The sequence below is a fragment of the Phalacrocorax carbo genome, chromosome 3, assembly GCF_963921805.1.
Source record: "Phalacrocorax carbo chromosome 3, bPhaCar2.1, whole genome shotgun sequence".
Lineage (NCBI taxonomy): Eukaryota > Metazoa > Chordata > Aves > Suliformes > Phalacrocoracidae > Phalacrocorax > Phalacrocorax carbo.
The window spans coordinates 72,238,950-72,383,128 of NC_087515.1; the positions used below are offsets into that span (position 1 = coordinate 72,238,950).

The following is a 144,179-nucleotide window of genomic DNA, read 5'->3' on the forward strand; positions in this document are numbered from 1 at the left end:
GGCTGAAGATAAGCAAAGGCCTAAGCATTTCCATAGTAGCATATGAACAGCCAAAATAGACCTCCAGATTCTAGAGGAACAACTGCTAGTTTCTACAGAACCAAGACTTCACGATATGATTTAAAGCTGTCAAGCAAGCTGTATGACTTGAAAATGAAATAAAACTCCAGAAGAGAAATTCCTGTAGCAGATAGGTTCTCTCCTACCGTTTCTTAGAAAAGTTGTGTGCTGAAGGAGGAGGAGGATGATTTGATACAGTGAAGTGTATGTAAAGCTTCGGTATCTTTCCACAGTAGATGCTCCAAATAAGACAGCAGAGAGAATGAAAGAATCAGGGAACAACGATGTGATTTAATATTCTGAAAGAAAAGAGATCAGGCTGGTCTCTCAGAAATAGTCTGCCTTGGCTACCAGAGGTTTTTGTAAGGAAAAAAAAGCACACTGTGAAGATTGTGGGAATACTGAGGCAGAAAAAATCTGTAACTAATGACAACTCATATTTGGAAAAGAGTAAGGGCTACTCAAAGGAGAGGGAATGGACTCCTGTTCTGAGAGATTATGAATTCGTCACACAAAGCAAGCCACTGTGCTAGCTGTGAGCTGACATTGAGCCTGCAGGACCTTCTGGCTGTTGTGGTGGTGCTATGTAGAAGATGAACGCAGCACACTTTACTGGCTCAAATTATTGCACAAACAAAAGTGATCACTAAGTATTACTATTGTGGATGTACTGGCTGAACTAAAGGGACTCCCAACATTTTCCCCCACCCCCTGCTCTCCCTTTGCCTTTCTGAGGAGACACAGGATGCAGGAGGACCAAATCCTCATTCACTGACAGCCCAAGCCTCGTGCTCCTGTGACAGGGAGCAGGAGAGAGACCAGCCCTTGCTGCCTGCCTTCCCCCATGTCTTTTCTCCTTGTCGCTGCAGCTGCAAATCCACATCCATTACCCTGCCTAAGATGGGGGAAGGTCCCATTGCACTACAGTGAGCCTTGTGGGGGAAGATGGCTCAGGCTCAGACTTCAGGCTCAGACCAGAGCTTGTCCGCACCTCAGCTACTGTCTCAGTGCCAGACTAAGAGGTGCTTATCAGCAACAGACCAAGGAGAGCCTGGTGGCCGCTGGCAAGTAGACTAGCTACGGAGCAGATGCACCCTTGCTAACTGTCGATCCCATCTCTCACCCTCAAGTACCTCCACCCTACCAACATTATTACTTTTATGGAGACTTTCAAAAGCTTTCTTAACCTTTTGGTAAGGACAAGCATGCCGCATTTTATTTCAGTTTGGCATTCAATGTCCACTCATTCTGTGTACTCACCTTTCAAACCAATAGCTATAACCATTTCCTTAATTATTCCCATTCCCTTTTTTATCACTGGAGAACAATGACAGCATTAAACCTTCAGGCTGCAAAAGTTTCCCTCTAGCTTTTTCTTTTCACATTTGATCTTGGTTTTGAAAATAGAATTGCCTTTAAAATCAATTATAGATTGGGCAACATTCATCGGTAAGTCCAGCCTGAGCCGTAGCTCAGTATGTGGTACTATAATCACTTCATATGTTAGTAAGAAAACAAACTTGTGAGAGCAAAATATGTTTCTTCATTTGTAAAACTAAGTTACATATTGTTTACTCCATATGAAATGTTCTGCCCCATACTGCTAAGTATTTTATATATAAATTTAATTATTTATCCTTCTTAAGCGTCTACTTTTGGCTATTAAGACACATTTGACAGATGAAACGGTTGTATTTTTTCAGCTGAGACAGTATCCTCAGTATTATGATGTCTGTATTAATAAAATGTACATTTTCTGTTCACCGATTGTCCAATTATTTTATAAAATTTTTGAGGAACACTTTTTCTCTTTGGGCTGTTTTCTTTTTTGGACTTTTTTGGACTACATTCATCTTCTTCTTAGTACCATGACAATAGCCAGAGGGTCCTGCAGGCTCAATGCTCTTATTAGTTGTTGTAAGAAACAAGGTCCCTAATGAGATTTGATGTGGTGAAAATTTTGCATGGTTTTATACAGTTTTTATGGGATGAAGCCTCCCTTTAGTGCTGCCAAGGAAGTTGGGAGACTACAGACACCCAGCTCCAGCCCAGATTTCTGGAGGTGTTGGGAAGAGGCACTGCGAGCACTGGGGTTGTTGCAGGGACACCACCCTATTGCTCCCGGCGGCATCTTCTCATGCTCTGGCACTCCCGGGTTTAGGCACGGGTGGGAAGGCCAGGACGCAGCACAAGCCAACTCTTAACCACTTCAGATCCTTTTAACCCATCAGGGGAAGTGACCTACACCCGGCGGCGGCGACGCAGGCAGCCGCAGCCGCGCTGCTCGGGGCAGGCCACCACCTTGCCCAGCCACAAACTCGGAGATGACGAGCCCGAGCCTAAACCTGGACCTAAGCCTAAACCTAGGCCCGGACCTGGCCCCACCCCCTGCCTCCCTGCGGAAGTGACGCTAGCGGCTGCCGTCACAGCAGCCGGAAGCGCTGTTGGGAGCAGTAAACAACCCCCTCGAGAGGCCGCGGCGCTTCCATCTTTGAGGAGCCCGAGCCGAGCCGAGCCGGACCGGCCTCGGCCCCGGCCCCCGCCGCGGACCATGGGCGGCGTCCTGGGCCTCTGCTCCCTGGCGAGCTGGGTAAGGTGTGGCGGGCGGCGCGGCGGCTCCCTGACCCTCCCGCTCCGCCGCGGTTCCGGACCGGGGCTGCCCCCCCCGCCGGCGCCGGGCCCTCCCCGGCCTTTGTCTCCCGGGGGGGGGCGGGGGCGCTCCTGGCACTGCCTTCCCGCCTCCCCAGGCGCCCCACCGGCCCCCCCCGCCTCTCCCCGGCCCCCGAGCCCGGGACCCCTCGGCGGCGGGGCTGGCGGGGGCGGGCCCCGGTGTCGTTCCCCCCCTCCGCCCCCCGGGCCTCCCCGTGGCCCGCCGCAGCCCCTCGGCGGGGCGCTTCATACGGACGCGGGGGGCCGCGCCGCTGCTGCGGGGCGGGCGGCGCCGCCTCCGATGGAATCCCCCTCCCCAGGGCTGTGGCAGGAGTCAATGTCTGATTAAATACTGATGAAGTTCGACGTTTCTTTCGGGAAAAGTAAAACTCGCCTCTTCCCCTGATCCTAACGATCGCATTTAATTCCTCTTTCGTACGGCTTTGTCCTGAGCAGCTCCGCCCTTTGTAGCATCTTTGTCTCGCCGAGGCATCGTTTCCTCGCTGCGGCCGCCGCCCGGGGGGGTGCGGGGGGTGCCGCCGCCGCGCCGAGCGTCGTCAGGCCGTTGTTCTTGATGGGAAACGGTAGTTGAGATGGGCTTAAAACTGGTAGCGCTGTGCGTAGAAACGCAGAGATCCGGCATGGCAGGCCTCCTCTCACTTGAGGCGTTGCTGTTTTATCCTCAAGTGATGTGTCTTTCCAAGTCTGGTCCCTGTGCAAATAGACACGGTCAGGTGGATTGAGACTCTTCAGACGTTTGGGTCGAAAGTGTCAGTTGGGTTAGGAAAACCTGAATTTTCCATACCAAAGACGCGGTGCCATACTTGGATTAAATGAAATTATGTATATTTAAACGGGAGTTCACACACGCAATTTAATGGTTTAATATCGTAAATCGAGTCATAAAATAGATCGAATCATAAAATCTCATACTGGTTCAAACTCGTCTTTTGTGCTATCAGTGTACAGGAACTTTGGTTCCACTAGTACAGAGTGATATTTAAGTAGAGAGGTGATACTTAACTCCTTAATCTCCTCTACTAATTCTGTGAAATTATCATAGAAGTGGTTAATCTGTATAAACTAAGCTTCCAGGCTGATATGCCTGTAAAGTGCCGAGACCACTGATAATATCCTGCTAACGAAGTACTGTCAGTGTTCATTTTGCTTTAATTAACATTTTAAACACTACTTAATAGATTAGCCAGTTAGGCTGTAATTACTAGCTGAATATAGTTACCTTTAACGTTTTTAATTATTGTCAAATAATAAGTGACAGCGTAACTGTAGGTTTTAGTTAAAATATTTGAGTTAATGTATGCTGCATTTTCAAGTGCATAAACAGCCTTTCTGGTAACTGGCTGGTGTTTGTAGGGCATGAAGAATCCCTGTACACTTGCTCTTGCCTTTGAATGTTTGTTTCTGTACAGAGATATTCAGCTAATGGTCTTTTAGATAAAATCATTTACATGAGCATGTAATCTTGATTAAGTCAGATTTACTGTGGGTAACTAACCCCCATCCCTTCCTTTAAAGTACCTAAATGAATCAGCTTGGTTTTCTTTTGTTTTGGGTTTCCCTGCCCGCCCCAGTGGCTTTAAAGTGTTGCTTTTCCTTTCTGCATTTAAAACCACAGCTAATCGGCACTTAAAGCCTATGGGGTAGCTCTTAGAGGAGAAACCTGTCTGTTTAGGTCTCTAAGGATATGTCAGTATAAACACCGTTTGTGACTCTGAAAGAGAAGCAAACTGTGAGGGTGAGGTAGCAGGGGAGCCAGGTGTATCGGGGTTCGTGCTAGCGAGGGCTGTGCCACGGCCAGGGAAACTTGCTCCTCTTTCATCTGGGAGGATGCTGGTGCCGGCTTTGCTTCAGCTGTGCAGCTTCTCTGCAAGGCCGCGTCGCTGTGCCGCGCAGAGCTGCTGTGGCTAACTGACCTCGGCACCTGGCCCCGTACTCTTACTTCTTCTGGGGTTTTTGTGTGGTGTTGCTGCTGGGTGTAGCTCTGCCCTACCGCGCGCTGGTCAGGCCATGTATTGGGTCAGTGTTTTTAAGAGCAAAGATGAGCCTGTCAGAGATGGGGGTTGGGATGGGGGGAAGGCCTTAAGAGCACTGTCATCTCACCTGGCAGCCTAGATGGGCACTAGGTCAGGCAGTGCTGTTTTCACATTTCTGGGTCTTGCCTCTATTGCATCGTTCTCTGAAATAGTTCAGCTGCTCTTTTGCTCACTTTAATACTCTCTGTCAAGGCAAAGATCTTGACTGAACCACTTCCTTTAGGCATATGAGTAGGGATGATGTGGCTAACACCTGAATAGGCCCGGTGGGGTGGCTTAGTGTGTTTGTGAATACTTAATTCAGTACATAATCGTTTGGTCACTACCCCAGTAAGAAGATTACATTTGATACTAAAAACTTGTTCTGTGTGCATCGGGGAAGTAACACTTGACCTTCAGTGCTTTTGCGGAGTCCTCTCTCTCCTCCCCTCTCCTGCAGTATTCATCTTGTTATGTGTTCCTCCTGCAATTTCCACTGCCTGAGAGAATGAAGTGACTGGCTTAGCAGGCATGAATTAACTTCCCTGCCCAGCTGGCTGCTCCCAGAATAGGTGTGTGGGCCACCTTTTCTTATTTTGCCTCAGTGAACAGCACTGAGCTGCTTATTTTTCTCAAACGTGCAGGCGTGTGAGTTGTTTGGTAGGTCCAAGAGTGAATGGATGGCAATAGGTCTATGCAGTCATGACTTAGTAAGTGTTGACCCAGCATCCTTAAGCAAGGATGCTCAAAACTAATGGCAGAATAATTGCTTGTCTGCGTCTCTGACTAAGGTGGGGACTTTAATATTAAGCTTTGGTCTGTGTAGTGGTATCTTACTGTTTGTACTGTAGGTTTTTTTTTTTGTTTTGTAGGAGGTGTTATGTGAATTTAGAAAGAAAGTGACACAAACTGTCCTTTTCTCCTGCTGATAAACTCAATTCCATGGGCTAAATGTTCTTTGCTTTCTGTTCTTTTTTGAAATCTGTTATTTGTTCGAAGTGTTTTTGCCAATAGCACGATAATATTATTTCATTGGAATGGTGTATATTTTGTTCTGTCTTGCTGAAAGAAAGAGGGACTTGGACTGTAATGTGATTCCTTGTAGAAGTGGCCAAGTTATATCAATTATCGATAGGTCTGTTGTTCAAAAATGTGCATGATGCAGCTTGTAAGGATGGGCTGTTTGGGGGACAAAGCGTTTTTAAAGCTGGTGTTGGAGCTCAGACACTTAAATGAGGTATATTGCCTTGTTGGAAGCATGTTGTTTCTCTGTGAGGGGAGGGCGGTCATCTTATGTTGGCTGCTGCAAACCTCCCCTGTCTCTAGAAACATACATTCATCTGTGTTCCCCTTGATGCACCCAGGAGAAAGCTACTTGAATTACTTATGTATTTAACAAACAGTTTAACACTGGGATTCTCCAGAGAAGTGACTTTTATGCCAGAAGGTCCTTGCACCAAACTTGCTGCAGCAGATGAGCTCAGGCTTATATTCTACTGTGCCAAATTCAACCTTTTGTTCAACAGTATTTAAAAATATTAATGCAGACAGAATTAGTTCAAGAAAGTAATTTTTGGAGGAGAGAATAGAAATATTCTTCACTAGAAAGGTTATTTCTATGTGTGGAGGGAATAGTGTAATATATTAGCGCTATAAAATTCTGATGTGTCCTCAGCCAATATTTGCCATGATTTTCCTCCTTGTTAAGTGTAGATGCCCCTCATGTAGTTGCTTGCTGACACAGAACAGCCTTGAAGGAGCATCTGGTCCAACTTTTCGTGGGAAAGGGAGCCTGGATGAGAGGATCCAGCACCCTGTCCGGTCGCGTCTTGAAAACCTCCAGTGATGCGGACTCTGCCGTGTCCTTGGGGAGGTTGTTGCCCTGACTGATGGTTCTTGCCTTAAAAAATTTCTTTCTTGTATTGAGGTGAAACCTTTCCTGGAATCAACACCTCCTTACCCTTTGTGCTGTAACGATATTGAGCGGAAGAGGTTAAAAGGGGCAATATATGTTTTACATATCGAAATATTTATGCCACTCTACCTAGTTTCACTTCTTTAGCAAGACAAATTTAATAGTGAAGTTTGCTAATTTAAAAATTATTCTCTAGCATAGTTGGGTGAAAATTCTTGGCTCCTCCATCCTCGGAAAGGAACACAGTACAAAAAGCATGCAAGGAGATTATTTAAAAGACCCAGTCTGTGGGTCCAGTGTATGGGTCTAGTTGAACCTGTAAGAACGGATAATCTGAGCCTTTTCCTGAGGGCTTCTCGCAAGCCTGCCAAGAGAGTTGTGGCAGCCTGTCTGCTCTTCCCTGCAAGCCCTGGGGCCTTCCCAGTAGCCGCAGATTGCTGGTGTTTTTGTTTGTCATATGACTAAACTTTTAACTCTCTCTGATGCATGCCAGTCATACTGGGTGATTGACATGCACTGGTCATCTGGCCGTGTAACTAGTCATGTTCTTATGTGACTGACTGACCAGGTGTCTTCCATGCGGTGATTAGCACCCGTGGCTTTTGTCACATGGTGGAGGTGTCCCTGCGGGTGTGCCGGGGCAGAAGCTCGGTTTTACATCCAGTCTAGCATCTTTGCCAGAGGTTGCATGGTCTGTTGCAGCTCGGATAGGGCAGCGCTCGCTTGGTAACTTTACCTTAGCCGAAAAGTATGTGGTGTCCAAAACTTAGCTGTTAACTGCTCACTGGGATTTCCCATGTCTTCTAGGCAAAATAATTTATTTGTAAATTAAAACAAAAATCCTCAACCAACCAAACCAAAAGAAAACATTTTGATTGTACCTTTCCTCTTTTGGCTTATGTTTACTTGTGGAACCTTGCCCTTCTTTCTCTTCCTGAATTGTCACTCAGCAAGTGGCAGAAAATTGCAAAAGGATGGAGTAGGTTTCCCACTTCCTCCCCCACCCCCCGGTGAAAATGTGCTATCTGCTCCCTCTCCTTCTTCCCACAATTTTCTCTTTAAGAATTAAATACAGGTAAATTTTGTCCTGTTTTTTCCCCTCATAGTATTACAACTGTACGTCGTTCCTATGTGCTTTTGCTGTTAGTATTTGGTAGCAATGGTAATACGTGTACTCTGTTTGCTTTGTTCTTGCGGTTTCTAACTTCTACATTGCATAAGTTAGTTTTGCCAGCTAACAGAATTATGCGATATGTGAGTAGCTGCTAAATACGCAATAATTTACAACCGAAGCTTTAGGCCATTTTACCTACTGTTTGTGCTCCAGTAACGTTTATGGCCCCAGTGAGGATTGTGGCCCATCTCTGCCACATGCTGAAAGTGCACCTAGGTGGCAGTTGTGTGTATGTGTTTAATCTCTGCAGCTGTGGAAGGGGGGATGTAGTTGTTAACTAAAAGCAATCCTTGCATCTCATTTAGCTGAACTGAAATAAATTTCAAGAGGACAAATGAGCCTGAATCCAGTCTTTATTTCTTCTGAATGGATAAATGATTACTTTTGACATAGCACTAGTTTCACTGAACAGTGGTGCATTAGGCAGCGCTGCCAAGATTGTGAGGGGGCTGCTTAACGTGTTGCGGCGGCTTAGTCTGCACTAGTGATGAGATGCAGAGTGAGTCATTTTCCATCCATACTTCTGATGATCTCCACAGCCTGATTAAATATTTAGAAATCTAGCCATGCAAAACTTCTTAAAGAATTTGTTTTATGTTCTGCCTCTCTGTCAGGTACCGTGCTTATGTGGAAGTGCCCCGTGCCTGCTCTGCCGATGCTGCCCCAGTGGAAACAACTCCACCATAACTCGGCTGATTTATGCATTCTTTTTACTTCTTGGCGTCAGCGTTGCCTGTGTGATGTTAATACCAGGCATGGAAGAGCAGCTGAAGAAGGTCAGGTTACTTCTTTGCTAACATGTTTGGTAGAACAAATGTCACAGATAATTGTAAATGACATCTTGAAAGTGTGCATTTCATTTGGAAATACATAATTGTGCTGCCACCTGTGCTTCAGTCGCCATTAATTTAATTGTAGATCAAATAAACAAAGAACCATCACCATAAACAAAGTGGAGCCATCACTGCATAGATGAAAAACACTATTTAGACCTGAAGTTGTACCTCTTCTTTAATAGCTCAGAGCAGAAAAAATAGAATCTTATAACAAACAAGAACATGTAATTTATATATGTGGAGTTTTAAATTATATATTATTGAGATGCTTGTATTTGCGGAACTTGATTGATTTTGATTGCTGTTAATAAAAAAATCACAGTCAAGATGTCTTCTAGTTTCATTGTGCTGTACTAGTTAAAATTCTATTTTGAAGTCTGTAAATGCATAACAAAAGTATTTTTCACTAATAGCATATTTTTCACTAAGAAAATTAGGAAGTGCTTATAGGGTTTTATAGTTTATTAGTTACATGAAGATACGACAGTGCATGTAGAACTACAGAGTGATAATTTGAGATATGGGAGAGCTTATAAATTCACTGAACTGGGGTTGCATGTGCTTTGGTTCTGCTAGTCTTTGTTTTGCTGACTTTAATTTTTTCTTTTTTTTCTAGTAGGTAGTAACTTCTGTTAGGCATGCTTTTGATTTTCTTTCTGCCTGAATGATTGATCTGTAAATGTTTATTTCAGTGTGGTATAGTAACCACATTAGAGCTTCAGGAAGAGCCATGTTAGTCACCTAGGAAAGAAAATGACAGCCTTCTGGAGGGTAATTTAACTTCAAAAAGGTGTTGCTCATGTCCTGGTAGTGACTGGAAGGGATAGTCTCAGCTGTTTCATATGGAAGTTACAGATACTTCTAATCAGTGGTGATGTTACTTTTTAGGGGGAGGCTGTTTCTGTTTTAAAGAGGTGTAAGCAGGCTGCTTCCTCCTGGCTGTCATGAACCTGGTAGTAACTGTCAGGTCAAATTTACCAAATCCCAGGTCTTTTATTTATCTCCTGATTCAGATCAACAAGTGAAAACTGCATTTCTTTGAGAAGTTCTGAACTAGCTAATAACAAAAAAAACCCCACTGTTAATAAGATTTCTTTTTGTTTAGAATTTGCCTCTGTGGAATTTTTTTCCTTGAATGTGTTTACTATTCTGGTTGGATTGTAACTAACAATATAGCCCTTCAGTATCGTATTTTCTAGCAACACTAATAGTTGCACGATGCTACAGTATTAATGAATCCTGTATTAATAAATTGCTAATAGGTATTTATTCACAGGAGGCCTTTTAAGGTCACTGAAGTATCATGTATTTGTCACAGATTCCTGGATTTTGTGATGGAGGGATGGGAACAACTATTCCTGGTGTGCATGGCCATGTGAATTGTGATGTACTCGTTGGTTACAAAGCTGTGTACCGTGTGTGCTTTGGTATGGCCATGTTCTTCCTTCTCTTCTCCTTATTGATGATCAAAGTGAAGAGCAGCAACGACCCAAGAGCAGCAGTGCACAATGGGTAAGAACAGAAATGAGAGCTGAGACGGGTGCTATGGGGGTGTGTGTGAGATACAGCTACTGTGAAAATAGAGCCTGTGGCCGAGCATGCTGGGCAAACTTACCGCTCCACAAAGAGTTTCATAGTAGCTGGAGGAGTGTTGTTGTAGTAGAGGGCATTCAAAGTTATTAGTTCTTGGCAGATTAATTTTTGTAAGAGGAAAAGATACACATGGCTGTCACTTCTTAGAGCCTGGTCTATGACGATGGATAATCTGTCCAGAGGTTGCCCAAGATTAGAGATTCTATTTTGTCCAAAGATGTCAAAATTCAGAGATAAATAATGGTACCAAGTTTCATTCGACTGAGATCTTCTTCAACAAATAGGAAGATTTAAAAGCCTCATCTGTCTTCTAGGAATTACTTTCCTCTTAACTTTGATGTTTGTAAGGGCTTGTTCTTTTGTAAACAGTTTTATTTTAAAGACTATAACAATTATATCTCTATAGATATATAACATACCTCTTTTCTCTGTGCTATCTTTTCTTCAGTCTCCTCACTGCATAAAGAGGAGCAAGTTATGTATTTAGTTTCTGAGCTTCCCAGTAAATTTTTCTTTTGTATTTCTTTATGGTTAGGATTATCAGATGGAAGTTTATTTATAGTGGAATTTCAGCTTGCGGTTGACACAAGTGGTAGTTTTCATCCAGGCTCAGCCTATGTGTAATGTAGCTTCTCGAACCAAGGAGAAGCAAATATTTGTAGTATGGCACGGCATTAAAAAGCGTAAAACCATTTATGGTGCCTAGTCTTGGCGGTCACAGTGATTGCTTAGACTACTACTTTTTAAAGATGGTTATATTTAATGGAAGCTGTGAACAGCTAAGACATAAAAAAAGAAGTAATTTTATTTTATATTCAGTATAGTAAGAGTAAACATTTCTAGCATAAAATGAGCAAAAAACTTAAAATGATTCCTGTAGAGGAAAAGAAGATTATTAAGACTGAGCAGAATATTGCTTTGTTTACTTCTGTCTTGTTCTGGTCTAAAGAAGAGGCCAGGTACAGTACTAACATCTGTTAGCAGCAGTAACTCAGTTCAGACTTTCCCTCTGCCTGGCTTTGTTCAGGAGAGCATAGTTGTTACAAGCAAGAAGACAATGGTGCAGGTACATCCCATATCAACGCTTTGTGGCTTTGGTGTGGCTTTTGTTTGGTTTGGTGTGGTTTGTTTTGGTTGTTGTTGTTGTTTGGTTTTTTGTTCTTTGTTGTTAAAATAAAAGACATCTTTTACATGATGTGGAATCTTTTTACCTAAATCCACTTCTTAAGTGTTTGTGATCTTCTCAATACCCTTATCTGGTGTTCTGCTCTCCAGTAGAAATTTTGGTACTATTTATGCAACTTACAGAAGTTTCTCTTCTGAGCCGATCTAGTGTCAGCACTAGGGTAAAGGGTAAAATGATGCTTTTCAGCTGCTATTGGTAAAATATTTAATAACATTACTTCCAACACTTCTGTAATAGCTAGTTGCTTCAATAGTTTCCATTACAGGTAGCTTTATGAAAAGAATGGGTTTTGATTTTTGAAATTGTGTGTATCTTCAGTAATACTTTGCAATGTAATCTTTCTGTCTGTGATTTGAAATCACAGAATCCCAGTTTGGAAGGGACCTCAGAGATCATCTAGTCCAACCTTTCTAGGAAGAGCAGAGTCTAGACAAGATGGCCCAGCACCCTGTCCAGCCGACTCTTGAAGGTGTCCAACGTGGCCGAGTCAACCACTTCCCTGGGGAGACTATTCCAATGGGTGACTGTCCTCACTGTGGAAAATTTCCCTCTGGTGTCCAATCGGAATCTCCCCAAGAGCAACTTCTGTCCATTCCCGCATGTCCTCTCCATGTGACTCCTTCCAAAAAGGGAGTCTCCATCTTCTTTGTAGCTGCCCCTTAAGTACTGGTACATGGTGACGAGATCCCCTCTGAGCCTCCTTTTGTCGAGCCTGAACAAACCCAGTTCTCCCAGCCTATCCTCATATGGCAGGCTTCCCAGTCCTCTGATCATCTTGGTGGCCCTTCTCTGGACCCCTTCCAGCCTGTCCACAGCCTTTTTGTATAGCAGGGACCAGAACTGTACACAGTGCTCCAGGTGTGGCCTGACAAGTGCTGAGTAGAGTAGGATAATGACTTCTTTATCTCTGTTGATGCAACCCAGCATCATGTTGGCCTTCTTTGCCGCAGCAGCACACTGTTCGCTCATGTTGAGCTTCCTGTCCACCAAGACCCCCAGGTCCCTTTCCACAGAGCTGCTCTCCAGCCAGGTGGATCCCAGTCTGTGCTGAACTCCCAGATTGTTTTCCCGGGTGCATGATCTTACACTTGTCCTTGTTGAACTTCATATGGTTCTTGCTGGCCCACTATTCCAGCCTATCCAGATCTTCTTGCAGAGCAGCTCTCCCTTCTGGAGTGTCTACTTCCCCGTTCAATTTGGTGTCATCTGCAAACTTCATCAGGCTATACTTGATGCCATTATCCAGATCACTTATGAAGATGTTGAATAACATGGTGCTCAATATTGATCCCTGGGGGACTCCACTAGTGACAGGTTGCCAGTTTGAGAAAGAGCTATTTACTACCACCCTTTGGGTGCGGGCTGTCAGCCAGTTCCCCGCCCACTGCACAGGCCACTTGTCTAGGCCATAACACATTAATTTTTCCAGGAGGAGACTGTGGGGGACTGTATCAAAGGCCTTGGGGAAGTCCAGGTAGACAATGTCCACTGCCCACCCCATGTCAACCAGGCAAGTCACTTTGTCATGGAAGGCCACCAGGTTTGTCAAGCACGATCTGCCCTTAGTGAAGCCATGTTGGCTTTTCCCAACCACGTGCTTCGTTTGACTTGTGGTGGCCCCCAGGAGGATTCGTTCCATAACTTTCCCAGGGATTGAAGTAAGGCTGATGGGCCTATAGTTACCCGGCTCCTCCCTCGAGCCTTTCTTATAGATAGGGGTAACATTTGCCTTCCTCCAGCCCTCTGGGACATCCCCAGTTCTCCACGACTTCTTGAAGATTATGGAGAGTGGCCTTGCAATGACGTGAACCAGAAATACTCAGATGTTAGGTTTTCCCATGTATATGTACTAACTTTTCATACTTGTTTACAAGTTAAGCCCAGTAATGTGGTTTAGTGCCAATGTTCAACTTCTTTGCTTTTGTAACAGCACTTGGAATGGTTTCTTCCCTCAGGTTAATAATAATAGTAGAAGAAATCAGTTATTATGTCTTCACAGGATTGTTGCTGGCTTGCACAGAATGCATACCAACTGTAGGTGTTATTTCAGATAAGAATTTTTTCAGTCTGTTAGGCATGTTGTACAGGTAGAGCATTAAGGTCCCTGAAAGTCTGGAATGAGAGGTGAAATTCCTACAAACTTGAACCTGTTCTTACTTCTATAATGGTGAATGATATTGATTTAAAAAAAAAATTCCACATGTGGTTTCAAAAAGTAGTTTTAGTAGGGAGTGTATGACACTGTAAATGTTGTAAGTTAATTCAGCTTTTAGGCTGGGTTTAGTCACTTTTCTACATCCAAGTGAATTAGTCCATTCTTCCCATATTCTACACTTCTGTCACCTCACGTAGTTTTTCCGCACAATTGGAATTTATTCCTCTGGTCACTGTCGCCTGACTGTAACAGCCAGAAGGAGAGATTAAACTTGTTCAAAGGAGGGGGAAAAATGGGAAGGGATAGAAAACTTGAAAACTATGCAAGTGTTTGACACTGCGGGGGTGTGGTACATGTCCTATATTCAGTTTTGAAGTATGTGTAGATGGTTCCATGCCTATATTTGGAGCTGCCCATCACTGTGATCAGAAAAAGTAGTCTTCACCTTCTTACAGTTTTGTTGGCATAACTTTTGATTTGAAGATCCCTGTGCAGGGTATATTTGTACACAGGCTGTAGTTGGGGTGAGCTTGGCAAATCTTTGGTGGAAGATACTTTCTCGTCTCCTTTCTAGGAAACATCTGACCTGTTTTGTTTGTCCATAAGCACTTATCTTTTACTGGGGGGGGGGAATATCCAATGCTGCTGCACTGGAATGGGGACTTAGAATTTGATAGTGTCCTTTCTGTGAAGGATAAATCCTTTGCTTTAGTTGTTGGGATAAATCTTCATCAGATGTAGAGCTAAAGAGTCTGAAGTTAGGTGGGAAAAATCCATCATTTTGTACATGTCTCTTGTAGGAAATGAACAGAGACTGGCAGGGAACTCCAGCATAACGTTTTCTGTCACTGTAGGCACCAACCAGATCTCCTACCTTTTTGGTTTTGATATTAAAAACAGGTAGGGATATTTGTAGCTCACTTTTCTGATAGGCAGGCAGTTCAATAATCTCACTGCTCTAGTTAAAAACCTTCTTCAAAAAAAGAGAATCCAAACACCTCACAATTATATTCCACCCTGGCTTCATTTGGCCACATGAATGAGATCTCTGGGAAATGTATCAAGCACAGTTTAAGCATAATTTTCCAGAGAACAGAAATCTTGGGCAGATAAAATATTTATCCTACTTCAAAAGAAGTGGGTTAAGAATGAGTGATTTAAAGAGACAGCTCTTAAGGATGTGTGTTTTGTGTACTTTAAAGTTTTTGTGAATTAGATCAGACTTCAGCAGTTGCCTGACTCTTATTTTTTTAAAAAAATTTCCCTTTAGATTCTGGTTCTTTAAATTTGCAACAGCACTTGCAATTAGTGTTGGAGCTTTCTTCATACCGGAGGGACCATTTACAACTGGTAAGGGAATATTATCTTTCATGGTATCGTGGTGCAATCATAACTGGTTTTAAAACAAAGCTAACTGCATGCTGATGTCTTGTAGTTTTAATTGTAGCTGCGTAACTGTAGCACTTCTCTGTGTTCAGGGACATTAAGAGAGGGTAGTAAATTATGGTTCTGAACTGGTTTTGTTTTATTTCTCTTTTAGTGTGGTTTTATGTAGGTATGGCTGGAGCTTTCTGCTTTATTCTTATCCAGCTGGTCTTGCTTATTGACTTTGCCCACTCCTGGAATGAATCTTGGGTTGAAAAAATGGAGGAAGGAAACTCAAGATGCTGGTATGCAGGTAAAGGACTGTGCTATAATCAAGTTTTAAAATCCATTGTGCATTATGTTGAATAAGTTATTCACTGAGTAGTGTGTTTTACCAGAGTGCAGAAGGGCTGCTTTGTGCGTAAGTATCATTTTCTCAGATGACATAGTTCAGCTCCATTGTCTTGCTGTCCTTTTGGTGTCAAGTTAAATAAGGGGGTGGGGGGACAGGGAGAGGGGCAGCAGCCTCTGAGTGATCGGCTCCAGCCCCTGGGAGCAGGGCGTCAGTTTATGACAGCAGGAAAGTGGCAATTATAGGTTTGGGATTTTTTTTTTTCAGTTACAGGTTCTGTTGCACCTTAGCGCTGATTAAAAATGAACTAGCCTGTTCCTGCTTCATGTTGAGCATAAGCATGTCAAATAATTGTTTCTTCTATCTGCCAGTTGGTCATTCTTTGAAGGTATGTGCTGAGTGAAAGGCCAAGATAGTGAAGGAGAGTACAAGTGATCTCGCTGGAGAAACAATATGTTGATTGTAATAAAGGGTTCCAGATGCGATAATTTAGGTGTTTCAAAAGACAGCACAGCCCGTCTTCATGCAATGGCCGCTTTGCGCTCTATTGTTTTTAATAAGATGGAATTTGGAAATAAGGTTTTGGTTTTCCTTCTGTTGGAGAAGTAGTTCTTCAGTTTCTTTTTTAAACTTTTAGCCAAAGTGTATGTAGCGTAACTGTATTCCTTCGTATTTGCTCTGCTGGGCTGCTGTTAGAGCACTGGAGAATCAAGTATGGCTTCAGGCTTCCCATTTATTGTCATCTTTTTCACACCTCGGAGTATTGAGAAGAACTTTTTCCTTTACGTTTCAGTGCCCAGAGCTGCCCTCTGATTGTCATTGTATGCCATATTCAAAACCTGATAATCATGCAATATTATTTCAATTTTCATACTCTCCATTATTAACCAGCTTAACTCTGTTCTTGTCTCTTTCCACAGCTCTGCTGTCAGCTACCGCTGTCAATTACCTGCTGTCTCTAGTAGCGATTGTTCTGTTTTACGTTTATTACACTCATCCAGAAGGTTGTTCTGAAAACAAGACATTTATCAGCGTTAATATGCTGCTGTGTATTGGTGCTTCTGTAATGTCAATTCTGCCGAAGATTCAGGTATAGCTTTAATTCTGTTACCTTTTAGGGTTTTTTGCCTGTGTTATCAGTCCCAGAAACCTAGAATAGAATTGTGCCCGAGGCTTTCGGTTGCCTAACTTTGCTGTTTCATGACTACTTTGTGTAGGAATCTCAGCCAAGATCCGGTTTGCTGCAGTCTTCTGTGATCACAGTCTATACAATGTATTTGACTTGGTCAGCTATGACCAATGAACCAGGTAAGAGTTGTAGCCAGAGATGGCTTTTGGGCAGCAGTAAATTGCATCTTCACCTTTTTGCAAGGCATTATTAGAATGGGGTTCTGTAATGCATGCGAGTTAGAGGCAGGACTCATTAGTTTGTGTTCCTTCCCCTTGCACCAACTTTCTGTAATAATACCGAAGAAATAGTTCTTCCTAAGATACTGTGTTTCTTCACTTGATTTTATGTTTATCGTATGGAAGAATTTCTACCTGTTATTGGCAGGGCGGCAACATTCTAAAGCTTAGACCTTGCAGGTGAGTACAACTCTTCCAAGGTGTCTGGAAGGTTCATTTCCCTGCCAAGTTTCAGGCTTCTTACCTGGTGACTGAAATGCTACTGATTATATTTTTCTGAGCTGAGGATTTTAAAAAAATGTATTAATAAATGTTTTCAATGCTTCTTGTGTCTGAAAACAGCTGAGCATCTCTAAAAATAAATAAATGCAGACGTACTGGTGATTAAAATAAACTGCCAAATATTGATCTTGGTGTTTTTAATTGGGTCTCTGGCCTTTTATCTTCATTACGGACAATCTTCTGTGCTTCTGTGTAACAGGATACATATGAGTCATATCTGACTCCTGCAGTAATTATGGGGAAATAAGATTGTCTGCTACTTTCAGCTGTTTCATCTGTGGATTCTGTGGGTTGGGAACTGTTGATAATACGAAACTGACTCTGTAGCATTCTCCTCCAACTCTGAGGTGACTCTGGTACCCCAGCTATAGAGGATATGTTTGTCAAACTTGTTTTCTAGCTGTAGAATTTCTAAAGCTTAATATGCAGAGCATTTTTATTTTGTTGCATTTAATTACAGGAGATGGAACAGTAAAGCAGTTGATGAGTATCTTATATAAGTGTAAAATCCTTTTATCTGCTCCCAGAGATAGATTTTTATGCCATGTATTGTCATTTGCCTGCTTTAGAGAGACTCGGTAGGCTAAAATTAGATTAAAAGCTTTTTTTACCTCAAGACTGTCACAGTCAAAGTTCCTTTCTGTTACCGTGCATTCAGTGTGGAAATGTACTATTAAGTATTTGTTCTGCTCTTGTTTTACGTAAGTTCTAACACACGTAATTTCCCCCCCCAGATAGGCGCTGTAACCCAAGTTTGCTGAGCATCATTGGTTACAACAGCACCACCATTCCAACCCAAGGTCAGGTAGTTCAGTGGTGGGATGCGCAAGGAATTGTAGGACTGGTTTTGTTTTTGCTGTGTGTTCTCTATTCAAGGTAAGATTCCTTTAAAAAAAAGAAATCCTATTAACTTGTGTTACTTCTCATTGTCAGATACTAAATTGTATTTATTTGGGTAACTGTACCGTGTTGTCTCCTGTCAAATCCAGCATCCGAACATCCAACAACAGCCAAGTTAACAAGCTCATGCTGACCAGTGATGAATCAACACTGATAGAGGATGGAATGCCCAGGAGTGACGGTGCCCTTGATGATGGAGATGATGTTCACCGAGCCATAGATAACGAGAGGGATGGAGTTACTTACAGTTACTCCTTCTTTCATTTCATGCTTTTCCTGGCATCGCTGTATATCATGATGACGCTTACCAACTGGTACAGGTATTTACGTTTGCTCATTATTAGCACGGGGTATTATCATACATGATGCTATCTTTTGCTGGATAAGTTGTGTGCTGGGAGGAGTAGGTCTTGATTGGGACATCTCAAAGGAAGTATACTGTCTGATCTATATTAAATGAACTATATTTGAAATTGGAGCAGCCAACCTTGTTCACAAGTGCCTGTCATGTTTTCTAGGACAATTCTCATGATTCATTGGACTGCTGAAATATGTCCTCCTGAAGTGAACAGGACAGAGGCTTGAATTCTGTAACAACTAAAAAGTAGTAAACACTGGGCCCATGCCTGGTTCAGAGGGCTGGACAAAGGAGAGATGGGACGTGGTTTATCAGCAGGTCAAAGGAGAGGTGATCCTTCCCATCTACTCAGCACTGGTGACACTATTCCTGGTGTGTTGGGTCCAATCCTGGGCTCCCCAGTGTGAGACATGGACATACTGGAGAGAGTCCAGCAAAGGGCCAAAAAGAGGATTAAGGGACTGGAGCCCCTCTCATATGAGGAGAGGCTGAGAGAGCTGGGACTAAGGAAGAGAAGGCTCAGGGTGATCTTACCAATGTATATAAATACCTGAAGGGAGGGTGCAAAGAGGACAGAGTCAGGCTCTTTTCAGTAGTGCCCAGAGACAGGACCAGAGGCAACTGGCACAAACTGAAACACAGGATCTTCCCTCTAAACATCAGGAAACCCATTTCATGGTGAGGGTGACTGAACTCTGGCACAGGTTGCCCGGAGAGGCTGTGGAGTCTCTACCTCTGGAGATGTTCTAAAGCTGCCTGGGCACCGTCCTGGCTAGGTGGTGGTAGGGGTCCTGCTTGGGCCTGGTGGCCTCCAGAGCCTCAGCCCTTCAAACCTCACCCATTCTGTGACAGGTTCTGGTGGAAGTGAATTCCATTGTCTGCTCCCTCAAAAAAATCCTCCCAATAAAATAGTTCTCCTATGTGTGAACTGTTATTATGTTAGCAGCTTGAACAGATGTTCTTCAGAACTTAAAAATGTAAATTATGGTCTCTAATGTTTTCTTAAAGGACAATTTGTGTCAAAACAGCAGTGCTAGAAAGGTGTTTGTATTAGTCCTGCTGTGGATTTGATTTGTGTCCCTGCTTGGGTCAATATGACATCAAGATTATTAATTCTTCTAGATGTTGCCTTTTGGCAAGGTAAAATGCATTATTTGTATCTAAGTGCTGCCTGTATCCTGCCTTTCCACAGATTTGCTTAGAAACTCCTCGTAATTATTTCTGCTTCCTGACAGCTTCCGTTACTAAATATATTTTGGGATGCTGTTGCTTTCCACCTTCCTGTGACACCAGCTTACAAATGGTGTTCTTGTAGATTGGTGTGAGCTGCCTGGAAGAAGAATGGTAGGGATGTCCTTTGAGGAGGGGAGCTGAAGCGAAAATGATCTGTTGTGAAAACAGTGTTGAAGAGTGGCTTACTGCACAAGTATGTCATATGGAAACAAAAATTGCAAATTCTCCTTTTCTCTTTTCCTTCTTTCACAGTCCTGATTCTTCTTATGAGACTATGACCAGCAAATGGCCGTCTGTCTGGGTGAAGATCTCTTCCAGCTGGATTGGCATCGTGCTCTACGTGTGGACTCTGGTTGCTCCGCTGGTTCTTACAAACCGTGACTTCGACTAAGCCCTGCTGCTCTCTCGGGAGATTGTGCTCGCTTCACCGCGTCTTTGAAACAAACAGTATTCCTGATAATAGTGCAGTTGTAAATACGTGAGCGCGTGGATGCGTGCTATCTGTGTAGTATACCCTGCTTTATTCTGCATGATTACCTTGAATCATGTCTCTTGTCATTTCACTAAATGACTTTTTCTAGCTGAGCTCAGTGACAATTGCTGTAATGATGGTTTTCATAGGATTACTCTTCGATCGAGTGCTTCGGGAGCATTAGATCTAAGATTAAGCCCTTTTGGAAGTAGGTTTTTTTCCCCCTCAATTGCATTAAATAGTTTTAGGAAAAAAGGTGCAAGCGTTAACTAGGGTAACAACACAGTATTAGATCAGGCTTTGCAAGCAAAAGGGGGGGCTGCCTTTGATCCCTGTTGCCTCAATTCCAAAGTCAGTCTTGAGTAAGCACTCTTTGACTCAAAATTGTGCCTGTTGGAGTTTACCGGACATCTTGGAGTGTTTCGGCACCAACGGCCTAGCCTTTTCCCGCAGCGGGGCAGCAGTGCCCTTAGCACAGGTGGTTGATGGGGAAACTTGCACCTGAAGCTGCAGAGGAGCTGATGTCCTCCTCAGTGCTCTGGGGTCCAGCGTGTCCTGTTCCCAGCAGGAGGACAGACACCCTGGGGAAAAACATCCTGGTATCAGATGCTCAGAAGCATGTTTTAAAGGCACCTGTTTACAATGTGCATCTATGTATCACTATTGGTTTTTTAAAGTAGTTTAAACGAGATAGCTGTGCTGTAACTTATTGCTGTTTTGTGTGCCACTTTCTTTCCTGGCTAAGCTACAACCGCAGTTTGCAAGGAGCCGAGTGGTGAAAACTGTGTGAGCCTTTTACAGGAATTTTTTTTTTTTTGAGTATTGTGGTTAAAGAAGTGGAGAAAAAGGAACGCTGGAGTTAGTTACACTAACCAAAGGAGGCTTGCATTAGCTGAGGCTTCATCAGAAGTGTTTCTTAATATATTTGGGGCTCTAGATTTTGAAATCTTTTGAAGTATCAGGTATTTTTGCTTGTTGTCCATTGCCAGAGATGGACTTGAGCCTAGGAAGTCTAAATTTAGGCATGAGGCAAGACATTAATCTGTTTGATTAAAATACTGTATAGTTCCTATGCAGTTATGGAATCTTAAATGCTTTTGTGCTTGCTGCTTTGTAGCTGAAGTAAGCAAGCTGCTTTATTTCACTCTCTTACTTGCTACTGCTTGAGACTAGAGCAGCCTGCCTGGGAGTGACCCTGGAGCCTTCAGCAGAGGTCACGCTGCTCCATTACTGTGGTGGCTACACTGCTACTTCTGGTTGCTGATTATTCTCCAAGCTTTTATTTCAATTCTGCACCTAAACACTGACATTTACTGCAGAAGTCTGACATGTCAGCTGAACTTGAGGTGGTAAAAGGATTAGTAGCGGCTTACAATAGTTTGAAAATGTTGTTACCTTATTAATAAATAAATTTGGATGAAGATGTCCAGTGACTTCTGTTGTCTCATACCGCTGCCAGATGTGAGTAGTGTAGGGTTTTGTATTGCTCCTGGGCTGCTTCGTAGCACTGGTCATGAGATGGGCCACAAAGTACACCTGTAAGGCAGTTAGGGCCTGGCTCTTCAGGAGATCACACATAACCCCTGTGTGAATTTTTCTGACAGATCTGTCTGTGTCCTGCCCATCCACCTAAGGGTAACAGGTCACTGACTTGGGAAGATGGAGGGACAGCTGTGGCTGGGGATTTGGCTCCTCTTACAAGTGGCCACTCCTTTAAAAAAAAGGAAATGGAGTGCCAGAATTAGTGAAGGTGTTTCTCCTGTTGCATGTATGAAGCTACTCCAATCCAGTTTCTCCCTTCACTGACACATGGGAGCTTCTTAAACTGCCCGATCTGCACCTTTGAGGGCAGAGAGGGAAGGCAGTTACAGTTTAACTCACTCTTCATGTTGGATCAGCTAAGTGTCAGCTGCACCTTCACCAAGTGTTGCAGTACCTCTGGCAGTGAGTCAGCTGTGTACTACAACTACAGTAAGCTCACTTGACTAAACCTGGAAGACTGGCAAACACAACAATGGAAACACCTGCTCAGCAGGGGCAGGGCTTTTTCCTTCCAGGGGGACGCTACAGGGCTTTGCTAGTTTTCAGCAAGAAAACAAAGGAGAAAACATTCTTTTGCATAGTACTAAAGCAAAACACAGTTCGCATTAGCCACTTGTTCTGGAGGCTTATAAGCCTTGAAGTTTGGAGTTTAGTGGAAAATGAGACTACTTTCCAATAAATGTGCCTAGAAGCAGACCTCACTGCACAGCTACTGCAGCATGGAAAACACAGGCTGTTAAACCCCCATCTGCTTGGCACGTGGAGTAAGAGACAACAAGTAACACACGTAACATTTATTTTACCAGAGTAGATGGTCCAAGTTAAAAGTACTCATGCAGTCAAGGGGCCTGGCGGCTGTAGAGAACTTTTCCCCGGTTTGTGCTATGTGTGAGCACTTCCGCTGAAGTGAACGTAAGGCAGAACCAAGATTGAGCAAGGTACAGGCACTTTGTTCCCAGTTCAAGCAGGGAAAAAGAAAGCCTACGTCAGGTCCTGGTCCCCCCCACCCCAAAAAAAGCCTCACCGCTGTTAAACAAAATGCTGTAAAAAATACAAAAAACCCAAGATAGATACAGAAAGTCAGTGCTCCCTACCCATACACTACTAGTTTACGTCATCATATGTAAGACCAGAAGTATAAGAAATCATAAATCAAAGCTTACTATTAACAAGTGTGCAGTTACCTGGGGTATTCAGCGATACGCGTAATACCAAGTACGTGACAGCCATACGCTAACAGCCTGCCTTGGCAGCGCCAACCGTGTCTGACAGCTCATCCAACCCTGTGGTTAAACAACTGCTTGTAGGAAGTAACATAGGAAAGGTATTTTAGATTCCACATTACCTGGTTACATAAAACAGTGATTTACAAAAAAACTCATATACCAAACAATATTCTAAATAAATAGTTCGTCTCCATGACTATGTACAGAGTCCCCATGACATCAGTTATCCAAGAAGGGCATGTCTGTGTCCATGGGTGCCGGGGCAAGTTCACATAGATAGAAGAGCGTGGCCTCGCTTGCTTCCGCCTCCGTCAGCGGCTCCAGCCGCACCAATTTGCTCTGGGTGGGCTCGGGGTCCAGGCTGCTCTCCAGGAGCTCGTCCACTTCCAGGGGTTTGTCAACAGAGGAGGGCGTTTCAGCTGTGGAGCTCCCGCTCTCAATGGCCGAGCCTGGGTTCCCATCGAGGAATGCAAGGAGTGGAAACGCAGTGTACTGTATGAGCTGCTTATCTAAGGGGAAGAAAATGCACAAAACATGGTTCAAGTGCCTTTCTACATGCAGAAGGAAAAAACAAAATCCAACCCCCAGAGCTTATTTAAAGAATAATTAATGAAAAAAAACCATTACAGGTGTTCATTTTAAATAAGCAATTGAAGAATTGCTACGTTCACGCATTACATTATTTGTTCAGATTCTCCTGCAAACACAACAGTTTCTCTGCACCTGGTGCAGTGCCAAAAACCTAAAGAGCAAATATAGTAAGTATTTTCTTTCCGTTATTTGCTTATCAGCATGACACAAGCCAGACAAAGAGCAAATACCTGAGATGGTTTTTAGAACAATGCTTGTTCAACTGTTTAAAACTGTTTCAACAAAACACTACAACTAACCTGATTTGGGCTTAGAAACTTGTGTTTCCTGTGAAGCTGCTGGACCAGCGTTATTCTTGGTGGTTTCTATTCCCTTTGTCTCCATCTGGAAACAAAAGCAAAACCTTAAACACACGCTTAAAGCCTTCTCTAATGCCGCTACGACACAGCTGACCAACTACTAAAAAAATTCACTTTTTATTTGTGACAGGATGCAGCGCTATCAGTTACCCCCACTAGCAGGCCTTGGCTGAGGAAATGTGAAATGAAAACACAGGCTTATTCAAGCAAGAGCCACAACTAATGCTCATAAATGAGTAGGACAAATTCAAAGAGCTGGATCTTTGCTTTGCTGCTTATTCTTGTGTTTCCTTTTCCCAGCAGGCAACACAGACAAACCCATTCTGACAAAGTGTGTACCATGTTTGCATCTTAGCAGATAGAGACTGGTACAATGTACAGGTATTGGCCTCAAGGTAATACGAGTTTTAAAGGACATTATTAACTAGTGTGCTTTCCCCTTTTTAATACCTAACAAACATGATGAATTCAGCTGCAGCCTTCCTATTCTTATGGAAGTCTTGAAAGCCAGAGCACCAAAAAAAGCGCTGTTATACCAGTAAAGAAAACAATAAAAGATGAATAAAGTTCACATCTCTCACTACTGTGTACATTGAGCAACGGACTTGAGACTTACTTTGGTATTAGTGATATGATCTGTGGGATTCATCTGCACGGAGCTTGTAAAAAGCTGAGTAAGACAAAACACATCAAGTTTAGGTATCTCGATGTCGCTATTAAGGATACAAGAACATCACATCTGCACGTGTGAGAATCGTCCCTGTCCTTAATGTTGTCACCCTCTGTCAGGATTAGAGGTTATTTGCAGGTAGTTACCACTTTTGCAAGGAAAACCTGGCTTTGGAGTGTACTGGTTTGGAATACCATGAACCTCGGTCACAAAGGAAACAGTCTAAGTTACACTTAACATAGTTAACATGGTTTGCCGCTGTCTTAAAATACCTATCTCTTCTTACATTGATGCATGGAGAATTGTGTATGGTAAGGAAGAACGCACCCTGATCAAGTTTGCAAGCAACACCAAGCTGGAAGGAGTCATCAACACATGGGAGAGCAGAGCTGCTGTTATGAGGGATCTCAGCAAAGCAGGAGAGGGGCCAACAGCCGCTCCATCGGGTTCAACAGCCAAATGCCTTTTGGGCACAATAACCTCATGTGCTGGCCCAGGTTAGGGAACAAATGAAAGGAAGCAGCTCCTCAGGGGCGTGCCTGGGAGTTCTGGTAGACAACACCCTACCACGAGTCAGCAGCGTGGCCTTGCTGCAGGGAGGCATGCTTTGCTGCAGGCAGAGTGCAACCAGGAGGCCGCTGGAAGTGATTATTTCTCCCTGCACAGCACCTGAGGCCACTTGTGGAAGAGTGTGCAGTTCTAGGCTTCCCACACACAAGAGTTTTCAAACTAGAGGCATCTGGAAGGCCACAGATGTTTGGGAGCTTAGGACATACAAGAGGCTGAGGGAGCTTGGCTAATCATGTCCGGAGAGGCGGACCTGCTTCTGAAGAGGTGTTACAGAGAAGACAAACTCCACCAAGATGAACAAGGGACAAGAGGCAAGAGCTACTACCTCCCTGCAGCAGGGAAAATTGTGACTGACATACAAAGAAGAGTCAAGCACCAGAACATGCACCCGAGGGGCTGTGGAATCTCCCATCTTGTCACGAGTGGTGTTCCCCAGGGCTCAGTGTTGGGGGCTGGTCCTGTTCAATATCTTAATTGATGATCTGGATGAGGGAATTGAGTGCACCCTCAGTAAGTTTGCAGATGACACCAAGCTGGGTGGAAGTGTCGATCTGCTGGAGGGCAGGAAGGCCCTACAGAGGGACCTGGACAGGCTGGATCATTGGGCCGGAGCCAACGGTATGAGATTCAACAAGGCTAAGTGCCGGGTCCTGCACTTGGGTCACAACAACCCCATGCAACACTACAGACTTGGGGAGGAGTGGCTGGAGAGCTGCCTGGCAGAAAAGGTCCTGGGGGTGTTGGTTGACAGCCAACTGAACATGAGCCAGCAGTGTGCTCAGGTGGCCAAGAAGGCCAATGACATCCTGGCTTGTATCAGGACTAGTGTGGCCAGCAGGAGAAGGAAGGTGATTGTGCCCCTGTACTCGGCACTGGTGAGGCCGCACCTCGAGTACTGTGTGCAGTTTTGGGCCCCTCAGTACAAGGACATTGAGGTACTGAAACGTGTCCAGGGAAGGGCAACAAAGTTGGTGAAGGGTCTAGAGAACAAGTCTTAAGAGGAGCAGCTGAGGGAACTGGGGTGGTTTAGTCTGGAGAAGAGGAGGCTGAGGGGGGACCTTATCGCTCTCTACAACTACCTGAAAGGAGGTTGTAGTGAGGCGGGGGTTGGACTCTTCTCCCTAGTAACAAGAGATAGGATGAGAGGAAATGGCCTGAAGCTGCGCCAGGGGAAGTTTAGGTTGGACATTAGGAAAAACTTCACCAAAAGGGTTGTCAAACATTGGAACAGGCTGCCCAGGGAGGTGGTTGAGTCTCCATCCCTGGAGGTATTTAAAAGAAGGGTAGACGTGGTGCTTGAGGATCTGGTTTAGTGGTGGACTTGGCAGCGATAGGTTAGCGGTTGGACTCGATGATCTTAAGGGTCTTTTCCAACCTTAATGATTCTATGATTCTATGATCTGCAGAGATTTCAGAATTTAAGTCAACACGGTCCTGAGTAACACGATCCAACTTCAAAGCTGGCCCTGCTTTGAGCACGGGGGCTGGCCTAGACGGCATGCACAGGTCCCTCCCAACCTAGACCATTCCACTCAAGACAAATCTGAAGAGAAATTGAGAACATATACATACGCCTGAGAAATGGCAGAGAAACTTCTAAAATAAATGTGAAGAGCCTTTTAACCCCAGTTCATTGAGAAGACCGCGGATGATGTGCTGGGCTATTTCAAAGCAAGAGTATTAATCTAATTTTTGTCTGAGTTCACATAGCAACAAATAAGTGCATTGTTTCATTAAGAAAGCCATTCTTCAATCAAAAACTTCAGCATTCACTTGAGCAGTGGTGTAGCACTGAGAATTACACCAGTGTCCCAGAAACATATATTCACAAATACTTATAACTTTCCTTTCTTAAAGGGAAGAAAGGCAAAACAAAAAAAATCTGTTGTGTTTTAAGTCTATTTTAAACAGTAACAACCCACACAAGTATTTTCTGCAGTGTATTACCAAAATACTTAAAATAAACAGTGGAAATTACATCGACCAGGAGATCCGGATCTATGCTGAACTGTCGTCCTGATAACATAGCTTGGAAGTCCTCTAAACTGCAGTCGATACTGTCAAGATAATCCAGAAGTTCAACTCTAGAAGAAAAATTATATTTTACTGCTGTAACCCTTAACAAAAGGAAGAGAAATGCACAATTAAGCTTTGCACAGATGTACTACATGCATCTAAAAATCTTCACTGGAGCTAGCATAAACAAAGTCTTTCATTTGAAACTGCCTCTGGAAAAAAACCCAAAACTTTTAGCCTCTTTAGAGGACAACATAAGTAAAGCAGACAGGTGCTCCGAAACCAATATGACATCAACACAACATCATGATGTAACATCAGCAGAGATGCAATTCTTGCACCCCGGTAGCCCTAAAGAGTCCCATCGGCCTGTAAGAGCTGCGCAGATAAATCCTGACAGTATAAACAACGATATCCACAGCATTACACTATCAGATCATGCACACCAACTCGCTTCACCGAGAAAATCAGAGGTCCCATCTTAAAATACTTAGAAGGATCTCTAGAAACTGGCTAGAATAAAGGTGACCTATAAATTTGAAGTTCTCAGTAGAAACTACTATACAGTTCTTTTTACTTCAGTCAAACAATCAGTTCTAATACTTGAAAAACCATGAGACCAGGCTACTCACTTTCCAAGAAGATTTATATTCTGTGAAATTACTCCATTCTCATTGAGTATGGAATCCATCATTGAGACCGGATCTTCTGCAGTTAAAGTCGACTGGTTATTCAGCTGTACAGCACTTGACATGAGCGGGCTCGTACTGTCACTGACAGGGCTGAGCGGATCATTAGCAGGGACAGCAACTGATTCTGTGCTTTTATCCCCTTGAATTACAGGGGCATATTCTTCTTCATTATCATCTTCCACAATTACGATATCGGGAGAATGACTACCACTGTAGTACAAGACAAATGAATTAAAGCATTTCATACACTCATTTGAATCGGTACTATTCCACAGGCTTAGCCACTTCCCATTTTAGTCAAGCAACTATAAGGAAATAAACTTTCCTACTGCTTTTTAGTAGAGAAAACAGCAAGATACTCTAATATCTATTTACTTCTATAGGGCTGAGTACAGACAGGAAGGAACATAGTCACAAAATGCTTGGGACTGGAAAACAACCTTGAAATTAACAGGCTTAATAAAGTTCAAAGACCACAACAACACTTGACAAACAGCACAGCAAATTATCCTCCATAAAAATCAGGAAAAACAAAGGAAGCCATTCCTGTCTGTATTCATAACCTAAAGTAAGACATCATCACTTACTCTGTCTTTGGACAAGTAGCATATTTAACAAGAGCGCAATAATACAGATTGCTTCTCACTAGTTTCTATCCTCTGCGTATTAAAACTCCAACAGCCAATTAGCTATTTGGAACAAATCCAGAGGTCAATCGATCAGAACCTAGTGTGAATTCAGAGACAAAGCTTCTACATGTGCAGGAGTACTAAATAATTCTGACCACTTCATTAAAAAAACATTATCTAAGCCACCTGAATTATTGCATAGCATACAATGCTGAAAGCCAATTATCTCCACAGACTTCTACAGACTTCTTACTTGGAAGAATCTGAAGTGGTATTTTCATTTGCTTCTGGTGTAATGGGAATATTTTCTTCATCACCCATGGGATTTTCTTCATCACCCACATCCTCAGTGACATCATAAATTATGATGTCATCTGAAATCTGTTCCCTTTGTTTTAAGCCCTCATTTCTGTTGAGAGGTACCTGAGAATTATTTTAAAGAGAGCCAGGGGACAGAAAGACAACAAGCTTCAGCATTCTTGATTATCATTTTATCTTACAATGCTTCAATTCTTAAGAGGTGTAAAAGCTTTCCTACAAGCTTACAAGATTACAAGCTGTTTGCATAGATCTACATTTAATAGAAAAAACATATAAATAAAGGAACAAGCTGGAGAATAGCAGCTACAGAAAAAAATGTTTGGCAAATCCCACAGGCATAGAAATAAAAATATACTAGCACTGTCAGCAAAAGCAACAAAAAAGCTGCGACAACAGGACTGCACAAGAACTAAAAATACTAAAACAGTGGCTGCCGTTTAAATAGTACTTTGTTATTAAAGCCATTAATTCTAGTACCATGCTACGGCACTCATTCAAATGATTTTCTCATCAACCATTATTTGGACAGCAGAAAATAACTTTCAGTGGCGTGACACATTCAAATGGCACAGGAAATTGATATTATTTTTGCTGGGTTGAATGCTGCCTTGCAGAGCAATACTCTGGATCCTTGTCCCTGTATGGGGCTAGGGGCACCTGGCTCCCAGAGGTAACAACACAACATACACGTGCTATTTCCAACAGCACTATTGTTAAAGCAAACTGCTTTCAGTAGGATCACATCAAGCTGTATTTAATACACGGGTACTTGGCTTATACACGCTTATATTGAAAAGTGAATGGTGATTATCAACACACTTGGTTTCTGAAGGAAACATAACACAGTGTATCACTTATAAAAGTTGATCGCCTTCAGTACACAGCTGTGTTTTACTCCCCATAAGACTACCTACTTGATCTGTCTGCCCCCCTCCACTCCTTTCATCATAACAAAGAGTACACACAAAAGAAAACTTACATGGTGGTTACTGTCTGCCGGTTCTTTCACAAGTTGTTGAAATACATTCGACTTTGTAGGTCCGTTAGTGTTCAGAAGTAGAGGCCTAAATCAGAAAGAGTAAAGGAAGAAAGCCATCTCAAAGGTAATTCTTTGGTTTTAGTCAACAAAACATGTCAGTATATTGACTGTCAGCAAGTTTTCAAGACCATATTTACCTCTTGCGTTTTAGGCTCACTAGTTGGTTATTCTGCACCAAGGTAACAATAAATTGTACAATCTATAAGGAAAAGAACACTATTGTTAGTAGCTTACTCTGTAATTGCTTCTCTCAGAGTACCAAGACACTTTATAGTAGAGGACTTCAACAATAAAATCTATACCTAAACAGCAGGTCACTTATTTTGTGTAGTAACTCTCATATAGAACTGTTCAGAAAAGTTAAAAATCATGGTACAACAGTGAACACTACTGGTAATATATAAAAAGAAGAGTTATTCAGTTGCCTGAGAAAGGCTTTTCACATAGCAGGTATTAAGAGCAGACTTTTACACTACATCACACAGTACACAGAAAACCATCTGGTAACTCAAATGATTAGAAGAACTCTAATAAGCAATGACAGAAGGCATATAGGGATGTTGACTGTATACATCACCTCTGTCTGTATAAATACTTGTTCTGGTGAAAGGCATTTTTGATAGATTCAGGAAAAAATGACATGTACACTTAACTATTCATCAGCTGCCTTTCCTTTGAAACGTTAGACTTCTTCCTGTATGTTCTAAATTTAAGGATTAAATGTATGCATCTGGCTTGAACAAACTGCAAAAAAAATCAGTAAGAGTCTGCTACATGGCTGCTTTCAGTGTTGCTATTTCTGATATGTAAAAAAAATGTGTAAACTCTTTGCATTTACATCAGTTTTGGTAGATCATAAATCTAACTGTTAAACTAAGCTAAACTAACATATTATCAGTGGGTTCCACTCAATGTTCTTCTGGTAACTTCAGAAATGTAGTGTCAGTGGGTCAGTTAAGCGGGACAGTAGTGAATTTCCAATACAGAACTCTGTAATTCTTGCAGGGAGCAAGTTTTTCCTGAGATCACCCAACACAGAATATTAGTCATCCAATTCCTGAAGTCATAAAAAATGGATGGACCATTTTAAGGGTACCTTAATGATGTATGAAGTTCTTGAACCTCTTTCTTTGCAAATGTTTACAAGAGTTTGGCCTTTATCTTCTGCTTACGTGGTGAAATACATTGAATGTTTGTTTCACAAAGATTTGTTCACCATACACCACCACCCTGTTGTTTTTTCTATTGAAAAGACATTTCACACACTACAAAAAAAACAGTGAGGGCAAAGTAAGGTAACATGTGGCACAGTATTTCCACTTCAGAAGCAGTCACTCACTCATTCACATACAACACCTGAATGAAACATTACCTTCCGAATAACTTGCTGTTGTTGCAAGTGTTTTGCTCTCAGTTCTGCCACTTCCCTCCAAAGGGTTTCATTCTCTCTGTTTGAAAAGGATGATTAAAAGTAAAACTAAAACTAAGTTTTAAAATATTTACATGAACCATTTTTGTTAAAGATTAGTTGGCTTCATTAAAGCTCTTTGAAATGTGTTTTTAGATTGGAGGGGGAAGTCACACAGTCAGCAGCCTTGGCAAATAATTATGAAGACAACAAAGACCCTGCAGAGAATTTCCAGCCCCCTTAAAAAGAATATCCCGAATTTGGCAATACTTATTACACACACATTCGGCGTTTAAAAATTAACTATTATGTTTCATTTCCTGTAACAAAGTTACCTTCTCCTTTTCCTTCTAGTAATCAAATCCTAGGGAATCCAATTTAAAAAAAAATCAAGCATACAACTGATTTCTGGCAGCAGCAAAGGGCCAAACAGCGTAAGAATGCAGTTTTCTCTCACCACTAAAAACCAGTTCTTCACCTATATCAAGCCTGTTTGTCCTCCCTCACACACCTCTTGCTAGATGCAAGCCACCTGTCAGCAACAGTACGTCCACCTTGAAAGCATCTTTACAGAACAAGCTCTCAAGTCACATGGGCAGCTGTAGGTCATCCTAACAGTTGCCTCTATTAGCTCCAGTAAAGGGGCATGTTAGGTGCTAAAAAATAACAGCACAGCAGAGATGAGTTTTCATGGAAGACTGCCATTTTACAAACCTTGGCTTTTCCAGTACTCACAGGAGTCCAGTTACTGAGACAGTATAAAAACTGCTGTAGAGTGGCCCTTGCTGTCATATCCACAAACCTCATTGATTCCAACAGCATAAAGCACATTAAGAGGTAGGTAATGAATACCAAAAGCTTCCATGAATAAGAAAACATACCACCCTCCTCTCTTTTGCAGTTTAGTTTTCAACATGGACATATGCCAAGAAAAGGGGGAAAATCTCTCTGCTGGTGTTTGGGTTTTTAGGAAACCTGAAGCTCAGTTTGCAGAAACAGCTGTTTATCTGCAGTATGATGAAGCTTCCTACTCAATCCTCAAACCGCTCCTATATCCAATATACAATTTAAGACTACAGTTCCATCACAGATTTAACTCAGGTCAGGGATTCTGAACTTTCTCTATTTCTCACCAGCTTTATTAACATTTTGTAGCACTAGGTCTTCTGATTGAGCTCCAGTTCCTACCTCAATCATTTTAAATTCATGGGAGAGCAATATGGATATCAAAGACCAACCAGTCTACATTCACATCTCCACAACCTGTAAGGCCACTAGCAACTGGATGTCATTTCAGCCAAAGTCAGCCCTGCTCTGGGCACGGGTTTGGACCCGATGGCCTTCTGAAGTTCCTTCCAACCCAAATTCATCCATGATTTGAAAAGGGTGAATATCAACATTTTTAATCTAGACTGGCCAGATTCTAATACTCTTCCTAGACAAAATAAGTTTGCCTCTGAATACTCCACCACTCAAGTAATTAGAACCGAAGACTAGAAATGACAACATTTACTTATTAAAACTTGAACTAATCAGTGATCTCTGCCACAGAGGTACACAGCCATCTATGTTCTCAAGTTAACGTAAGTTAAGGAGTCCTGAGACAGAGTTACTGCTGAGGAGCTGTGACTTGCAGTGCATAGGCTTATGCTCATATATCCTGTCTGTATCTACATACTGTAAAGGATTAAGTAATTTGTGACACATTTCTCTCTTCATTGAGAATAAATCATAGTTACTAAATAGGTAATAATGCAGTTCTAGAAATACTCTATTTACATTTGGGTTTTAGATTCTGTACCTCTGTCACTGAGGTAACTAATGAATTTCCAAATCAGACTTCTAAACAGATTTTCACAGGCATTAACTCTTCTGCAATTTTTAGCAGCAGAGGAATGAAGACAACAGGAAAATAAAAAGCAATCAGCAAAGATATTAACTGCAGTAAGAAGGTATTATAAGCAATTTGCACAAACCAAACTCTGCCTCAAACTAAACACAGTAACTACTTGAAACTTGAAGACATAAAAAAGCATACTTTATGCTAAGAGCCAAGATGAATATTCAGCCTCAGCAGCATTATGGGAATATTATTAAAAGCGTTACTTAATTGCTCACTACTAGACAATTCTTCAAACACCAACATTGCCTATTACTTTTAGCTGTATCAGAATATTAAATTTTAAATGCAATTCTTTTACTGAGAATTATTTTCCTAAAGCACTATTTAAAGTTAGGCAGTAAGAACTCAAGAGACGCCTAAAATTAGGTCTTTGTCCCATCTATTATCAGAATTACTCAATTTTAGGGATCAGTTGCTGATGGAGCAACTTACCTCTTCAAAGCAGACAATCGAGATTCAATAGTCTCTTGTTTAATTTGCACCTTTTGAGCACTACTTATTATTTTGGAGAGATCTTCCTGACGTATCTTGTTTTCTTCAGGTCTCGAAGAAGAAACCTTTAAAAGATTAGAATCCAGAAACAGCAATTCTCTTTACTCATTGATAACTATTATTTTCTTTTGGTGATCAAGTATTTTTTCTTCTACTGTTGATAAACTATACATTTAAGTTAATAATAACCAAAGCATCAAATAAAAAAGAAGAGAAACACATAGAAATGTCCTCTTACAGCTGTCACAACACTAGCTTTAGTTGGTACAAACATGTGTACATTCAGATTCTTCAGACATTCTACTAAGTGCTCTACTTCACTATAACTGCTTCACAATAACCCAATGTTAATAAGCACATCCCTCTCACTGCAGTTTATCTTGCCATACTTCTATGTGATATCTATATTCACCTGACTCACAATAAGAGCAGAGCACATTTCAGAATCACATTTAGCAGCATAACGAACACGTTTATAGGTTTGCTCCCTGTTCTCTTCGGTGGAAAGCTTAATGCTTACAGTAGCTTTGTTCTTAAATAAGCTACATAAATGAGCAGATTGTTATATTACTGATGGTAAAGTCAAGGCATGCCCTGCACTTCTTCTAATACCCATTTGCAAAATGTCATATTTGCATAACTCACTCACTTTTGCTACCTGTGAAACTTACTATAGTGACAGCAAGGCAGGTCAGATAAAGGAGCCTAGTCAAGTCCCCCAAAATATCTTTAAACAAGTCCATATATATATATATATATATGAGACCAGCCCAATTTGCTTCCTTAAACTCCAAGCTTATTTGCATTCACAATCCTGCAATTAAACTTGACTTGAACTTGGCTATTCCTTCATACTTAGAGTTTTCCACATACTGAGTTTTCACTAACCTTCCTTTTAATGTGTTCCAACAAGTCCTCCCGGCCCTGCTTAAAATACGGGTGCTGAAACTCTACTGGACCGTCTCGCTCCAGTTTGACAATCCCAGAATCAACATGGACAACTTTACGGAAGCCGTCTTTAAAAAAGAAGCAGAAGACAAAAAAAAAAAAAACCTCTCAAAACCCACATGAAGAAATTCAAACTATGCTGTTCCAACTAGCCTGACACTAGTTTTGAGGATGAGACAGTATCTTAGTTGCAGTGAACACAGGGCCACTGCTCAAAGGAAACTGTCTATAACTAAACATGTACAGGATCTATGACTATGCTAGAAAGCAAAAACCCAAGAACTTACACATGTTTAACTGTCTGACAAAGCTTGCCATGTTGTTGTGCTTGAAGTACTTGGGAAGAATCTCTTTTGCGAATCTCTGTTCATCCAACACCAAGAAACTCTGGCCATTCTAAAATGAGAGACACATTAAGCTACTTAAATACCGTTGTAGAAAACATGCTGGGCTTTTAGAATTAATCACCAGATAGGAACGTTTCCTTTGTGCATGCAGTACGTAACTGATCTGCTTGCCTAAAATTTTCCACAACAAATAGTGTACAAACCCTGCAGTTGCAAAGCAACAGAGTATTATCAATTCACACTGCTATCCATATCTGTGTTGTTATTACTTCCTCAAGAAATGAATTAACTGTGTACCGACAATTACCACAGTTTCACTAAGGACAATACTATCAATTTTGTACGTAGCTTCAAAGTATTGGGAAGGAATATAACAAGGAGACTGTGCAAGGATAAAAACCAACAAACAAGTGAGAGTCCCTTCTGCTTTCTGGTATAAAAGCATGATTGGTTTGGTAAGACTTGTAGAGCAGACGGAGCTATCAAAGAGATGGGGGTGCCCGCTGGGTTTTGGAGTTATCAAAAAGGTAATCACCCAAGGCCATATCCCCTTCCCCTGGGATGGCAGTTGTGAGAGGACTGACCTATGTCATCCACAGGCTTTGACTAAATTAGAAGGCTCAGCTCTTTGTTCTTCAGCGACTGTGCTCCGTTAACTAAAGGACAAATAATTGGTAGAATCCAGATTACCTACTTCAAAATGGCTTAGGCTTTGTCCACACATCCACAGTACCCTCACCTGTATTTAAAGAGAAGCCTATCATTTTTGACAAATATCAACACTAATACTGCATCTTCTTAGAAGCCCTTTAGTTCAATGAGTCACGTGCTTCTTATCCCCAAATGCCAGCAGTCCTGTGACCCCACGAAGCTTGACGAACCAACCATGAGACCATGTGAAGACCCTTGCCCAAGAGCTTGTTTCTGACAAACCAGCAAGGACTGTCAGAAACAGGATTTACAAATGGCCCACCACTGGAGGAGTTTGGAGCTTAAAACTGAGCGCAGGGCAGGAAGGTGAAAACTTCCCAGTAATGCCTACCTACCTCCTGTTGAGAATCAGTCAGCGGCAACAAAAAGGGAAGCAAAGCAAAGGCAGGAACAGATCACTTCAGCCAATGGGTTAATGAAACTCACCAGCTGAAGGTACTCAGGTTGCTACAGCAACCTGTGACGCTAACAGACAGCTTTCATGTGGCACCTTGCTTTATTGTCACTTTGACATTGCTCAGGCCTAGCACAGAAAAATCTGGGGAACACATCTACTAGGTCTCGTTGTCCTGGCAGTCGTTCACAGCAAAGCTGTACAGATATTAAGGCCTGACTCGAACTCACTGAAGCTAAATACAGTTTTCAAGCCCTAGTGTTACCGACTGCAGCACACAGCAGTCTTCCAAGGACTTAATTTGGTACTCTCTGTATGTGTCTCCGGGGTCAACACACACCTGTGGCTTCACTGAGACACATATGCATGGAGACAAAACTTGGCTGTCCAGTTTCAGATGGTGTTTATCCTTACAGTGTAAGGACATGGATTTGTGTAAGAAGAAAGTGAAATATTATATTAACTGTACTCTTTCTCCCATTATGCTTGGTACTCTTTCTGTATCCCACCATATCGACATAGCGCATTTTTAAAAGATGTCATCACTTGTGTACCAAGTGACCCCAACACCTTCCCCCTCACAAGAACTGCTGGATGCTGATAACATCAACCATGATTACTGGATCTTCCTTCCCCCTTACAGAATCTCAAACAATTAGTTTTTATTTTTAATTTAAAAAATACAATGATACCTAACAATAGCCTTGGTATGCTTGAGATAAACATAAGCAATGAATGTGGCAAGTCTTCATTAAAATGTAAGGTGGCAAAAAGGGCGTTTCTTCAGTTAGACAACATCTGAATAATCATAGAGCCCTTAGTACCTCTCTTTCAGAAGAAAAAAAAAAGTTTAGAACGAAAAGCTGCTGTAATCTACTGAGTCTACCTGCTTCCTTCTTCGGGAAGTTTTGGCTGAAGTTACTAGTAACACATAATCAGTAAAATGTTTAAGACAACATTTCATCATGCTCAAGCATTTAAAATAAGTTCAGCTGAGAACTGCCATCTCAACACCACCTGAAGACATTGATACAGTTTGAGAACAGGTTTTTAATACTAATTTTAAAAACATGTAAGATATAGAGAAAAATGTAGTATTAAAAAAAAAACCCGCTTAGCATTTATCTCAAGAGTCAATGATGCTTACTGCAGCAAGCTTGCCAGCCCTTTGTGACATTGTAAGAAGGTGGTTACTTCCTGCCTTCCAATATTTTAAGATATTGATAAACTCTGTGCTCTGATAATGCTTCTTTAGGATTCCCTACAACACCCTGCATTTGAACATAAAGGATTCAAGATGAAGGGACATCCAACTTAGGTTTTAAATTTATTAAAAAAAAAAAACCGTCAGAGCAGATGCATAGCAACACGGCCACTGCACGCGTCTAACCTGCAGTTCCCAGGAAAGGGACTTCAGTTACTGACATGAACAGAGACAGATTGACGCTTGTGACCCCCCAAACTCCCCCATCACTACCGATGGGTACCCGATCTGACTGTCTCCAGGGAGGTGCCCGGGACCCGTCCCCCGCCCACACCTGGGGGTGGGGGCGGTGCGGGAGGGCAAGGGTATGGGGGTGCGGGGGATGGGGTGCCCGCCGTAGCAGGCGGAGGCCGATCGGCGGCCCCCCAGCGCCACAGTTGTCGGCCCCACGTGCCCGCCTGCCGGCCAATCAGCGGCGACCGCTCCCCGCCGGCTCCCCGCTCCCCCCTCTCCCCCGCCGGCAGCCCCCCCCGCGACGCGGCGCCCCCGGCCCCCCCCCCCCCAGCCCCGCCACGGGCGCCGCCGGCCTGGGCGGGCGCCCCAAGGTGGGACGGGGTCCTGTTCGCTTTGCGTACAGCACAGGCGAACGCCCCCATTTCCCCACCCCCCTCCCCCGGTGCAGGCGGCTATCACGCAGCCCGCCACAGGCCAGCCCCATTATTTAAGAGCCCCGCAGTGGGAAATTCCCCCGCGCTTCCCGCGCTACGGCTTAACGCAAGCCGCGTGCCGCCCACCGCTCTCCCGACCCTGCCCTTCCCCTCCGTGCTCAGGGTCGCCCGCCGACCGCCCCGCGGGGGAGCCCCCAGCCTGCTCGGTCGGGGCCGGCAAGCGGGCTCCCTGGCGGGCACCGGCGCCCGTACTCCGCAGGTACCCGCGGCCGGCGATGAGACAAGCCAGCCTCTACCCAACTGCTCTGCCCGGGCTGAGGGGAGCTGCGGCGGCCCCCAGCCCCGCGGCGCGGTGAAAGGCTGGCTGGAGCGGCTGCACCGGAGGCGGCACGGCCGGGGACAGCGGGGGGCGGGAGCAGGGCGGCGCGGCCCCGGGCCGGCTGAGGGGGGCCCTGCCACACCAAGCGCGGGTGCACGGTTTTCCGCCCTCCCCACGCGGGCCGAGGGCCCCACCACCCCCTAAAGGCAGGCCCCGGGTGCGGGAAGTGCCGCCCGGCGCCACCGGAGAAGGGGGGGGGTGGGGAAGAGGCACCTCCCGCTGCCCCGCGCACGCGGAGCTGGGGAAGGAAAAGCAGCGTTCAACCGCGCGTCCGGCGCGCGCGCCGCACCTGGCTCCAGGTGATGAGCTGGTTGCTGGGGGCCTCGCCCACCAGCGCCCACAGCTTGCTGAGGAAGGCCGGGACCCCCGCCCCGGCGGAGGGCGGCGGCTGGGGCTGCGGCTGGGGGGGCTGCGGCTGCTCCTGCTTCATTGTCGCCCGCCCGGGAGCCTCCGCCGTCTGGCCGGGGGAGGGGCGCGGGGGGAGGAGAAGCCGCCGGGCCTTCCCCTGCCCGCGCCTGCGCACTGGGCGGTCCCCGCATGCGCAGCGGCCCGCCGCACGTGCGCCTGCGTACCAGCCCACCGCCTCCCCGCCCCTTCTCCTCTGTGCTTTTACATAACGGCCCCACGTGCGCCTTCCGCACGTGTCACAACAGCGCGGGCCCGGCCGGCAGCATGCGGCGGCGCGTGCGTCCCGCCCGTGAAATGTGGAGGGACCGGGGCCAATGGGGGCGGGGCCAGGCGGTGGGCGGAGCGCAGCCGGGCAGCGGGCGCGTGGCGGGAGGCCGAGGAAGCGCTGAAGGAGATGGCGGGGTGTGAGGGCGCGCTGCGCCCCCGGGGTGCGGGGAGGGGCTCCCCTCTCTGTGCACAGAGGTCACGCAGGGCAGGCAACTGTAATTGCAGGTACTGGGCACCTCACTACCAAGCCCTTGCTCAGGGCACACAATCAGGTGTCCATCAACCTCATCCTCCACCACGGCCCAGCACTACACCCATGACAGGAATAACACAGAGTACACACCAGCCGTTAACACCAGCTGTATGAAAGGTTAAGGACAGTATTGCTTCCTTGGCAGGGGGTGTGTGGGACCCTCAGCTGAAGAAAGATGATGTGAAAGATTATGTGATCCCTTCAGAGAGTATCAAACATAGCAGAGACTCAGACTGTGGCTGCAGCTGAAGCAACACGAAACAGAAAGCCTCAGCACCATCCCCTTCAACCTACTCTGACTTCTGTTTTGGCAAGTTATATGCCATGTAGGCATAGCTGGAGACACCTCATCTATTACCCTCAAGCTTCTCATGGCTGTAGTTATAAAAAAAATTATTCCAAGTTCTCATGTTCCTCAGTTCAATGACTTTTTTGATGAAAATCAGTACAAAATTGTGCAGGTTTTTCAAAGCTAGTTGAAACAGTCACTTCTGCTGCCAGTTCTCTCTCGGCAGTCTGCTCTCACCTGTGACTGGGATCCAGGGAGGGCAGCGGAACAGATTGGCAAGGTCTCAGCAGCAACTTAGAGGTGCAGAGAACGTGCCTTTCTGAAGACGTTTTTAAAGATGTTTTCAGAAAGGTGTAGTAGAAAGGTTAAGAAATAGCTTGTCAGCTGAAAAACATAGGCACACACAGTATGGTAAATCATTATATACATGATCTAAGAACACAATGATATGAGCGTATGCACAACAGAAACATCTAACTCTAATCAGGCAGTCCCTAAGGAGACCTCTCTCCAAGGCGAGCTGTGTTTAGACTTCAGACCTACTGGCTACACAGACTCTGAAAACAAACTGATTTAAATCAAAAGGATATCTCTAGGAAAATAGCCTAATGAATGGCAAAATGCAATGAAATGCATTTCTTTCCATACTCTACCAAGTATTTTTGAAAACTTAATAACAAACTTAATTGCAAATAATTTTTAAGAAATTGTTCTACAGAACTAAAACTAGCATTTCCACAACAAATCCTCATCAATTGACAGTGTTATTTGTATTTTATTTTGTTGAGAGTTCTCAAAAAAAGTCTCTAAGAATCAAGGTTGGCTCAATCTGCTTCAGTTTGCAGTGAGAATAAAGCACAAATGGCATAGGAAAAAAACTGAGAACCTTTAGCCTGGTAGCCTGCAGGAAAATGAATTTAAGTATTTCCATTTCAAGCTGTATATCACACAGCTTCTCTTTTCTCATAATCTTAGCAGGCTGCAACAGCCTGCTAACAAACTCACTGACTGAGATGCACTAGATCATTCCTGAGAGGAGAAGTCACAGTTACTAAGTTTATGGGTTCACTTGGCAGGGTCAGTATTTGGAATTAAAAACTTAAAAGAATGCCTTTTAAATTTAAGCACAAGTTTACAGTAATTGTCCAAGTAATTTTTCATCTTGACATGAATGCAGCAAGCTCCTACCAGTTTCCATTTATCTAGCTACAAATGCTAGGTAAGCAGAGAGAACATGGTTGTGATTTAATATGGACACAGTATTGCTCTCCATCTTGCATTTTTTATTTACAACATACATTTGAAAATAGGAGTTGATTTGCAGAATTGTTGGACAGTATTTCAAACTGTGCTTGTAAACCCTGAATTATTTCAAAAGGTAAAATGCTATATCGGTATCTTTTGCTTAGACAGAAGTGGAACCATGCACTTAATTTTCTGCATCTCACTAGCAGGTTGAACATCCTCTTGATGAGAAGGACTGTTGTACAGCTTGATTTCCAATATCTTATAGCTGAGGGAAATCTTTTAACCTTTCTTGCTAAACCTTAGTTTAGGAAAAAAAAATGTTCTTCTGAAGCCTTAAGGCTTAAGAACTGGAAGTTATTAATGTAATGCTTAGCATAAAATCTTAGCTACATACAACTCAAGTAACCCTTCAATTAGTTTTTTATTATCTTACAAGGTTTGAGCACAAGGTAATTGCTTGCCTATGTTCATAAAGCTTCCTGTTACATTATTTTACAAGTCAGCCAGTGTAGAACTCACCTGTCTAACCCAGGGCTATTTTACTTCCCAGTATCTTCATGAGCAGTGCTACCAATCATCTTTTTCCAGTCTGCAGAAAACTTTTCCTCCATTCAGCTTGCAGAAACCTGATAATTATCAGTTCTGAGGCAGGTCAAGCTATTTAAGTCTTTCACAATACAATTCTCACCCTCCCCTCATCAGAAAAACATTAACACTGTAAAACTTTTTGGGTATTGTAAAACGTTGGTAGTTCAGAAGGAAGAGATCTCTTTCCACATCCCTCAACTAACCCCTCAAGCCCCAGCAGATGCTGTTCCTCCCCAACCTTGTTCCTCCTCCCTCAGACCTGCAGTCCTCCGACATGCAGGAGTGTCTGGGGACTTAAGAGAGTGCTGCCAACAGGGAATATCTTGTTTCTGGTGCTCTTGTTTTCTTACAGCTTTCACAGAGAAGCTATATAGGTAGCAGCAGCTCAAATCTGGGCAGGAAGCCAAGGGACTAGAGCTAGATTTCTGTTCATATCACTACCTATTTATTTTGACATCATGTATGCTTAGAATCGGAGCCACCACTGGTCTCCTCCACTCATTCTAAAGCAGCTGGCAAGTCCCACAGCAGTCCCGTCCTCTCTTGAATGAGCTCTGGCCACTGACAGTCCAGTTTTGATGTAGTTTAAGGAAAATAATTCAGGATGGGGACTCTTTATTTTACAGCATACTTACAAATAGAGGTCACAGAACAGCCCTGATACAACACTTTTCTGATGTGAACTTCACCTACCCTCTCTCACTCCCTATTTTCTTCCATTGTAGTGGAATATTCAGCAAGGGTCAACAGCCAAGCTTTCGTTATGGGCTGTTACTATAGCTCTTGTAAGTTTGAAGTACACTCTGTGTGAATTCCTGTTACATCAGAGCCTGAGTAAAGCCCGAGTCAACTCCCCAAGGGAGACCAGTCTATAGATTTTCCTTAAGACAAACAGCATGATGCAAACCAAGTGACTGAAAATGCCAAGAGCGCCAAACATAGGGTGACAGATTACAAGGCGATACTCTCCTCTTCTTGTGACCGCTATTTGTCCTGACTGAAGCACACGACATCTGAAGGTTCTGCCAATGATAAGGTGGTAAAGAACAACACAGTTGTCCTGTAGCTCTCAGGCACACAAATCATTGTGTTGCAGATCCAGTTACATTTATTGATTTGTCTATATTGATCTCTGTGAAAGCAAGGGACACATCAGTCACCGAGCTTGCATGTACATTGCCCCTGGAATGAGCACAGAAGGCCACAAGTAAACTGTCCTGCAATGTCTCTAGTATCAAGTGCTGTGCACAGCACCTCACAGCCAAATTTGATGCAAGCCTTCCACCTTTAAAAAGAGGTGGTATGCCACTTACAGAACTGGAAGTGTTCCTGGGAGTCCCAACTCTGCACATATTAGGATCTCCTTAAACTAGAAGTTGCCCTAAGAAGCCTAGCTTTAAAGTTAATCATCCTTGAACCTGGGACAGCTTTGAGATTTCTGTGCTCATGACGAAACTGGCTGGAGTAGGCAAGGCAGATGGAATTTCAGAGAGTTTCTAAAGAGACTGTTGTTCCAAAGCCAATATCCTTTCAGTTAGTTTTATGCTGTCCTTGCGCATCTGATTCAAGTACTGCTAAGTGTTTTGGATGGCTAAGTGATTAATTTCCTTCCCTTCTCCACATGTCCTGTAGGAAAAGCAGATGGCACAGCCAGCACATTAGATATCTAATAGACAATGACACAATAAAGACTAGCACTAAGTTTTAAAATTAAGCTGTGGTAACCGTTCCCCACAATATATTTAAAAATTAAGCTATGATAACTGAAACCCACTTCTATTTATGATCAATGGCTTTTTTTCTTGAAAGGAAAATTCAGACCTACATTCATGTTTATTACTAACCCTTCAAGGCAGCTTGCTGTAGAAATAGCACAGAAGTCATATCGGTTTCATAGCTGCTTATGTATGAGGAATACTTGGTTTAGGCTTTTCCCAATCAGACAAGATCTTCCATACTCCATGAGAATGCTCAGTATATATTAAAAGACTATTTTCTCATACTATGAGGAAAAGAGTTGCAAACTTGAAAAAGGTATATTTTAAACAAGCTAAGATAGCATTCAACTAAATGCAGTCAATTTCTTTAAAAAAAATTCTAGTCTTAAAATGCTTGAAGCCATTAAAAAAACCCCACTTTTAAAAAGGAGACAAAAGATCCAAGTCTAAGGCCATTTCCTAACATGCTAAGAACAAGTTCCAAATTCAGGCCAGATTATCTGATCTTCAGGGCTCTCTGCAAAGGTAATCTTTTCATTGATTTTGGAAGGATGGTAGATGTGGGGAAAAAAGGGGAAGGAAGCTTCATGGGCAGCACATCTGGCAGAAAACTATAGAATTTTTAGAGCAATTTGCTGTGGCCATGTGTTGGTAATTGTGGAAAAACCATTCCTATGGTAAAAAAAAAGAACCAAACCTAAGCATATGTGCTCATTTGGTCATCCAAACTTAACAGTTTTATTCCAAAATGAAAAGTAGATACAACAAATCGTAGATACAACAATTTCCTCAGTATTTTGTTTCTTTAAGTAGGATTTCATAACGTAGTTACGAACATTCTGGCAATGAAGGGCTCATAAATCCAACCCCGTAAGGCATGAAAAGAAGCTTTTATCTAACCTGAAGTTAGTTTAGCAAATGCATCCTACATCAATGATTTAGTTATTCAAAGGCCTCCATTTCATGCTATTTCACATTCCAAGCATTAGGACCTCCATAAAAATAACCGCTCTGCCCACTCAACTCCAGAGCATGGGAAAGCTTTCTTCAAAGAATGTCCCTTCATTGGTTTATTCTTATCAAAACCACACAGCACAGCAGAAATTCTTCACCAAGTACCAGTGGGCTACTTTAACCATATATTTGACTTGTAAAATTAACAGTGTTCTTATGACATTTTAAAATTTATATTCAAGAATAAATTGTGTTAGATTAGTCCGCTTCTTAAGGTGACTCAGAGATATGATTTGAATGGACGAAACACACCTGCTCTGTGATTGTGGAGTCTGTCATGTCACGTCTCCCTCCACACTAATGGCCATTTAACAACTATCTTCAGCCTGTTTAAACTGGAAAACCCTCAGACTGAAAATAGAACAAACCAAACTGGTTAATCTCTATCTAATTTACCTGAATCTGAACAGGTGGAGCTCTAATCTTCCATGCCTGTGTCTAATCCACTGACATTCATCACTTGTCGAGATTCCTGTAAGTTTTTATAAAGAAAAAAAATTACTTGATGTCCAAAAATGTGACCCAAATTAACTAGTTTTCTGTATTGTAAGAGATACTAGAGAAAGTAATGACTTGCTTTAGTTTTCACAGGACTCTGCTAATTCCTTCCTGGTTTGGTTAAAACTGCTGCTGTAGCAGCCACACACCACAGTTCAGTGGACAGCTGCTGACTGAAATGCTATCTATGCTGCAACTGCAATTGCAGCTGTCATCACCTTTGTTTAGTTAGTAAAATGTAATCAAGCTATTTTTGAATTTGCATCAATGTTTTTTCCTTGCTAGGCTGCATATTCTTCCCCACACAAATTGGCCATTAAGTTGAGAGCATACATAAAAAAAAAAGACAAAGTCGCAACTGGTAGTCTTCTGTATTTTGCAGATGTAAGAACTAAATACAGACGGAGCATCTGGACTTCCCGGTTCTGGCAGATTCTGTCTGTGGTTTGCACATGTTTGATGCCTTATCCAGAAAATTTAATGTAGCCTCAGCAATGTATCACTTCCTCCTCTCCCCTCTTCTAGATAAAAGCTACAATTATCTCCCAAAGTCACCTTCTTTAGGGGCATGACAAATAACAATTTAAGATTTCTTTCATTTCCTTACTCATCATTAAGGTCCTCCACTCATTGCTGAGGAACAAGTCTCGGGCTAATGGTGCTCTCTATTAGTAACAAATTTTATGAACCAGAATGTGTACCTAAAGCTTTATGCTAAGTGCTTCCTTTACCAAGTCAGTCACATACAGAGAGGACTGTTAGGACATTCAACTTGCAGATTCACTAGTTATATTACTAGAGAAGCCCCATAAATAGAACCATCTTACTCTCCTGAAGAAATAAAGCTTTCTTCCCCATGTTACTGTTCAGAAACCACTGTCCTCTAGTTCTCTTTAGCTAGGTGTTACCCCTTCTAAAACATAAAGAGAGGACACTGCGAACAGCCTCAGGATATAAAAGGCTGTGGTTTGATAACATTTTCCCCTCCCTACCTCCCCCAACAATGCCACATTATTCAATCCTTCCCTCTCCATCCCTGTTGTGCTACCTCTTGCACTATGCTGCAATAACTTACATCAAGGCAAATTGGATTTAAAAAACCCAACCAAACAACACACACACACAAAAGCATTCCTTAAACACCTGGGTGAGGGTAAGTTTTTAACCTGTATCAGTTCTATAATCCAGTTCAGGTAATTCAGATACAAAAGCAGTTGCTTTATCCCAAGTGAAAGAATGGTCTAGGAGTGAAAAGCTAGGATGCTTGAGTTCAGGCATATTATGAGATTCTCTCTTCCCAGTGAAAGATTTATGAAGAGAGATACACTACAATAAAAGCAAGACAATTCTGTTTTCAGATACTTTAAATCATTGGATGAAGCATAGGTTAAAATATATTCCCAGTGCTTGGTATTTTCCTGATGAACACAGACAAGTGCCAAAACAAAACCTGTGTCAACAAGAAAAATAAAGTATAAGAAACAACATAGCCTTGGGTTACAAGAACCTCTTTAGGTAAATAACAGCAGGCAGAAGAGCACAGTATTTTTTCTTACTAGATGTTCTTAATTTTTGCAGCTTTTAGTCCAGTGTCTGAGTACCCAATTTGTATAGGATGGATATATTCTGGAAAGAAAAGGTAAACATGGGTGGTAAGCTCTGTGCAATAACACTGCCTAATTTTGGCCATGGAAAAAACCATACTTCTAGACCAATTTTCTTCAATGTTTTTCCAACAGTAAAAACAAACATCGGAATTAAATCCAAACACCCAGCAACTCTTCCTCTCATTTTAGAAAACACCTCAAGCTGCAGAGAACATTTTCATGAACATTTTTATTGCAGTTTGTTTTATTCTGACCCTGACTAAAGCAGATCTCAGGCTTAGGAACTTCATTACAGAAACTAGTTTCCTTCTACGACTATTCAGCGGAGTACTCCAAATCCAGCTGGCTTCAAAAAATCTTCAAAAACAGTGGAAAATTTTATGGTTATTGCTGTAAAAGCTGTATTTTTAAGAGGACAATTAAAATGGTATTATAAAGCTAGCGCTAAATCCTGTTTCCTGTATGCATTCCTACTGAAGCCCGTAGGACAGCGTAGAAGTAATATGAAAGCATTGTTTGTGTCATAGCTTTAACACTATTCTAAAAGCAAAATCAAAACACACATGTACTCAAACATGCAAGCAGGATAACAATGTTTCTCTATGCCTATAGACCTAAAATTACAAGTCTATTGATACTTAATTTAAAATTTACAAAAAATTCCTGTTAAAACTGTGAAATTTCTCTGGAAAAAGGGGAAAAAACCCATCTATAACCCAACAGCAGTTTGTAACTATGGCTAAATCAAGATGATGTAACTTGAAAAAAATCACTCTCACGTTGTGTGCGTCAGTTGCCAGGTGACCACAATGTGCAGAGCTCTCCTTTCAAAGGTTCAAAGGCAGGGAAGGCCACAACTCTGACACACAGGCTCTAACCACAGTAAGCACAGAATGACTTTGTGAAGTATTTTTTTTTTTTACCCTCATTTTGAGGAGGGGTGTTTCTACTTAATATGCATAGGACAGCGCTACCAAAACCAGCATCAGGGTTGTGACCAGTACCCTGTGCTCCTGACCCCTGGTAACATGGTTAGCGTAACTAACACTGTTTCATGAGGCAGGCACCATTCTCGGTGACAGAGCAGCTCACGTATTCATTCCCTTTCCTGCATTATCAGGCCCTGAAGGTCCTGTGAACCAAGGGGACAAACCAAACCGATTTCTTCTTTCCCTTCCTACCACCCTCAAGGCTCCGGGGCTCCAGGCCAATATCTCCCTTCCTTGCTGGCCTTGAAGGTCCCAGGCACCCGGCCAGCCAGGTGCTGTTGATGACCCCGGCACAGAACAGGGAAGTGTGACAGCACACAGAGCACGGTCTGTAAAATCCAGCAGTTCCAAGTCCTAAGTGGGGAACTTGGACCTGGGCTGCTGCGGGACAGTGAGGCCGTGACCCCTCGGTGACCAGGGATGCCTCCACTGTCGTTGGCTTCCTCCCAGGACTGAGGGAGCGACTCGTATGCTCTTATACGATTTTTGAGTCTAGATTATGATTGTTCTATTGATACAGCAAGCCATGTATTACGATTTCACCCAACCTGCAGAGGGTCCAGGTGATGAGAAATTATAAAGTTAAGCTGTGTTACAAGTGCTTTATTACGCTACTTATAAATTGTACTACATTGATTCTGCCTGTAGAAATACTGTGCCATTCTAATAATAAATTCTGTGCTATACTTATCACAAGATCACTTTAGGAAAATAAAGCTTTAATTGTAACTCCAGCTTAGCGTCGTCGTCATTCTGCCAACGATGCCTAAAGGAACCTGTCTGTCCCCTTAGTGTCAGGTGACACAGGTGTGGATACATCAGGACTGAACACATGAACTCAGTGTGCATGTACGCCGTATATATGTATCTCCCCTGAACAGCAGGGATGCCTAAGTCTTAATGGAGACCTTTGTGACTGGGCCAGCCACCTGCTTTCTCTCAGGCTCAGGGGACTGCAGAACCTTCTGTATCATGGACATGCTGCAAGTTCCCCCAAATACCAGACCTACTGTTTCTGTACAGCGTTCAACACATACCACCAGCCTGAGAAGTTCCCAAGGACACTGTTTCTACTGTCAGCCCACAGTCAACTCAGTTCTTCTGGAGAATACTGTTTGCACTGTCAATGTAGAGTCAAACAAAGGATTGAAAGACCTTCCTCTCTTCTCTGAAAGATGCAGCAGCACTCCAGAAAGGCTGCTGTCACCCCAGTAATGCACCAGTCCACGTCCTGCCCCAAGGTGCCAAATCAGTTATGCTAACAGTTGAGCCTTCCAGATTTAGTGAGTGCTAGGTGTAGGACTCCAGCTTCTGACTCATCATTGCTGACTGGACAGCTGGGGTGGTTAAAGGCATGCAACGAAGGCATTCTGAGTCACCCTACTACCTAAAGTATAGAATCAGTGGAATTTAATCAGAGCCAAACCCTTTAAATACCGATTTGAGATAACTCACATAAGCTAGATGCTGCTATACTTATTCACTAGCACAAGGGTTTGACGAAAAGGTTGCATTATAGAGGGAATTAATATAAAGGGGGGTAGACCAGATATGCTTTTACAAAAAAGTTAGGTTAACCTACCAAATTTTGGATACTGCCACGCTAGAAGCAGCGTGTTATGCACAGGTATTTAAGACTTACTTTCCCAAGCATTCTGCCAAAGACAATCCAAACCTAGGTGTGATGCTCATTTGAGCACTGAATCTGCCTTGCTGATCCAGATGAAGCAGCATCAGCTCTGCCTATTTCTTCTTTCTTGATGGAACCTAGGTTTGTGCTCATCACTGAGCAGATGCTGATGAGGACAATATGCCCATTTACTAGTAGAAAGCTGTCTATACTGACTCAAACACAGCACAGAATTCTCACCTCAAAACCTCTTCTACCCTGGGGAAAGATGAACCGTGTTAGAAAGTGCTGATATTAAATACAAAAGTATTACTCCATACAAGACTGTGGGTGTATGCTGCTCTACTGTTTAGATACCGATCTGGAACTTGTAAAGAGTAGAGATACTGCTATGAATCAACTGTGTACTCAAGGTTTTTTTAAAGTTATACATAGGCGTTGGCAGACAACACTAATTTAACTGCAGTGTTACTGAATGAAGCACGCCATATACTGACAACAAAGGATTTTTTTTTTTAAACAAAGAATAAAATTGATTGTTGCTGCATAAATGAGCAAAGGATGAACTCTTAAACCTAAGGATTTATACTGCAGATGGTAGGAGTCAGGGGCTGGCCAGTTGTGTTCCCTATCTTATCTCTTTTTTGAATAGAAATCTTCCTAGGGAAAGCTGTCAGAGCACTGGTAAAAATGGAAAGAACCATTATATCTAGTCCTACCAAGTGTTTTCACTTTTTCCAACTGTGGGATCACAAGATCTGGAACTTTTGCTTAAAAGCCGTTGAAGTTCAAGGCTCTGCCAGAGCAGCTATTACTCCTGAAGTACGCTCAATGATCCTGAGGAGCCCACTGCGAGCAACTCAACTTGTGAACTACAGACAACTGTAGTTTAGTATTTTTAGATCAATAACCACTGAGGTAAAGCAAGAAGAGGTAGCAACCTCTGCTGCTTTGCAAATATACGGTGGTTTATACCACAATATTCCAAAATAATAGTTTTGTTTTTGATGAAGATTATCCAATGAAAATCGCCCACCTCCAAGAAAATACAACTTCCTAGTTGAAGAGTTTCTAACAGGCACGTGTCCTCTTTTAGGCTCCTTCATTTCACAATGACTTGGAAAAAAGCACTCAGATTCTCCGCAAGTCTGATAGAACTTGTTTTACACTAAGCATTCTACAAGAGAAAATTTCAGATTTACTCCCAAAGATGCTCTCAACACGTGACAAACACTGATTTTAGATGAAAAGCTTCCAAATAAAATTTTGGTTAAAAGCAGATGCTACTTGATTTTGGGGTGGTGGTGGAATGTGTTTGGGCCAAGTATACCACAAACTGTTATGTTTGATTTTTGTTGTTAATGACTTAACACATCAGTATGTTAGCGTCATCATTTGATGCACTCTAAAAACATTTATAGGCAGATGGACTGCTAGGAATGTGAGCAAGGAAAGCCAGCTCATGCTGTAGGGAGGAACACACAGTTCTGGCATACTAAAAATAAAAAGAAAGCATTAACACACCATATGCTGTGCAACAGCAAATAGCGTTATTTAGAAGTGTTCCAATAAAAGCTAATGATGGCAAAAGTTCAGACCTACTAAAAAAACCAAAGGTGACTTAAGTCAGCCACATACTTCACTGCATAAAATAAACATGAGTTTTTCCTAACAATTTAGTTTCTTTTGTTTTACACAAACCTTAGGATAACTTACTAGTTAAAGAGTTTTCCTTGTTAACAAAGTTACTAATCATGACAGACAGGAGTTCAAATACAACCAATGTAGCAAAGTTTAGTTTGTACACAGCCCGTGACTATTTTTTCTAAAATGACTGACCTGTCTTGCACCTCAGTTGTAGTATCTTTCTACAGAGTGAGTTCTCTTTTAACCTCTGCATTAGTACTAGTATGCAGATGCACATTCTCTCCCAAGCTGTATGAGCAAAGAAGTAAAAAAAGGGAGGTCTTTACTAAAGCAAAGTATTTTCTTGTAAGTAAAATTCTTCGTTATCACAAACCCACATAATTTCAACTCAAGTAATGTTAATTTTCAGCATTTTTGGAAGCCACAGGCAGCTCGGATGCAAGAACATGGGTGCCTCTGTGTGTGTGCATGGTGAATAGTCAACAAACAAGTAATTGTTTTCCATAACTTTAAACTGAAGATAGCAACCAGGACTGCTTATTCCTTAGAATGCGTCAGTTCATGATCTTGCAACTGGGGAGAAGCCTAAGGAGGCTTAGGAGAAGTAACTCTTTTAAGCAACAGAAACACTTCAAACTGCCACACAATAGAGAAGGTCTGCTGACTGTAGCATGGAACTGGGTGAAAAAAACTCTACTGACACCACATCCTTGTGCAAATCTTAATTTCATTTTCACATAACACAAAATTGTGTTAACTTCAAATACCCTGCAGCAGAGATGTGGTCAGTTAGCTACACAAATTCTTCACGACTAGTGGCAAGCTTCTCAAACTCAATCTTGCTGAAGTGCTCACTCATACTGTTAGGGTAACCAGCTCCAACTACAGGAGTACACACATGGTAATCGCTATGTTTTCTTAAGTTTTTGTTCTGTTCTCTTGGTGTCAAAACACAACAGAAGTCTTCCTGTTGACTTATTTTGTCTTTTGGTTTGTAGCAAAGTAGCTGAAGCGTGGAATCAGAACAGGACACCTTTGCTCAAAAGCTCTGACTCCAGCCCATCAGAAAACATGGAGGGAAACGCAATAGGCTTAATCCATAGTAAAAAGCTTCAGTAAATTACTGTTCTGCAATTGAGCCTGTGAAGTAATCTGACATCAGCATAGTCTCAGGTATTACTGGACTGTCTGAAAGAACTACAGTTGATTCAAAGCAGCAAACAATGACTTCACATGTCTTTGTTTTGTTCCAGAAGGTATATTTCATTGGTATCTGAGATGGAAGTTTCAGAGTCCACAATGCATGTTTATTCTGGTATACCCACATGCTGAATACTACTTAAATTCCCTTTCAAAATATAACTAGAACATTTGTTCTTAATGCAACAGAAGAGTTGCCCTAAGAATTGGCATTTGCACTCTCATGAGAAAGGGAGCCAAAACAAAACCAATATTCCCACCTCAGGCTAACACTGAACCCATGCTGTCATTCTGAAGCCTTTGCTTTTGTACATGGCAGAACTCCATTCACATTCAATAGCAAGAACTAAAAGAGAAGTGCATGTTGCAGCTCATTTGGAGCTGCTTGTTGGACCACAATAGCTTACATCCCCTGAAGGCTTTCCCCTCACCACTGCCTGCTTCTGCTGTAGCTCCACTCCCAAAACAAACAGAAAACCCAAACAAACAAAAGCCCCCAAGACTCACTTTTCAACTCATAACCTTCCAAGTGAAAGGGAACAATACCCTGAGAATCAGGAGGCTTATAAGGAAGAAGTCTCCACAGAGACAGAAAAAGGATCCCTTTTCTCACCCTTGTTCCCGTCAACATAAGGGACTGCTCCCAGCCCCCCTGTACCTGAACAAAGCTTTTAGAAGCTCCATCTCTTCTTCTCAACCCATGACTAGGCCAGCCAGGGAAGTGGGATGACAAACTTTCGAGCCATCTCATTCTTCTTTTCCCACATTCAAATGTATGGAATGCCCACTAATCCTTCCGAACATACACTCCTGCCCCACATAATAGTCTTCTTTTCTCCTGTTACTTTACCTATTTTTAGTTCCAAACAGCTAACACAAACCAGCTATGGCCACAAGCTGGAACATCCTGAACCAACTGCCATGAACCAGAACAACTTCAGCCACTGCTTACGGCAAACAGGAGACAAGGAAGAAGGATATTAGTTCGACTTGCTTACAGCAAAGCTGTCCCTTTGTTGTTACACTGAGACCAGCAATGCTCAGCTCCAAGATCAGTCTTTTCCCCTGTTTGGATCACCTAAGAATTCTGGTGTGTCTTCCCCTTAAAATTAAATGCACTGCTCTTACTCTTCAGCCATCCCTTCCTACACCCAAGACGTGTCTGCTCCAGTTCTTCATTGATTGAGGCCACCAGTTCCACCTTGAACTTTGTTTTTGCTTCCTGTCCCATTACACTGATTTTCTAAACTGTGAAAGAAAGAAAGAAAAAAAAACAACCAACAAGACAGCTCAGGGATTGCTTGTAGGCAAAAACAACTTTGCCCTGTATCAAGCTACCATTTTCTTTGAAAGAATTAAATATTCAGTATAAAAATAAAATTCAAGTTATATGGTCCTATTTAATTTGTGACACAAGGAGTTATCCAAGTTAGGTTTAGGTTATTCAGAGAATGTGACGATGAGACTGTTACGGGCACAAACAGGGAAATGAGAATACCTTATGACAATACTGATTAGCCTCTAAGATGCCCTTGCTTCAGCATTGCTAAAGGGACAACAGAGCAGATGGATCTCCAGTAGTTTGCTCACTTAAGTGTAGGTATTACACAGTATATGAGGGCTTTCAACTTCAGTCGTTGATAACACATTTGTTGAACACCATCAAGGATCAAGAATAGGGTTCTTCATACTGTATTTTCAAATTCAGAAATCTGATACATTGAATTTATCAAAATTCCTTTTCAAGACAGAAGTTATTTTTCCATGACACTTTGATCATAATCGCTACATTTAACTATTTTTGTCCTCTTAGTTGTATAGTGTTTTTAGGGTAACCTTTGTAAGCAGACTATCAACCTCATTATCCAAATAACTTGAGCAGCAACAGCTTAATATCCGTCATGGAAAGGAATGTGGTCTTCTGAAGATTACGGCTGCAAGGCCACCAAATTATTCTTCCACTCTTTCAGCAAGGCACGCTATTTTTACATAGTCCCTCAAAACCTTCTCATCTCTGAAGGTTCCAAACTCTGTTTCAATTAATACTTTAATTGCACCATGAGTTTTCAATAAATGTAGCTTTTCAAACTAATCCAGAAAAAACACTGGCACTTTAAAATTCAGTAAGGAACTGAATGATCCCAGGTAACAATCCCAAGAATATGAAAATAATAATAGTAATAATAATAAAAAGATATAAAAAGGTGTTTTCATTTAAGTACATTTATCCTTTCTTGCTAAATGTCATCTCCATTCAGCTAGCATGTAAAAAGATTAAACTCAAGTTACACAACATTCTTTCTCAATATTTCAGGTAAAGCATTAAGTAGTATAGCAATACTTAATGTAGTTTATCTTTCACAAAATTAATATTTTCCAAATGAGTAATAAAAAAAGCTAACTCATCAATTTCCACATACTGAGGTTACTGTGCTAACAGCACAGCGTGACTACTAAAATATTTTTCTACCACTTTGAGGTTCTTTTTCTCAAGACTGAACAAATGCCATTTCAACGCTGCATGATATTAACTTCAATGCTTAGAAATAAACATATTCTCAAGAACAGCAATTTAGAATGATCACATGTAGGTAATAAGAATTACTGTCATGTAAGGTGTAATTTCAGAATGTCATTAAAAATATGCTTTTTCAATCAGATATTTCACCCTGAAAAATATACATCAGAACACATTAGAACTGATCCAGTTAATATTTTTTTTTTAATTAAAAAAACCACACAAAATTAAGACTACCCAAAAACTACAATGGTACTACACAGAACAGGGCAAGAGCACTCTTACAGTGAGGCCCCAAAAGTTACTCCATACTTTTTGGCTATACACATTCCTTACTGCTTTCATCTAAAATTATTTACATATCACATTGAGTTTTTACAATGTGTGTGTTAATATTATTGCCAATTATCTGCATCAGTGTTCTATTAAGACCACAAAAAGTGATGATGATAATTACTAAGCTAAAAAAGTAGCGAGAATTAGACGTTAGGGGAAGATGAAGATTCTGTAAGGGAACTCCTTCTCTACACCCTTAGGAAATGCTGAGTAGTACTGACCTTACACTAGTTAACTACTTTGCTCATTGTAACAGCTACGCATAAACTGTAAATTCAAGTGTAGCTCCAGCTATGACAAAGCAAATACGTGCTGAACACCACCAGTTACTCTAAAGAGCTGTAAGTTCTTGGGGTTTGTGGCAAAACAGTTACTGGCTAAGAACACAGGGAAAAAAAAAAAAACCATACATGAGAAATTTTATGGGAGTTTGAGACCAGTTGTTTTCAGCCAATGTCTCATGTGTGTGGATCATGAAGCACTTTTAAGGGACCTGCAAAAGACAGCTGGTAAAAGCAAACCTAAATCTGCTAGTGTTACAAGTGCTATGTGTACGTCCTTATCCATCACAAGTTTTCTAGGAGTTCCATTCAGAAAGATGCTTAAAACAGATTTAGACATAGGCTACAAACCCTACAAAGTTTACTACGTTAAAGTTGTGAAAAAGGTTTCCCTCATTCACAAGCACTTGTACAGGAATATAAAACCTGAATCACTCAAATAGCTATGGAGCAAATCCATGACTTGTAACCAAAGAAAAGGCCTTTTAAGTAATTGCTTATCTTCTCATGTTGTATTTTGCAAAGGGAATAAAAAACACTACTCTCACATTTAGATTACTTTGATACCAGCAGATGAAACGTTTCCCCAGACTGGATCTGACAAAGAGAGGCAAAAAGTATAAGATAAACCTATAGGAGATACCGCTTTAATGACACAGATCAATGCAGAAAAACACCTGGGTCAGCTGTTTTCAGAAAGTTAAGTTTTACCATCTGTTTCACTGACTGCTTTTGTGGCAGGCCTAGAGTTTGACTGTAACGCTGTAATGCAACATTCAGGGAGGGAGGAAGCACGAACTAGAAAACAGGCTACTTGCCACTCAATAGTTCTATGAAAAAAAATAATCCTTCCTACATCAGCCTAACTCTAGATGTTCGTTCATGATCAAGACAAGCAACACACCAGAATTATTGTTTGTAATCAGACAAAAATATCAGAACCATGATGTGGCATTAATTATATTAAATTCCTCTTTCCTAAGATTAAGGGTGCTCTAACTTCCAAAACAAAAAATACCCTGAAGACATTGTGAAGTGAAGGAAGAGTCAGAGTACTGACATCCAGTGAAGGTAAGGATGATCGATCTACTGGTAACTGACCAAAATTCATTCAATGTATCATCTTCAAGAACCACTATAAAAGCCTATTGTATTTGGTGAAGGCTACAGCTAGAGGGATATCAAATACTTCCCCATTCTTTTATTAATTACTAAAAGTTTCATGGTTTCAGTAACATTGAAAGCACGTTGAAATCTGGCTTCTTCAGCTAATCATTAGAAGACTGGGGAGTGTTTGTACGTTTTGCTAGAAAAGTAAATGCACAAGTTTATGAACATATATACATGTTGGGGCACTATGGCTACGTTTTCCGCTCTTAAAAAAAGTAACTAAATAGATCGGAATAAAAAAAAATAATCTTACATACTGGGAAACCATTAGCCATTACATTGCAAGCACAAAACTTTCTATTGCTGATAGAACAGATGTACTACAGCGATAGTTAGCAGTATAAGAACCACCACAGCAAATACCCAGCAAAGGAGCTTTGCTGGCTGCATCACCTTGATCATGGTAGCTGTCCAGACAGATATGTCATATTGATACTACCGATACAGACACACACACACTTTCTTATGGGAGGAGGAAAGGCATTAAATATCCCACCTGAAATATCTCAGAACAACCAGGTATAAGTAAGGGATTCTAAAGAGTAGTAATATAAACCACTGCTAGATATTCTTATTTATTTAAACCAGAATATGGTCTTAGAAGTCCATACAGCTGACAGCTACAGGTGGACACTAGTATACTCCTCAGTGTCAGAGGTATATAAGTAGTTGGACATAATCACACAATTTTAAACTATCTGAAGTTTTATGTTTTAGCATCACTCAGCCACTATGGTTACTCACTGCCTCAGACTGTCGATACCTCATTTGCTTCTGTTTAACATCAATAACTTCCTTTCAAAGGGGTCCGTCGTCCATCTCCTGTCCCCATCGTCCATCCGTCCTTCATCCCCCGTCCCCCCCCCCAAAAAAAAATTCAAGAGAAATTTTGCAGTAGATCTTAAAAAAGTCCAACAGTGGCAGAATGGGAGGGGAAACTACGATTTTCTAAGTAATGCTAACCTCCTCAAAATAATCAATTAATGCTTTCTTCATCATGAAGTAAAACCTGTTTACATGAAAACAGAGATCTATGGAGATAACACAGGACAAGTGAATTACTGACACATCCTAACACCTTATTGGTTAAATCGCTTTTGAGTTTAGTCACCATCTCAAGCAGAAAATACATCCTGTGTGAAGTAGGCACCGTAAAAAAGTTTCTAGTATCCTTCATTTAGTAACTGAAAGGCAACAAAAATGTCATCCCATGAAGCATTGCATTGCTCATAACACAAATAAGTTTAAAGCAAAAAACATGACAGTGTTAAATTCCATGTGCTTATACATGAAACACGAATGACCTTTAGGTTCCCAGAATTACAAACCTGGGTCTCATTTATTAAACACATGCACTGAAGTGATGTTGATTTCATTGCAAAGTGAACTTTTCAATTTCAATTTAGATAAATTAATTTTGTTTCACAACTTACTTAAAGAAGAGATCACACTGATTAAAGAGGATTTCATCATATCTTGATTATAAAAACCCTAGACCTGAAAAAAAAAAGTGCGTATGGCAAACAAGAGAGGAGGGAACTGGAAATAGTACACAGAAGAGCATGTTGGTCAGCCTCAGTAATGGTTGCCATGTTGTTGCATCCTTAGATCACCAAGCCTGCAGTAAGGCAGTGTTTCTCTGAAGAGGTAATGCCTTTTATTAGACTAACTAATATAGCTGGAAAAAAAAAGACCTGATGTGCGTCTGGGCACACAAGCCCTTTGAGGTCACCGTGTGACCAAAAGCTTGTCTGGCACCTTCTCCCATTATAAGCCATTCTAATAAAAGATAATTACCTCCCTCCACAAGCCTCATCTGATATATATTATTATACCACATGCAGTCTCTGCAAAGAGAGGATGGTGAAAAAACAGGATACTGGTTTAACAAGAGTCATGTACCATCATAATATATAATCTCTCAAAACAGCACCTTGTCAAAATGTCATGAGCAACAAAAGAAAAAAAAAAAAAGCTATGCCAAACAAGCAAAAAGCCCTCATATACAGCAAGACAGGACATTCAGGGAGCTCCCTAGGTTGAGGGAGCAGCACTCTACTTATTTTAAGTCTGTAACGCAACACTATGGAAAAAGACAGCAGGAGGAAATTCAATCCCTGAGAACAGGGAAGAACTTAATTATCACAGTGGTATTTATTAAAAGTTCCTGTATTACAGAAGCCATTTCTCTTGGAAAAAAAGAAGCAACATGGGGAAGAAAGTTAGCTAACAATCCATCCTGAACAGAAGAGACATGGTACTGTACCTGGAGAAGCAGAGATTATGCAAGTCCACGTTAGTCACCTTGACAACCTCCTGAATTAGCTTTAAAGGTCAACTCTTCAAGGAGGTACTCAAAAGCCCTAAAAAGGTCTCAGTGAGGTACCAGTATTCAGCTGGCTCCTTGGCTTTCACTGCCAAGAGTTCTTCTCAGAAAAGCCTCAAGTTGCACAAGAACATATTAGGCAATTTAAGTTCCCCAACTTTCTTTTACAATACAGGATTTAAACCTCTGCTTAAGAAATGCGTTCTCATAATGCAGTTCCACATCAGACATAACTGAGTAACTCTCCAACAAGCATAAGGCACTCCAGGCATACTACATTCCAGCCACCTTCAGGCATCTAAAAAGATGATGTCTCAGCTAATGACTCCAGATTCAGGAAGCCACGCACATCCAAAAGGAAGTGTACCCCATACTAGAAGAAGGTGAATTCAAGAGATCTATTTTTGAAACTAGAGTTCCTCAGTTTAGCAGGTAGCTTATTTCTTCAATTATCTACCCTGCTGGACAGTTGCCTAGCTGCCTTTACAGAAAGTAATCTGTGGAACTCTTCCAGCTAGACACTAACACACTAGTGATATGAACACAAGAAAATTATTATTAATTTGGCAAGTACTGGGATCCTAAAGACATTATTTGTGAATGTGGTTCAACATATGTGAACTATGTTCAACTAACACAGATGCAGTGGCCCAGCCTACAAAATGCAGTACATAGCAGGCTGTTGGCTGCCACATTTCAATATCAGATCAGTTCAATCCCACTAAGCAGGCTCCTGTAGCAAGTTACAGATATACAATTTAATAATGGAATAGTTTTCTGCAGTCAAGAGTAAAACTGGGATGCCTGTTTCCCAACACTACCCAAACAAAGAAGGATTTTGACTGTGGAGGAAGGTGGTACATAGAAGAAAACAAAAAGCCTTCCACCCACAAACCAAGAAAGAATCCACACGCTCAGAGTCTTGACACCTTCCAGCTTTAGGAGGATTTGACACACTGTTTTAATGACTGAGGTGTGGAATCCATTACATGCTGTTTTCCTTGAACCTGATGAACAGCTGCTAACACCTTGTTGACCTCCTCTGGATCATGCTTACCAATTTCCTAAAGGTAAAGGTCCCTGAAACAACCAAAATAGAATGCTGAAAAAAAGCCGTGAGAAAGACAGAACAACTCCTTAAGTTCTTTTATTTAGCATTCCCTTCACATTCTCAAAAAGTTTATGAAGAGGAAAGAAGTATGTCACATGTATATGTAACCAGTACCCTGTGCTCCTGACCCCTGGTAACATGGTTAGCGTAACTAACACTGTTTCATGAGGCAGGCACCATTCTCGGTGACAGAGCAGCTCACGTATTCATTCCCTTTCCTGCATTATCAGGCCCTGAAGGTCCTGTGAACCAAGGGGACAAACCAAACCGATTTCTTCTTTCCCTTCCTACCACCCTCAAGGCTCCGGGGCTCCAGGCCAATATCTCCCTTCCTTGCTGGCCTTGAAGGTCCCAGGCACCCGGCCAGCCAGGTGCTGTTGATGACCCCGGCACAGAACAGAGAAGTGTGACAGCACACAGAGCACGGTCTGTAAAATCCAGCAGTTCCAAGTCCTAAGTGGGGAACTTGGACCTGGGCTGCTGCGGGACAGTGAGGCCGTGACCCCTCGGTGACCAGGGATGCCTCCACTGTCGTTGGCTTCCTCCCAGGACTGAGGGAGCGACTCGTATGCTCTTATACGATTTTTGAGTCTAGATTATGATTGTTCTATTGATACAGCAAGCCACGTATTACGATTTCACCCAACCTGCAGAGGGTCCAGGTGATGAGAAATTATAAAGTTAAGTTGTGCTTATATATTAAAATATAGAATAATTTAGACTATAACATTAATATTATTATAATAGTATATTAATATCATGTTATTATATAAAATATATAAAGCTTTAAGTAGCCTTATTAAGCTACTTATAAATTGTACTACATTGATTCTGCCTGTAGAAATACTGTGCCATTCTAATCATAATTCTGTGCTATACTAACCACAACATCCTGTTAAGAAAATAAAGCTTTAATTGTAGTGCCGCCGTCATTCTGCCAAGGATCCCTAAACAAACCTGTCTGTCACCTTAGTGTCAGGTGACAGAACAGGAGAAGGAAAATGAAGTTGAAGAACCAGAACAAGCAAGCTGGCGTACTTCTAACATTCACATTAACCAAAATGGGACATTAACATTCCAGAATGAGTGTGCTGTTTATACAGCTCTTTAAGGCACAGATGTTAGATTTGCAAGAATTGCTAGCATTTCAGGATCGTGCACAGTTCTGCCTTCTGAGACTGAACTGTTTGTGCCTTTAAGCCTTTTGACATTTTAACTGAAGATATCATATTAGGTCACTCACTATGGAAAATTTTCTTGAACCACAGTACAAATACTGAGGACTACAGAAGCCGTAGCTGTATTCTGGTCTGCAACCAGACCGACTTAATAGTAGCCACGCTAACTGATGCTGTCCAGCAGCATTTGATAAAGGCCTCTCATACCTTACAAGGTGAGTATGACTAACCTAGAGTCCAAGACTGGAATGCATCCATATCTGTGATTTGTGAGATATCCTAAAACTAAGTAGAAGTATAATATTTAAAGCCAACAAACAAAGTCAGGATATTATTACCTGGAAACATAAACTGAAGTTAGTTACTTTCCTTTTTACCTTTGAGAGCAACTTTTTCTATCCTTTTTTGAAAAAGGGATGTTGGTGTTTGCCAGAACCATATTGTTATTGCTTGGTGTAGCTCAGCTGTCCTGGTTTTGGCTGGGATAGTTTTTCCCCTCGTAGCTGGCATAGTGCTGTGTTTTGGATTTAGTATGAGAATAATGTTGGTAACACACTGATGTTTTATTTGTTGCTAGGTAGTGCTTACACTCATCAAGGACCTTTCAGCTTCTCATGCTCTACCGACTGAGAGGGCTGGGGGTGCGCAAAAAGCCAGGAGGGGGCACAGCCAGGACAGCTGACCCAAACTGACCAAAGGGCTATCCCACACCGTGTGATGTCATGCTCAGCATATAAAATAGGGGAAAGCTGGCCAGGGGGCTGCTGCCTGGGAACTGGCTGGGCATCAGTTGGTGGGTGGTGAGCAGGTGCATCATGTGTCGCTTGCTTTGCATATTCTTTTATCATTATTATTACTATTTTATTTCAATTATTATACTGTTTTTATCTCAACCCATGGATTTTCACATTTTTACCCTTCTGATTCTCTCCCCAATCCAACCAGGGGGGAAATGAACTAGTGGCTGGGTAGTGCTCCATTGCCAGCTGGGGTTAAACCACAACACCAACTCATATTGCATAACTTTATGAAATCCATTTGAAATGAAAAACAAAGTTTGAGTTAAGTGGCATCTTTCTGTGTCCAAATAAAAAGGCAAAACAAAACAGTTAAGACTTGCATTGGCAAGGACAACAGTATGTTCAGCTGCCAAAACTGGACATGGATGTGGCCAAAGTTCTTATGCCCTTCTGTGAAAACAACAGACAGACTGATGTTTTTCCCCAAAATGGGACTGGGACATAGGGAGAGAAGGGGAAGGAGATATTCAGAATTAGAAGGCCCTTTACAAATAGCCTGAAGTTTAAATAACTGATGCTTCCAGGTTTGGACAAAACCCCAGAATGAAAAAAGCAAACGCTTCCGCTCCCCCCAACCCCACAAAAACATGCCCCCATAAAGCCTCAGGGCTATATGCTCAGCTTCTGTAAGCAGATACTTCCCAGATGCTCAGTTCAAGTAAACTGCACTACACATCTTGATACCAATTGAAAAACTACTATAAACACAATGTTGTTAATACATAGAAGTTCTTCAGCCTAAGACTAAATCATTCAATCCTTAGAAAAAAACAACTCCCCTGCACACCCTTTCCCCAGCCAAAAAACCCCAAACCTACAACCGAGGAACTGAAAAGGACAGCAGTTCATGGCAGAGAAAACTTTCAGAGTATTATTTGGTGGCAGAAAACAGTAAGAGAAAGTTAACATAGGAATTGAAAGAGGAATATATGACAATTATACTCTGCCAAAATCTGAAGAGCTTATATTAGGTAATGTAAACATCCACATACATTCTTTTTCCTCCCCCAAAATCTTATTTTTCAGTGAGTATGAAATTTTATTTTCAGTTTATCTTAAACTTTTTATAGCTGTTCCTGGTGGCTGCCACTGAATTACCAAGCATAACAGATAAATTTTTTTCCTGTTAAGCTAACGTGAATGTAAGAATTAACAGCAGTAGTAGTTGAGCACAAAAAACCCTACCCAAAGACTAAATATTTGTTGCTGTCTTAGGATAATTAAAAATATTTATGAAACTTGTCACAATATTTGGAACAGGTTTCTTTCACTAGGATGTGACAGACTGATTATTCAGACAATTTGTGCAAAATGAAAACAGAAGGATTGACGGTGGGTTCTTGGAATCCATCTATAAAAAAAGTTAGTAAAACAGTTTTGCTGGGTTGTCTTGCTGCTTACGTATTTATGAGATGCTTCTAAATTTCACTCTAACCAACAATAAGGAACTAGCTAGGAAGACTGAAGTGGAAGGAAACTCCAGTGAATGATCATAAAATGATCGAGTTAGGCTTTTGAAAGGGGAACAACAGGATAAAAAAACACAAGATAAAAATAAATTCAGAGAACTGATAAGACAGATCTCAGCTGCAAAGTGACTTACAATGCATGAATAAATTGGACAGTAGATATTGTGTACTGTAAGTTAGGAAATGCTGTGTTTTTCTGCAGAAAGAGGAACAACCACCTGATTGATTGACAGTTTCACAACTCAAGCCTTAAGACCAAAGCAAGTACCAAGGGTATGTATGCTTTAAGGACTAGGCTTTGAAGCTAAAAGGATTAATGCTGGCTTTGCCTCTAATTGACCCCTGCTGCTGTGCTCTGAGATACTACATTGGACAAGACAAGAAAGCAGATCTAATACAACTACAGCAAATCTGACAGAACTGCAACTACGACGACCCAATGTATTTTTAGAGCTATGGCGACAGACTTTCACAAATTCCAAAATCCCAAATTTCAGCATGCGTGAGCTTAATCTTTACCCAGGAAAGAAAAACAAAACAACAACTCCTCAAAGGAACAGAGGAGAGCAGAGGAAGTAGCTAGGTGAAGGCTAACATATGGAAGACAGGGTAGAGAGGACAGATTTTTAGTAAGTTTTCATTAACAGAAATTGTTTGAAATACCAAAGTAATATATAATTTTAAATGATGCTAAGTAATTTACAAAACTGAGCTAATTATGTATTTTCATTCTTGTTCTGCACTTGTCAGAAAGCTTAGCGCAGCTTTCCGAACAACATGTTGCTCTTCCTGCCAGTGGAACTGCTGATCCAGTATGAACAAATGCCCAGAATGGCACACCGCTAATCCAACAACTTGAGCTTTTATTTGAGATCTGTTTTAATAAACATACTCTGTTTTCAGTCTTTTGAGTCACAAGACCAGGTTTAGGCTTGTACATTTTAGTTTCTTTAAAAAAAAAAAAGTATCAATCACCATTCAATCCAACAGTCTTTCCATGGAATTGCATTCAGTTTTTCAGTCCTACCCCTTGGCTTACAGTTACAAAGATACTACAGGCAACCCTTTCTCATGAAAAATTTCTTTTGGGGCAGGCAGGTCATAATTTCTCAAAAGACAAAAGCAAACTAATTCTTGCCTTTGGAATGTGATTTTAAATTACGCGGCTGTGCTTTCAGTCGTCTTGACATTATACTCCAGTTCTAGGTTATTACTTCCACTTTGATTCTGTGCTCCAATTGAGAATAGTGGTGTAGAAGCACTGAGTGCTTTGGCTATGTTCCTTCCCATGCAAGGGAGTCAGACAATAAATACTAGGGCATCCTGTTAGTCTTAAGACTGTTCTAGGAACTGTTATGTACAAAAAGTGGAGGGATTGCATAAAACTGAGGATCTGTTTTTTAAGCTTAATCAGTAATGCAACCAATAGTATGATGGATGCACTTCAAGAACAAATCAAGTCAGTAGGCCTATTGGTTAAGTCCTTTGTAGGAACTTCAGATTTTGTAATTCAGTTCAATCATTTTAAACCTTCACAGACATACTTACTACCATCACTAACCTATTTTATTGTTTTGTCTTTTTAAGCGTATTCTCACAGCAGAATATTTAACTCAAAAAAGACAGCCCAGCCGAAGAGTGATAATTAGCCTGGATCAGCTCCCTAACCCACTTCCCTGCACAGCTGGCAGACCCTGGAAGGCAGTGCAGGGTCAAGAAAACATATATCAAGTCACTTCACTTGCCACTCACCTGGCCACTTCTCAGCTCATTAACAGCAACTGGCTGCAGGTCAGAGCACTCTCAGGGGCTGGTTCTGTCACTAGGAAGAGCCGAGCAGGTTCTTAAGAGGTTAGGAGATGAAGCTTTAACTGATTCTGTCATCACAAATAGGGAAATAATAAAAAAGTTAACTCCGGTCCCTGAAGCTCGTTTGGGAGACACTGTTAAAAGAAACAAAACAAAACCAAAACACAACCAAAGACCCCCCAAAAAATGAAAAACCAAGAAAACACCACCCCACACACCCCACAACCCCAAAACTACAAATGAAGAAAAAATACACCCATGAAGGAGAAAGGAGTGATAAAGGTTCACAGATATGTCAATACAAAAAGGATATTCTAGGCAATGTCTCCATCTCACTTCAAAGAAAGGATTCACATTTATCCAATGGATCTGTTACAGATCACAATATTCTATACTTGATGTATTAGCTGTGTATTACATACTGCACTGAAACTACCACAACACCACATCAGACAAGAGCTTGTAAACACCACTAACTTTTAACAGACTTATTATTTAAAAGACACACTGAGGGGCCCAAGTAAGTTTCATTTACAGAATAAGACACAAAATTAACATTTTAAAAGCTGAACAGCTTTTACTGACTTAGGATTTCACAACCCTAGCATTTTAGTAATGAATGACAAATTATTTTTTGCAACACTTTCAGAATTTAAATTCCTGATTTCACTTATTTTAATGGAAAACTGTTATTCAAACCTACACAATACTTCTGCCATCACACAGCATGGTTTCTGGAATCAGAGTAACTCTATGGCAGCATCCATGAAATATGTCGTCAGAGAAGCCTTCATCAGCAGTTCAAAACTAAACAGCCTCTTAAAAATAATAATTATAAAAAAGTCTACATACTTTTGACTCTTCCCCTCCAGCATACAAGAGTCTATAAAGACAAAGAAGACTGGCCCTTGTTTTTTAACTAACATCCTAACAGAAATAGTTAGCCAGCCTGACTTTGGAGTTCAAAGGGCCAATTCTGAAAGTTACATCATCAAATAAACCCCACACAATCTAGCCATATGTAGAGAAATACACTCCTCACTCATTCTGCCTCAAGGACATCTGGATAGGAAACTCTTATATTTGGCAGGTATTATTTTTTTAATATACAGAGAAGAATCAAAGTCTCAAACCTTGACACCTAAAGCACCATAAAAAGCTCTCACAAGCAGTTATCAAGTTTCTTGGAGCATGAGCAGCAAGTCCTCTGTGCAAAGTCTTGCTCAGTGAGCCATAAATTCAATACTACCCTAAAATAATAAATGCACAAACCCAATGTACTGTATTTAATTAACAAAACGGTGATAAACCTCAGTGAGATTATTTACTGGTGCAGTTGTCACATTCCTGCCAGGCATTGATTAAGAAGTTATTTTCAGCCAGGACTGTCAGTTTATCACTCAACAACGTAAACATAACACAAACCTGGCTTGATGTCAATAAAACTCCCACATCCTCTCATGAAGGCTACAGTCCTTCCCAAGAGGACCCTCAGCTGAGGCTCTCCTTTCTATGACACTGTTCAAGTCATACGTGCTGCCAAAAGAACTGCGCCTCACAAACACGCAAAGCCTCTTCATCGTACCTCAAGTGAGTCAACCCACACCCGCACATTCAACAGATCAAACAGAACCCATGGTTTTCTTTATGAGGCTTCTTATAAGGAGCTCCCCTGCAGCTTCCTAGTCGTCCACTGTCCACCTCACTTTGCCAAAATGCCTCTCCCAGCCCCCCCTTATCTCTCCACCTGGGTTACAGGCAAGATGTGCTGCACCTGACCTGAAGGCACTGAGACACTGGAAGTCTGACCAGCGTGCTCCAAGTGACCACCCAACGGACTACTGCCTCTTGCAACAGTTAAGCTGCTGAATTCCTTCCTCATGTGGTGTAAGTAAAGTGACTTTCTCTTCCATGAGGGTACTAAATTTTATAAGATTTGGAGGTCTCTATCCCTCTTCAGGTGTCACAGGAGTGAAGACACACAGACATATTGTATAGACATTGTAAAGGCACAGCACCTTTACAGATATGCCAGCCAGCAGAACTGATTGGCCACAGAAGTGTTTAATACTGTTGACTCTAAGAAAGTTGTGGGGGAAAAAATATATACCAGATTGAGAAAGACAAAGTTCTATATAAAAAAAAAGAGTACCAACTGCTGCATTTCATCCATAGTACTTAAACCCAGATGTCTGTATTACAGCTGATTTGTCAAGACAGAGCTGCAACCAACCAAATCACCTCATTTCCATCTTTCCACCTAAAGAAATCACACAAGATCATGTAGAGCCCTTTGGTATTTAAGGCATTAGAAAATGTTGTGTTTTTTTTAAAGAATCAATGTGGCATTATTACTTAAACTGACACTTCACCTAAAGGTAAGCAGCAGCCTCAAAAACAGACTGTCTCACTTCTATGTTAATTTAATGCTCTTCCAGAAAGAGAATAAAATCGACAAGAGAAGACAACGTACATCTTTCCCAAGGCTGTTTTTGTCAGCTTCTGTCAGCACCACTGGGTCATTGCCAGGGACACTTTAACTACTCTCTGGGATGCTGTATTCATTTATCCTGACACACAGGAACATACAGACACGTTTATCCTGAGATATAGGAACACAGCATTACCTGAACACGGCCATTATTAAATACTGTGCTATTCTTGCACAGCCTGCTACTCAAAAATGGTTGATTTCTTGATTTGGGAAGACACGTCCCAGTTGTAAACTACAGCCAGCCCTCACAGCGGGCTGGCAAGGATTAATGCCAGGCCCTGCGGCGTATGTACCCAGACCACTGCGGAGCTCCGCCGGCTGCACCAGCTCGGTCAGGGCCACCTGGGGCCGCTCCCGCCTCAGCCACGAGCCGTCTACAGGCACAAGGCAGAGGAAGGCTCCGTTACCGAGGCCTCGCCTCACGGGGCGGGAAGAGGCGGCGGGGGGGTGAGGAGAGGAGCCCCCGGGCCGAGGCCGGCGCCCCCGCCGCGATCCACCCCCTGGCGCTGTAGCCGCTGGCTCGGTGAGCGCCCCCGGCCCCCCCGTGCCCACAGCCCGCCGAGGAGCGGGGAACACCCGCCCCAACACCGCCGCCGCCTCCGGCCCCGCCTCAGGCCGCCCCGCCTGACCGCACCCCGGCGGCCTCCCGCACCATCGACGCCAGGTCCAGCAGCAGAGTAGAGCGCCGACAGCTCGACGACGCTCCTTCCCGCCCCACGAAACAACAGAAGCGGAAGGCGGCGGCAGACATATTGGGCCGGGGCGGACGTCTCGTGACACGGGGCTCTGGGTTCATTCCCGAGGGGGAGGGCTGCCCTTAACTAAGATGGCGGAGAAGCGCCGGTGGGTAGGGAGTGGGGCACACCTTCGTTGTTTCCTCTTGGCCGCCTGCTCGTCGCTGTGTGCTGCCGTTTCCTTCGTTTCCCATTTAAAGAGGCCAAGTACTAAGTCCTGCAGTTTGGTCACAACAACCCCATGCAACGCTATATGCTTGGGGAGGAGTGGCTGGAGAACTGCCTGGCAGAAAAGGACCTAGGGGTGCTGGTTAACAGCCAGCTGAACATGAGCCAGCAGTGTGCCCAGCTGGCCAAGAAAGCCAACAGCATCCTGGCTTGTATCAGGAATAGTGTGGCCAGCGGGAGCCAGGCAATGATCCTCCCCCTGTACTGGGCACTGGTGAGGCCACACCTCGAATCTTGTGTTTGGTTTTGGGCCCCTCACTACAAGAAGGACATTGAGGTGCTGGAGCGTGTCCAGAGAAGGACAATGAAGCTGATGAAAGGTCTGGAGAGCAGATCTTATGAGGAGTGGCTGAGGGAACTGGGGTTGTTTAGTCTGGAGAAGACGAGGCTGAGGGGAGACCTTATCGCTCTCTACAACTACCTGAAAGGAGGTTGTAGCGAGGTCGGTGTTCGTCTCTTCTCTCAGGTTATTAGTGATAGAACAAGATGAAGTGGCCTCAAGCTGCGTCAGGGGAGGTTTAGATTGGATATTGGGAAAAACTTCTTCACCAAAAGGGTTGTCAGGCATTGGAACAGGCTGCCCAGGGAAGTGGTGGGAGTCACCATCCCCGGAGGTGTTCAAAAAATGTGTAGCCACAGCACTTTGGGACATGGTTTAGGAGACATGGAAGTGTTGGGTTGATGGCTGGACTTGATGATACTAGAGGTTTTTTCCAACCTTAATGATTCTATGATTCTAGGAAGCCCCTACTCTTAACCATCCCAACTAGCCATTTATTTTAATTGTTACTGTCATCTTTCCATGTGCCCCCTGTGGCGAGTGGCTCCCAGCCTGGTGGTCAGTTTACCCCATTTCTGTCTGCCCATGCGTGCGGCTCGGGTGGCTCCGTACCACCTCAGCATCTAGCCATAAGCCATCACTTGATGGGAAAAGAATAATGCAGGAAAACCCTGGAGGATGACTGACACAGGGAAGCTCAAGGCAGGCCATGGCCAAGCCCTGCTCTATCCCCAGTGGGGACACGTGGCTGTGGGGTGGCCTGGGGTCTGTGGGAGTCAGGAGGGCCCTCAGCCTGCTGGAAAGCCTCTGCCTTCACCCCTGGGGCCAAGCCCCTGCTGGGGACCAGCAAGGGCCAGCAAGCCAAGCCACTTTGGTGTCAGAGAGTTTGGGGGTTGGGGAATCACCTGGTCTTCTTCCAGCCTGTGTTGCAGCCAGCAGTGGGCTGGCAGACCTAGCGGCGTCACCCATCAGCGTCCTGCCACGTAGTGGAGCTACATAATGTATACATAATATATAATTTTAAATAAAATACATATTTCCTGGGGCCTGGAAGAAATATTTAACTATCTAATGTGTGTTTTCCTGCTTAAGTCAATTCAAGAAAATGCTAGCACGTGAAGGCAGAGACAGAGGCTCTGGATGAATACCTGTCTTGTGTGGCTGTGTGAAGCACTCATGTCACAAAGGGTACATGGTAGACTCAAACTGCTTGCATCTATTAGAAAGAGTAGGGTAGCAAGGAGAAAGAAAATTAGACTGATAGCAGTCAGACAATACATGTAATGAAAGAATATATATGTAACGCAGTGTTGGGATGTTGGATGAGATTAGGAAAAAAACCAAGTGTATTTTCATTCTAAATTAAAGGACTAGAAGTAATCGCAGTAAGACATAAACCTGGATCTTAAAGAAATAAAATGGTGGAATAGCAATAGTAAAATCTTAAATCATGATGCAAAGTAACACCATGACACACAAAAATCTTTTGCCGTTCAAGGAAGTCAGGAAGAAAGATACTGCATACTGGTGAGATACTGCTATATACTGAAGGGGTGGCAGACTTGAAAGGAAGAGGGAAAGAACCAAGTAGGTTCAAGCTCTCCTTGTAGGAAAAAAAAAAAAGAGGCTCTGTTGTGTGTTGTGTTGGGTATCTGCTAAAAACTTTGACTCTCATTTTGTTAGGGGTACATAATATTATTAGAAAGATAAATTCTATGAAGCAGTTAGTCATGATGGCTGAATTTCATTTCCCAGTATAGGCTGGAGAGCAAAATTGTATTAGTAACAGTGGAGCACAGTTCCTAGTGAAAGTTAGCAGACGACTTCATCAGAGTCTCTGATCTGAGATAAATGGTGTATTTTATTAAACAAGCTTTTAAAAAGCAGTTAGGACACTGAAACTATGAATTTATTCAGTTAAAATAAAATACAGTAAGAAATTGGCAAGTATTCAAGGCCTTGTCTTTAAAAGGGCACATTTTGAGAAATGAAGGAAACTATTCAGAGATAAGAATAAAAACCTGTAAGTCATCTGTTAATGACATTTTTGACAAAAAAGAAAGTTCAGAAACTTTTCCAGGAGTATGAAGAACTGGAATATTGTACTTAGAAAAAATTGTACTAGAAAAATCAGGTAGTTTCAAAAAACGGAGTGATAGAAAGTCTTTGTATGATGGAAAACCACAGTCACATAGTAATGTGAGCTGAAGGGAACTCTGGGAACATGTCTCTGGTCAAAAGGAGAAATTTCTCCAAGAGTCCCTGGATGGAGTGGGTGCAGAGGAGGCATGCAGGCATGGGTATGGTCATGAGCTGAAATGTTTGTCCCGGCTTCTCAAACAACAGATGATTCCTGTCATTTCATGGCACGAGGAAGTGCAAAGTTATGTATTGAGGGACCAACTGCAAAACTCCCCCATAAACTTAGAACTCATTTGTAGGGAGTGACGTACTAGATGTACTGGACAAAGACAGGGTGACTGGGAGTCACTGACATGATATAGGCCAAGAAAAAGACAATGGCAAGCAGGCAAAGTGTTTCTGAGCCTTAAGGAGATGCTGAAGGTGGTTATAGGTGAGAATGTTCTCAAGGGAATGAGCTCGCTTAAAAGACAGATCGATCAGCTGTGTTAAAAATCTGATGTACTAAGATTGCAGTTTTAGTAGAGTTTCTTAATTTGTTTAAAGGCAATAAAACAGAACCATTTGTGCTTTTTGTCTGTTCTTTAATTGCTGAGGAGATTTTGTCCATCTGAATTACATGAAAATAAATCTAAATTGATTTTCTTTCCAGGTTTCTTTCTTTCAAGGCAGAAGCAAAGAAAATATACTTTTTTCAATTAAAAATCTCATGTTGGATGAAGACATTGGAATACAATTCAGTATCAGAAATAGCCTTCAAAACCATAGGCCAAAGGGAACCATCTTAACCTAAAGAGGTATGACATACAGTTGTTTTCAAATTAAAATCTTTCTGGGTAAAATGTAAGCATGGTTCTAACGTGTGCCTCTAGGTGGTGCTAACGTTATTCCAGTGCTCAAAATCGCAGTTTTAAGAAACATTTCAAATACCAGTGAAAACACTTTGCACACATCTTTTGAGTAGAGCACATCTATTCAACAGACCACATATTGATCATTTGCAACTAAGAAGAATTCACACACTTAATTTCTGGTAAACGAATCACCCATAAACCTAAGTTCAAATAACATTTAAAGGTCTTGTTCAAACCCATAGAAGCTAATAATTTGAGAAACAGAGTTAAAAACCCACCTTTAAGCAAATGTTGAATCAAAGAACTGTGGCACGTCGGATATTGGTGTGTGTGCTATTTGGAGCGCCATCTTACACAAACACTAATCTAATGACTGAGCTTATGTTTATACCGTATTATAGCTTGCAATCTTTATTTTACCTATGTGTAGCATATAGTAATTCTCATGTTATAGGATCTGTAGCACTACAGTCACAGCTCTGACTACCAACAATTCCCAAGGCCTTTGGGAAAGCACGCCTTTGCAACCCTTTAAGTATTTTGGTGAGAAACCAGAGCAAAACTTTGTTCTGGAAGAGATTTGTGCACAGTTTGCAGAAAATGGAAGGAGCTGGTGTAATTTCATGCCTACTGTGAAACAGTATCTGTCTTTGATATTAAATAAAAGATGGTTATTCATCCAGCCATGTTTCCATTGGACTGTAGTGTAGACTTTCTACATAGTTCAGGATACTTTGTCTTCCTCCTGCCTCATTCACACATACTTCCCTTGGCAGCCTAGGCTGCTTGGCATTCTGATGCTTGCTTATAGCTTTTGGATACCAAAAAGTGGGAACTGACTTCTGAGTCGTTGTTGCTGACTGATAGTTTTCTTTTTCAGCATTGCAATTTCCAGTTGAGGCAACATCCAGGGACAGGTTGTCCTGTAGTTCACCTCAATTCTTTATTAAGTTAAAAGGAAATCTATCTGAAGCAGTGGCTTGTTTGTGAAATGTTAGGTGGGCTGCACAGCCTGGTGAGAGAGGAGGTGGCTGAGATGTGAGGGTGGGCCTGAAACTCGTCACGTTCTAGCACCCCAGGGGGCACTTCGTCCTCTGTACTCTGCCTGGTTGAGTGAGACAGGGACGGGCAGTGAACCTGCTCCTCTCCTGGTATGCATCTTGGTCTGGTGCTGTGCTACATCTGTTTTGGGTCAGGGTGAGCATCAAATGACCTCATGCGTTCTCCTGGGACTTGGGAGTACAGTGATATCAGGGGAAATCTTGGTTTCACAGTGGTCAATTTAGTAAAACTCCACAAATTTCTCCAAATTTAATCAGAAAAGTCTACTTAATAAGGCACAGCCAACTCTGCTGACCTGCAAATTGCACATGGAAGTCTTTGTATGATGGAAAACCACAGTCACGTACTAACGAGAGCTGAGGGGAGCTCTGGGAACGTTTCTCTGGGCAAAAAGAGAAATTTCTCTAAGAGTCCCCAGGTGGGGTGGGTGCAGAGGAGGCATGTAGGTGCAGGTATGGTCAGCAGCAGTGGCCACTGCTGCAGTAATGTTTGTACTGCCTCCTCCAACAACAGATGACTCCTGTCATTTTATGGATACTGAACAGACAATAAAGGAAAATTATTATAATCAGAACAACAAATATTTCATTTTGCTCTGGTGGGGCTCAGTTACTTAAATGTGTCTTTTTCTTTGCTTTTCTTGACTGTTTTATTTTCTAAAGTACCTTGTTCTAGGGCATCCGATCTGAAATCCACCACACATTTGTCATCCCTTAGGAATCCCTTTTGGATTAGGTGTTGTGCACTATTCAAACAACAATAGGACTTGAGGACAGACAGTTCCTTGCAGAGTTGTTCCTTTAATTTGTAAGGCAGCACAGGCATGTGCAATCAGCGTGGGTCTTGGTGTGGTGAGCTAACCACATAGGTAATACAAATTACTCCCTACTTATGGGTAATTAACCTGCTAATTATTCACAAAACATTTTGCTCTGTGGTGGTTTTGTAAGTTGACAGGAATCACCCAAGCTGAAAGAAACCTTTAAAAATTCTTTTTACCATTGCCTCACTTCATGTCAAATCACATCATATCTCAGAACAACATTTTGTATATACAATGAGGTAATGGTGAAAAAAGAAACTTCTTCCTTCCACGTGAATGCCAGCTGTCATTTTAAGTAACCAGAGATACCCATCAATGTGAGGAATAAAGGAGTAAAAAGAGCATGCCTTTGAAGACCATGTACCTGCTCCTGATTTGAGTTTTAGTATTCAGCTAAGCTTTAGATAAGATCTGTTTTAGATAAGATTCTATAGTCTTATGCCTCAACATTTCTTCTTAAAAAATAAGACAGTTTCTTAATGCGTGTTTTTTCTCCAGTCGTTTTTTTTCCTCGTAATATTCTACAAGGGGAAACCTCTGTGCCTTGTGTCAATGCACTCTTGGTACATATGGGTGTAAAAAATAATGGACAATACCTGAATCTTCTGCAGTAATGACCAAGAAAAGTATCTAGTTGCACCAAGTATTGCAAGCTGCACCATGTTCCTGGGTGCTGGGGTCTTTGAGGCTTGTTTTCTTAGGACTTCAGATTCTGGTGGACACAGCAGCTTACAGTCATACTGGGGCTTGCTGGGACTGCCATTCTTCTCGTTCACCTGGAGAGGAGGTAGATTTATCTCCACCTTAACAATCCCCCTTCTCCTCTCTGCTGGGATATAAACACTTGCAACAAGGCTCCCCAATAGCTTTTTTATGATAAAGGGCACCCTAACCCAGCAGGCCTTTTCCCTTACTTTCCCAGAATTACCACCTTTTCTCCCTCCACTGCTACAATATGTAGAATGTTCTCTAGGCCTGTTCTACCATTTTAGTAGAAAGGAAAAAGAGCACTGACAGCCGGGAAAAGGAATGAGAGAATACGGACCATCTCTAATCATCAGGACTATTCTTCCTGAAGATACATGGCATACAGCTATGCCATACCCGCTGGACTTTTAGTGATAGCAAATTCACAGTCTCTAGCAGCATATTTCAGTGTTTCATTGCATTATTTTTTTCCTTCTCCTTAATGCCTTATCTAAATCTTCTTTGTTATGTAAACCTGTTGCTGCTTGTTATGTACACTGCAAACATCCATAAGCTCATGGTTGTACTCACTTACGGACATCCTGTTTGTGAAGTCATTTCTCTAGATGACTGCTGCAGTTGAGTATAATCCTATCCTATCCTTTCCTCTCCTCATGAAGTTACTTCATGAAATGGTTTCTCTTGAGATTTTGTATTAAATGGGATATGCTTAGCAGTAAAGCCATAAAAATTAATCTCTGATATCCTTATCCTTTTTCATGAAATAAATTGATACATAAAGAAAGAAAAATTTATTTAGGCTGGGATTCTCCAGAGAATCTGAGGGAACTGGAAACTACTAAACTTCAATATGGGCTGTTTTGAAACGCCCACCTTTAGGCTCGTTTATTGCATAATTATCTCAAATATGTCACTGCTTAGAAAATAGCTGTACTTTGAAAACACTGCTCTTTCCCTTAAATTTCAGATTGTGAATATCTTTGAAGATTTCTAGACACTGAACTGTAGGTGCACTGTAACTAAGCCACAGAGGCAACACAAATGCTCCTTTGAAAAATGGTGAATGGAGGACAGGGCAAAGCCTCTTAAGATTCGCTAGTTCATACTAGACCATTTGTCCATCATTCATCTGTTGCCTTTGAAAACGGCTATTGTTCTGATGCACAGGAGTAGGGACACTCATGTCATAATGCACTTGGGCAATCATTAGATGCAGTGAATTACCAGACACAAGGAGAAAAGACATCTTTCAAGACTCTGTGCTCATTACATTTTCTGTGGCAGTGCCAAAAGTACTAAAATTAGCCAAAGTATCCTGAATTTGTTGGATGTGTGTGCCTGCCTTATGCTGTTTTGGTATATCAGGCAAGCAGTGGGGATCATATTAAATGTAGTTTTGTTACAGTCATGCTGATTGAGTGGAATGCCTTTTATAAAAACATGCTGATCAATGTCATTGATATGTTATTGTTTAAATTGCTTTCCTTTATCCTAGAATTTGAATTGATGTTCAAGTCATGAAAAATTCAGAATTATCACCTCTGTGCTTTCTTCTTAGTGTCAAAAGAATTTCCTTATATGGAACAGAACTGAATTTTAATTCTCATTTTGATCCTGTCATTCAGCTTTTTTTGTTTATTTGGTTTTATGCTTTAGCATGCTCTCTGAATTATGCATTCAGGTGAGGAAAGGATTTTGGCCTGCTGTTTCATGGATAAACAGGGAAAGGGCTAATAATATTACTTATCTTTACCTTTCCCTACTGGTTTTCAGCATTAAGAATGTAGTGATTCGTGATAGAACTGTTGAGACTGACATGACTGAGAGTGTCGAGATATGAAAGTACCAGAAAAATTAATTAAAAAAACAAACAAGAAGGAGGGATAAAAGAATGTGTTGATGGCACCCAGATTAGCAGCAGGTAAAGAACAGAGCACATTTACTTCCACCTCCTCAAGACATCCTGACAAGGAAAATGAAGGACAGGCTAAGATAAAGGACAAGCTACAAATGGAAATGGAGTCCAAAGAATAATGAGGAAATCAGCAGTGTTACCTAATGACTTTCAGAGGTGTTACAGGGTGGAAAAAGCAAAATATCACCATTCCTGTCGAGCCCTAATGGGTACAAAAGGCACATCAGAAAACCATCACATGGTAGCCAGTCTAAGACAGATGATGTGATGAATAGCCAGTGTCCCTTGTCTTCCTTGTCACTGAAGTGACCCAGGCCAGACTACTTGGGCACATGTGAGCGTGTGGGTGTGAGAGAATCCATATGAGTGAAATCAGTTTTGTTTCAGTAACCATTGATTATTATACACTTTCACACTGAGCTTTGTGCAACCAGAATACTGAAAAAAACCCACCCAGTTTGTGGCTGTGCTCAAATCCATAGATATCATCAAGAGATATAAATGAAGGACAGTTATTCGTACATGATTTTTCCATCATATTACGTGACCTTTGTAAATACTAGTGTGAATGTTTCATAGACTCTTAGAATCATAAAATTGTTTAGGTTGGAAAAGACCTCTAAGATCGTCAAGTCCAACCATAAATCTAACACTTACAAGTCCACCACTAAACCATGTCCCTAAGCACCACAACTACATGTCTTTTAAATATCTCCAGGGATGGTGACTCAATCACTTCCCTGGGCAGCCTGTTCCAGTGTGTGAGGACCCTTTCGGTGAAGGAATTTTTCCTGATGTCCAACCTAAACCTTCCCTGGTGCAACTTGAGGCCATTTCCTGTTTTCCACTGCTTTCAGAATGTCACACTGCCTATAGGAACATGAAGAGAGTGGAAGTGCAAAATTCAAGTTAGGCTCTGAAGGTTTAGAAGATCCTGAGTCTTACTGCATGTTTGGTAGAGGTTTGCATGCATAATCCATTCAGCTTCACTTAATTTCTTTGCTTGTATCCTTTGCTTGTATTTATGCTGCAAGGATCATAAAAAATACTGTAAACTTGACCATTTAACTTGTCAGAAACTGAAGATGGAAGCTCAACAATAATGAATTTCCTTCATAAATAAAGCTACCAAAGACTCCTCAAGGAATCAAATAGCCAAGCCAGCTGATAGCTTACAGACATATACCCGGGGCAAGTCTATAGTGCAGTCCGTTCTAGGGATGCTTTGCATTGTGCTGCTAAAGGACAGTGGAAGTTTCTGGAAAATAAAGGTGATTATTTTATTACTGAAGTCCTGCTTAATCAAATCAGGGTCACAGAAAGTTCGTTTTTTATATACACTACTTTGAGAACTTTGAAGAAGTTGTTGCCAGTAGCAGTTTGTGTTTGGCAGGTGTACCAGGTTTTATTTTCCTGAATTGCCAGAAGATGAGAAAAAAGTCACAGTGATGGCTTCAACATTCTTTCATTTATACATTGTCTGACACAGAATAAACAGCTGAGGTGGGAAGGCTGAAAACAAATTTCTGCAGAAAAACAATGGTTCATTTTCTTCTCTGTGTTCTCTTCCCTCCTGCAAGACAAAGATGAAACTAAAAGATACCAATTGGGAATACTTTGGATTATTTCTTGTTAGGTGGACAGCCAGTTACTGTGGATGAACTTGTCCGTTTTCAGAGATAGAAACATTTTGCCTTTTACTGAGGCTGAAATATGGTCTTCATTTGATCTTCTTGAAAGCATTTGACAATGAGGCTTAAAAAGCAATATAGAGATAAAATACCAAGCATAACCATATTACAGTGCAGTTGTTGACTTCTCTGTTGAATGAATAACAGCTAAATTTTCCCTTTCTTTTGTTTTGAGAGATTATATTACCTTCAGAGCAGGCGTGCTATTTTCATTATTGATGACATTGTGTAATGGTGATTCTTACCAGAGTTCAGGAAGTTTAGTGGAACACCATATAGAAGGGTAGGGGTTGCTCATTGAGAATAGGTTATAAGAATAAACGGGATTTACGATCTGACCTTCTTCATAGTGTAGGTTGTAGAACTGCAGTCTGTGTTTCTTGCATCAAGATCATTACTTGTGACAGAGTGAAAATGCTGGGTGATCGGGGAGGTAATATTTGTACAATTGGGGGAAATTAATCTCATATAACTGTAGATATTTACAGTACACTCATCTACACCTGCCTTAGTCACTCTCCCCATGTGGAGAATGGAGGCAAGTAAACACTTCTAGAGTGCAAATCATCTAATTTATTTAAGACATAAGACTTTTTGATGAAATGAGTCACTCCCAAAGTGAACGGAGTGTAGGGAGAAGGCACACTGCTTGGTATTAACTTAGCCTTGAGGTTTGTTGCCCGCAGTATAATCTATATGCCAGTCATCTCTCACATAGAAGAGGTAGTTGTCAAAGGTGCCTAGTGACATTTTAGATGCCCTATGGCATCTCTGAAGGCTTGGCCTGTTTGGAACAATTCCCACATTACGCTTTCCTGGACAGGCAGCTAGGGCCAAGTGGGATACATTAGGGCATCTAAAATGACATTAGAGAATAAACTAATCCTTTCCTGTTTATTTCAGTTTGTTCTGCTTTTGAAAGGTTTACTATGTCTACCCTCAGTCTCTCTTCTAATTTTGTCCATCTTCCCTAGCCAAGGGTGTTTTCTAGCTCTCATTGTTCTTGTTGCTCTGCTCTACACTTGTCTGGTTGTTCTGCATCTTCCTTGAATTATGTTCGAGAGCTGTACTTTATACCAAAGCTCTGCTGATGTTGGACAGAACGAAAGGATCCCTTTATAAATCTTGCAATCTGTAATCCTAGTTACAAGTCTAGTGTGTTGTTTGCCTTTTTTTTTTTTTTTAAATTTATTTATTATTGCAACAGCACGATGTTGTTAACTCATGTTTAGCTTGTAATTCTTTATAACCTTTCAGTCAGTTTCAGCAGAACTGTGATTTAGCCAGCGGCTTCCTATTCTCTGTTTCCAAGAAATTATTTTTTATGTTCTTCATACCTGAATAACATTTTGCTTTTCCTGAACAAGACAATTTTTTAATTGTTATTTTGTCCTCTAACATGGTTGCAGTCCCTTCCAGCTTTGTGTTGCTGCTTTTAAGTGTTCTTTGTATTGTATCGTTCAGGTGGTTATTTTAAATACTGAATGTGTTGCATCCCTTAAGAACTTTAGTCACTACATCTTTCCAGTCTCTTAGTGCCACACTAGAAAATACTCTGTAGCTATGGTTATCTATCAGTGCTCTTCTATCCTACAGACATTTAATCTAGAATGTGTTTGGTAGGAACAAGGAGAAAAGAGAGGCTTTGCTATAGTCAGTTATTACGTTATACCTACCCCTTCCTCCAGGAGTTCTCAGGAATAACTGCTGACATGCTGCTGCAGCCTGCTCTGCTGGCATCTTAGAAGCAACTCTGTAAGGCCAAGCAGATTTCAAAACATGTAACTTCTATGAACACCATTTCAAGGCTATTTCCCCTGCCTTTTTCTTCCTCTTTCTTATTCTGGGGATTGTAAGCTTTGCCTTTTCTCGACTTACCTACCAGATCTTTTTGATCTGTGGTGTCTTTGATCTGATGGACACTTCATTGGGAGTCATTCTGGAGCAGTCTTGCTAACCTTAACATTTTCTGCTTAGAATTTTGAATAAGTAATATTGCCTTTAGGTTTTTCTGTTTTCTGACCTCTCCTTTCTTTCCATTACCTGGGTAAGGAGACACCCTTGCTAGGTATGTAACGTTCAGTGCCCAAAACGGAGTCTTTAATGAATCCTGATTGCTTGGGGTCGTCTCCATTTACTTTTGTAGAGAGAAACTCTTGTCCTCCAGGTTCATTACAGGCAGATGCAAATAAGTATGTAAAGATTAAATGTTTAGATCTTCAACTGGAATATCTGAAAGATGGTCAGAGAATATTTTTTACCTCAGAAGTGCATCTTTTTTATATGTGTAGGGCTGGCCTCAGCACATAGGCAAGTACTCACAAAGCCGCTCACTCACTGCCCCAGCAGCAGGACGGGGGGAGAAAATAGGAAGAACAAGAGAGTGAGAAATTGTGTGTTGAAATAAAGGCAGGGAAATAATTTACCCATTAGTCTAAATATTTGGGTACTGATTTTTGGATATTGGGAGACACACATAAAAAAGACAGACATTTAAAACACCTGTCCTCCCTTGTTCCCAGGCTCAGCTTCACTCCTTCAGTCCATACTCCTGTTATCGCTACAGGTCTCACCCAGTCCCTTCAGTGAGGCAGCGAGCAGTGCAGTAGGTAGTTGTCACGACATGGAGGGTTCTTTCTGCTGCTCCTTCCTCCTCACTCTTCTGCTAGTCTCAGGTGTGGGTCTCCCACAGGCTGCAGTCCCTTTCGGAGCATCTGCTGTGCCATGGAGCACCTCCTCCTCCCCTGACCTTAGTGCTTTGTCTGCTGTTTCCCCCGAGCCCCTCCTCATCTGCAGGTTCCCTCGTGTTCCCTCCTCCTCTCTCTCTCTCTCTGTGGCACTGTCTGCCCTTCCTTACACAGGCTTTTGCCGAGGCGCCTCCATCGTGGATGCGGGGCTCAGCCGGGCCCGCGGTGGGTGGGTTGGAGCCGGCTGGAACCGGCTGTGTCCGGCTCAGGGCAGCCCCGGCCACTTCTCACAGGGGCTGCCCTGCAGCCCCCCACTACCAACACCTTGCTGTGTACACCATGTGTACACCATTGTACACATTGTATTAGATACTGAGGGGCCTGATGCAAGTGTGTACAGCTTGGTGAGATAAATGCTGTCCTGAATGGGGCAGTGTCCTGTCATGGAAGCTGTTTTCTGGTTAACAGACTCCTTGGAGATCACAGCATCCATTTCATGCCATTGTACCTCTTTGTGTTGTTCTGAAAAATCCTACATGGAGTCTTTGGAAGACCAGAGAGTTGGGTTTCTTCTCAGTTTTGAAGTGTTGTGGTTCTCCTCTCTTCAGGGATGACACCTGTGGCCTGCACTGGTGTAACTGGGAGCAGAAGTAACTACATAGACAAAAAGTTAGGAGCACTTTCCTCAGGGAGAAAAAGGGTGAGAGGGGATGTTTGTGTTGCCTATAAAGACAACAGGGCAGTAAATATTAAGAAGGAGAAAAAATGTGTAGGATGAGTGCCAAAGTCTGTGGAGGAGTACAGATAGACTCATCCTGGAATGGAGAAGGCGACCTCCCACCGTCAGAACGTGATGCTCTGGAATAACCTGCTAGGACAAGTAACACAGAGCAAAACCCACATGACTTCAGATTGCATTTCTGAAAAGAATAATATGGCAGGGTGTGAGAGCAGATGTTTGGACCCCAGGCTTCCTTTCCCAGCTTTGTCTTTTATTGGTTTATAAAACTAGGAGTTAAAGGAGCATCCCACAGCTCTTCTTGCACAAAATGTTTTCACATTCATTAAATATAAATGACTGTCTAGGTAACTCCTTTCCAATGCAAGTTTCTTTTGTTTTGATTTTTGGTCCTGTTGTCATGATCTTTCAGGTTTTCTTAATGAACAGCTGTTGCATTCTTGCATAGAACTTATTTCTGTGCAGAAGGTTTCTGACAGCACAGCTGCTGACTTGATCATGTTTGGTTTCAGTAGTGAATCCCTGAATGGGACTTTGGGTAGTGCTTACTAGAAGGAACTTTTAGTTGCTTGGTAAACTGGCCATCACATGTCACAAGCGATTGATGTATCTATAGCCAGTCCTTTAAGGCAGACTGGGCTAAACCTGGACATTGTAAATAATAGGACTGCCTTTTTACTCATAGTGAGAGGACAATTTCCAGTGGAGAGTTAAATCTATTAGAAGTAAGAAGAAAGTGAACTTAGATATGTCTTTGAAGGGCTGTAGGTCATCATACATGAGGAGTTAACATTTTGGTTGCTGTTGTCAGAGCTGAAACAGTGGGAAGAACCTAAAAGTTCTGCAGATCCAGCCATTAGTGTCTCAGACCCAGGAGAGTTAAGTTATGCCATCCATTTGCCAGATACCTAGTATAGCTACACTGAGAAAATGGCCAGTGCGCCTGCTAAATTATAATAATTTCTGGCACTACAGGTTGTACAAGTTGGAGAATTACATTTGAATTTATCCCAAGTTCAACTTACATCTGGTTAGGGCAAGAGCAATGAGAGCTTAATGGCTGATAAATTAGGTTTGATATATCCCAGAACCTTAGACCAACAGCTTCCAGTTTCCCAGGTGAATCTCTATTAAGTTTTGTTTCAGTGTGCAGACCTCACTCAGTGGCGACCCTCAAAATAGAAACAGTGTATGGATATTAAAATAATTCTGGTCACACTGCTATGGTGTATAGCTTTGCTTGTAAGCACTGGCCATAATTCATTTTATAGTTGCATGGACTCTTCATATCCCATTTGTTTAGCTGCCTGCCTTCTTCTAAGCCAAAGGGGCTGCGTTTCAGTGGTGAATATTTTCCCATTAAAAAAAAACACAAAAACAAAACCAAAAAAACCTGAAAACATTTTGGGATAGTTCATGCTGAGAAACATTGTAAATATAAAAGCTCTTTCATGACAGCTAGCTGGCTGTGATGAGAAGCTAAACAAAAACATTTGAATACAAAATATTCTCAGTGACATAATTTCCTTTCAGTATTTTTTGGAAAGATTTTATGAGGACAAAACTAATTTTTGTGGTCACATATATGCTTTTATTTTAAGTCTAACTGGATACAAAATTATGCAACAGAAGTCCTTCTGTCTGATACTTCCCAGACCTTGGCAGGAATAGACTTACTTGTTACAAATTTTCAGTGGGGCAAGAAATCCACTGAAGTGGAGACAAAATGCTGCGCCCATCTACTGGGTACAACGGATTATCACTAAAAATGAAGCAAGCCCCTTTCTGGGGAAAAATATGGAAAACATGCTTTGAGTGTGACTGACATTTCTTTGCTCCTGTCCCTTCACTGATTTTAGTGGAGTTCAGCAGAGGAGAATGTGCAGTAGTGTGGCCTGTGGTGTGTCACACTTTCATAATATTGTAATATACGGATTTCCTCCAATGGTGCCTACTGTCACCCAAGTCTTGCTTCTTTTTCTGACTCTTCTAATTATCCAGTACAGATTCATCTTCATCCTTCCCGAGGTAACAATAACCCGTAATAAATTTCATCCCTCAGAATAATGGGGATTCACAATTTTTTTTCAGTTGTCCTGGACCTTCCTCAGGGCTGTTATAAACTTTTCGCCCAGAGTAACCACCAAATAACATTTAAATTATAACTAAGAAAAATAAACACAGCTTCTTCTCCCCCTGATCTTGATGTTTCGGTCTTTCCAGCATCCTTCCCCAGATCATCCACTCTTTCCAAAGGGTTTCCAGCCATTTGGTTCTGGTTTCTGTGCTCTTCCACATGACGATGACTTTTACCCTGATTTATGGTTACCACTGTTGATGAAGAAGTTTTTTTTCCCCCTGAGTTTCAATGCTGTGAGCAGAGAGATTACACTCCATTTTATACTCTTCAACCCTGGGTAGGTGTGCCTGGTGGGGTGAACAGAGCTCTGAGGACAGTGCTTGGTTCAGTTTTATTCTGCCCGCCTTACCCAATACAGGGTTCAAAGCTGACGAAGCAGGATGGAGAATCAACCTGCTCCTATCCTTCCCACACCAAGTGAAAAAACCCCAAACAAATCCACCACTTGAGTGATAGAAGCAGCTCTGAAGAAAGCAGGCACACTGTGACTTCGACTCTTTTTTTGAGCCCTAGTATTCAGATAATTGCCATTTTAAAGCCATATGGAATGAAAATCATATTTAGGACCATGTTGTGAAGTCTTTTTTCAAGACTAGTTATTTTTGGGAGCAAAGGTGTTAAAAATAATGATGATAACAATAAACTTGATGAACTAAGAAACAGTGTAGCTTTGTTTACAGAGAAACAAAATCAAGATCCCAAACTTTCCTAACACATTGTTGGATCCTTGTTGCAAAGCCCACAACCCAACGCCAACTCCATGGCCAGGGAATCTGGTCACTGGAGAGAAGAGCTTCACTGGAAGAGGGACAGCATCTCGACTTCAGCTTGCTCCACTGGGCTGCTGGGGTGGCTTTCACTGATTTTGATGATCAGGTTCAAGGACAGGGGCCATAAATAGCCACAAAAGGAAAATGTTTGTGCTTGATCAGAATAAAACTTTACACGGTGGATCATTGAAAAGGCTGAAATATACAGCTACTTGTATTTTTGTTTTACTTATAAAACTAAAATTGACAGCCCAGACTCTCAGGACACCAAGCTGCTATGCAGCAGCAGCTGGAGCAACCACGTTTTAAAGAACACTAGGGAAAGCAGTTAGGCGGAGATTTCTTCCTATACTCAGTCTTGTTCCCCGTCACCTTCTGTTCGTTCTTATATAAGGATTGTCTAATCTTCATCCTGAAGTGTTCGTGCTTTTATTAAGGTTTTATGCTGACAGATCTCAAGAGTTATTCGATAACTCGGCAAGACATATGTACAGTTAATTAGAAATGAATGCGATATTACATCAAAAGGCTTCAACTGTTAAGTTTTAAATGGTTATAATTAACTTGCTCTTTGATTCTGAGCTGGACTGACTAAAGAGACAATGAAGGTCAATTTCCGTTCACTTGAAAAAGTAAAAAAATGGAATAGCCATTAATTTAAAAAAACCCCAAACCCTCAGTTGTGAAGCTGTGCAGTTACGCTGTGCTGCCTTAATGTGAAGGCAAGGCAATGAAAATCCTTTTAATAGGCACTCCTGTTACCGTTTATTATAAAATTACAAAGTCCGATTCACTTGATATGGGAAAGAAAAAGGAGAGTCCGGTCAATGGTATTTAGTCAGCTTTATGCAGATTTAGATTTGATTTTAAGAATCCGAAGCTAAGGAAGACTGTTGATGTTTAGTGCTTTTTCAGGTGAAAATCCATAATAAACTTTCAGAATTTGCCAATATAGCTAGTGATAGTAGTTTTACATTTTAGAAATTACAGCCTTCCAGTATTTCAAAACATTATTATTTTATTATCTAAATAAACATATAGCTAGTTTTTGAATATGTATGTAAAATTGGAATCCCTCCATCCTCAAAAGCCCCCTTCACCAGAACCTACATGCATAAAATTCATTTAGTTCCACTAGAGGGAATAGGATGCCTGGCCTTCTGTATTTTTCTACCCATCTCTTTTGGATATATTTATTCCCAGAGAAGTAGCTACCTGCCTTTGAGATTTGCTTACTGCTTTGTTTAATCCTGAGGGGATGCCATTAGCTCCTTTGACATCACATGAAAAGGGTGAATGCAAAGCATAATCACATCATTAGGACAAATACAAACGCAATTATCCCTCAACAGTGCAGCAGAAGGAAAACACAGTATAAACACTAAAATCCTGACTGAATGCTTATCAAAGTCTGTGGTTGGCTTTAGGTCTGGCAGAAGAAGCTTGGCTGTGCAACCTTCTTAGTCATTCCTGCTCTCCGAGTAATGCCACAGCCAGAGCATCTCTGTGGGTGGCAACAACACTGAAATCAGCAGCACAGGCTGGATGCCCGTGCCATGAATATTTTAAAGACAGTGTATTTTAAAAGAACACCTGTAAGGGTTTGTTCACACTGCAACAGAAAGTGTTTGCACTCCTGCCATTGATGTCAAAGGTAAAAATGAAGGAAATGGAGACTGTAACTTCTGGTCTTCCCAAACCCCACATCTCATAGAGCAGATTATCCTGTATATAGTGCTTATCATCAAGCAGGATCATGAGGTACTTGGAAAATTCCAGTATCGACTTTGTGTTGGATTTTCAGGAGCATATTTGCCAGGGCTTGAGGGAGGGATTCACAGGAGATGAACGACTGCAGCCCCAGCCCCTTCCCAGGAGAGGAAGCATCCAACTTTGCAATTTTTTGTCATAGGCTTTGGTGCTGTGGGAAGGTGACTCTGGATACAGGAGTTCATAAAAAAACCCATGATGGTATAGCATTAAGATCTATAACCATTTCTGGCAGTAGTCTGTACATCATTAAAGTGAAGGTACTGCTAAAAAATTGTTAAAGGACACAGAGCAACACTGTACAGCATTGTAGGGTAGGCAAACCACAGTACTACTGTGAAGGAAACAAAGTTTTAGGAAAGCAGAATACCATAATTATCCAAACTGGAATCTTACCAGAGCACTAGACTTGACATCTTTGCAGTGGGATATTTTTATGACCAGTAACAAAAATTGGTTCAGTCCTATACCTCATCCACTAGGCAGCACCAGGCCCTAGCTTGAAAAGCATGTTGCTGGTTTCTCTATTTAATATGTGAGGAAAGAGTGTTGCTGATGTTTTCACTAATGTTTCCTTTGATGATCCCATTTCAGGTTTGAGATCTGACAGGAGAGAAATCTAAGCTAATACCACTACAGGTTTGTATAACTTCTTTGTGTATAATTTTCTCGTGTTTTAAAATTGAGCTCATTGCACCTGCATTACGATTAAAATACATTTATTTGGCTGTTTTGTAGATACAGCCTGAGATTTGTATCTAGATCCTTATTTAGATATCTGCTTTGTACCTCAGAAATAAGCAGTGGGAAAACTTGAGCATTCAGTGCTATTAATGCCGAACTTGTGGGATTTCTGTATTCAGATCTGAATCTGAATGAGAGTTCGGTGACCTTGGCCAAGTCTGGCAACACAGAGCTGAAGCTGGAAAGACCTGTTAAATATTAGACCACTTCCTTTACTCTCACAGGAGTGTGCCTTATGAGCTCGGGTGAGGCTGAGGGGTCACTGGCAGTGGTCTTGCTGTCGTGGACTTTGAGCAAAGCTTTGACTTCCAACTGTGTGCCACCAGATTCACTTTGATTCTTACTGAGGCAGGTGGCACAAACCCAGAACTGCAAAGCTCTCCAGTTGGGTGGGCAGAAAGCTTGGAATAACACCTGAGAGAATATCTTGAGCTATAGGGAGTGCTAATAGGCAAATAGATTTCCTCTGGGAACATATACTTTTTTTTTCCTTTTTACTTGCTCCAGAGAGGCTTATCTCTAAGAAAATGCTTCACAGTACTTGGCAGATGAGAATAGCCCTAAGGAAATACATCTTCTGATTGTGCTAGCCTGCACGTATTTGACTTTACACGTTTTCCTGGGGGGACCAGGGCAGGAAGGGGAAGGCTTTAGGCAGCATATTTGCATACTTAACAGAGGAATAAATCAGAATATTTACAAGAGTTTCTAAATCAGCCTCATCCTGTTATACTTTTTCTACTTTCACTCTGGAAGTCTCTTCTCACCTGGAAGCTGGGCTTTTTAAAAGGTTAACAAATAAAATTATGTGATGCCAGTATTTTGTTTAATGAGCAAAAGAAATTATAAAGCTGAGGATTAACTAAGTTTAAGTCTTCATTTAAAAAATGGTAACTAGTTGGAGATTTTAACTTTGCGCAGAATTTGTCCCCCTTTTTGTATGTAGATGGAAGATCATGCAGCATCCTTTTGAATTCTTCTGTCATGCTTTATGTGTATATGGTGTGTATGTGTTTATTAATTTTAAAATGTAAGTAGCCGTTAATATTGGAAATTGTGATGAACTGTTCATATTTTAGATGAGCTTAATCCCTTTTACCTATTTTCTTGTTAGCTGGGTACATTTTAAAAGTTTTTATTTCAAAATTTATTGTTTCAGTACACTTAACTTTAAAATCCAAGGTAGCTGAAAATGATGCAGTGGATTGTACAGTGTATAGTATTTAATCATCTGGTGCTCTTAGAGGTCTACATGTTTTGGAAGGAAAAATCAAAGAAATTGTTTTTAGCTTGTACCCATGTTACAAAAACTGATTTGGATTGTAAATTGTGCTGCATTTTTAAAATCGGATTAATTCTTTAGGATCTGTGCTTCTTGTGCACCTTTTTGTATTCCTCGCTCTGTATTTACTGGACACTAATTATAAAATGCATGCGTTTTCTTCTGTCCTCATACATGTATGTAGCACTCTATGTAGCAAAGACAAAGTTATTTTATAGAATGAGGAGGTTGGCTACAAAGCTCATTACAAAGAGCTTGTTTTCTAAAATGAAGGAGAGAACAAGGTAAGAGCTAAACTCTCTAGCTTAAGATCAAACTCTCTTCAGGCTTAAGCTTATTTCTAAATGATATACACCAGAGATAAGGTCTGTGTAAACTGAAATGAGCTTTCGCACAGCTTTTTGTATCAGTTTAACTAAATTAACTGCAAACCTTAAATAAAAGCATATAACTTTCCATCTAGACAGCTCTTGGCTGAGTATTTTGTTGGGCTAATATGCTAGCAGATATTTACTACTTTTCTCATTGTAATCCTTAATTTATAGCATATTGTGTAAATGCAATTTATACTTACATATCATATAAATAGCTTTTGTGGTCTAGCGTGTCATATACAAAGCAATATGCATGCTAAAATAGATTATCCATGTGTGGCTAATTGCAAGGGAGTGCAACACATATATTGTTGTGTGCTCTTGCAATTAAAGATAGGAATGCAATGCCCAAGTAAAAAAGATTAAAGACATACATTCAGCATTGATTTTATGTATTTTGTATTCTTTGTTGTGCCCTCTTAATATTCTGTAGTTACTGGAATCAGTTAAATATTTTAAAGACAATTTATTTAGGCAAGTTGTTGACCGATAAAATGTTGTGGAAACAATTTTCACAGGTCTTCTTTGCAAGCAAAGGCTTACTTTGAAAAAGGTGATGTGGAACTGAATCTGAGAGCATTCTTGTAATACTGCAATTATATATCTCCATACCACCCTAGAACTACATATTTCCAGGTTGGAAATGATAATTCAGTGTTTCTGTATTGTTTCAATAAATACATTTTACTTGCTCAGTTTTGTTATGTATAATTTATGTTCTCTGGATAGGACTTTACTTCTTCACAGTGTTTTAACTTGGCCTGCCAAGCCAAGGACAGAAATCTGCACAAACACTGATGATAAAGAAGACTCTCTACCGTGGAGATTATAAAATACAGCACTTTTTTTTTTTTTCCTGCGGACTAGATTAATCTGCTTAATACATACAGAATTGCAGACAGAATTCTGAAAATAATTGGTATCAATTATTACACTAGCAATACAGCAGGAAGATTAAAGGGCAAATGAACAGAATGTCCTGGCTGCTGTTACTACGTTCCTTTTAACAGTTTTGTACTTTTTAATAACCTGGAGTAAGAGGAACCAAAAAAAGGAATAAGAAAATCCTGCAGCTTATTGTGAAATATCTGTGATGATAGTTTCCCTTGCAGCAAAGCTTTTTAGCTTTGAACAGTTCATGACCTTTAGCAAATCTGAACTCTAAGATAATGTAAAGATTAATACTTGATATAGTTTTCATTAGATTAAAAACACGGTGAGAGAGATTAGTACTGCAAATTTGGTCACCAAGAAAAGTCATTAAACACCCTGCCTTTCCCCCTTCCCCCCAAAGAAGGGGGGAAAAAAAGCCCCTCTTTTTTTCTTAGCTGAAAAATGTTTGGACAGCAAGCTGTCTCTACGGTGGAGGGAGAGTCCTCTGTGGGAGTTTTGGCAGTCTGTGGTATGTGTCACTCCTCTCAGCAGAGCCAACTTTAGATGCTTTTTTAGCTGAAAAGTCCATTCTTGAGTCACAGAGCATCTTTCTGTTCTGGGAAGCTCCACAGAACAGGAAAAGGGATGACGTGCATTCACCCGGTCCCAGCTGCGGTCCTAGACCTCCTTGCATGTCACTGCTTCCTCCTCTTGGCCTTCTTCATCCCTTTCCATGCATGGGGAGACCTGCAGAGAAAGCAGGGAAGCATGATCTCTTTTAGGTGTGCAGCTGGTGAGAAAATACAAATATTTACAACATTAAACCTCAATATCTCATGATAGGGAAGGTCTAATGCATGTACTGCCTGCAGAACAGTGCAGAAAAATGCAGAAAACCTTTCCCTTTGCTATCATCACTTTACATTTGACTAAGCTGATGATATTTCAATATTTATTTAGGCATGCAGAGCTCTTAGCTGTCTATTAGTGTCTGTTTCAGTGTAACTGTGGGTTGTGTGTGACAGATTGCACACCTTTTGCAAAAGTTAAGCAAAAAAAAAATTGGCAGCTAATTTTACTATAGATGCAACCGGTAAAGTCCTTAATTGCCCATCGGATAAAACTCTGTCACTTGGGAAATTTTGCTAGACTGGCTGTCAGTGACAGACTGGTGCTGTGTGTGCATGTGTAGAAATCCTGTCAAAATATTTTAGCTACTATTGAGAATATGGTTGGGGAAAATTCATTTAATGAAGTGAAAAGTCATTGCTTACTTTCTCTTCAGATATGCAGCACTCTAAAATCCCTACGTTTATGTGGTCACTGAATGTACTGCATCTATTCCCCTGCTGGGCAGTGAGCAGGTCTCCCAGGCTAACAGCCTGGGCTTGAGAGGGCGAACCCAGGTTTGCAATGGGTCCTCTTATCGCTTTTGTGCTTGGAGCCATGCTGCTGCCACCATCACGGCAAAGGTTAAGGCCTGACATCGACAAGGGAAGGATGAAGAGGAGCAGCTGATGTAATTGGATGACCAGAATCTGGGACATGCTCAACACCACATGGCAAGGGTCCAGGGAGAAAGCAATTTCAAACTCTCCCAAGATACACGTGGTCTCCAAATCCATTGCCAGAGCTGTGGCTGTTATCTGTTGGTACCAGAAGGAGAACTTGAGGAAACTTTACAAAGGCAGAAAGCAAAAACTTGAGCAGTGGCCTAAGATGACATGTGGTTGGCAACACATGCAAAACAAGCACAAAGGCAGTCTGAGACCAAAAACCATCGAGAAAAGGAACAAAAGGCTATACCCTACCCAGCAGTTCACTGTTGCGGCATAAAACTGCTGTGTACTAATGTTATTAATTATGTTGGGTAAGTATTTCCTCATTAAACCTAAAGTTTGCTTTTGGGGAGAAAAGGACTTTCCCATCTGGTTTGTGCAGCAAGGAGAGGGAAACTGTGGCTTCATAGAGCCAGTGAGGAAATCTACAGAAGAGCATTACCTGATTTAAATGCAGAATGGGAAGAAAGCCTTGTGTAGGGAAGAGAGAAGGAAGAGGTAAAGCTTATAATTTGGAGGATTAGACAAAAGCCTGAATTACAAGAAGAGGAGAGAAAACTGACTCTGACAGGCTGGAAGTCAGTGAAGAAAGGGTAAGTAAGATCTCAGGTGAGGCATATTTTGGAAGAAGAGGCTGGGTTTGGGAGCTTGGAGAAAGATGTCTGTAAATGGAAGTCTGAAGCCTGTAAGGTGACATCCATACCAGAAGACATTTAGCAAAGGAGAGGGATTGGGAAAAGGCACGCTTCTTGGAACAAGGTGACAGAGCAAGGCTTAGAGCCAGAGAGACTGAGACTCCCAGAATGAAGAGATGGGGATCAGGAAACCTGAGGAAAGCAAAGCAGTAACGGCAAGGATGCTCCAGATTATGCCTGAAGGAGCTGGTTAGTGGCGGATGTCTGAAGGGAAGAGCTATGTCTGTAGGTTCCAGCCCTGTAAAAGGCACATGTGGGTCTGATTACAGAGCCGCACACTGGAATTTGGGCTGGTTTCTTTTCAGTTTTTTTTGTGGTGTGTTGTTTTTCTTTTCTTTTAATCTGGGGCATTACGCAAAAATAAACTGTCAAAAAACATTACTGAAGTTGCAGTTTCTGCTAGCTCAGAATCTGTAACGCGAATCTCTGTAACAGGAGTCTCCGTGGCACAGTTCATATGAGCTTACAGTGTCCCTGTAAGCTAAGGCTTTCCCAAGGTAGCAGTTTATATTGTTACTTGCTGCTAAAAGGGTACCTGGAACCAAAGAATATCATGGCTATCAATCGCTTTTGCAGGAATGTGTATATGTATATACATATGTACATATATACACGTGCATATATATATGTGCATATACGTATGCAGAAAGGGGAAATACATGATGATATAATGAATATTTTTTTTTTCATTTACACTGTGTACAGTGGCATAAAGGGGTTTACACTCATTCAGATTAAGGACCTCTCTATCCTATCAAAGAGAATCTGCTTTTTGACAGTGACTGTAGCAGATGCTCAGGGAAGAAAAATCAGCTATACAGTCATATTATACTGTCTCCCTCCTTCCCAGTTTTCAGGTTCTAGTGATCTGTGGTTCAGAGATTTCCTGTGCTGGAGGTGATAGCTTAGTCTTTCATAGCCCTTGATGGATTTTATTTCCCACCCTCAATATCCTGTGACAATGAATTCCACAGTTTTATATTGTTTGAGAGAAAGATTCTCCCTTTCCTTGTTTGTACTTGCTGCTTGATGTTTGCTAGGTCGTGCTGTATGAGGAACACTGAAAAATTGTTCCCGGGTCGCTGTCTTCCTGCCGTGCTTCAGGACTATTCAGATGCTTGTCATATCTCTACCTCCATCACCTCTTTTTCAGTCTGAAAAGACCAAGTCAGTGTACCTGCTTGGTACCCTTTCATTGTACTAGTCACACTTTTCTGTGAGATATTATCATCTTACTCAGAAATAAACAAGTTATGTTTTAATTAGATTAGGTGCCATTACAAGAGTAATTTATAATCTTTTGGGGAGATGTTTTAGGCAGGATGTCAGTATACGTTTAGGCGGATTCTTCTCTGTCATCATGAGGTTTACTTGGTAGAAATGCCTGTTTCCTAGACAGATAAGGAACTTCAGACTAAGCAGTGTAGAGCACCATCCAGTCCTGCTTCCCATCCCTGGTGTACGCTAATCCATTTTCAGTGAGATGTGGAAAGAGAGGAGGCAGCTCAGAAGCTGGCCTGTTGCAAGGCTGAATGTGTGGTCTTATTGATTTTGCTTATCTTGATCGGACTATCTCCTTAGGAACTTTATTTAAAAATACTTTGCAATTTGGTTCATCTTGAACAATGCAGAGTTAGCATCTGATAAGGTTACAGCTGCCCAGAATGTGCTGATATAAAAGGCCCATAATTTTGTTTGTCTGAATGAAATCAGACTGCTGTGTTTGCGTAACTCCAGTTTTGGAGTTTTGTGTAACTAACTCCAGTCCAAGGGCAAAGAGGACTGAGCACAGTGATGGAGCAAGTCCTAACAGGACAGGTATAGGAACCACCAAGCTTTGGGAGAAGTCTTAAGTTTCAGTGTTTAAGTTATTAGAGAAGGTGAATCACAGGAAGGAGTAAGTTTGGAGGATGTTCAGCATACACATTTTTTAGTCATAGCATGATGAGAATGCCACCTAATTCTATTGTGTTATTTGCCTCTGTTTTGAGTAGAAGAAGCTATCCTCAACAGTGATTTGTTAGTGTGTGTTCACCTTGTGTCTGAGTTCCTGGGCAGGGTTAATTGGGAATAATTAGGGCACCTATTGTTCTGACTTCCCATACAATTTAATTAAGTTTTCTTTTTCTTGTATCCCAGAAGCCTTTTATGGACTGAGATCTTTGATGCGAGAGAAAAAAACAACTCTGATTGCTGAAACATACTTTGGAATTTCCTAGTAAGTTAATCTGAGGAGTGCAATTTTATTGCTTTTACTAACAGAGGATCTTTAGCCCGGGTTTGAGACGCTACACAGCATGGTACTGTATTTACTATGTAGCCATTACTATTTCAAAGATAGTGCATACCAGGGAGGATGACAGATCTTCCTCTGCACTTGTATGCTTTGAATTTTAAATATGAGCTCTGATGCTTATGCATTTGTGGTGTAGGTTTGACTGATTCTGGCTGTTGAACACCCACTCTGAAGCTTCCTTTCCCACTTTCTTTCCCCCAGATGGGGGTGGTCTTTGGGTATTCCACAAGAAATACATTTCTGTATTTTAAACTGCCTCTGAAACATAAACACTATACTCTCTCCACTGGCTTTTTCTTTTAGAGTTCCATGATGAAACTTACTTTTATCTGTGATGCACAGATACAGGTAGTTATCAAGTGCAGGGAAGGCTTACCAGCAAAATCTTTTAGTTTTAGATGTTAATAAATGGGTTTCAATTCCATCACCATTCATATCTCTTACCCCAACAGACTAGAAATGTAGAGAAAAGCCTTTGCTTTAACTACAAGTTCAGAGTCACCAGGTGTGTACCCAGACTCGGACTCAGTGGCTACAGTTGTACAGATTGTACCCATTTACTAGCTCATTGCCACTGAAATAGGAAAGGTCTCCTTCCCCTCCTACTTCTCTTCTTTGTAGCTTTCTCTTTTAGTCTCACATTGCCTACCTTGTTCTAGCTCCGGGTCTCATGTGAGACAAATTCCCTTACTAATATGGCAGATAAAAATGGCCATCTGCCTTCATGTGTTAGATCAGTTCATGGCAGGGTCCAGCGGATGCCACAGCCTGTGCAGGAGACACTGGGTCTTCATGGCTAGGAGCAGAGGAGGAGAGGAGGAAGACAGGCCAGAAGAGGAACAAGGTTGCGGTCTCCTTAGATAGGCTCATTGCTACCTATGAAACCAAGGTCTGTGGGGAGCATGTTCATTCCCGACTAATCTGGATGAAAACTGAGGTCCTTCTCAGATCCTCAGCCCAGGCTGACACATGCTTCTCACATGCCTGGGTCTGGACAGAACAAAAATCTTGGCAACACTGGCTGAATCCTTCCTGCTGGAATCCCTGGTTCTAGAAGAGGAGAGAGATGAAGTGCCAGGTGGGACAGATATCTCACCTACAGCGTCAAATGCCAAGAATGCAAAAGATTAAAATTTTAGCAGAAAGGGCAGCTCTGGTTACCCTGTGTCATGCTTTCCTGGCCCACATTGCATTCTAGGTTGGGTGCTTACTTGACATCTCAAAAGCCCAGGCGCTGAGATCAGTGTAGACATCTGGGAAGTTGTTTGTGTGCTACTCAGAGGTGCTCCAAGTATCCAGCGTTATCAGGTACTGCACACCTACAGCTTCTCTGTGAGGACAGACAGTATGGAAAATGGGGCAAGCGTGCATCCCTCAGACATATCGGCTGGTGCAGTCATACTAGCACAACCGAGTTTGCAAAGATTCTTTGCTGAAGTGAAGATCATTTACCACTCTTTGTGGGAACAGATAATTGGGGTGGAAGTTCTGCATCATTAGGGGCATTTCTGAGAAGGTTCTTGGATATGCTGTAGTTGATTTTCAGGGTGGTGCTTAGAGACCCAAGTTAGCCTAATGCTATTCTTCTGAAGTTTATAGAAAGCATATTCAGTGACTGGGCCAACATGATATATAGATTTTGTTCATGTGTTTCTGTTTATGGTGACTGAAGCTGGGATTGTGGTGATACAGTTCCAAAGATCATTAATCTTCTAGCATCTTTTTTGTTCTTTCCCTCTTGTTCAAGTTATAGATCCTAGCTGTAGATATAGCTGGAAAATGGCTGTCAGAACAGAATACGTTAGGGAGTTGCTGGAAAGGAGCCATTGCTGTGCCTTGTTACGGATTCAGAGCAAAAGCTTTCAAAGAACATTCATCCGGCATTCCTACAAAAGAGTGTGTGGCACTCCTGAAAAATGTTTGGAAGAAGGCATCTGGCCCACCTACTTCACTTTTTAAAGCACATATTGACGACAGTGTTAAAGCTGGTGTAACCAAAAGAAACCAATGGAGGTTAATTTTTAGTTTTGCTGGGTTGAAACAAAATCAAAAGGTCCTTTTGCTTACTTAGAGCAATTAAAACACAGTAAGTCAAACAAAGCACAATGAGGAGTAAAAAGAGCTGTTAACTTGTCAGTGATTTGATTCATTTGTTGTAAGAAATGGAAAGAAAACTGAGAATCCACTTAGAGAGTCAGACATTTAATTGTTCTGAAAAAATGACTGTTAAAGCAATCATGAACTGCATGCATCCTGTGAAGGACTCTAATTCTAATTGCTGTGTGTATAACTCCAGCTCTGAGTGTGTGAGATAAATTCAAGTGGAAGCAGTGTCTCTGAGTGGAGTGTTTTGATCCAGGTGTAGAAGGGGATCCAGAGTTATAATCTGTAGCTGTTTCCTTGCTGATGCCTCTCACAGTGATGAGATTGCTCTCTCAGGCTGCTGTATGACTGCAGCTTCAGGTAGATAATGATTTAATTACTCAGTTTTTGGATCGTTGATCAGTGTCATTGATCTAGAATATACTTTCAGTAACTATATCTACTGGGTCGGTAGATATATGCTCATGGGCTGAACTCTGATCTGTTCAGCTGAGATAACAGCATAATATCAGCCTATAATTAATACAATCACTTGTGCTTACTATCTGACTATACAGGAAAAAAAAACCCAAAACTGTTCCTGACACCGTTAGTATTCGTTCTTGTCTCTGAAATTCCTTGAGTAATTTTGTAAAGCTTATGTTCTCAGAAAGCAAACTGCAAGGAAAAATTTAAGATGTTTCCTAGATTATGTTCTTTAGTTCCTAACATAGTTAAAAAGTTTATCACCGTCTACCAGTACTTAAGGAGCAGCTACAAAGAAGATGGAGACTCCCTTTTTTCAAGAAGTCCCATGGAGAGGACAAGGGGGAATGGACACAAGTTGCTCTTTGGGAGATTCCAATTGGACACCAGAGGGAAATTTTCCACAGTGAGGACAGTCACCCATTGGAATAATCTCCCCAGGGAAGTGGTTGACTCGGCCACGTTGGACACCTTCAAGAGTCATCTGGACAGGGTGCTGGGCCATCTTGTCTAGACTCTGCTCTTCCTAGAAAGGTTGGACTAGATGATCCCTGAGGTCCCTTCCAACCTGGGATTCTGCGATTCTGTGATAGATAGTGTTGAAGAACTTTAATTAGTTACATTTTTACTTAGCAGTTTGGTTACTTCTGTCATTTGCTTGTTTCATTACATATGTGGCAGAACCCAGTTACAATCTTCTCCTTCCAAAGCAACATGTTTGTGACTTGGGAAAACTCCCAGGAGTTGTGATTTCAGTATGCTTGGGTACATGAATGGATACAGCTGGCCATGCGGCCAAAGGACTGTTTTAGTCACATGGCATTTAATTATAAATCTATAATCTACTCAAATTCTCGATGTCACCTCTGCTCATGGTAGCTGTGGAGGTGCTGTTATTGACAGGAGGCTGGAATATGCTCGCAGTGTAGCTACTGTGCATAAAAACTGCTTTGTGTTTTTCACTGACAAGAACTTCATAAGCAGTGGCCCAGAGAAAGGTGGTGGTGTTGACAGCTTATCTCTTGGCTTTTGGAATATTTTTACAGGCAAAGTGGAAAATTATATTTCCAAGTTTTGGCAGTTTATCTAGGTGTTTCATTCAAAGTCACCTGGGCAGATCTTGTGCACTTCATACCAACTCACTCAAGCTGAAATCACAGAGAGACCCACCTCTGCTCCAGGTCCCTCAACTGTATCTTCTTTCTGCTATGATTTAAACCATCAGAACAGTTGATTTCCCTGTCTTCCATAAAGAAGTTGAGTGAAGATACTTCTCCCTTGTCTGATACGGTATATGTCATTTCTAATATCTGTGTTATGACAGAACAGCCAGCTTGGAGTGAGTGGTTCTGAAATACATTTAAGAATAAATAAATGTTCAAACTAATGGCCTGGAGTTTTTTTCTTACACTGAAAGTGCTTTGATCCCCCAAAAAAGGAGTAGCCAATAAATAGGTTTGGTATATGGCACCAAAGTACAGTATGGCAGTAAAATGTGGCAGAGTATATGCTAACAAACAGTATCTACAAACTGATGGTTTGTTATTATTGCTTACTGTAAAAACCTTCCTCTAAAGAGATAGGGAATGCTTTTGTTTCATTTTGCTTTTACTGTAAGAATGGGACAGGTTTAGAGGGCACAGCTTGGCATTCAGGGAGTGGTAGCTCTTTGGCTACCTCCTATGTGAGCAAGGGGCAGCTCTGGATAGAGGCAAAGCAGTCAATCACCTCTACAGCAGGCTCCTGACAAAATGGCTGGGCTCCATAACTAAGCTTATCTGTGTTAGAGACAGGGAAAATCAGATTTGCTGGTGCCAGACAGCAGTGTCAGAATGTGAGGGAAGGCAGCCGCTTGGCAGAACATTTGTTATTCTTCAGCCAGGAACAGCAGGATCACAAGCCCAGTTTCCTAGAGTTCCCTGACAAACCTGTCTCACCTCTCACCTGCCAAGGCTGTAGGTGCTATTCCAAGCAACTCAGTTTCAGATGATGAGGTTCAATTTTTTGCTATGAAACTCTGAGATGCTAACTTTGGAGTAGGATGATGTTTGGCTTGTCAAGCTGGATGTGACACAAGCATGAGCATACGAGCACACAGGACTAGAAAAAAGAAAAAGTTCTGTTTGTAAATCATTCTTATTCATCTTGCTTATAAGTGCAGGCAAAATAAGATCACTTGGTATGGGTAACAGGAGCCTCTAATCTTCTGGTTAAAGCACCTTTCGCAGGGTACTTTGTATAACTGATACAAATATATTCCACTCACAGAGTCATCACAATGCATCTGTTTCAAAAGTCTGTGCTTATAAAGACATGAAAATTGCCTTGTGTAAAATCTGACTGTAAAGTGACTAGAATGCATGCTTTTGTCTCCTAGTATATGTCCCTGAAAATATTTTTTCCAGAAGAATTCTGCAGAAAAATAATTTTACTAAAAGGGAATTGGGATTCTTTGGATTTTAAAAGTTGTTTTCTAAAAAAAAGACATTTATAGTTAAACTTCTAAAAGAATTTTCTAAGCACTGAAAAAGTTGACCATGAACCCCAGTCCTTCCCTTGCTTTAAAATAGACATTGTCCACTTGCATTTTTTTCGAACTGCAGCATGTTGCATACATAGTTCAGGTGCACCTCCAAGGCACCTCTGTTTTTACTAAGGGAGGAAATGAGTCAACAGGTGCTATCCAGCAAACACTCTGTGGGCACTGGGAGGATGCAATGGCATTCCCAGCCTCCCAGCCTAATCTCACAATGGTACCCTCTGGAACCGTTACCCTGTCCCATTTGTGAACTATTCCAGGAGTTTCTCCTTCTCACCATTTCAAAGGGTGTGGTATACGTCTTGTGGATGTCAGGCAGATGAAGAGTTCTTTATATAGCTCACAGACCAAGAATATTTGTTAGTATTCTTGAAAATGTTTTACATCTAATGACAGGAACTGAACTGCATCACTTACTGGCCTTGGAGCAAAGGGGTTTTTTTGTACATGGATTGTTCTGAACCTCACTTTACATATGAAATAAGCTTGCTAGAACCCTCATGCACACTTTTTGTTGAGGCTGCTCAAGATATTAGCAGAAATGCTGAACTGAGAAACTCAAGACTCATGGGTTCATATTTTTCACTTTGCTTTACTTTAGGCAGGGAGAGAAGTGTGCAGAAACCATACGTTTTGCTTCAGCTGACAGTGAAGTGCAGATTTCTTGGCTTTGTGCAAGGGACATTGGTATGCTCTGCAAAAAAACTTTTAGCTTGACTTGACATGGTATTGATAATTAGACAGATTTCTTCTTGTTATAAGATTATGAAAATGAGCCCAAACGATAACAGGGCTGAACTAGTGGTAATAAGAGCACAATATCCTTACTAAGTGAGCACTGTCAGAGAGAAGCAATGATATTTGTGAACTATGAATAGGTGCTTTAGAGTACCACATCATTGCACATTTTCATATCAGTTCATGTCCAAAATCAAAGATAAAACAGAAGCAACTGTTGTTAATCTGCAATCCTAACATTACTTGGTTTTGGTTTGGTTTTTTTTTTTAAATCATTGGATTAACATGTTACTTATGTCTTGGGATAATAAGGACTTAAATTCATTTATTTGGAGTAGAAATATCAGTTTTAGTAACATTTTCACAAAAAGTCTTTTTCATATTACCCACCTTTGTAGCCTTCTGTGTCTGCCGGTTTTCGGTCTGTATTTACGAATTTATTTTGGTCTGCATCTGCTTATGTATTTGAATAAGAGATTTTCAACATGTATGTTATTTTAGGGCACTTTTACTCCCTTCTCCAAGGTGCATATAGTGTGTGATTACATGAGATGTTGCTGGAGAAATGAACGTTTGAGGATAGAAGTCATGTCTCTTGCTTATCCTGTCCCAGTTTCTACATGCACCCATGGCAGTAGATCTGAACTAACCCCTCTGACAGGAAGACAGTATAATGCAAAATTAGTGTTTCAATCTGAAAATTAATTATTTTTTGCTTTAGAAAGAACAGAGTTCCTCTGAAGTGGAATATTATATCAGCTGCTGAATCTCACAAGCACGGCATAAATGGCATCAGTCCTTGATGTAGAACAAGCTGAAAAGAACTGGAGGTAGTTTGCATCCTAGCTATGAGTTTCCAGCTGTGCTGTCCAATAACTACTACCTTTGCGTGAACTCAGGGACAACAGTGAATCACTAGACCTAGCTTAAAGGCAGGCAAAAGTACTTCTTGCAATGTACAGTCCTATCTTGGAACTCAGAATAATGTGGAGGCCAAAAATAGAATGCTTTCAGAAACCATCTGGATGAATTAATGTAAAAAAAATCCCCCTAGAGATTTTAAATGCGAAGATGTGGGTACAACTTCTGGTTTATGATGTCCTAAGGTACGTGTTTTCACAAGCTGCATGTTTAAGTATCTCTGAATATTTTTTCCTTATAGCCCTTTCCTAGATATCAGCACTGATCAGTTAGAGGGACATGGAGCTACACTGAGCTAGGCTGTGTCTAGGTAGACCAATATAGCCACATTTATTTGAGATACTATTGACTGCATGTCAAACATCCCCTTAAATAACAGTCTACATGATAGAGTCCAATTGTCCAGAACACAGTAATGCTAGCAGTTAACTAGAGACAAGGAAATTTTACTCATTTCCTGATCAGTCAGTCAGAAGCTGGAAAGTACAGAATAAAACCAGAGGGACATGGTACCCAAGGAGAAGAAATAGTCTTATTTGCATTTCTCGCCTGGAAGGTGTTTCCTGGTATCCTCACCTGCAGGGGGGTCCTGTGCAGACCTTTTCCTGCAGGACGCTCACCTCTCACCTTCATCCTGAGGAAGAAGGACCAGTGGGCTCACCGCCAAGCAGGGTGGTGGGGAGCTGGAGACTGGCCTTACTCTGGTGTTGTTGGGGCAGGGAGAGAAGAGCTGAAATGGGGTCCTGGGCGATGGGCAGGGTTGGGGGGACCCCCAGGGACCTAGGCAGGGACAGACAGGGCTGGGCTGCCCTCGGGCCCTAGACAGACCCTTCACAGCTTTTCCACAGGGCAGGTTAGCTTTGGACTCCACATGCAACACTTTTTCACTAGGAAGTGAAAGCAGTGAGTTTAGGCCATTTTAATGGGTACTGGCTGACTAATGGAAAAAAAAACCATACTAATAAAACCCAGTATTGCTCAAAGAAGAAGCAAAAGAAAAATGCTTGTTTTCTTACATCCTTTTCCAGAAGGCAGAAGGAAAAGACAGAATGGAAAAAAATGTATTATAAACAGCACAGGAAAGATCAACTTAAGGAGTTGTTGAGAGAAAGGAATGTGAATTATAAAGAACTAAAAAAGCCACAGCTCGCTTGCCTGACATGCTGGAAAAGCCGTGTTGTCCTAGGATCAGAGGTGGCCTCAGGCAGGAGGACACGTTTGCTATTGTGTTCCACCAGACTTGCTGGACACCTGGAGCTGGAATGGGCCACCAGGATGTCCAGGTGCTGGGGAGATCCCTTCATCCTATACAGGGGTACTGGTGACTAGCTGTGCTTGAGGTTAGACCAAGGTTTTTGACTCAGGGAAGATGTGGAAGATGGGAGACTTCTTCCTGAGAGAAAACTAGGTGTCTGAGAAAAGGAGCTGGCTGTACAAGACAAATTTGAACAATCATCTACCCTGTGCATAATTCCTCAGGCAGTACGGATCCTGTGTTTTTTACCTCAGGATAAAGACAGGGGTGATGCTGAGATATTTCAAAGTGCTTTCAAGAGGAAGAGTGAATTAAAGTAGGAGACTGATGGGAAAATGTAGTTATATCATATTTCCTCATTCATGGAAAAGGCCCCTAGATACTGCATGGCTGATAGTATTATGAAATATAGTAATGGACTGCTTAAACTTCCCTTACTTAAAAAACTGCAAATCGCTTGAGATGGCGCCCAGAACATTTACGAGGAAATTTTAAGGAACTTAGGAAATAGGTTGATCTTGAAGTATTTTAAATTATGAAATTACTTAAAGAAATGACTTCTAATACGGGTTTAACAGCTCCTAAAGAGGTCTACATACTATCAGGGCTTCCAGTGTTTAGGCTTTATGTCCACATTAATTACATTCTGTAATAGACCTTGAACTAACATACAAGAGGCTCATAAGTTGTCCAGTTAATATTTAGAGCTCATTTCTGTGTTTTTTACTCAGGGTAAATAAGGCATGTTACCTATCCAGAGGTTACAACAAGTGAAACCCAATAATTCTAGGGTCACTGTGAGGTCCCTGACACATAATTGTGATTGGCAGGCTTACCCACACTAAAATGGGAGTGCCCACTTCTGACTGTGGTTTTGCTGTAGGATAGATAATTCACAGGCTTTAGTTACCCAGAAAATGGAAATCACACACTTTCAATAGTGAAGATGTGTTCCTAAAAAATAAGCATGAGGGTAGTCATAACTAACTGTAGATGCTTAAGCAGTAGAGACTAACTTCAGTTGCTTAAGTGTAAGCTTCTATGCAGTTTGTGATGGTATACAGTGTGGCAGCTGGCTACCACACCAGAACAGAGTAGGCTTCTTATATGACCTGTGATATATAGAGTCATATAATCATAGACTCATAGAATGGTTTAGGTTGGAAGGGACCTTTAGAGGCCATCTAGTCCAACCCCCTGCAGTGAGCAGGGACATCTTCAACTAGATCAGGTTGCTCAGAGCCCCGTCCAACCTCACCTTGAATGTTTCCAGGGATGGGGCATCCACAACCTCTCTGGGCAACCTGTGACAGTGTTTCACCCCCCTCATAGTAAAAAAATTTATTTCTTATATCCAGTCTAAATCTAACCTCCTTTAGTTTAAAACCATTGCCCCTTGTCCTGTCACAACAGGCCTTGCCAAAGCGATTGCCCCCAGCTTTCGTATAGTCCCTCTTTAAGTACTGAAAGGCTGCAATAAGGTCTCCCCACAGCCTTCTCTTCTCCAGGCTGAACAACCCCAACTCTCTCAGCCTGTCTTCACAGGAGAGGTGCTCCAGCCCTTGGATTGTTTTTGTGGCCCTGTCTGCCAAAGTCATAGGATGTGTTAGATACCCTGCGGCAACTCAGATCTCACTAGATGCCAATGTTTAGGAAACTGAATTCAACTCCAGAGAACTAGTCCAAGCAACTAATCTGTGGGCTCTCTACAGACAGGGGAATTCTGTCCTTACTTTAGAAAACAATAATGAAAATGATACAAAAGTAAGTCTCTTTAATCTTGCTTCAAAGCCGTTCTGTGATGTGGAAGCTATTCTTCAATGGGCAGGTCTCCCTCCCCTGAGATAGGGTCTGAGGTGGATGTAACATTCCTTCTCTGGGGAGGGATCTTTCTCTTTTGATATGGTAGAAGATATAGGTAGAAAAGACAACTAGCTTAGCTAGCACATGCCTGTGAGAGATAAATCTAGCCTTAGACACAGTCTCAAGATGGAAGAAAAGAGGATGGGCAGTGTGACAAGGCATGGAGAAGGTGAGGAGTTACTGTCTGGGTAGAATGAGTAGGTCTGGTGGACTTCAGGCAGACTGGGAGGAGCGGTGTCCTGTCTGCAGCAAACCAAATCATTGCATTTAGAATCAGCACTGCATTCACTGCGAATATGAAACTCCTAGTGGGACTGCAGCTTATGCAGCCTCATCCGAGCCAGCTGCCAACTAGCTAGCAGCAGGTACTGTTAGCAGCATAGGTGGCAGTAAGCTGGGTCTTGGCATAGATCAGCTGCCCAAAATGACCCTAGTTCTATGGAGGAGAGTCTGTACTGAGCCTGCTCTGCTACAGTTACACTGCCAGGAATATTACAGCTAGCTAGTTTAAAATTAGCCTCTGCATGTATATATGAGCAGGATATATTCTTCAGTGTAGCACTGGAAATTTCCCCACAAACTGATTAATTAACAGTCTTAATTATATTTAGAAGTAAAATATACACTACTGTCCCAGCTAGTGAGTAGAAGGTTAAATGATGGCGTTTGCTTCCTAGGTTCTGCTACACAAGAATAATGTGATTACATCTCAGTAGAAATGGAAGATGTTCTAGGAACTATTTTAAATCAGATTTTGTATGTTGAGATTCCTGAATGGAAAGCTATTATATGCTGTCTGAAGCAGAACAACGATCCCTCCTAAGTTTGCATTCAGTCATTTTGCTAAGTGCAATTATGTGTTGGTGAGCTACCATAGTTTTCACAGAAATGCCTTGATAGTTTTATAGAATTTTCCAGATTATCAAAAGTCAACGGTAAGTGAACAATCAGGGCATTTGCATTTGTTCTTGTTAAACTGACTTCTGTCCTAGATACAGAAGCTAAAATTAGTGGTATTTACTCAGGCTTAACACCCTGTATTACACTTGCAGGAAATGATAAGCTAGAGGGGAAGCATTCAAGATGGGGGGTAATCTTCAAGCAAAAATACAGGGGTGTGTTGGTTTTTTTTTGGAAAGCCTAGTTCAAAGAGTATGTAGACGTATAATTTGGGGATGCAATGCAATTACCAGAAATAATTTAAAATGGGTTACTTCACTTGAGTATGACTCTTTGAAGAATAAATAGTAATTGTTTTAAATGCATAATTACTTTAACATTGGCTCCTTTCAGCAAGTCACAGACTCCTAGATTAAGCTCTAAGTCCTGTGCATCTGTCCACTCAAATTCTGTTTATTCTTCAGGCTGTCATAGTTCCATTATTAAACCCCTTGAAACCCTTTGATGTGTTACTGCACATAAAAAGACTGGTGCAGACTCCCATGCAGCCTGATCGTTGCTATGCTAACTTTCTTCCAGTATAACTGAAGTCTGAGAACAAGTTAAAGTAATGATTAAGAAATCCTGCTAACAAGAAAGACTGTGTTTCCTAAATGTATTTATGTCCACATAAAAAGGTTTTTTGCAAAGCCTTGCCTGTGAGGCTGCACATATATTTCTGATTTTCTGAAAGAAATCTAGTATTGGAACTTGGCTGTGTTTCTTTGGGAGGCACAGACTGCTCTCTGCGCTGAGGCACAGAATGGCGTGCTTTGATCTTACAGCTAAGTACTGTGCTCTGACGCCTGTTGGGAAGCAGCACTTGGGATTTATGTAGAAGGTCTTTTTTGGACAGTGCTGTGAGTACCATCTTGTGGACTCCGAGGTTTTGACCACCTGTGGCATTCAGCTGGGCTCTCTTGATCCACACCACCAAAACAACCTTGATTGCTTTTTTTTTTTTGCCCGATTTGAACAGGATGACAGCCATCCCTGTGGCACAGTCATCCTTCTGCTGTCCTGAACCGCAAGTGAGAGTTCTCTGGGCTATCACATGCAGAGTCTATACAGACATCCCACGTCTGTGCAAATACTTAACAAAGTAAATATAGCCAGAGGCTTCCTTAAATTTGCTGTATGCCCTCGCCACTTTTCAGAAGCCATTTTACAGATGGCTCTCTAAGGTTTTGGCTGGTGAGCTGCTGAGATCCTGACTCCAATGGAGTCACACTGCCAAGGAGCTGGCAGAGAAGGGCACTCAAATCTCAAAGCTGGGGGAAAAGGCTTTCTCATGGATAGTTCCAAGTTTCTGCCAGATTTCAGAAATTTGTACAAATACCAGAGGAATCCAGGGAGTTTCTCTGAGGTGAGGGTGAAAAGAAAAAACAGGCTGTCTTTTTCCCATGGTTTACTTGAGGAAAAAATTTCCTTTACATGTTTCTTCTCTTTGATCTTGCTCACGTAACATATAGCTATTAAGAAGTCAATGCCATCTTTGTAATGAGCAATAAAACATGCCAAACTCCATGTATTATCCTGATTCTGATTTGAACAACTAAATTCTAGTTTTCTGCAATTCTCGCTTCTACTGTCTTTCACCTCAAGAGAAAGACTTCTCAGTGCTGACTAGAAGTACACAGAACCTACATGTGCTAATTCTAAAGCATTTTATAAGCCTTTATTTATAAGAATCCATGTGCTTATTCTGAAGTATTTTATAAGCATTTATTTATAAGAAAAGAGCATTGTACAGAATAGTAAAAACTAATAGGTGTTAAGTTCACAAGGAAGCATGGTCATCATTTGTTCCACTCTCTTACTATTTAAAAGTGCATGTGGCATCAGAAAAGCCTGTAACTAAGTATAATTGACACGGCATTGAGACGTTCGTTGTTCCTTGCCTTTTCCTCCGAGTCCCCGTTTTTCGGCGTGCATTTTACCTCCACGGGGCTTCTGCTAATCCTCAGTTTGGTCCGAAGGTGGCAGCATCTTACTTCAACAGAATGCTTCGGTCCCGTTTGGCTGTGTTGTGGCTTGATCCCGATATTGTCTAGGTTCTCTACATTAGGGACGCTTTTAGCTAAGCAAATGAAGACGTATTCTGTGCGTGCTTTCTGGAGCAAAGAGCTTTCAGTGTGAGATACAACATGCCCAGAAAGTCTACTAATCGTTGTCTACAGATCACTTGCAATGTACAGTAATAAAAGCAAACGGAATACTTTGCATTTTAATGTTGTGGTAATATTGTTACAGAAGTCCTCTGACCCATTTGCCCATGGTACAGCGTTATGGCATGCCTGCTGTGACAAACCCATGGCGGGGGACACACACTCATTTTCTGTACGTTTGGGGTACCCTCTCAGCTGTGCCATACCCTCTTGCACCCTTTGGATTTTGGCTGCTCAGCATGTCGAGCATGGAGGGGTCTGTATGTGCCCCTGTTATCCTAGATAGTGTTACTACCTAGGTCAGTTACACCTGGCTAAAGAGCTGTCAATTTTACAAACTTCTGTTTGAAGGTGCTTTTGTGATCAAATGGTCTGGGGACTGAGATGTCACTGGCTTCCCCTCCTCTCATAACCTTCCCTTGTGAATTCAGGCTACTTCCTTTACGTCTGGGTGCCCCGCTTTCCCAGTTTGGAGGAGAAATAACAACAGTGTCTCCCACACACCTTTTTTCTGTCCTGCCAGCTTAGACTGTAGACTGTGCGGACAGGAAGCATCTCACTGTCATTTGGCCAAGGACTAGCACTGGGGCGGGGGGAAGGTTCCCTTTCTGGACCGAGAAGGGCTGTCATTCTCACCGTAACATAAATAATGATTCAACATCCACTTAGTGCCAGGACAGCCCTGACTGCAACTCTTCACTAAATGGGAGGGAGGGGGAAGCCTGCACAGCTGTGTGGTGCTGGCTGTGCTGCTGGGGACAGGCTGGGTAGCTAATGGTTTCTTAGCCTTTCTGATAAATCTGTGTCTGTAACAGCACAATACATGAAACAGTTTCTCTAGCTGTAATACATCTTCCTGCTTTTGCTTTTTTATTCTTTTTCGTCTTTTTTTTTTTTTCCTGAAATGGCACTGCTGAAGACCTTCATAATGGCCGAATAGATCGAAACAATAGCTGTGCTGACCACGCCAGCTCCACAAGGCTGAATAACACACAGCTTATGCTTCAAACTCTGAGTTCAGAAGGAAGGAAAGTGGAAACTGCTTTGTGCCTCTGACCTCTCAAGTGTCATCTTCTTAGCAGCTCAGATCACTCTTCAAAATTATTCTATTACTCATCAGGCTCCCTGACATCTGTTTCATCGTTTCCTGTCCAAGCAGTAATCCAAGTAACCAAAATAAATATTTTTTTTGAAGCAGAACACCTTTTCTGTAAGCTTGCTGGGATGACAAACCATAGTAAATATTCCTGATTTTGTGAAGCTCCTTCATTACAACTTGAAAATCCAACTAAGAGAAGGGATGAGGTAAAGAAGTGTGTTTATAAGAAGCTGTTCTTTGCTGGGCTAAGAGTATGTGGCATACCATATGTGTCCCTATGAGTGGGGATAGGAATATGCCACTGATTTCCACTCACCAGTCTAAATAAGGACTGTACCCTAAGAAGCAATAAAGACAAGTACGAGTGGATCAATACTTTGTCTTGACCAGCTAAATTATTTGTATGGTAAACAGTTGTCAACACTCTAGCGTTATGACTCAAGCTACCAACAGTCAGAACAACTGATACTGATAATTGCAGAGCTATGACAATAACACCAGCTGGCGATCTGCTCTGTTACATGGGCCCAGGGCTGATCTCATTTAATGGGACAAGTGTAAATTCATTACTTCACTGGAGTTACTTGGAGCGTCAGTGAGCTCAGAATTTGGCTGACCATCCATTACTGATTTCTGATGCATCATTTTACAGCATTAGCTGCTTATTTTAAAAATCTAGGACTGTGGCTAAGCCATCCACCACCTTTTTGCATTACCTTTTAGTAACAGGATCCCCAGATTCCCTGGGGAAGCTAATAGTAGAGATTATATTTTTTTGGAAGTGTGGAGAAGTCCCAATGATGCTTTGGGTCGCTGAACTTGTCCCCTGCAATCACAGGTTGCCATGCAATGGCCCTTTTGCTTGTGCAGAGAAGTCGTGAAGACACACGGCCTTTCCTCCTGTAGATCTCCAAACACCTTATGAAGGCAGTTAAACATTGTAACTACACATACGAGACCTATTTAAATAGCAATAAGCCACAGTAGGCTGTGAATATGTAGTTACCGACACACAGTACTGGTGACTGAATGCAAGACTGCTTGTGATACACCTGATAGATACGCCAGTAAGTCTCTCAACACAATTTGGTAGTTCACTGCTGCAGAAGCACACAGCAAATTAGATTCAGCCAGAGTCCTGGGTGTGGAAATTGCAGTCAATATTATCTGTCACGATTGTGGCATATCCTCTTATAGTGACCCAACAGGCACTGGGTATTTAAATTAACCACAATGCATTAGTCTTGACGATAATTAACCTTGTAAAAATTTTTTAAACTCAGAAACATGCTAGTACATGCAACAATAGATCTTTGATATACTGGAAGAAATTTCTGGAGATTGCCCTGGCAACATACAGAGAGCAGATGACAGTCCCTTATGCTTGCTGTTTAATGTGAACCATTCAAGAGGGGAAGGCCACTTAGACTTCACTGAAAAGTTGAAAATTGATTCTGTTTGTTCTGTGTGCTTTTATAATATGTGGTGTAGGCTTGCCCCCTAATAAAGGGGTTAGCTTTTCGAATGCGTAACTTTTTACAAAGTAATCATGGCACATGTGAAAATGATGACAGACAAACCGCAGGCAATTAGGGGACTGATCTGACTCACTTAATCATGAAAAAGTTTTGATGATTCTGTGAACTTCCAAGGTATGTGGCACATTTTGAGGTTTTTATTCCTGACCCTTGCCATTGACTCTCTTCCTGCCAGCTACAGTGATCCACTGTTCTCAGTATATGAATGCAGCTTCTCTTGCTCACACACTCATGGGGTAACTCTGTGGTCCAGTGCTCCCAGTCAGCAGCAGTCAGCAGAAATGGCTAATGTGGTTGGATTGCTCAGCGCTACATCTGAACAGACCTTGTTTGTTGTGTTAAATATGGCTGCAACAGTGCTCATGTTACATGGCATCGCTAGGAGCCTTGGTTTGTGTGACTTAAACTTGCTCTTATTTTTTAAATTCAGCTCAGGACAGTGAGGGGGATCATTTGTGGGAGAGTGGCCAGTTAGACATGCTTAGTGGAGACAAATGATAATTTAACTGATATTGAACTTAAAAACAGACCTATATCTGTCAAAATCTGTATTTAAGTTTATGTGTATATATATTGAAGTTAGTTTCACAAGGGGAACAAAAGTTTTTCTGGATATCCCTTATTTTGGTAGATTCTGCTTTGCGTGGTCAGACTGATCATGTGGCTAAAGGATCTATAGTGTGTAGTTGTCCAGCTGACACTGAAGCAAGAACATTTTTACAGGGAATTTTGCTCAATCTTGTTTCCTAAAAAAATGGTGAGGCAGGCAAATACGATTACAAAAAAAAAAACAAACCAGCAGATTGTACTGCTTTGCTCTATTAAATCCCTCATCTTCTGCCAGAATGTCCATGAGAAGCAGCAAAACTTTTATATGAAGTATAGTAGTGAGATGAGGGTGCTGGAATGGAAACTTCATGCTTTTATTTCCACATGTCACCAATTCAGTGCCTGACCTTTGATAAATGCCGTAACTGCTGTACAGCTCAATTTTCCTTCCAATGGCCTTGCCTTTCACCTTCATTAATTCCTGAAAGGCTGTTAACGCTTCAGAATCTTTGTCTGACAGGTTTTAAGAAATGTGGAGCATTGTAGTGTGCAATAAGAATGATGATAAATATCTATATCATGCTTGTATATTTGTTTTTGATTTCTTGCTTTCTTTCTGAACCTAAACCAAACCATTTTCATATTTTCCATCTCCTCTTTTCCTTTCTCTTCAAGATCTGTCTTGCTCCCTATCATCCAAAATGCCCCTGCCTCTATTGCCCTTAGAAGTAAAGCATTCTACATTTATTCTACAATTTCTCATATACTCCTATATGGAATTCACCCAGTAGACAGATGCATTTGCTAACAGTGTGCAGTGTTATGGTTTGCCACAACACAGTTAGTATCCATCTGGGGGCAATCAATATGTTGCTATACACTTCTTTGCTTATATCCAAGTAATCTTTTATGTATATCATAGCTTTGCAATTATTTCAAGCAGAATTTGGTAGTGAAAGTACCCTTGGAATTCAACTAGAGCACAAAAAGTTATTTCTATGTTGAGTCCTGTGTGTGAATAAAAATTCCCCCTATCGGTGCTCCACTCATATAAAACTGAAATTGGAAAGAACTGCTCTATGTTCTCTACTGCAGAGTTGATGTTTCCTGATATTACTCTTTCTGAGGCTGTAGTTCCGGCATCCAGGGTAGCAGAAACCCAGGGGAAAGTGTGATAAAATCATAGTTTCTGTCCTCAGTGTGTTTTCAAAGAAGTTTTTCTCTTAGGCATTCAATTCCTAATTATTTAAAGTTTTTTTTACAACTTTTAAAAAGTTTACTTGCGAATGGAAAAATCTATAAATTCCAGGGAGCTGTTGTAAAGTGGTTTTGCTAGTAACTGAACAAAGGACTCGTTTGTGTTAAACTATTCAGGTGAAGTGAATATTATTTGTTCCCTTTTTGATAACAGAAAAAGAAAGAGCTAATATTTTTTTTTTAAATTCTACTTTGTATATTCATTTATAAACATAGCTAGAGGCTGTATGTCTCTTCTGTGCAATGCAAAGGTCTGTAATACAAGCAATATAAAGATACTAAGATACTATCCATCCATATGAAAACCATCAGGTATTGTATCAGTCTTTATAGTATTCTAAGACATGGAGTAGTTTATTCAAAATTATCAATAAAGTGCTCTTTGAAATTGTGCTGAACCATAATTACATTTTCCAGATACTTGTCTATAAAACCTTTGCCTGCACACACAAGCATGAGCTTACCAACCCAAACATGACAGTCGTCTCTCTGACCACGTGAAGTGCATGTTGTGCTTTTGGAGAATTTTACATATATAAATCTGCTTGTGTGTCTAGAAGTGTGAGAAATGGTGCAAGTGGTTCTCAGATTCCACTTGCTTTTTTTCAGATAGTAGGGAGCAGGCTATCACATAAAAGATTAAGAGTATATTCTTCCAAAAATCCAGATGCATGCATTATATTTGCATGTATGGCTATCAGAATATGTCAGAACTTTTGCTGTCTTATCGCCACCTAACTGGAGTGTTCAAAACACAGTTTTTTCTAGAGTGCCATGGCAGGTCATATGTGTAAATGGGACTTGTTTCTTCCCTCTCTTTTTCATAGTGTGCATATAACATAGGAAATTTGACATTAATTGCTGCTGTTACATCACTATTACTTCTGTAAATATGGAGCATGAGCTGTTGGCTTGCCTAGTTTTAAGTTGAATTACACCTGAATTCTGCGCATAGTCAGAAAACAATAAATAAATAGGCCACAAACACAAGCAGAAATAATTTTTTTTTCATTTTCTGAGCTTTTTTTTAACAAGAAGAAGTAGCAGAAGAAAAGATTGTGATAGTGTAGGAAGAGAAAACTGTGAGAAAAAAGGAAACTAAGCAAATGAAGTGTAAAATATGATTCCAGTGAAAAATTGCTTTCTTTAGATGTACATTTGCTTTGAAATCCATGCTGGGTCTCCTAGTACCTTCTCAGGTTAGCTTTAAGCCCTGAAGCTATGATTTAAAATAATATATATTTGCTCTTTCATCTCTGTGCTCTATTGTATCAATTTCCATGAAAACACCTGGAAGGATTCTTAGAGCTCGTCATGAACTCTGACTCTAGAGATTTTCATCTTTAATTCCTGCTGTGAACTGATGCTACACATGCCACGATCTGTCTGTGGTTTCTTTCTAATCTTTGGTACAAAATGTAACATATATCACAGGAATCAGTGCAAACACATTCACCTGGCTAGCAGCCTTCTACAAATCTGTGTTTTTTTGAAATTGCAATCTGAGCTCATTCTTACGTAGAAACCCAGTATACAACGCTGATCTAAAAAAACTTGGAATTTCAAACTCCAGAAAGTTTAGGCATGTTAATCCGTCCAAAGTTTGAGTACTTAATTTCCAAAAGTATTTAAAGCTTTAAGGTATCAATTCTCTTTCTTTCTGCATTTCCTTATTTTTCTAATGGTTATCATGGTGGCCTTTGCTCTCCATGCCAGTGTCAAGGACCTCAGGCCCCTCTCTTTATCAGATATTCATATTTTCCCATTGCAAGGTCTTCATTTATTGAAAACCCACAAAACTTTCAGAGACTGTTTTGTAAGCAAAGGAATATTGATTTCACTCTGTATTAGATTAGTCACTAATCTCCTACTGTTAATCAAGGGGCAAAGATAAAAGGATCCTTTAGAGAATATTATGGGCTACATTATGATAATTTTGTCAAGGATGCTTAGTAAAATATGTCTGGTTATCATCCTTGAGTGATATATAATGATATTAGTGGGTAAATGTTTGCAATATAACCTCAGAGTTTTAGAAAGGTACATAAATGTCACTTCTTTTCCAGAAGTCTTGAGAAATAGAAAAATTATGCAAGATTTCAAATTCATGAACTGAATCACTGTCCCAAACCAGAACAGAGACTTTTTAAGATTTAAGTGAGGAGGACTTTTTCTGTAATTGTTATTAACTTCTTTTACATAACTTCCAGTTCTTAAAAAGTTTTTAAAAAATAATTAAATTTAAAAAAAAAAACAATTCAAACTGACCTGTAGGGTGGCATTATCAGGGAGCACAATACTACCAGCCGTATGAATCGGGAAAATAAATTCATGTTGCTAATTTTGCAGAGTGAGAGTTGTCTTTTGAACACAAAAGGTGCCCTGGCTTTGTGAAGTTTAGGCTCTTGACTGCAGTCTTTTGTAAGATGTTGTGATGAGATGGGTGCCAAAACATGCAGGAAGAATCTGGAGGACTTTTGAACAATGTTGTGCTCATCAGTGTTTCTCTGTGTGTGAAGATAAGGCTCCTTGGCATTTCCTTCCTTATCCTGTATTAGGAGGATGTCACCAGCAGGTCACGGGAGGTGATCCTTCCCTTCTGCTCAGGGCTGGTGAGACATGTCTGGAATGCTCGGTCCAGTCCTGGGCTCCCCAGTACAGGAGAGAAAGGGACATACTGGAGAAAGTCCAGCAAAGGGCCACAAAGATGATTAAGGGTCTGGAGCACCTGTCATATGAGGGGAGGCTGAGAGAGCTGGGACTGTTCAGTCTGGAGAAGAGAAGGCTCGGGGATTTCATCAATGCATATAAATAAATACCTGAAGGGAGGATGTAAAAAGGATGGAGCCTCTTTTCAGTGGTGCCCAGAGATGGGACCAGAAGCAGTGGGCACAAACTGAAACACAGGATTCCCTCTGAACATCAGGAAATACTTTTTCATTGTAAGGGTAACTGAGCACTGAAACAGGTTGCCCAGGGAGGTTGTGGAGTCTCCATCCTTGGAAGCTGTCTAGACACATGGTCTTGGGCAACCGGCTGTAGGTGGCCCTGCTTGAGAAGAGGGCTTGGACCAGACAACTTCCAAAGGTCCCTTCCAACCTCAACCATTCTGTGATTCTATGATCCACCTCCAAAATTTGGACTGGAAATGGTAGTGGGAGCTGAGAAGGAAGGACTGTGGCAGAAAGTCAAGAAGGCATTCAGGTTCTGCACTGCAAGGCAAGGGCAGGGGCGGCCTTGCCTCCTTCCCAGGCAACAGCTGCAATCTCTTGCTGCTGCAAATCCATCGAGCTCCCACTGTCACCCATTTTCTGCCCCAACAAGCTTAATCTAAGCCACCCTGCTCCCCAAAGCTCCTCAGCTTTCAAAAATATAAAAGGGCCCTGAGTATAATTTAACAATGTCACCAGTTCCTTCTTAATTGGCTTCCAAAAGACACAGTGCTTAGCCATCTTCCAGGAGACAGAGCCTTTCCATCTACAGCTGTTTCCATGGCTGAGTGGCAGGGGGAAGGCAGGAAAAGATCCCAGAGGCCTTCTCCATTCCCAGATCTGCCAAATATAGAGGTCTGGGCCCTAGATGGGCAGCCACTGCTGGCTCCATCCTTGTCTCACAGGAGAAGCCGGCTGTGGCTGTATATGTGGGATTCCTCTCAGAGGGTAAGAAGCCAGAGCCCAGCTCTTAAATCTGATGCTGTAGGAGATCTGTGTCTGCTCACACCACTCAGTTGGAGACACCAAAAGTGAGTATATGCACCAACACTGCAATGATTTGTGAAATATCAATGTAAACTGAGCTGGTGTTTTGGTGGCAATTTTTCTCTAGACCTTCCTAAAAACACCTTATTTAACAAGGTAAACATGGCAAATTTGAGGTTGAGTTTCTTTTATGGGACTTTAAATTAATGTGGTACATCAGTCCCTACAAAATGCTGTGTGAGTTGGTTACTTAGGACCTTTTTCAGATTATTTGCTTTAATCCAGGCAAAACCTTAGCCTAGCTTTTATACAGCCTCATACACCTTAATCTAAACAGAGCATAGCAACATTATGCTATCACCAGAATTTGAGGAGTGGGATTAGCTAAGCAGTTTAGTGATATGAGTCCCATTAAGTCACTTGTCGCCACTCCCATAGCCACAAATCCTCAGGTCTGCTTGTAGTGCTAGTGAGTCTCCAGTGAGCTTTGGGGAACTGCAAAGGGTATTGTGGTATTACTTTAAACAATAATTAAATGCAAAATGAAGAAGAGAAACCTGCCTGTGTTCAGTAATAGTGAGTGTTCAGATCAACTGGGAGGGGTGATAATCTCCTGTATTTCGATCAGATATTCTTTGTTCGTAACCCAGCTTCCCTAAAACTGAGTTTATGAAATGAAAACAGTTCTGTCAAAGATGTAAACACTTTTTACCGTCTTTATCCTGAAGAAAAAAAAAGACACAAAACCCCCCAGCCCCTTCAAATTATTTGCAGGGGACTGGAAGTGTATTGGCAATCGCATAATATCAGCATCTTCAGCTGCACTTTCTGCCATCTGGAGACAGAGCGCCTGGAAAAAGTAAAAAGCACAAAATTTCATCGTCATTGTATAATGGGAACAACTAGGTGTCTTTAGATATATAGGGAGGAATAGTGGGTTAACCAACACAGTAAATACCTATTTTTAAGAACAGTTGAGTCAAGCAGTGTAATGATAGGACGTCTACACATAGATTTTAATGTTGGGGAATCTCTCAGCCCTAGCTATTCCTGCAAGTGACTGTTAGCAGCTGTAGCAAACTATTTAATTCTGGGAACTGCAAGTTACTATTTGGTGTCACGAAGCCTGAGCAGCTGTAGAGAATTACTTAGTCTGGAAGTGAGATGTTTCTTCAGGGATTGTATTAGAATTGTGATTTTTGCAGTTGTAGTCCTGGAAGCCTCTTGGTGCTGTCCTTAGAAGGCATCTTGAGCCCCAGCTCCAGCAGAACAACGCTTGCTAAGGATCAAAGCCATTTGTTAGGGTTTCTAGATGCTACTGGCTTGAATGCCTACTAATGGCAGATGCAACAGTTATCTGTGAACTGACATATTTTCCAGATTTATCTTTGCTCTTTGCAAAGATGTTCCTGGAAAGCTTTTTTTTTTTTAAAATAATTATTTAATACATGAAGGTGACCACTGGGGAAATAGTGAATTTATTTCAAAATCTTCAGATCTGTTTATCATTTGGGAAAATATGCTTTAACTGAAACAAAGGGAATGCTTTAATCAGACATACAAGTTACTGGCCTCAAAGACTGGATGAAATTTGCTGTCGAAAGGGCAGACAAGATGACCTGCTCGTTCTTCCTGGCTTCCCGTTCTGTTAATTTGCTAATCACATCTGTGGGATTAGAAGTGTCTTCAGAGAGTTATGATGCCCAGAATATTTGATGTGTTAGTTTGGTAACGTCCCAGACTGGGCAAAAAAGAAATCCAGCTCACTTGATGTCATCCAAGCACAGGAACTGCCTGATGTCTTTTGGATTAGTTCAGCCTGTGTAGTGATTAAAAGAATTCATGTGAAACTCAAAGAAAGTTGTTTTTCCTTCAGTCTAGCAACCAGCAATCACACTAGTGGGCCTAATTCTCTGCTCTGTTATGCTGTAACCCTGCTGGTTTCAATAGAGTCATGCTGGTGTCGAAATGATTTAAAGGACCAGTGAGTGAAACATAGCAGCTGAAACATATAGACTATTTAAAAAATTTACCAAATTTGGGAAGTTGATTGGCAGCTTTTTTTTAAAAAAATTATTTTATTTTATTTTCTATTCCAAGTCATGGATGCTCAAATTTTGGGAGTTGCCATAAAAGTTACAGAAACTAAGGTCTGGACTTTTTTTCTTGGGCATATGCTTATCTTCCCTTCAGTTCATGATTGTTACTTCCTCTCAGGGTATTCTTCAGTGCTTTGTTCAGCCCAAGGAGGCTCCTGCCATTTCCTTTGGGTGATATGAACTTGTATGGACACTGAAAATGAGCAGAGAGAGTACTTTTCCTACTTTTATTCTTCTTTGTATTGACTTCTCTGATTTGAATGTTTTTCCACATATTGTTTTTCGTCGTCTCACACCCTAACAAGATATTATCATATAAGATAGCACAATCTGTTATGAAATACTTAGAGCTTGCCAGCAGTTTTTATTTGACACTTTAATAATGATTTTTAGGAGAGAAGTGGGAATTGCGAAGAACAAAGAATCTCCAGATGTCCTAAAAATATATGAGGATTTGCAGAATATTTCTCTACTTGAGAGGCTTCTAATTTTTGTTTGAAACAGCACAGTCCTGCGTTACCATTGCCTGAATTAAAATTAATACAATTTCATTTACAGATTTTCTCTTAGATTAACCCTGTACCCTGGATGTGCCTGGTTTATTACTGAAAGTGCACTCCTTGCTACTTCTCATATTTGCTGTGGCTCTGTAAACCTACTTTAATAAAAATGCAATATCTGAACATAATTCTTCCTGCAGCTCACCTTCTCCTCAGATAAGGAAAAAAATGTCAGGAAACTATTAAGTTTTGGCATATGTCTTCTGAATGACAAGCTAGCTCTCAGCTTCAATATTTTGTGCTATTTGAATTGTGCTGTACAGAGTCACATGCTTTAAGCTAATTGCTCCCATGTAAGATTTGTAGGAAACAGAAAAGTGAAGTTCCTGTGGTGAGTTTTTTGATTTTTCTGGGGGCTGAGCTGAGCCTGAAATAGAGAAATTCCTTCTCTACATGGTTTTCATCGTTAGTTTAATGTCTTTTTCTTTTTTTTTCTTTTTCTTTTACTTTTTCAAATCACACAAATAAAATGTATGTGAACCCATTGGGTTTCTCACCATTATGTCAACTCAGGTGTCATACAAGGCTAACCAGTAGAAGAGCCATGCTTGACCAGATACTAAAGAGAACATAGGAATAGCAGTAAACAGACTATTTCAAGGAAGTAATTAATAATTCCAACATTTAATTAAAACACATTCGTGTAAACATGTCTTCCTACATGTCACCAATCCTGTCTTTGCAGGGGTGATGGCTGTTGTTCTGGATGTTTCTGTCAGTGGAGTTCCCCTGCTGGAGATGTATGATAATGGTAAGAAATGCAGAAGTACCAGCTTAAACCTTTCCCCTCATCACTTCTTAAGAACATTTCAAGAGGGGTTTATCTTGTTTTCTGTTTCTGAACCTCTGCAGCTTCTTTTCCTCACTTCCATTTGGACTTTTGGTAAAGCTATTATTCACTATCAGTTCACATCTTTATTTGTCTTAATTTGAATTACATTCTGTCATTTAAAGGGGATAAAACAATGCTGTAGCTCATCGAGTGAGGCTCCTTAACAGTGGGGAGGATTTCTAATGTGTATTTAACTTAATTTTTTAAAGATGTACATACACTTGAACCTTCTAATGTTATTTCTGATAACTTATTCTGTTTCTGAACTACAATCTTTAGGGACATGTTTTAGAAATAGTTTATTTCATAATTTTAATCTTAATTATGCAGTTATTAGGCCGTGAGTTGACAATGAACTGCATGGAGGCACAAGGCTTTGTCTACTGCAGTCACAGATTATGGCAGTCACAACAGTTTAAATTTCTTTTGCTCTAACTGATGATATAATTTTCTAGCTAGCCCATAAACTTATGGTTATTCATCTTAACCATTGTTTTTAAGTAAGTGTTTTAAATAACAAGAATGCAGTCAGGAACCCAATGCTCAATGTTATAATCTACTGTACTATTAGGAGGGGTAATTCGTAAACTACTTTCTGGAAGCTACCCATCCCCAGTGCTTTTTCCAGTGCTGCCTTCAACATTGTGCTCAGCTCTGGTGAGCATTTCCCTTGGCATAGGCAAGCACTTTAGGTATAAACTGTCAAGAGCCCAGTCCTGTCAACCTAGAACAAAACTCCTTGCCTTCCTGGAAAAGGAGAAAAAAGGGAAATTTCAGAACATAGCAGTTTACTCAGATGTAATTAATATGAGTCAGGATGACCCCTTCCTTGGAAAAAACTGCTCTTGTTGTTGACAAATTCAGGAGTTAATCTGACTTTTGCTGAAAAAATGCCAATATAACCAATGTTTAGAAGATAAAAGAGTTGTTTGTTGGTTTGGTTTTTTTTTAAATTCCAGCAGCTTACTAAATATAATAGAATTTTTTGCCTCTAAATCTGTCTGCTCAGTGTTAGATATATCCAAGTAGTCTGTCTTGTTACTATTGTATGTATTAAATTTATAGAAATGTCTTTAAGCCTGAAGGATCCCAGTGTGCTTATGAATACTCGCATTCATTGCTGGAATGAATTGTTTTCTCAGAATAAAGCAGGAGGTAAGTCTAACCAAAGTCAAAGTGATAAGGCTAGAATTATTATAGACAAGAAAAGCATGGTTTTTTCTATCCTCTTAGAAATGCAGAAATTTCACTATTATATTTGTTAAAAAACACTTTGATGTGCTCCCTTTATGGGACCAATGTGCGTATATATACTTGATATGAATAAATTTTATTCATAGTTCTGTGCTGACTAGAATGAAAGTCTCTGTGAGAGATGAAAACTGCAGTTATGAAAGGCAGCCACAAGTCTTCTAGAAGTCGCACTCTTGCTTAACCGGTAATTAGTGGGTAATTTCATGAGTTAGTGAGTGAGGCTGGTAAGGTGTGGGTTATGCGGGTGGTATAATGATGTCTTCTGGGCTTGTAACCCATACTTCTGTCTGTTCTTTTGCTTTTTATGAGGGATATAACTCTGTTGAAGCTAATTCTGGGTGGGTGTTTTAATATCCAGGTGGAGCACGTGACTGAGAATTGCTATGTAAGTTTAAAGTAGGAACAGCTGTAAAGAGACAACAGGAAAGAGACTACAAGTGTGTTAAAATCTTGGGGGCTTGAGGGATCCAGACCCTGGAGATCTGGAAATTCAAAGGTGGAGGTGGTGAAGGGTAGTGCAAGGAGGCTGAAGGAACCCTAGGAAAGATGGGGAAGTATGGGACTGTTTAGGCTACAGCATATTTCAGAGGTAATATAAATGCAGAAGAGTGTGTTTGAACGTCTAACTACTTCTGAAGGAGGCCTCGTGCTGCAAGAGGAGGGACACCAGGATTCTTCTTGAATTCCACTGACCCAGGAGAGGAGAAGTATGGACAGCGTCCCTGCTTCGGGAAGGAAGAAGGCTAAAGATACCAAAGGAGCAAACTAGAACAAATATTGTTGTCTCAGGTGTGGAATCTCCTGTGGTTTGCATGTCTTAATCAGACTGTGCCCACCATGTTGGGAAAATATCATAGCTTCTGTGCTGTAGGGCTTTAATATCCTCAGTTTGTAGTTTAGAGAGCTAAGTCAATAATGTCCTCAGCTGAGATGAACTTGTGTGTTTACCGTGATCATCACAAAAAGGGTGCTCTGTCCTTCTGTCCGTTCATATAGGAAATGCTGAGAGTCATGTAAAAATTCCAAGTATGAAACACAAATCATTCCAGGAAAAAAAAAAAAAAAGACTATGAATCCAGCAGGAGGAGTAGAAACTGCTGAAAACATTAGTTTGAAAAACACTCTTTTACCTCTTCAAAAGCATTTAGAAACAACTGAAATGATTAATAGGTTCTAAAAAATATTTCTTATGGTTTTCAGATACTCCTTCCCCTTAGGCCTTATAAATTACTGTTGTTGTGTGAACATAGTCTGTATTCCTTTGAATGAGTATATAGAACGTTGCTGCCCTACTCTAAACCTTCAGGATATTACAGATATTGTCACGGAAATGGTTTATCATTTTTCAAAAAGAAAATTCTGCCTCCGGGGTGCTTAGTATAACCTTATTAATCATTACATGGGTAGAAGGCTTTATTGAAATATTGGTGCTGCTTGAAACTATGGAAGGAGTAACTTCCATCATGCACTATTCTGGGAGGTTCCTTTTCTTTTGGGATGAGAAAGAAAACCATTGGAGAGTGGTACATCTATGGCAGCAGTGTCTCAGCCGTTCTGCTTCTGCTAAGCCTCTGCCTGATGGATACTTGTCCCCAGGATCCTTAGTTACCAGCAGAGATGGACCTGAACTGAAATTCTCAGCACAAAGCTTCTCATTTTCAGGGAAGCTCTACTATTCCAGGCTTTTGAAGTTCAGGCCTTTGTATAGTTGTTAAATTTCCTCATTAGCAGCATGCAATATTCCAGGTGGGAGTAACTGAATTAATTAGGACTAATTTAGCAATTAACTAAAATGTTTGTGTGGCCACATTAATGATTGTCTATCTTTGCCATTCAGTAATAGTTGGTATGCTTTTCCTTGGGGTAATGAGTGTTTAAATGATTGAGAGTCTGAGAGGGTGTCCTTCACGATATCACTATTCATAGTGAGCATTTCAAGATGAGGAGAAGGAAATTGTGTGTGTAGGTGTGTCTGGCACAACAAAAACATTTTTTGAGGTCTTAAGAAATCCCAGAAAAAGCTCTCTGCGGTAGGATTGACCAGATATTCTGGGGTCTTCTGAGGAAAACAGAGCTTTGTTTCCTATGCAGCCTGGGGCAGCAACACACGTGTTCAAAATCTGCAAACCAGTCTGTGTATCAGGCCAGTGTAACCCAGAGATTGTTTTTGCCAAACTTTAGGCCTTCTTTTTGAAGGCTGTTTTACTTTGAAGTTATTAACGTTATTCGAGGAGATTTCTGTGTCCCACAGCAGTCAGTGGAGCTCTAGAACTTCAAGAATAGCAACAGTGAAATTTCATTTGTACAAACAGTGGGGACAGGAAAAATACATGTTCTTTAGCAGAACTCTAATGCACTCAATTCACATAAAATAACCTATTTTATGTAAATAGGTTAAAGAAGTAAATGGGGATGGGGCTCTTCAGTTTTGTGAGGAAGGGTCCTCAGTTAATTATGTCCAGTGACAAAAAAAAATTATAGGGAGATCCAAAGAGAGCATTCGCATTTTTTGTCCTTGATGAAAACATCAAATATTAAAAGCAAAACTCCAAAGCTTTTCATTAAAGTTCAGGGTTTAGAAGCAGGCCATTTATCACAGAAGAAGAAATCATGTTTTTGAATGAAACATTGCATCTGGCTTAAAATCATAATGAATGATAGGGACAAACCACTTGATTCATTAGGTACATAGTTCACTTAAAAACCTGTCCTGTTCCTGAGTTGCTGGCATCAGTGAAAACATTGCCTTTCATGTCAGCAGACCAGGACTGAACTGTAAACCACAGAAATAATTTATTTATTTAGGAGATGTTAAATCTTCAAAACACGGAGCAGTTTCTATGATATACCGAGTACCCTTGTTTCCCACTAGCCTGTAGGGTTAGGCCCAGAATTATGAAAAGCTGACTGTTATGTGGCCCCTCCACTTAGGAATCATTGGTATTATCCTTTGTTGCTTATCAGTGTAATTTTTTCCTGAAATACTTTTGTGCTTTGTCTCACCACCCTTCAACCACTGGAGGATTTCTGCATGAAATGGGATCACAAGACTAGAAGGGATCTCCTGAGCCACTGAATTTAGAACTCATGAGAACAAAATTACATGTGGGACAAAGAAAGCTTTTGGAAGACATCCTATTGCCCCCATTCTCTAGATCAGGGCTGAAATTATGTCTGCTGATATATGTTTTACAATGACCTTCAGAAACTTATACAGCTTCCTCATAGCAGTAGTCTGGGTTTGGTCCTGCCAACATGGTTGTAGAATCTGCCCGCTCTGCTGGCTAAGGAGTCTGTGCTGACCTCCAGCCTACAGCTTGTCCTATTCATCTTTGTACATTTGTTCATAATCCATCATTGTGTGGCTGAATAGCTATCCTCTCCTTTATGTCTGTCCTCATAATAATGTACATTTCAGGCAGCATGCATATTCCCTCTCAGCTTTTTCTCTGCTTCCCTAAGCAAGCTAAAATAATTTAGATCTTTTCTTGTAAACAGAACTGTACTCAATACTCTAGATAAAGCCTCACCACTGCTATGCACAACAGCCTTAATACTTCCATATCTTATCTAAAAGTATCTGTTTAGAATAATTTTAAGGACCATGTTAGTGTTTTTATGAGCACATCGCTTTAGTGATGTTATTCTCCTTAAAAGGGAATTGTTGACTTCATTGTAGTCTGGGACGATACAGTTTAACAGAATCAAGGTTTCATCCACTGCCTTTATGTTATTTTTCTTGGTACTGTCATCTCAGAACTTGTCTGTTACATGTTTTGACATTATTTAATATACCTTGTCATAATTCTGACACAATCACTTATATGCACTTTAATTCAGGGACCATCTTTTTGTTGGAGCCTTCCAATACTACTGTAGCACTATACAAATACCAAAGTAATTCAGGAAGTAAACATGGAACAGAATAACCCAGCTCTTTGCTGCTGTTGTTTTTTCAACAGTGTCAGAAGCAGAGGACGACTGGTCTTTGCTAGAATTCAGAAAGCAAAAGAAAAGAACTCAACAATTTATACATCCTGAGACCTAAACACCACCTGAACTTGCTTTAAAACACATAAAAATACTGCTTAGAGAGGGTGAGAAGTAAATTTTCAGAATAAGGAAAAAACGTGAGAGACCACAGCTAAGTAAATACATGGAAAGAAAGACTAGACACTAAAGGAATGGACATAAAAATGTGGAGGTACCTCAAAGGAAACCATAATCAACAAACACAGAGAGAGACATTGCTGGAAAAACTTTGCAGTTCCATGAAATCTTAACAAGCCAAGCCACAAGTCTGTAGTTGTAGCAGCTGTTAATTTCACAGCCATGGAAGATATGGCACTTGAAGACAGGCCAACAAAGTACAAAAGTCAAGTGTGTATCTATTTTAATAATATGTGGGGCTTTTTTAAAAAGAGCAATACTTTGCTCATTGCGAAATTGTACCTAGGGAGAAATGACTTATCTGTTTAGACTCTGGGCATACTGAGTGTACTGGCAGTAAACTGTGCTTTGTAACTGCTGCCTCCTGCTGCATAGTGTTATTTTATTAATGAAGTGAACCACGAAGACACTTTAGAATTGATTACTTCAGCTAATTTAGCATGTATTCTGATGGCCAAAGGTATCCTGAGATGTATTAAAGGGAGTGTGGCCAGCAGATCGAGAGAGGTTATCCTCCCCCCTCTACTCCACCCTAGTGAGACCACATTTGGAGTTCTGTGTTCAGTTTTGGGTCCCCCAGTTTAAGAAGGATGTGGAACTCCTTGAGCAAGTCCAGCGGAGAGCTACAAAGATGATCAGGGGACTGGGGCATCTCCCGTATGAGGAAAGGTTGAGAGACCTGGTTCAGCCTGGAGAAGAGGAGATTGAGGTGGGATTTATCAATACTTCTAAATATCTGAAGGGCTGGTGTCAAGAGGATGAGACTGGACTCTTTTCAGTGGTGCCCAGTGACAGGACAAGGGGCAATGGGCACAAGTTGGACACAGGAAGTTCCAGCTAAACATGAGAAAAAGCTGCTTTCCTGTGAGGGTGCCAGAGCAGTGGCACAGGCTGCCCAGGGAGGCTGTGGAGTCTCCTTCCCTGGAGACATTCAAAACCCACCTGGACATGGTCCTGTGCCCCCTGCTCTGGGTGTGCCTGCTCAAGCAGGGGCGTTGGACAAGATGATCTCCAGAGGTCCCTTCCAACCCCTACCATTCTGTGATTCTGTGCTTAGTCCAAAGTCTGTGCCTTGCAGTAGTGCTTTGCAGCTACTGCAGCTTTTTTGGATTAAACCCAGCATGCACAGTAATGCTAAAGAATATATAGTCAGTCTGTATTCTTTCATTTTTTGCAAAGACAAAGTAGAAATCATCAGTTTCCAGGAGGTGATGGAGAGGGTATAAACCTTAAAGTGATCACTGTAATTTAAAAAACAGAGTCTGAAAATTGTGAAAATAAACGCTGCACTACAAATGGCTTCAAGTATATCAAAGTCAGGTCTGCTGTTGAACAAAAGCAACATGCACAGGCTCTTTCATCATCTGATTGCTCAAAAAGGCTATGCTCTGTGGCTGAAAATTAGTAACATATTGAAGCTCTTGAAGCTGATGATAGGAGGGGAACTAATTACCTGTGGAACCAACACCAAACTATTTTCAGTTATTGTTATCTCCTACTCCACGTCAAAGGCTGAACCCCAAACTGACTCAGAATATATAGCAAGGTCATTTTTGTAAAATCTCTAATTTTTGCTGGAGGAAACACAATGGACTTAAGATAAATGCACTCTCCGAAGTGCTTGCCAGCAGATATTGCTGTTGACAATAGCATAGGTGTACAGGGAGGTCAGCTGTCTGACTGATGCCCTTCTGTGTGAATGGGACATTGCTTTGCGGGTTACCATCTTCCCGTGCCATGCTGCTCTTTGAGAAACCAATGTGATTTCAGGGCAGGCCCCTTTGGCATCTCCCTGGAGCAGCTGGTGACATTACCATACCTCTGCAGAGGTGTGTGGTTTTGCCCTAAGCGTGCAGATGCGTTTCTGTCTAATTGTTCCTGCAGTTCCCACCAGTGGCAACTCCAGCAGATGGCGGGTCATAAAGCAATCCAGTAGTAGCAGCATCTCCAAGTGCTTTGGTTGTCTGCAAAGAGGGTATGAGCTTTTGCATCCAGGGACAGATGTTGTATAGGTTTGGAGGATATGTACATAGATATGGTCCCGAGGGGGAGAGGGGAGTCACAGCAGGTATGGGAATCCACTTAAGTCTACTTCAGATCTCTAACCGGTCTTTGTATTTCTAAGCTCCTGAAATTTTGAGTCAATCATTCTGGTTTTGATCAGGGTCAGCTTAACTAGTTTCTTTATAGAGCACATATGGACCTGTCACTGGACTATTTAACTGACACATTTACAGTAATCATTCATCTGGCATGAAGCCATTAGCATATAAAACACTAGGTCTGCAAAGTTAACTTTAATAACAATATATTAAAAATGTTCAGCAGACTTCCCCACCTTTTTTCCAAAAAAACAGTCTGTGGGGTATCACATTTGCCCATAATTGGGCACAACAAATGAACAGCAGCCATCAAAATATACTCTGTGGCCTGCCGGAGAGGAATGTTTTTCTCTTTATTGATGGGGCAGCTCTTTAGCTCTCTTTTCTTCATGGACTGGTGAATGGACTGGCCAAGCTTCACACCCGCATTAGTTTCATTTCTGTGTATGCCACATGTGACTGGTCATAACTAAAACACAACCACTTTCCTTCTTCCAAGGCTCTTGTTGGCACAAAGCTTTTGCAGTGTTGCATAGGTTTAGCATAAAGATATGGGGTTTGCCTTCTAGACGCATTACCTGAATACTTTTGTAATATCTGGCAACCTCTGGAGGTGCCATGCTCCATTTTTCCTGTGGTATTTGGTGGCTGCTGGAGACATCTCCTCCCATCATTGTTGGCGTTGCCATACAGGCTCCTTGTGTTTCAGTAGAACTGTTGTTATTTAACACAGCAAAGAGGTGCTTGATGTTTCCATTTCTTTCTTATACACTCAAGTAATCACAAGCTATACGTGTAGCAAGAAGGCTAGAAAGTACAGTACATGTAGTTGAATTTCATATTGAATGCAGCTGAATTGTACTCATCTCAGGTAAAATGTTACGATTTTTAAACTTTCCAGTAGTAGCAATTTGTGCTTAAGGTTCAATAATGTAGGTAATTTTAAAGAGCTTTTACAAGCACTGATTTTGGCAAGACTATATGTGCAGAAATTGCTAATAAAATCTCAGTGGCCTTAATCAACCCCATATACAATGTAATGGTGGAAAATAGCATGGGAAAAATGTTCGTACGGAAACGTGTTATCAGGCAGATTTTCTGCAAATAAAACAAAATGCTTCTCTGACGGCAGAGAAATGTCGAATCTTTCTTTACAAGCGTGGTGAGCAAACTCAGTTCAAAGCGCTCATTTCTAGATACTCAAATGTTTGCATAACTGGAGAAGGATTAGGGACAAAATCAAAACTTGCTAGCCAAGTGTTTTTAGTTTTGAATCCTTTTTCAGAAAAAAAATATTATATCACTTTTGCAGCACTACTTGGCAACCACTCAATTAACGCATGATTGAAGATCTACTACAAGGGGTAATCATTCAAATGCAGTAAGTAACTATTTTTGTATGAGCTGTTCCTGCATTTCTTCTATGCTTTGATGAACAGTGGAATTGTTGACATTTAAAGTGTCCTTATTGCCATCAGATTTAGTATAAGTAGAAATAAATAAAACCATTTTACCCTTGGACTTGTTATTTCATGTTCTCCGCAGATTCAGACAGACAGTAGACGACATTTTTGAGGTTTTCTTTGTAAACATAATGGCTATACACTGACTTGTTGAAAACCAGCACCCTCTCTCCCCAAAGTAAAACAAAATGCAGTTAGTTGAAACTCTGGAGAACATTTAAAATCTCTGAGAGTTAAATTTGCACATGAGCAAAAAGTATACTGACAAAAGATTGTTTATTTCTGTTAGTAATTTTTTCTATGCCTGGATGTTTTTACATTTTAAAGATAACCGTGAAACCATACTGCAGAAGGATCTGGAGTACTGAAGTCCATCATGTAACATTGAAATAGGTAGGTAATATGGTGTGTGGCTAAATTAAGGCTGACAGGTCGATTTTGCAATTAAGCTGAGTGGGGACAAAATAGAACAAGATGGTAGGATGCTACCCAAAAGAAGGATTACTGGTTTTCAATAGTTAACCCTGAGAAAATTAGAATTTGCCAAGCAAAAAGCCTACCCAGCTATGTCTATGGAGAATATTATTCCTCTGACAGTATCAGATTTCAGATTTCAGATGAACCTGGGAAAATTTGGTAGATGCAGGTGTGGTCTCTTGACCATTTAATAGAAGGTCAGTGAAGGTAAGAACAGATCTAGATTATGTATGTGTCATTCTGATCAGAGTCCTGTTCAGTCTCAGGTGGAGTGCAGCCAAGTGAAGTGCCATAGCTACTGCTCAGATGAAATCCAATGGGCAAAACATTGAGGCTGTGAGCACAGGTGGCTTGGACAGCGTTTTGCCACCTGTATTATCAATTTAAGGCAGAAACTGTTGACTACAGACGTAGTGTTTGGCAAGGTGATGCAGAAAAATGTATTTAGAAGGAAACATGAAGGTCACTTGGGGAAAGAAAAATCTGAGAAGGTCCAGAGATATTTCCTGCTGACTTCAGTGAACAGTAACATTGAGAAAGCTGTTAAGCCTTGTCAGAGATACTGAAAACTCAGGCCAAGTTGAGTCAAACTGCTCATATTAACCCATAAAAAACCCTGTCCTCTTGGGGCAAGCATGCATACCTTGGCTGTGGTAGCTAGAAAAATGTGCATAGTAGTTCTAAACTATTTTGTCCCATTCCTCTAAGCTAATCTTGCTGTGTTGGCTTGTACATATCAAACAATTTTTGCAAATTGTAGTATGCTTTAGATGGCATACACTGAAAGTGGAATATAGATTCACAGGCATGTTTGCAGTCAAGTATGAATAAAGTAGGTAATCCGGGGGAAAAAAAGTCAGAATAAAACATCAATTTAACATCCATGACATCACTATCTGGCCACTACCTTGTATTATAAAATCTCAAAATAGCGACACTGGGATGTGCTCTATCACCTATTACTGACAGCCAGTTTGACTGAAAAAAATCAAGCACTGATGCTGTGAAACGTTGAACAACTTAGAAAGCCCAGAGCAGGGCTAGTAGCACTGCCTTAACACAGCTGTATTATTTCTGAAGCAGATAATTTAGTTTGCATGGATATCTCTGCATGACATGGTCTTTGGCCTGAAAAGTAACCTTTACTCAGAAATTACAGTAACTCTGGTTTGAACAAGAGGAGCAAAAAAGGGAAAAAGTTCATATAATAAAGGCTTTTTTTTTTCCAAACAAGACATTTTTCCTTCAGCTTGTCATTCTGCATGCTAAAAGACTTCTTTTAGAGAGAGAGGGAGAAGAAAAGTACAGAAAAGACACGAAGCACGTGAATGCAGCAGGTCCCTCCAGCATTTTGTACAGCGCTCAAAGTACAAAGAAAACACAAAGTGATGAAGAAACAGGGTCTGACTGTCCAGCTTTTAATTCCTGAATTTAATACAATAACCTGGGGCAAAAGATTAGCAAAGAAGGTCAGTCGGAGAGTTGCAGGGAGCAGAAGGGCTGGTGAATTTAGAGACATCTCACTTTCCCAAAACCAGCTGAACAAATTACTGCGTGCTGAGCAGTAGATTATAGAGACTCGAGCTGGGTCTCTGAGTGCAGCTGAAGTGGTGCTTGCTTTTCTGAGCCAACCAAATGCTCATTAGCTTGTTCACATTTGTGAGAGGGGAGCTGAGCTGGCGTGACTGCTGCTGGAGGGGAAGGGAGAGTGGAGCGGATGAGGGGGAGGGAAACCAGGGTCTTCTATGACAGGATGTTAGGGTGTTGGTGGGAAGAGCCGAAGGTGCTGAGTCAGAATTATTGGCTAAGTCTCCGGATCCATAAAGGTGACACATATTCCAGCCAAGCTGGAATCTGGCTAACATGTCCTTTCTTGCAGATAATATTCAAGTAAAAACTGAACTTGAAAATTTTTATTATACTTTGCGCTTTTTTTTTTTTAGACATGGCAAGTGCTGACAAATTTGAGAAGCAATTTTTCTACACTGAAGAGAAATCCATTTGGCTGAATATGGTGGGGAAGAGTATGCCTATTCTTAGAAATTATTACACTAATAATCATTGCTAAGTACTTTAAAACAATGTATTATATACTAAATGCAGGCAGTGAGCTCAGTGGTGCCCAGAAAGGCAGGAATCACAGATTGTATCCTGGAGTTTACAGTCTAAAACATCATTGCAAGACACAAAGCAATAGGAAAGATGAAAGGTTTTCAGGCTTCACCCTACAATATGAAATTACTCCAACTCAGGGCAGTGCTGCAAGTCACTGAAATCAGAGTCTTTCTGCTCCATCTGTTTTCCTGGGATGGGACCCAGGGGATGGCCGAAAGGATGGAGACTTCTGGGGCTGCTGCTCACCTGGGTGGCTATCTGCCTCCTCGCTCGGCTCCTCGCCTCTCACAGCTCCGGCTCTGCGGCAGTGCTGCAGAGAATCAGGCCAGCTCTGCCTGGTGCTGGTGAGGGTTCGGGAATTTTGCTGTCTAGGGGAAGAATGTTGTTATGTCTAACATTTAATGCAGTGCTGGCACTGAGAGGCTGCAGGCAGATTTGTTTATTTGACAGGCTCTGCTCACTTGACTTTCTAAGGGTAAAAATATACATTCCTATCTGGAAAGGCTTCCATAGGAATGGTTCTACTGGTTGCATCGTTCAGTGATCACTCAGAGCCAACAGGGCTGATAAGGTGTGCCTGGCTGCGGTCTCTGCTCCAGCTTAACACCGGCACGGCATGGGTCTAATGCAAACGCTAGTTTTGGTCTGTTCCTGCAAGAGCCTCCCAAGGGCATGTTTTTCTGCACTGTGGGTGGTTTCTGTCTTTCAGAATTATATTGATAAGGTTTGAGCCTTGATGGAATGAAAAATGCCAGCAGCCTCCATGGTTAGCTTTCATGTTACATGTTATTTTTGTGCTACAGGAAAAAAAAGTTATTGTTTCTTCTAGTTGTGGAGTGATACGGGTTAAATTATATCTTAAAGTGAAGAAACGCTTGCAGATATTGTTGATGACTCAGATGCTTTATAAGACAGGCCATTGTTTTAAGAGCAGCATGTGTTTGTTCAGTGGACACCCTCAGTGCCATCAAACATAACTAACACTGACCGAAAGAGGTATTTTGTCTTGAATTTGAGAAAGCATAAATATTTGAATCAAAGCAAAACCATAGCTGCAATTTCAAAAGGCCAGTGGAAAAACAGCAAGAACCATCATATCTGGAATTGAAACTTTATAAAACGTCTTTAATACAATAAATATCCATCCTATTTTTTTAAATGAACTACATGTGCTATATCTGCTAAGGCCGGCAAGGAGAGATGCTGATCTTTGAGGTAACTGTTACCAAAACTTCTTGAGAAATAAAGGAAAGTTCATCCCAGGAAGGACGACTCCTCCAAATCTCATTGTACAGGTATTACAAATTCCTTATGGCATCAGCAAAGAAGGCAGAGCTGGAGTTTGGGACTGGGAGCAGGTACCAGGACAAGGATGCCAGAAAGCCGGATATAGAGAGTCAAAAACTAAGGAGCAATGCTAAGCAGGGAGAAGCAAGGTCCAAGGAAAGAAATCAAAGGAGTGAGCTCCAGAAACTCCTGAAAAGTTTTTTTGCAAGACACCCTCCTGCTCTTCAACTGGTGCTTTTGGAAGTGAGGAAGGAAGGCCTTACTGTACCACTTGTCCCCATACTGCTCAGGGATTCTTTGCAATATCCAGATTTTGTCTTTATGTTGAAAGTTATGGACTGTAAAAAATAATTTGATCCATGTCTATATTTAGAAGAAGTTTATTGAACTAGCTGTCGAACCTGGTCTGTACACTGAGCTTGCTGCAGCACTCAAGCCCACTTTCCATGTAATAAAACTGTATGCAACTCCATGTAGTTTTAGAGATGTGAAAATACTTTGCAGATAAACGTGTACACAGAGATAAACACATACAGACAAAATCCTTTGGAAAACGTAACATGTTCTAGATAGTACGTGTAAGTACCTTCTGTTTTATTTATGCCTCTGCTTAAATGAAAATAATGGTATTGAAGAATTCTAAGCATTGGTCTCAGTTTCATCTCCTCAAGTTTCCCAAAACATTTAAAATTACAATTGGAGTCTCATGCTTCCTATGTTAAATTTAATTTGGAACACAAGCTAATGGAAATATAGTTAATTTATGCCAAAGATTGTGAGGATTTTGTGATATCTAAACAATACAAAGGATTGAAGTCTTAGGTATTTAGTCTCTGAGGCAGCATGTAAGCTATTTGCTCCTATTATGTGATTGCCACCCTTCTCATTAATAGAAAATTATTGTATTAGTTTGTTTAAGAATTTCAATCTGTTAATCCTTTCAAAATGAAACCTGCTACTAGTGACTTGTCACAGGAAGTCAACAGAGTAAACCAAACTTTGTAGTTTTTCATATCTGATACTACAGAGGATCAGTCATCTAATGTGATTCACGCACAAAATATCAGTATGCCTTTGGGAAGATGTACAGCTCCCATCTATCATTTGCCTTTTCTCCCTTCCTTTCAAGAATAAAAGCACCAACTTTGCTGCTTGTCATCTTTAAGTGATCTGACTCTAAGCTGTTACTAATGTCTAGTTTTTCACAGGATGCAATCTCTCAGCTTTTTCTCTTACTTTTATTGATTAGCTATCAGGTTTATTGCAAAGCTGTACCTGTCTCATGCTTTTGTGGCATTGCTTGTTAGGTGAGTTTTGCTGTAGGATATCAACTGGGCAGGAGCACACAGCTCAAAAGACAGATGAAGCACTAACTACGTTCATCAGATCCTCTGGGGTATGGGGACTCTGAAAAAGTAAATGGTTCCATTTTTTTTACAGGGGAATATTGGCTTAAGAGTTTTAGTATTTTATTTAGATTTAAACCAGAGATCCCCTTTTTGTAAGTGGTCCAAGGCATATTCAATTGAAAAGCAAAAATCTTTTGACATCAAGGGGTCCTGAGTTAACTTTTATAGTGCCTATACTGAGAATTTGCTCTTTTTTTCCTAAAGATATGAAAAGGTACACCAGGGTAAAAGAGATAATAGTCTAATAAAATGTGATGTCAAAAGCACCTATTTTTCATATAGTTAAGTCCCACTGAATTTGATCCTCATTTAAATCCAGAGCAAAATTAAACCCATTTTTGGATGATGTACAGAAGAATACCATGCTGAAACTGTTGAGAAATTTAGGTGGGACAATTGAATTATATCAGGTTGGAATTTGGACATTTGTTTAGACTAGCTTTGTTGCTTATCAAGGGTACCATTCACTTCCTAGTTCCTTTACTTCACGATTAACTCCTCAGGTTGGGCTTTTGACCTAGAAATCATGATTCCATTGCCTTTAATGATCTGCAGCTCAGCACTTGAAGTCATGGTACATAATTCATAATACTGATAAGCAGACAGTAAAAGCATTTTTAAAATGCTATTGGTTATCTTGTAGCAAATTTCCATTTAGAGAGAGTCATGCAGTGCTGTTATCCATCCTCATTACATTTGTGAACCAGGTAGAACTCACGCACAGTCGAATGCATGCTCCTGCATGAGTTTAGCAATAATAAGGCAGCACTTGTGAAAGATATCTAAAACTCCAAAAGATAAGGTCCCAGATGAAGGTGAACTTGTTCCCTAAAAATCATGTATTCCTGATATATTTTAGGCTGACATACTGACATACTGAGTTTGTTCAGACTCCAACGTCCAAATCAGCAGCAGGAATGGAGACTGAGCCAGGCTAGGAGGTGATGCTGGGAGGGTTGGTCTGCCTGCCTGCAAAATCAGCATTGACATTGGTGCCTTGAGGTAATAAGGAAGGACTGGAATTTGTACAGAGGTACGATAATTCATTTCTTTTCCTTAGCGTTTATTATAGAAAGGTGCAAATTCAAGCTGGAGACTTGGCACACTCCATGTTAACAGTATAACAACTTCCACTATTCTTTTACAACAATAAACACTTCTTATAGTAAAAAGCCATATTTTACCAAGAGATTCCACACAGTATGACCCCGTACATTGCAATATTTCCTGACAGAAGCATCACACACAGCATCCTGGCTACTGCTGCAACAATTGCTCATCTCCATAAAAAGCATGCAGGTCAGGTGAGTGAAAGCCAGATCTCTTCTATTTGTTTAGAAGAACTTTAACAGCTGGTTCATTTGGATTTAAGGAATAAAACCAGAAGCCATGGTTCCTTTCTTGTGTCATTAACAATCTGATTTTCCACACTATAATAAAAATGGGTTATGCCATTCACAGACAGCGAAGTTGATTTCCTTCTACTGGATATGTCCTGGCTTTGGACTTACCTCCCCAGTTGTACAACAGAAGACATTATCCAGTGCCTCCAGCAGACAATGCAGTAAGTGTGGATAGAAAGGAGGGAAGAGGAGAAAAAGAGAAAGAAGGGGTGAACAAACACTATTTTACTAAATGCGTTTCAGAAGGTTCTGTGATGGAGATGTGGGTTAAATGGTAACCGGTCTTCCTTTTAACCCATGGTTGGGGGTGAAAGTGGATTTTTTTTTTAAGTTGTGATGTGTTTCTGTCTGACATTATATTAATATTTATTGATTTTAATTTCCTTCTCCTTTCCAGAGCTAGCAGAGCTTTGCCTTGTTTGCTTGCCTCATACAGCTGTCTCTTTATGGATGGCCTGCTTCTCCCCCTTGGTTCACAATGTGCTCTTAGAAATGATTGGATAAATGCAGATTTGCACATCTTTTCTTGTCCTCCAGAAGGAAGCAATTATGTCCAAAGGCTTGGCAGCAGAAGTCCAAGGATAAATCACCTTGTTTACCACGGCTCCCTAGCAGTAGTTGCCTACTAATAGCCAACTAGACACAACCATTAATAGGCAAAACCCATGTATTACTAAGCATTCAGGAAAACCTTTTCATCAGAAATGATGCAGACTGCATTTTACTGTAAAACTGTCTTTGTTTTTCATGAAACAGGGACAACACTGCAAACAACTGGTGTTCACTTTCTAATAAAAAATTGTCTTTGGGGTCAAAATCAGAGTTAAGTAGCCCTTCTTATTAACCAGCTTCTTACAGTGTGACGGAGTTGCCATAAATGACATCAATCTCAGTATATCCAGGAAATTTATGTCAAGAAAAAAGAACTCCATTCTAAAATAGATATCACAACTTCGTCATTGAAATGTCAAAATATTTGAACTAAGAAAATGTAAATATTAACAGATTAAACTGACCTGCCAAATCACAGTTTGCAAGTGTCCCAAGTAGGAAGATGGTGAGTTTCACCAAACAGCAGGTACTGGAACTAAGGACATCTCTGGGTTTTTTTTTTTGTTTGTTTGTTTGTTTTTTATTTATTTATTATTTGATTGTTTTAAAATCACAGTTATGTGCTGTATATAATCAATTTCTCATCATAGTTCATTTCACTAGAGTACTAGGAAAACTTCTGTCAGCTTTAAGATTATTCTTCAGAGTTTATACATGTGGAAGTTTATGGTTAAACAATATTCTTCATGAATTATTTTCACTTAGCTTCCTATGTAGATGCTGCTATATGAAATAAGTGTGTCTAATTTTGAATGTAGTAGCTGTTACACCCACTTTACATGTCCTAAACTATTCCAGATTAACTTTCTGGGTAGACAGAATTGTACCTTCTAACTTAAAACACTTAAAAGAAAATTTCATTTCAAACTCACAAGGTTTAAAGGGGGTAGTAATATATTGTATTGGACCAAGAGATGGAGTTAGAAGAAACAGAAAAAGTTTTGTGCACACATAGCCTTCTTCAGATCTCAGATGCCTGAAAACTTGCCTATATTTGCTTTCCCTACAAACTTTATATTGCTTTTTGCCTTAAATTGACAGGTACAAGACCACTGCTGCATATAAAATGAGTTCCTTCTTCCCTTAATAATGAAAAAAGAAACCCATGTTAGAAGACAGTGCTGCTCATTAAATGGCATTTGTCCTTTTTTCCTTGTAAATTATATTTCATTTCCTATGCAACAAGCTTATACCTCTTTATAGGCTAAGAAAACTGTTTGTGCTTAAAATATACTTGCTTTTATGGTTCAAAGACTCTGATGTTCAGGCTTTGAAACTTTCCGAATGGGTTACTTGACCATGGTCAGTTATTTTTTCCTTTTACTGTACCTTGCAAGAGCCGTGACAAAAGAATGACTCTCAGAGCAGGGGATATAAACCAGATTTAAATACTTAGCATTTTACTTCAGGCGTCTGGCTCATCCAGTCATATTTAAATATAATCAAGAAATTCTTTAAATGCTTTAAAGTTTATATTTCAGGGGAAAGGCAACATAGGAATTCCTGTGAAAACAAAAACAAAACAACATTGCCCGTATCTGGACATTTTATCTCCTCCCTGCTTCTTGCTTTTTCTGCTGCAGAAGGAAATCCATTTGCAGTTATCTTAAAAAGGTTCCTATCCCTTCAGCATGGCTTTGGCCCACTAACCAGAATACTGCTGTGGGCTTTATCCGTATTTTTGTGGGCATTTAAAAGTACTGATCTAGGCAGAAAAGCCAGAACCAAATTTTGCCTATCACAACATTCACAATTCAGCTTTGCTAAAAACTTTTCACTGAATAGACAGAATTAACGCTTCTAGGAAATAAGTCCTTTCAGTGCTTATTTAGACACTTTTCTATTATTTTGTTCTACAGCTTTTTATTTTTTTTTAATTACTACCTAGCCGATATTGGTATTGACAATAGGTAATTCTTGTAAAAATCTTCAAGTTGGAAGAATAAGAGAAGAGGTGTTGAGGACTAATAGCACTCAGGCCTCCTGTTAATTCTCACCAGTATAATAACACATGTTCTTGCACAGATGGGAGCTTGTAGCACAGCTGTTGTCACGGCCCCGTGGCTATGCAGCATCTGCCTGCCCTTGGGTGGGCTTCCCCCAGAATGTGGGGGTTTGTGGCAGGGTGGAGAGTGATATAATATCTGCCTGACTCCAGCTCAAGGTGCCAATGCTCAAGCATTGTTCCAAAGTTAATAACGCTTTATAAAGTAATCTGGATAAATAGTTAGGTCCCATCCAAGCGGGAGGTCACCTGATGAACATCAAGCTGCTTGTGAGCACCCACTGTGTGACCCCAGTCAATGCAGAAAGTAATGATTTTCTTGTCTCATTTGGCGGACAAGTGACCACACACCACTCTGCCTGGAACCTGCTCCTTTGGAAGCAACAATGAGTATTAAATGAGCTTGGGAGTAAAGAAATGGAAGGGAAGATAGTATGCAGACCATAGAGGCTTATGCTCCATCACTGTATCTTGGATCTGGATCAGTTGCCTACACTTGGTTTCTGACTGAAAGAAAACATTAGAACTAGAAGGCATCTCTCTTCTGCAGAGATCAAGGCTTTCTTGCAAAACAATCTTTTGTTTCACTTTTGTATTTGTGATTTAAAATGCCCTAGAAATAACATTCTTAAAACTTTGTCCTGTCCCGGTAGAAGAAACACAGAACAGGAGCCTTTCGGGAATGCTGATCTGCCAAGAGTATAAATGAATTTATGTGGCATTATTTAATAGCTACTGCCTAGAAGATTGTTAGAAGCCATAGATCATGGTTGCAACATCCAAACCTCTGGAATGGAAACAAAATTTCCATTTTGTTTTCCTCTTGTCTCCAACTGCTTTATTCCATCAGTGCTGTTTCTTGACAGTGCTGTGAAAGCAATGTAGATGTTTTGCCTGTGAAGCTCAGAAGCACCATATTATGTTCAAACTTCAACCAGGACACGGCTTTTAGAGATAAGAAATATCCAGCCTTTCTCCCCCCTCCCTGCCCCACTTCCTGTAGCAAAAGTTGATTGACAACTAACCAGTGGAAGATAGCCCTAATAACTCTGTACTTTAACATTTGAACTGGAAAGGACTTATTCCACCCACCAAAGCCTGCCAAAGACAGAGTAAGTCTTTAGCACATCCAGTGTGATAATTAATTCTGTTTTAAATTGCCAAATGAAAAGGCTTCTTGTACATGTCTTGGGAGACTATTCCCTAGTTCAGCAAGATGGTTTTCCTCCACTTTTAATTCTGTGTTTTCCAACTGGTGAGCAGATTTAAGCCACTTAGAACTTAAATGTTTGATCCAAGCCACACGTCTAGCCTCTGTCTACAGCCAGTGGATTACCATCCTAAAACAAGTATTGAAGACAGATGACATGAATTGCCTTCTACAAATGCTTTTTGATCTGCCTCGGTTATGGTGGGAGCTCGGGGGAGTGGACTGGACTGGAAACCAGACTCGTACATACCTGAGAGGAGAGTCCCACCACAGTAGAGAGGTCGCTCCTCCCACAGCTCCCAGTCACCTGTGGCTCTGTCGTGCTGAAGGTTTCTCTCTTGGAGGAATATGCTGGCTTCACTGGGATTTAAGTGTTATAGTTACCATTATTTTATTCTGTGTATTAGTTTCCCTAGTTTTCTACTGACCTTACATGACATTGTGATCATGTTTGCTAACAGATGTTTATAGACTGGAAATGAGCAGAAATGACCATTGTGATCTAATCTGATTTCCTCCATAACTCAGGCCATAGGACTTTCTGAATTAATTTCTGTTTCAGTGAAACTGTTTGCAAGTGACAGACACCCAGCTGCTGCCTTTGCTAAAGTATTTCAGTTTATTATTCTTCTTTAAATGTATGTATAGCTTCACATTCTACCTACATTATACCACTAGTAGCAGATATGTATGTTTTTTCTCTTTTCTTCCAAATTCTTTGTTTTCTTGGAAAAAAAAAAAAAAGGAGCCACTATACTTATCATGTTTGAATTACAGGAATTTTGGGTGTGTAAGTCTTTACAACCTATACCTACACTGCTCGCTTTTTAAAAAATTTTAAGGAGATTATTTCTGCCTTTCCACTCATTTTACTGGACTAACTCCTCTGAGCTGTAATGGTGCCAGGAAGTTGCAAATCTCTGAAGAAACTTAAACTCACGTAGTTGCCATATCAGAGCAGACTGTTGTTGGATCAGATTCCAGGCTCACCTGGTACCCCTGTCTGTGCATGGTATAAACACTAGCTGTTCAGATAAATTATTATTACTTTCTTTTCCATGAAGATTTTGTATGTCTAATTTTAATTCACTTTTTAACTCCTTTTAGTTCTTGATGTCATACCTTGTGCAGTGTAGGAAAATACAGATCATATTTAGGCTTATCATGTAGGTCACTAGAAGGCAGAAATCAGGAATGAAATCCCCTTCCAGCTGCAATTAGACAAGGTTTTGGCATTGATTTAATTCCTAGGATCTTTCTGAGCAAGAGCTTTTCATAAGTTCTTCCATTAGAAGTTCTTGCTATTAGCAAAAATATCAGAAGTCTGTGATGAAATTAGAACTAAACTCCTGGGTGTCTGTGAAGAGCTTGCTGGAACATGGGGACAGGTTGCCCACAGAAACTGTGGAATCTCCTCCAGCTTTGGAGATATTCAAAACCGGACCAGAGATAGCACTGAGCAACCTTCTGTAGCTTTGGAGTTGGCCCTAGTTTGAGCAGGAGGCTGGACCAGATGACCTGCCAACTTCACTTCCAATGTCCTGTGAAGCTACAATTCTAGTTTTCCATTTTCATCAGTAATTTCCAGAACCCAATCTGCTTTCTGCTTTTGTTGTCTTTAGATACTGCAGTCAAACAGCACTGATAACCTGGAGAAGAACTGCAGCATATGAAGGGTTTGCAGTGTCCCATCCATCAGATGTGGGAGATTTGATGCAGCGTTGTCCTGGAAGCTGTTCCGTCTGGGTAAAAGCTCCAGTAAGCCCAGCATTTAGGTTTGTTATTGGCATGTGATGGTAGGAAAACTTAAATTCAGGAATGAGGGCAAGGCTATCATTTGCTGCCTTATGATATTCCCAGATTGAAAAGAGAGAGTCTTGCGAATGTTTATGGTGTGTTCCCATGTTTAATAGGGATGTCAAAAATAGTGAGAGGCCTCACTGACATTTTTAAGAGCAGAAAGACTTTACTATTCTCCAATGATGAGAAAGTACAAAGAAATCCAAAATCAGTTAATAATAAATATAAAAGACATTTAAATTAAATTTCCCAAATTTAGAAGTAAAATAGAGCAGAGCTGTGGTTTATTAAATGAAAGGAGAGGATTTATGGGTCAGACATTTCCACAAGTAGGTCTGAAACACTCAGGACCAATGCACAGTACACCAGAAGGGTGCTTCAGCCATGTCCTCACAGCTCCGGGAGAAAAGGGATCTCAGGACCACTCCAAAAATACCCTGCAGGCAGTAGTGAACATTGAAAAGTGACTGTTAAGCAAAGGAAATCACTGTGGTGTGTTTCCACACAGTTCTGAGTTTTCTACACTTCACACTTCCCTTTTGCAACGTTGCAAAAACTTTTCTTGTTTGTTTTCCTCTTGGATCTTCCCAGTGCTTTGCTGGGCCTGTTCACCTGCCCTGGTGGCCTCCATGTATTTTCATGAAGCCTTCTGCTAAAGTAAGTGGAATATTCATTAGCTGACAATGGAAATAAAACCCTGACTGGTTCTTCTAGCTCAAAGAAGAAATGTATGGAAGAAAATAAACTATGCCATCAGAAGTGTCAGATGGTGGACTCTGCGCTGCTTTTCAGGCTGCCGTAAGGGTATTCAGGACCCTGTGTACTGGAAATAAAATTTCAGAACATTGACTTGCTCAGGAGTTGTTTTGTGAGAGTGGACCAATATTTGTTTAGTACCCAGGACTGGAATTTGAGTCAAGGTTGCCATCTCTCAGCCCATCTTGGAACGTCTTGGAAAGTCAGAAGAAAACCATCTCTACTGTCATCACAGGGAGATAAACTTGGAGGTGTACTCCTTGCTGTTAGCTGTTTCAAGAAAGAAATTGTTTTTTAGATTCCCCTTTAAACCTTCTCTGATCCTAGGAGAGAGCCAGAAATCATTTCCCAGTAGAAATAACAGCAGAGCAAAGGTATCCTTGAGAAACGATTGTTTGTTCAGCTTTAAAGTAAATTTTTGTTTTTTGTTTCCTCCCAGCCATGAGGAATGGCTGAGCAGTTTTTTTACCCCCCGGAATATAACTGATGATGGCTTGCAGCAAATATTTTTCATCTGCAAAGGTACTAAAGGTCTCTGCAAGATGAAGGGCAGAGCTACTAATCGAATTTATGTGGGAAGACTATTGTACCTTCTGATGAGCCTTGATGAAATCAGTAGGGATTTTCACATATTTTTGCACTTCAGTAGATTGAGTCTCAGTATCAGCTACGGAGTAGGGAGGATGTATCATAGGGGTATCTACAGCTTTGCAACCCGCATATAAACGGGAATAAGAAGTTTATATATATAATGTAGAACAGCAAAGCAGCCTCCTCTGCATGGAAACTAATGACCATTGAGATCAAGCCAGAAAAGTAAAAATGGAAATACTCCTTACCCAAGAAAAACATAAACATTGATATTTGCAGTCTGTTACTACATTATCAGTACAATTTACCTCAATGACTCTTTTATAGCTGTATGTAGTCAACAGAGGCTTGCTTTTCAGGTTATTAGAAGATCCTACGTGGGATAAGCTATGTGGGATGTAGCTTGCTCTGGGAAAAGTCCCTATTGACTTTACTGGCCTGAGAATCAATTCTTAAGAATGCCGTTTATGACTCTACATCAGCTGCTCCCTAAAAATCTACCTATATTGTCTTTAAGCGTGAGCCCAAGTATGTGGTTGGGCCCCGTTGCTTTCAGGCACTGATACTGGACAAACCTTGTGCACTGGAACAGACTCTTAATAGAGGATGCTGCACACCCAAATCTGCAGGTGGCCGTGCTTGTCTCCCCAAGAGTTCTGTCAAACATCCCATGATGTTGTGAGTCAACATCTGGCAGTTAGCTTGGCCAGGCTTCTTCCTAGCAGGGTCTGACATGTCATGAAGGGTGGGCAGATGGAGGACAGATGCTCTCTTGCTCGCAAACTGGATGCAGAAAGCATGGTTTATCTTGTTTTTGGAACTCTGCTGTTTAAGACAGTGTCAACATAGCCCTTGATTATTTTCTGGCTTCTCTTTATTCATTTTCTGCCTCACCGTCAATTTTCATACACATTTCTCTCTGCTGTCCCCATTCCTGACTCCTCAGGTAGTTACTTTTACAAATTAATGTTACAGTTTTCATCACACATCATTGGGCTAAAGTTCTGCAGTCAGTTGCAACTGCATTGAGTTGTAATCAATGGTGCTGAAAGTATTATGGCCTTAAAAAGCAAATCTGACTCCAGATATTTCAGACCTTTCAACTGTGGTGGGACAGAGCTGTTAACATGTGCGATGCAATGGAGTGCAAATGCAGGGGGTCAAGGTCATAATGATAATGTACCAGTGAAACTTAGCATGTCATGACAGCTAATCATAGAACAGAATCAGGTCCGTGGAGCTTCTTTGTAGCCTTTATATTATACATAAATATATCCTATTCTATATACATATATATCCCATGTTTATCCTACATATTTTTAATATACGGAGTATGCATTATATATATGTGTATATATATAAAAATAAATCAACTTCAGTATCTCTGTAGTTATGAATTAGATTGCTTATTTTGGTTTCTTCCACTTAATCTGGGAGTGTGTCCTTTAATAATATGGCTTCACTCTTAATGAGTGGAGTCATCCTAAGATCATGCCAGAAAAAACATTGTACTACAGTGCTCTATCATGTGTTACATTCATTATCTGACTGGAAGGCTGCACTCCTCCACACAATTACACTGAGGTCGAGCATAAAAATGTGTAAATGTGTGTACTTGTAATAGGAATGTGCTTTGAGGGTTAGATCTCTTTAAACAAAGACAGGAATTATCTCATTTATTTTGCCAAATCTTGATCTCTCCTTAAAACAGATCAACATCTAGCAGAGCATATCCATGGCAGCTATCATAATAAACTTTATCTTAAAACAGTGAGGCAGTCTTCAGGGTCTGCTCTGAATCTGAATAAAAGAATAAGCAACAGGAGACAACAATGGGCAACAATGGTTAACTATAAGACAAACAAAATTATACAGTAAAGGAAGTCATAATATTACAAATCGACTGCAAATGTTCAGTGCATTTTTTAAATATAGAAAATAAATTAGAAAAGCACATTTTGGCTTGTTTTTCTATCCTGAACATTCGTAGTTGATTTCTATGTGTTGAGGTTGTTGGTTTTTTTTCAGTTGAATATGATCTGTGTTCTCCTAGGGATGTCCAATGCCTTGGCAAAGGCACAAAGGTCTGTGGGGCACAAAGGCTGAAGAACTGAGACTGGGGTTTGGTGTATGCACATGTACATTGAAAAATGCAGTTACTGGAAACCATCTGTGCAATGGGATGCCTGTCGTGTTGTATAGATGAAGAAAAGACATTTCTCTAAGCCCAGCACCAGGCAAATAAGCAGTTGAGGTCCAAGTGCAAAGAAGTCAGCAATAATGAACTCAGAGAGAAGTTACTGAATCCAAAGGGGTATTTCTCTCTCTATCTGAACTTAGTAGCTGTGCACAAGCTGAAGGAAAGCTTTCTTTCCTGTTTGCAACTGCCCTGAGTATTCAATTACCAGTCTGCAGGTCTGCAAAGCAGTTGCAACCAAGTCTCTCAACCATCTCATAGAAAGGCAACTATGTTCATAGCTGAAACTGAATAAGACCTGTTTGGTTAAATTCTGTCCTGATTGACATCTAGGGTGTTGCTACGGTTCCTTATAATGCACATTCAGTGAAAGGATTCAACTGGATCTTCCATAGGCTACATCTATACTAGTAAGTTGCACAGTACCAGGGAGGATTTCGGTTTGCTGAAACTAGCTCTGCTTTTAGGGTAGGAGGGTTTGTATGGATGGGGGCTCTCCTGTGCTGGTTGGCCTGGATGCTAGAGAAAGGTCCAAAGAACATTTGATTTGCTAGTGCCAACACAGCATTAAATTCCAATAGAAAAATAAATAAATCCATCTACCTTCACATTGATGACAAACCAGTTCTCATTTTGGGCAGAAACAAAACCACTGTCAGCAAGCTGGTGGTAGAGTTCATTCTGATATAAAAAACAGGATCTGTTTGCATGTGTCCTATCTTCGCTCACAATTCAGCAACTATTCCCACAGTACATTTATCAGAGGAATATGGAGGCTATGGCCTTATCACAAGTCGCAAGTATGTACCCAACCTGCCTGCAGTCCTTGGGAGGATGACAGTTGTGTGACACCTCACAAAAGCCAGCAGCAGACAGCATTTGGGGTTTCTGGGTGTCCCCAGTGATACAGACTCATGGAGGAACAGATTTGCCCTCCAACTTTGCTCTTCACATGCCCCAACAACAAAAGGTTGTCGTTTTAGGGTTGAGCCGGACTTGTGTGACTTAGATAAGAACTGCCCAGTGTGTTGTGAATTTGTTGAAGTGTGCCTAGAGACATGTTGGCATGTCGAGCTGTCACATGAAAGATGTGTTTTACTGCTGTGCTGTAGGGAAGCCTTAGAGAAGAGCAGTCAATCTCAATTAATGTGAAAAGAATCTGGCCATGTGTATATTGAAAAAGGTTTTCTTTCTGCCATCAAAGTGCTCCCCAGCTGGATGTTGTTAATAAATAATCGTCTGGTTTCACTTACTGCCTTAAAGTTCAAAATATTCACATTTTATGGGTAGTCAAACAAAGTAGAGAGCAGGAAGATCGGAAGATCTGAGTTACCATTCCTGGATATTGCAAGTCATTTTATATAACTTGATTATACAGAAGATAATTCCTATAGTCATACACAAAAGGTTAA

At 41.1% G+C, this 144,179-nt stretch overlaps 2 protein-coding genes and 1 long non-coding RNA gene across 4 annotated transcripts; 2 read left to right on the forward strand and 1 right to left on the reverse strand.

The window, feature by feature from the left end:
* Positions 1–2,487: 2,487 nt before the first annotated feature.
* SERINC1 (serine incorporator 1) lies at positions 2,488–21,396 on the forward strand. Its single transcript, XM_064447381.1, has 10 exons — positions 2,488–2,650; positions 8,446–8,607; positions 9,986–10,179; positions 14,872–14,951; positions 15,142–15,279; positions 16,239–16,408; positions 16,536–16,626; positions 17,742–17,883; positions 17,997–18,227; positions 19,751–21,396. Exons 1-10 carry the CDS (start codon positions 2,612–2,614, stop codon positions 19,887–19,889), a joined length of 1,386 nt encoding a protein of 461 aa, XP_064303451.1. The 5' UTR covers positions 2,488–2,611; the 3' UTR covers positions 19,890–21,396.
* An 895-nt stretch (positions 21,397–22,291) lies between these two features.
* Positions 22,292–67,677, reverse strand: HSF2 (heat shock transcription factor 2). Of its 2 annotated transcripts, XM_064447380.1 has the most exons (14): positions 67,580–67,677; positions 64,377–64,501; positions 34,664–34,772; positions 34,317–34,444; positions 33,369–33,493; positions 30,998–31,073; positions 29,763–29,824; positions 29,566–29,650; positions 28,519–28,688; positions 27,577–27,846; positions 26,907–27,012; positions 24,305–24,358; positions 23,629–23,713; positions 22,292–23,247 (listed from the first exon to the last, which is right to left on the reverse strand). In XM_064447380.1, the coding sequence occupies exons 3-14, from the start codon at positions 34,692–34,694 to the stop codon at positions 22,958–22,960; spliced, it is 1,482 nt and encodes a 493-aa protein (XP_064303450.1). In that variant the 5' UTR covers positions 34,695–34,772; positions 64,377–64,501; positions 67,580–67,677; the 3' UTR covers positions 22,292–22,957. The 2 variants fall into 2 exon arrangements, with proteins under 2 accessions (XP_064303450.1, XP_064303449.1); XM_064447379.1 differs by lacking the exons at positions 64,377–64,501; positions 67,580–67,677 and adding an exon at positions 38,369–38,600.
* A 62,244-nt stretch (positions 67,678–129,921) lies between these two features.
* On the forward strand, positions 129,922–141,959 carry LOC135312601 (uncharacterized). The gene is made up of 3 exons (XR_010372213.1): positions 129,922–130,263; positions 133,655–133,757; positions 139,046–141,959. It is a non-coding gene; the product is annotated as an uncharacterized LOC135312601 (long non-coding RNA).
* The last annotated feature ends 2,220 nt before the right edge of the window (positions 141,960–144,179 follow it).

Coding starts and splice junctions, on each gene's coding strand:
- SERINC1 (XM_064447381.1), top strand. CDS start 2,612: ATGGGCGGCGTCCTGGGCCTCTGCTCCCTGGCGAGCTGG. Junction 15,280..16,238: donor CTCAAGATGCTGGTATGCAG/GTAAAGGACTGT, acceptor CTCTTTCCACAG/CTCTGCTGTCAGCTACCGCT. Junction 16,627..17,741: donor AGCTATGACCAATGAACCAG/GTAAGAGTTGTA, acceptor TTCCCCCCCCAG/ATAGGCGCTGTAACCCAAGT.
- HSF2 (XM_064447379.1), bottom strand. CDS start 38,509: ATGAAGCAGGAGCAGCCGCAGCCCCCCCAGCCGCAGCCCCAGCCGCCG. Junction 29,651..29,762: donor GTGAGCCTAAAACGCAAGAG/GTAAATATGGTC, acceptor TTTCTGATTTAG/GCCTCTACTTCTGAACACTA. Junction 27,847..28,518: donor ACCACTTCAGATTCTTCCAA/GTAAGAAGTCTG, acceptor CTTGTACTACAG/TGGTAGTCATTCTCCCGATA.